The 144,179-nt window shown below is 46.9% G+C and overlaps 1 long non-coding RNA gene across 1 annotated transcript; it reads right to left on the reverse strand.

Moving 5' to 3' along the window:
- Positions 1 to 25,420: 25,420 nt before the first annotated feature.
- LOC134943446 (uncharacterized) lies at positions 25,421 to 101,839 on the reverse strand. The gene is made up of 4 exons (XR_010181539.1): positions 101,630 to 101,839; positions 40,859 to 40,928; positions 37,390 to 37,450; positions 25,421 to 25,777 (listed from the first exon to the last, which is right to left on the reverse strand). It is a non-coding gene; the product is annotated as an uncharacterized LOC134943446 (long non-coding RNA).
- Positions 101,840 to 144,179: the final 42,340 nt, after the last annotated feature.

Below are 144,179 nucleotides of genomic sequence, written 5' to 3' on the forward strand. Positions count from 1 at the left end.
ATAGTACAGAGCATGTCAAATCCAAAACACCAAATATCAGTAAAAAGCCTCTTTTTTTCTTTGCGTCATGTGCTGTTTGGGGAGGGTTTTTTGGAAGGGCCATCCTGCGTGACACTGCAGTGCCACTCCTAGATGGGCCCGGTGTTTGTGTCGGCCACTAGGGTCGCTAATCTTACTCACACAGCTACCTCATTGCGCCTCTTTTTTTCTTTGCGTCATGTGCTGTTTGGGGAGGGTTTTTTGGAAGGGACATCCTGCGTGACACTGCAGTGCCACTCCTAGATGGGCCCGGTGTTTGTGTCGGCCACTAGGGTCGCTTATCTTACTCACACAGCGACCTCGGTGCAAATTTTAGGACTAAAAATAATATTGTGAGGTGTGAGGTATTCAGAATAGACTGAAAATGAGTGTAAATTATGGTTTTTGAGGTTAATAATACTTTGGGATCAAAATGACCCCCAAATTCTATGATTTAAGCTGTTTTTTAGTGTTTTTGGAAAAAAACACCCGAATCCAAAACACACCCGAATCCGACAAAAAAAATTCGGTGAGGTTTTGCCAAAACGCGTTCGAACCCAAAACACGGCCGCGGAACCGAACCCAAAACCAAAACACAAAACCCGAAAAATTTCAGGCGCTCATCTCTAGAAGCATGCAGACCCATATGTACATATCAGCACCGCAGGAGATATAAACCATTTCTTTGACAAATAGATTACTATTAAGAAGTAAGGTGATCTTTCTCATTTGTATTTCTCTGGCTGCTACAGTATATACTTCTTGGTCTAATGTGCAATAGCAGATCTTTGTTGGGCATGAGTAGGTCATATCAAATGTTGACTTATATTTGGGGGTGTTATGGAAAGGTCTGGGGAGAAGTACGTAAGATGGATTTTGAGGTACATGTACCTGGGCATTGCATGAAATAAGGTGATGTATTTTCCTCCACAAGGAGGTGTCAGACAGGCCCAGATACTGAGAAGCAGGGTTCCCTCCAGTCCACAATATCGCCAGCATACAGGAGAAGTCTCCAGATAAATTTTATGAATCCGGCTAGGAACTAGGTACCATCAGAGAAACACTTAGCAGTGCACAATCTGCCTGGATGTGCATGCAAGAGGAAGTAGTAACAACATTAAATCTACTGTCATTTGGTCCCAGGCTTCGGGATCAAGCATCTCCCCTTCTCCCAGACCATCTCATTGATTTTTTTCCAACAGTACGTGCAAGATAGGTGGTAGATGGAGAATAGCAGCCCCATAGAGGGAGATCGGAGCCAGCAGAAGGATTCCAAAGCACAGCATTGTGATCACCCATGGTCATACACTGAATAAGACAGATTATGTATCTGAAGATATTACAAAAGTCACATGCTAGGAACCAGGTATTTCTATTACACTTCTGCAAATGAGGCACATCCTTGGAGTGAGGGATTGGGGGGGGGGGAGGTGGATGGAAATTCTGGGCTGTCCCATAATGGTATCTGGGCTGGAGGTTCAGAAATGCGATGATATGTTCTGGTCTGTCTGTCCCATAATTTGAGTAAGAACGCTGCAGTATGGGCTTGCAGAAAATGTGGACTCCTGCTGCATGGGGGGATCCACAGAGCAGCAGAAACAGTGAAGGGAATTGTTAAAGTGGACTCCATGAGGGGTCAGGTACAGTAGAAGATTTTATCTATGGGCTGCAGGACTCCCCCAGGTAAAATCCACCACCTCAGCTCAGTGAACCAGATGCAGTCCGTGAGTCACTGTGACTGGCAATGACTTCCTATTGGAAGTCCTACCTGTCAGTCACCGCAGGACAGGCAGTCCCATTGGGAGGTGTGTCCTCCCTCCGGACTGGCAGACTAGGCTTTGATTAACAGAGAGCCGGCTTCCTAGCCGGCTTCTAAGGGCTGTACCCGATGCAGTTCATAGAAGTTGGGGTCAGCAGGTGATGTTAGGGAATCCCGTCAGATGGAATTACAGCAGATTATTATGATTTAATGCTGTGAGGAAGTTGAGCTCCATTAGAAATTGCCCAGAATCTTAGGCTGCTAGGTCACGCCCCTGCTACACCACTTTTCATAAAGAAAGTCTACTCTTTTTGTGGAATGAACCAGTGGCATCATAGTGGCATAATAACTATGCAATTTGTATCTGATACCTCACTGACTGATGCTCATGAATATTGGTTTAACCCACCTTACAGGCTTTGCAGCGTCCCTAACAGGTTGAAGAGCAAATGCACATATGGCCATCACTCAGGAGCATAAGTTAGCAACCCATTGCTTGCGGCATTTATGATGCCAAAAGCTTGGCAGAGGACACTGCTGAGAAGGGCAGGTAAATAATGTTATATACCGGCAGCATGTTCATAAGTATCACTATGATACTAAATGAAATATGCCAATATTATTTAGTATTCATTTTAAATAGAGCCTCATGTCTTAAACAGCTGTTCTCCTAGGAGCCTGGGGGGTGGGTTTAGCTAGAAACTACGGGTCATGCAGTGAGAATAGTGGGGATGGCGGTAGTAAACGAAATGGGGGAGAAGTTGGGGGGAGGGTAAGAGCAGGCGGTAAGGTTACTAACATGGGTACTAAAAGAGATTTTACCAAAGCACTAACCAATGACGATTACAGGTCATCATTGCTACATAAGGTGAAAGATGTCCCTAACGCAAGGGAAAATACTTATCTTAGTTGTTTGTATGTAAACGCCAGAAGCATTACTGGTAAAAAGGGTGAACTAGAAATACTTGCAGCAAGCAAACAGTATGATATTATAGGCATTACTGAAACTTGGTGGGACGAATCTCATGATTGGACAGTCAATCTAGAGGGCTATACACTGTTTAGGAGAGACAGACTAAATAAAAAGGGTGGAAGGGTGTGTCTTTACGTAAAGCCGTTTTTAAAACCTGATAAACAGGAAGATATTCAGGAGGGGACTATAGACACTGTCGAGACATTATGGATAGAAATTGCATGCAGGGAAAAAGGAATAAAAAATTAGTATTGGGTGTATGCTATAGACCGCCTGGTATCAACGCATCTGATGAGGAATTGTTACTAAAGCAAATTGAAAGAGCAGCAGGAGTAGGAGACAGTAGTGATGGGAGATTTTAACTATCCAGAGATAAACTGGAAAAACGATTCATGTGATACTGCTAGGGACAATATGTTTTTAAACACACTTAATGATAACTACTTAGTTCAACTAATTGAGGAACCAACTAGGTACAATGCAATCTTAGACCTGGTATTAACAAACAATGGGGATTTGGTATCAGGTATTATAGTAGGGGAACCGATAGGAATTAGCGACCACAATATGGTCACATTCAATATCAGTTTCCATAAACAGCCCTATACTGGCTCAACTAGGACTCTAAACTTTAGCAAATCAAATTTTGATAAGATGAGGGTATTTTTCAGGGATTTTGAATGGGAAGGTTTGTTTTTAGGAAAAAATACTACGGAGAAATGGGAGGTACTAAAATTCCTGCGAACTAAAAATACACTCAAATTTATTCCTACGAGCAGCAAAAAAAATGAAAAAAAATTATAAACCGATGTGGCTTAACAAAAAGATTAAGGAACTTATGGGCAAGAAAGGGCGAGCATTTAAAAAATACAAATCTGACGGGGAAGCAGAGTCATTTCAGCACTATAAGGAATGTAACAAAATATGCAAAAAGGAAATAAGAGCGGCTAAAGTAGAAACTGAAAAACTAGTAGCAAAGGAAAGCAAAGCGAATCCCAAAAAATTCTTTAAATACATTAGTAGCAAGAGATTAAAGAAGGAGAGTATAGGCCCTTTAAAAGACAAGTTGGGAGCCTTAAGCAAAAATGATAATGACATAGCGGACACACTAAATGAGTTTTTTTCAACAGTATTTACTAGAGAGGACCCAATTCAGGGACTAACATATAATCTCAATAATGAGAATATCCCACTGATAGGTACTTATTTAAGCGAGGAAGTAGTCTGTGACAGATTAAAACATTTAAAGATTAATAAGTCACTAGGTCCCGATGGTATTCACCCAAGGGTTCTAATGGAGCTTCATTCTGAACTTGCAAAACCGCTATTTTTGATCTTTAAGGATTAAGTAATATCAGGTATGGTTCCCAAAGACTGGCGTATAGCGGAAGTAGTGCCTATATTCAAAAAGGGAAGTAAAGCTGAACCAGGTAATTATAGACCAGTTAGTCTTACATCTATAGTGGGGAAAGTATTGGAAGGTATTCTAAGAGATAGTATTCTGAAGTTCCTTGAAGTCAATAAGGTCATTAAAAGGAATCAACATGGGTTTATGAAGGACAGATCCTGTCAAACCAACTTACTTGGCTTTTATGAAACAGTAAGCGCAAACCTAGATCAGGGTAAAGAGGTGGATGTAATCTTTTTAGATTTTGCCAAAGCGTTCGATACTGTACCACACATGAGACTTATCTACAAGCTACAAGAATCAGGGCTAGGAAGCACAATATGCACTTGGGTCAAAAACTGGTTAGATAATAGGGAGCAGCGCGTTGTGGTTAATGGATCTTTTTCAACTTGGACTGAAGTGCTAAGTGGTGTGCCGCAAGGCTCAGTATTAGGACCGCTATTGTTCAATATTTTCATTAACGACCTAACAGAAGGTCTAGAGAGCATGGTGTCAATTTTTGCAGATGATACCAAATTGTGTAAAGTTATAAATGCGGAAGGGGATGCTGAGTCGCTTCAGAATGACTTAGTTAAATTAGAAGCTTGGGCAGCGAAATGGAGAATGCGCTTCAATACAGACAAGTGTAAGGTAATGCACTGTGGTAACAAGAACAAAAATAACACCTACCTACTAAATGGGGTAAAATTAGGGGATTCTGTACTGGAAAAGGACTTAGGTGTCCTCATAGATAGAAAACTAAGCAGTAGTACCCAAAGTAGGACTGCAGCAAAGAAGGCTAATAAGATATTAGCATGCATAAAACGGGGAATTGATGCTAGGGACGAGAGTATTATACTCCCGTTATATAAATCACTTGTGAGGCCACACCTTGAATACTGTGTACAATTCTGGGCACCTTACTACAAAAAGGATATCCTGGAGCTAGAAAAGGTTCAAAGGCGGGCGACCAAAGGGTATTAAGGGTATGGAGACGCTGGAATACGAGGAAAGGCTGGCAAGACTAGGCATGTTTACACTGGAAAAGAGGAGATTAAGAGGGGACATGAACAACATTTACAAATATATAAGGGGACAATATACAGATCTTGCGCAGGACCGGTTTTTGGTTAGATCAACACAGAGAACTCGTGGACACTCGCTCAGGTTAGAGGAGAGGAGATTCCACACAATACGGCGTAAAGGCTTTTTTACGGTAAGGACGATACGTGTTTGGAATTCCCTGCCTGAGGGAGTTGTAATGGCCAACTCAGTCATCACCTTTAAGAATGGGTTAGATAAATTCCTAATGGATAAGGATATCCAGGGTTACGGGGCATAGTCACGCACTATGGTTATTATAAAAAAGAGGGGTTAATCGTAACGGCAGTCAGCAACTTCAGTCAAAATTTTCTACAAAATAATTGTGCATAGGAGACCACGAATAGGTTGAACCCGATGGACAATTGTCTTTTTTCAACCTTAGATACTATGTTACTATGTTACTATAAATTTGTGAGCAGGGCCTGGCTTGATTGCTGTGTTGTTCCCAATTGTAAAGTTCAATGGGATATATGGAATTATTTTTTCTGCAGCGTAAGGTTTTATTGTCTGGTGATCTAAGGGAGACTCCCCTCTTTTAAATGAGGGTGCCCCCAAATTTGTAGGTACTAGAATGGAGGAGATAGATTACTGTTAGTCCCTTACCCCATCCCCAGCACTTCTGATTTTTCTCTGTAGTGTAGGTCGAGTGAGTGCCATAGTGCTCAGTGATGTCATTGTGCACAGGTGAAATTTTGTCATGAATGTGACACCAGCTCCCCCACCACCCATTGGTAGTAATTAACATTGGGGATCATGAAAATATGTGTTTTATTCACCACAATCTCTTCAGTACTGAGTGGGACTCAATAGGATATATTAAATGTAACAAATATATATTAATGAAAACTGATAATGGAACATTACATAAATACAAACAATTTGTTAAGGTACATCAGTATCATCAAGCGCTATGTAAGATCAAATAGATAAAAAATAAAAACAATATTGAAGCCGATGATATGTAATACAGATACCAATAGGAGCAGACTGTTGTAGCAATAGGAAACAAGCATCTTGAGAAATAATTGCAATACCAGTATTCAGCTGCAGAATGATGTCCCAAAGGATCTGATGGCCTGAATCTGAATGTTATTGGCATGGTATAGGTACCTACTGTCCAAAGGAGGTTAAGCTGCATGATAGTTGGGTCATGGTGCTGTGTGTTGAGACCTTGAAATTGCAGCCTTTAGGATCTGGGTTGTGGAGATGGTATAGTTTTTGGAAGGTATAATGTAACAAAATGGTGTGAGTGTTCCAGTGACTAATGGAAAGTGACAGTCCTAAGGAATCCCTTGGCCAACACTGCTGGGTGATAACATACAACCCATTAAGAACTTAGCAATCTGGAGGACCATTATGCAATAGGTAGCATCTATCCTTGTGTATCAATGCCTATTTCCCTGTGGATTGTAAGCTTGGGAGCAAGGCCTTCCTACCTCTATGTCTGTCTATTTTTGCCCAGTTTTGTTCTATTACTGTTGTTCTAATTGTAAAGCGCAACGGAGTATGCTGCGCTATATAAGAAACTCTTAATAAATAAATAAATCTGGTCAGACAAAGTCCTTGATGCATTTTGCTACAACCTGGTAACTTCATCAAAATAAAAGTGCTTTATTAGGAGATGCATTACTACATCTGTGTCAGACACTGAGCCTCAGCCAACAGTTGCACTCAAACTTGCATGTGGCACTTTTCACAATACAATCCATAGAGCCTAGGGCAGGGCTGGCTAAACCGGTCCTCGAGATCTACCAACAGTTCATGTTTTCCAGGCCTCCTGGAGATCTGTAGCATTGTCAGTTAGGAATGAATGCAGCACATCTTAATTAGTAATGACTACACCTATGCACCAGCTAGGTGGTCTGGAAAATGTGAACTGTTGGTAGATCTCGAGGACTGGTTTGGCCAGCTCTAGCCTAGGGGTATGAAGTTAAAGACAGTTTGGTGAAACCTATGTAAGAAGTGGGTACATGTTGGAGAGGGGTTGGGTATGAAATCCTGGCAGTCAGGATCCTGACAGTCAGAGGACCAACAGCGGAATCCCTATGGGGAGGCAGTATATTTGCCGGCTGTCATAAGACCGACACTGGAATCCCGACACTAGGTGAAAAACCGGCGGTCACATTTCTGACCGCTGGCAAAATCCCCACTCGGGTGGTGGTCCATGCCACCACCCGAGGGGGAATATAACTTTATGGCGACTGAAGGTCACCACTGGGCCTGAAGCATGGCGAGTGCAGAGAGTCTGTAAGGGGACACGCTGCGCTTGCCGTCCTTATTCCAGCTGTCGGGATCCCGGCATGAGTCCCCTGACCACCAGGATCCCAATAGCCATGATAGCATACTGAATCCCCCGATGGATCCAACCGTCGCCTCCCACAGTCTAACCCTAACTGTCCCCTCCCACAGCCTAACCTTAACTCTCCCCCCCCCCTCAACCTAATCCTAACTTTTCCTACCCCCACAGCCTAACTCTCCCCCTGATGCCTAAGCATAACTCCTGTATTTACCTCTGGAATCCATATGGATTCTCATTGAATTACGTTGGGGAGCACCTAAACTACCCACCTCTAAAAGAAGGTATTAGAAAAATATTTTGTAAACATGTTTGCTGATGAGAATCTTATAAGGCGGTTGATTTATAATGTGAACAGTCTTCATTACAGATACTTATGGGCAATGCCATATATGATCTTTAGAATGCTTAAAAAAGGTAAGAGAGACAAGTAATCAAAGGCTATTATCCTTTTATTGGTCATTTGAAACTACAAATGAGACAAAATATTACATTACAGTTGCCACTTGGGGATTTACTTGCTTTGTAAAAGCATCATGACATTTCCAAATGCCTTGTAGCTTCCATTTGTTGTGGAAAATAGAAATAAACCTTTTTATCCAACTAGCAATGTTCTATATTAGGTATCTGCTTTTTCTTAAAATATATTTTTGAGCACAGTTTGCCTGTTAATGTTTAATTACAAATGTTCTTTTGCAACCATAGCACTATTTTTTATTATTATCTTTTATTTCTAAAGCACTAGAAAGTGTCCATGTCCATTGCTCCATAAAAGGAATAAAAATAAAACATAAAATAATATAGCATATGTAATGAGTAGCGCAGCTCGCTGCAGCATGAAATGGCCAGCGGTGGTGAGTCATAAGTTGTAGAAGGTGATTCAGCCTTCAATGAGTTTGTACTAAGCATATGGGCTCACACACAGCATTAAATTATCTGAGGGGAAATATGGAGGTAGGGGGCTCTTGTGGCATGGATAGCGCAAGGCGTAGAATGAGAAAGAAGAGTACTTTTCCGGAGAGAGATTATATACTAAGGGTTGAGCACTTCTATGGATGAACTTGGAAAGATAGTAGGTCTGTGAGCAGAGGAGCGAGTGTAAAGTTAAGAGGACGTCTGATTTAAATGAAAAGGTCCACAAGTTTGAAGCAGTTATGACTGGCAGTAAGTCTGACTTGGTTAGTGAGTATTTTCCAGAGGTGGGGGTGCAGCAGAAGGTGGTAGTAAGAGGGGATAACCAGAGTGGAGATGGTGTGGTGATCAGTGGAGAAGCAGAGAGAACAGGAGTACATCTGGACAGACATGAGTTTGAAGATGTAGGAGGTGGAGGAGTGATTAAGTGCTGTATACTGTATGTGAGGATGAGGAGTTTGAATTGGATTCTGAGAGGGTTGCAGAGCCAGTGAAGCAGGTTATAAAGGGAGGAAGCTGAGGACAAGTGGAGGGGTAAGAAAATAGAATTAAGCAGCAAGTCAAGATGTATTAACATGGTGAAAGCTGAATGAAAGGGAGGCCAGAGAATAGGAGGCTACAATAGTTCAGATGAGAAAAATTGGAGGAGGATGAAAGAGTTCTGGTGGCATCAGTTTTGAGAAAGAACAAGTACCTAGAAATGTTGTGGATGTGTTAGTGGATGCGGAAATGTCAATATTGAGAGGAATTCAGTATGTGGAGAGTGAAGGAGAGGATGTCAAGGATGACATCCAGGCAGAGCAATTTGGTAAGAGACGTGAGAGTTTTATAAACAAAGAGAGAGCAAGGGAGAAAGACGATCCTGAAGGTGGTGGAAACAATGAGTTTCATTTTGGTCATGTTAAGTATAACAAAGTACTGTAATATCCAAGAAGAGATGGAAGAAAGGAAGTTAGAGGAAACTGAAAGGATGGACGGAGAGAGGTCCATGGAGGTGAGGCAAATTTGAGTAAGAAAGGGGGGGGGGGTGGCAAGAACAGGCCATTGGGGTACAATGACAGGTAGAAAAGGAGGAAGATGGAGTCAGAGGCAGAGACAAAAAAGTAGCAGAAAAAGCAACAGGAAGTTAGCCATGTGAGGGGAAAAAATCACAGATATCGATGGAATGGATAGTTTGAAGGAGGTGTAAGAACTCAACAGTATTAAAGGCAGCAAAGGGTAAGAGAAGTGATACTTGTGTTAGCAGTTAGAAGGTTGTTGAAGTCATTGGCAGTGCTGTTTCTGTGGAGTGGAGGGGGCATAAAAGTAAAACAAGTTAAAAAAGATCAAGATTGGAGTGAATGGATAAGAATGTTATGTGATGGACATAAATGATCATCTCTAGGAGCTTGGAGTCTTAGGGAAAAAGAAAGCTTGGGTGGTAACTAGAGAGAATCAGGGTTGGGTAAGGGTTCCTTAAGGATGAGTAATACATAGGCTTGCTTAAAGGAGAAAGAGAGGGACTGATGGAAAAAAAGGCAAGGTGAGAATAGGCTTCAGAGAAAGGAAATGGAGAAGGTGGAAGGGAAAGGGGTCTAGGGGCCAGCTTGCAGCAAAAGATGATGAGAGGAAGATGCAGACATTATCCCTAATAGTGGGTCTAGAAAGACAAGGAGGGAAGACAGAGTGGAGAAAAAAAAAGGGAATGGGGCTCAAGGAAGGAGATGACATGTCATGTGATCTCAATTTTAGTTGTGAAATGGGTGGTGAAATCAGGGGCATAGAGTGAGGAGAGTAATGCCAGAGTGGGTTGGGCAGAGTAGGAAGATAAAGGTAGCAAAGATGCACAGACTGGCGAATTGGGAGGAGATAAGTGATTTGCTGTTTAGTGTGAGTTACCATAAGATGAGAGTATGATTTTGAAGTCATTATGAGAGTACAATGTTCTCCTTAGAGGTAGCAAGGGTTGAGGTGCAATTCATCAGTAGCTAAGAGTGACAGCTGGAGCAGCACAGTCTAAAACGGAGGACAAAGAGGAACTATAAAGGGAGACAGATTGGTCAGGAAAGGAGAGGGTAGAGATAGGAGAGGAGGAGAAAATGATGAGTCGAGATCCACAAGGTTGCGCCTTTTTAGACAATTTTTTGGAAAGGGAGGGGGTGACAGGGGGTGAGAAAAGCTGAAGGAGAGTATATGATGATCAGAAAAGAATAAGGAAAAGTTTGTATAATCAGATATGTGGCCGTGGTGGGAGAAAACCAGAATGTGGGCGTTGGAATGGCAGGTGTATTGTGTGATTTAAAAAGACACTAAAAAGTATAGGTTGCCAAAGTTTACATATCAGTAACAGATAATAATATTAAGGATATCCTGTCTTTAAATTTCAAAATATATAAATGTACTATAATGTACTGTACTATACTTGCACTTGCATGTACATGTATGCAAAACAAACTTTTTAAACATAACTCATTTTTCACCCTATAACATAGAGATAAATGATTGTTTTGATGGTTTTAGAAGTCATCATGGTCATAGAATTTATAGATATAGTCTAGTTATGGTCTTTTACAGAAGTAGTCTGCTCTATATCTCTCTGACTCTGCTCAGCTGAAATTGATTAATTTCTCTCTGGTTAACAAGGAAAATCTTAAAACATGACCTGTTCAAAAGAGTGGAGTCGGGTTCTAGAGTAATGTGGCCAGATATTCATTCTGTGTACATGTTGCTTCCATCATCACATTTGTGGGAGAACATCCCACCAATCTGGAATAGCTGGAACCGCCACAAGCACAAACCACAACATTTCTACAGTCATGTTACTTTTATGCTCCTCTCTAAGAAGCATGGATGTTTGCCACTTACATATTCTGTCCGAATCCTTACGATTTCTCTTGTAATCTGTTGTTTCTTTCTCATTGAATTCATTTACTAGATATAAGCAGTGCAGAAAGTTTCTGGGTATGTGTCTGTTTTCCACATCACTTAACTATATATTTGTAACTGGAAATGATGGCTGTGTAATAGTGTTGGGAAATGTTATGCTCCATCTGCACTGTTATTGGACCGTGTCTAGATAATGTGTTTACACAAGTCCATTTGCACAGCGCAGATCTAGGAATTGCAGGCCTCTTGGGAACATATTGATTCATTGGTTAAAAATATGCTTTGCTTTCTCTTAATCCGATTTACTTAAGTGAAAATGATCACAAAAACATGTAATACTCTCCTGCTGGTGGCTGTGTACTCTCTACACACCTTAGGATGACAACGATGAGTATCCAGTTCCTGTCAGTCTTCTTACCGGCAGATAGATAATTATTTAGGTGAAAGTCCTATACTGAATTTGGTGGCATTATAGAGGAAATTATATCTCTACATGCTTACTGATATCCTGGCTTCATGTGAAGTAGAAGACCCATACAGCTTTATACTTTTTAAAATTGAATTCCCCTAATAATAATAATCGTAAAGCTCGCCCACATTTGCTCCACATGGATAGTCAGCTCAACAGAGGAAGGTCTTTTAAAAACTTTCTTGGTTTAGAATTGCGAAGCAAAAAAATATGTGTCCACATATACTTTTGTTCAAATAGCACCGTTTGCAACTTTTCTGCATCAAGTGTCCCGCCAAAGACTTTATTTTAAAACATGCATCTTTTTTGTATCACATATGCAACAAAAGTACAATGCAAGGGTATACTGAATGCTTTTTATGCAGCTATGATTCAAATAAGATGCAGAATTCAGGAAAAAGTACAAATTGCTACCCGTGACAGAGTGTCTAGGTCACGCTAAGCCGGGATGCAGTTAAGTTCCCGACAGTCGAGAACCTGGCGGCCGAAATACCAATGACAGAATCCCGACAGCAAACAAAATGCCGGCAGTCGAAATTCCGCCCATTGTCCGATATTACCACATGGGTGGTGGTCCACGCCACCACCCGAGGGGGAATATAATAGTGTGTTGAGCGAAAGGGGACATACTGTGCTCGATGTTGGAATTTTGACTGTCGGGATTCTGTTTCGGTATTTCGACCGCCGGGATCCCGATTGTTGGGAAATCATACTGAATCCACTAAGCCCGGCATTCACAACCGCGGTCCTCAAGGCACACCAACAGTGCAGGTTTTAGTGATAACCAGGCTTCAGCACAGATGGTTAAATTTAAAATAACTGAAGTACTAATTAAGTCACCTTTGTTCAAGCCTGGATATCACTAAAATCAGGACTGTTAGTGTGCCTTGAGGACCGCGGTTGGGAAACACTGCACTAAGGGGGTAATTCCGAGTTGATCGCAGCATCAAATTTGTTAGCAGTTGGGTAAAACCATGGCACTACAGGGGGGGCAGATATAACATTTGCAGAGAGAGAGAGATTTGGGTGGGTTATACTGTTTCTGTGCAGGGTAAATACTGGCTGCTTTATTTTTACACTGCAATTTAGATTTCAGTTTGAACACACCCCACCCAAATCTAACTCTCTCTGCAAATGTTATATCTGCCACACCTGCAGTGCAAATGGTTTTGCCCAATTGCTAACAAATTTGATGCTGCGATCAACTCGGAATTACCCCCTAAGCCATATGGTATAAAATGCCTGGTGAACAAGGTCACATCTGTATGCAGAGGCACGCTGTGAAAATTTGAATACTTCAGTACCAGTGTCGTCACTTGGGTGGGTGTCACCCATTGCACTGTACTTTCTCTGGTATCCCCATCACGAGATCCACGTGCGCGTGAAAGAGTTCGCAAAGCGACACTCCCTGATCCATGATGTTTTGCAGGCATGTCACACCCCTGTTCTCATCACGCTGGATGCACTATCGGACAGCCCCCAGCCACTAATAGCACAGTTTGGATGATGCGTATATGCGTGCATCATTCATCACAGCTGCTTGATGACACCATCCTAGGGTGTGACAACAAATAGCAAAGCAACTCTGCTATTTTGACGTCACCTCCTTGGAAGGTGTCACCCGGTGTGGCTGGCACCCCCCTAATTACTCGCCTGATTAATACCACCCCATTCAGTCCAATAGACTTTTTTTTTCTCCTTACATATTGTTTAGCTCAGACTTATGGCTATAAAATGTGCATGTAAATAAGAGCTAAAGAAACACAAGCCAGCTGAGCAACAACTAAAAACTTTTTTGTATGGCAGATTAGCTGCTTGGCAGATTCCCTCCTGTACATACAGTAACATTCTGTCAGAATGTCAGGGAGACTGCAAAATTAGGGGGGAATTCAACTGCTTTTGATGTGCTGCTGGGCATAACCGTGATGCTCCGGTGCGCACAAACAGTATAAGGCAGTTGTGATAGTGTCAACATCGCAAGTTTCCATGCGCACTGATTGTGTATTTTTGTTTGCACCCTTAGAAGAGCAAGCAAAAATCGCCAATTTTGCTATGATCCTGGGATACTACATATAGGGGGTCATTCCGAGTTGATCGCTAGCTGCCGTTGTTCTCAGCGCAACGATGAGTGAAAAAAACGGCTAATCTGCGCATGCACCGCAATGTGCACACGCGATGGGTACAAAGAGCATCGTGGTTTTGCACAGGTTCTAGCGAAGCTTTCAGTCGTACGGCCGAACGCAGGAAGATTGACATGAAGTGGGTGTTTCTGGGTGTCAACCAACCGTTTTCAGGGAGTGCTTAGAAAAATGCAGGCGTGTCTGGAAAAACGCAGGCGTGGCTGGGCGAACGTTGAGTGGGTGTGTGACGTCAAAAGCCGTCCCTCCGTCGTTAGAATCAACGCACACAAAGAGTAACTACAGGGCTAGTCTTGTTTTGCACAAAATTATTTTGCAGGCACTCTGCTGCACAAGCGTTCGCACTTCTGCAAAGTGAAAATACACTCTCCGGTGGGCAGCGACAATGCGTTTGCACAGCTGCTAAAAGCAGCTAGCGAGCGATCAACTCGGAATGACCCCCATAGCAAATAGATATGCAACCCCGCATCACACGCTCTAATTGAATTGACCCTGTAGAGTCAAACGTCATGAACTCCAGACAGAGCAGGCAATTCTGCAATGAAGGGACTTACCTACCTACAATTAGCGCAATCATCATACACCTTGTCTTGTCCATTGATGACAAAAATCAACAGAATATGCTGCGCTATATAAGAAACTGCTAATAAATAAATAAATAAATAAATAATATATTGGGGAAAATACTGGAAGGTATTCTAAGGGATAGTATACAGAAATTCCTTGATGGCAATAAGGTTATTAATAGGAACCAACATGGATTTGTGAAGGATAGATCATGTCAAACAAACTTATTAGGCTTTTATGAAACAGTTAGTGTGAACCTTGATCAGGGTAAGGAGGTGGATGTAATCTTTTTAGACTTTGCTAATGCTTTCGACACAGTAGTGCACATGAGACTTATCTATAAGTTACATGAACTAGGGCTAGGGAGCTCCATATGCACTTGGGTCAGAAATTGGTTAGATAATAGGGAGCAGCGCGTTGTGGTAAATTGAACTTTTTCAAATTGGACTGAAGTACTAAGTGGTGTGCCACAGGGATCAGTACTTGGACCATGTCACAACTGAGGGCTGGTGTTGGTAGCGGGAAGCCTCAGTTGTAGGGACTGACGGGTACTTGAACTTAGGAGTTGAGATGAGACTCCTAGACAAGCACAGGAACTGCAGCACCAATTCAAGGTGTATTATGATGCTTGAGATCGTAGGTGAAGGGTTAAAGTGATGCTAGGGATCGCAGGGATAGCACTTAGCTGTCAAGGTGAATTATGATGCTTGAGATCGCAGGTGAAGGGTTAAAGTGATGCCAGGGATCGCAGTGACAGCACTTAGCTGCAATAGTAGATATTTGAGAACAATGAGAACAGGATACCACTGGAGGAAAGCTACTGGAAGCCAAGGCATATACTCCGCAAACGCTGGGTGCAATGGCAAGAAAGTCAGACTGCACCACAGGGGTATTCTCAGGAGAAGCAGGCTGGACCGCAGAGTATAACCACAGGAGAAGCAGGCTGCACCGCAGAGTCTAATTACAGGAGAGTCTCTAGTGAAGCTGTAGACTGGAATCACTGGGAAGACAATTGAAGCACTGACAATTTCCTGGGTGCTGGGACAGAATATTTATACCTGCTGGTGAGCAGGCATTGGCTGACAATTAGACACAGGCACCAGCAGCGCTGCAGATTGGTGAGAAGAGTGACATGTGACTTTATCCAACATGGCTGCGCCCATGACCGAGTTTGAAGGGGAAAGAACCATGTGCCAAACAACAATGGCGGCGGAAGCGGCAGCAGCAGAAGACTCCACGCTCTCCCACATACGCACAGCGGCCAGAGATGACGGCGGCGGCTGCGGTACACAGAGAACGCCACACTCAGCTTCCATGCGGCAAGAACGCGGGTGCAGCAGTGACGGCCGCGACGGGGCTGAGAGCGCCATACTAAGCTAAGTGAAAACACTAAGAAGGCCGCTGAGCCAGCGCTGCGGGTAACACAAAAATTAAATGTAAGACAAAACATAGTTATGATCCGGCCCTGGCACGCTGAGCCAATCTCAGGAGACAAAAAGAAAAGGTACAATCTCACTGTTTGCGCTCCAAATGTCCCTTCACTTGGATAATCCTCACATCGATGATAAGTACATGAAACAGAAAATAAAACACAATATAGTGTAATACTGTTGGTAAATAAAAGTTCTTCTCCCCTGTGCAGCGGAGATAATAAGTGATGGAAAAACAGTCCCAGTAGAGATCAGACGTCCACCTTCTTATGGGATCACCCGAAATGATGTGATGATATCTTAACAATGGGTTCTTACATGTATGCTTACTTGTAAAAGTATGGTAAAACACATGTAAAGGTTTCTTTAGAGGAGGTATTTCTTCCTTTCTCTTTAAGCCATATAATATGGATGGATACCACTCATGGAAAATGTAATGTGGAATTAAAAGAGGGGAAGCCAAGTTAGGGCAAAGAAAACCCCTTTTATTTAAAAAAAAAGATACAAACAAACAACCAAACGTACCCAGAGTGGGAAACAGAGATGGATTTCAGCTGACAAAGTTACATCCGGATATAACAAGGTCATATGCTCCCCTCAATGAATACCCTGGTGAAGGATTTCAAAATAACACTGTGTCGACGCGTTTCGACGCTCTGCGGCGTCTTTATCAAGATAAAACAGGTATTATCCATTTGCTGCTCCTCGGCTGCGCCTCAAAGAGGAATCTTTTCTTGTTGCAATCTCAGGAGACACCTAACTGGTAGGAAATGGCGTCCAGTTACCTGGATCGTGACAGACCACTAGCAGTAGATCTAGAGAGCATGGTGTCAATTGTTGCAGACGATACCAAATTGTGTAAGGTTATAAATACGGAGGGAGATGCTGAGTCTCTCCAGAACGGCTTAGTTAAACTGGAAGCATGGGCAGCAAAATTGAGAATGAGCTTCAATACAGACAAGTATATGGTAATGCGCTTTGGTAGCAAGAACAAAAATAACACCTACATACTAAATGGGATAAAATTAGGGGATTCTGTACTGGAAAAAGTCTTAGGTGTTCACATAGATAGCAAACTAAGCAGCAGTACCCAAAGTAGGAATGCAGCAAAGAAAGCTAACAAGGTATTAGGATGTATAAAGCTGGGATTTGATGCACAGGACTAGAGTGTTATACTCCAATTATATAAATCCCTACTGAGGCCAGATCTTGAATACTGTGCACAATTTTGGGCACCATACTACAGAAAGGATCTCTTGGAACTATAAAAGGTTCAGAGGCGGGTGACCAAACTTATTAAGGAGATGGAGATGCTGGAATATGAGGAAATGCTTGCAAACCTAGACAGGTTCACAATGGAAACAGGAGACTAAGAGGGGACATGATCAACATTTATAAATATGTAAGGGACAATACACTAAATGCAGTAATATCACATCCCCATCAGCCCCACGTACTCCCTCTTCAAAGCCCTCACAACATCCAAGGACAGTGAGGTAATTGAGGAGTCAGTAGTCACTGGCACCACAATAGGTTGGTCATATGAAAAACCGACACAACCTTTGGAAGAAATTACTGACGCGTTCTGAGCTCAGCTCCATCTTCATGGAAAAACAAGTAGGGGCTCTTGCATGACAATGCCCCCAATTTCGACACCCATCGAGCAGATGGCAATGCCAACAGTGTGACCACCTTCCAAGTTAGAAACTTGACGTCCACCTCCTGAAAAGGCATGAACCAATCCGACTGCAGGAACTGCAGCACCACATTAAGATCCCAAGGTGCCGTAGGAGGCACAAAGGGTGGCTGGATGTGCAAACCCCTATCAAAAAAGACTGAACCTCAGGGAGAGCAGCCAATTGTTTCTGGAAGAAAATGGACAAGACCGAAATCTGGACCTATATGGAGAGCAGGCGTAGGTCCACAACCACACCTGCTTGCAGAAAGAGGAGAAACCGTCCTAGTTGAAACTCCACCATAGGAAACTTCTTGGATTCACACAAAGACACGTACTCTTTCCAAGTGCGATGGTAATGCTTATACGTTACCCCCTTTCTAGCCTGTATCAAGGTAGGAATGACTTTGTTTGGAATGCCCTTCCGAGCTAAGATCTAGCGTTCAACCTCCATGCTGTCAAACGTAGCCGTGGTAAGTCTTGATAAGCAAACGGACCCTGTTGCAGAAGGTCCTCGCAAAGAGGAAGAGGCCTCGGATCTTCCAGCAGTAACGCCAGAAGATCCACGTACCAAGCACTTCTTGGCCAGTCCGGAGCAATGAGGATCGCCTGAACTCTTGTTCTTTTTATTAGCTTGAGAATCCATGGGATGAGTGGAAGTGGAGGGAACACATACACTGACTGGAACACCCACGGAGTTACCAGGGCATCCACCGCCACTGCTTGTGGGTCTGGTGACCTGGAACAGTACCTCCGAAACTTCTCGTTGAGGCGAGAGGCTATAATTTCTATCTGAGGTACACCCCATTGGCCTCTGCGAAAACCTCTGGGAGGAGGCCCCATTCTTCTGGAAGGAGATCGTGTCTGCTGAGGAAGTCTGCTTCCCAGTTGTCCACTCCCGGAATGAAGATTGCTGACAGCGCCCGCGCATGCTTCTCTGCCCAGAGGAGGATTATTGTCACCTCTGACATTGCAGCCCTGCTCCTCGTTCCGCCCTGCCTGTTTATGTAGGACACCGCTGTGATGTTGTCCAACTGAACCTGAATGGCTTGTTCTCACAGAAGATGTGCCGCTTGTAGAAGGTCGTTGTACACGGCCTTCAGATCCAGAATGTTTATTGGAAGGAGAGATACCTGAACTGACCGCTTTCCTTGGAAGTTTTCCCCCTGAGCGACTGCTTCCCAGCCCCTGAGACTTGCATCTGTGAATCCAATTCTGAATCCCGAACCTGCGGCCCTCGAGTAGGTGAGAAGTTTGCAGCCACCAGAGGAGTGAAATTCTGGCTTTCAGCAACAGGCGTATCCGCTGGTGCATGTGAAGATGAGATCCTGAACATAAGACCAGGAGATCCAGTGGGAAAGACCGTGCAAGGAATCTTCCGTACTGTCGAGCCTCTTAGTAGGCAACCATCTTCCCCAGAAGGCGAATGCACTGATGAACCGATACCCGGGCTGGCATCAGGACATCCCGGACCATTGATTGGATTACCATCGCTTTCTTCAACGGTAGAAACACTTCTGTGTTGAGAATCATGCTCAGGAAGGAACGCCTCCTTATCGGCATCAAATGCGAAATTGGAAGCTTCAGGATCCACCCGAGATCCCGGGACAGTTGATTTGAGAAAGCAACACTCCGTAACAACATCTCCCTGGAGGATGTTAAGGTCGCCCAGATATGGAATTATGTCCACTCCTGGTTTGTGGAGCGGCAGTATAAAGGCTGCCATGGCCCTGATGAACACCCCCGGTGTTGCGTAGAAGCCAAGTTCAGTGTTTGGATCTTGAAGTGACATCGTTGTATTGCAACCTTCGATAGGCCTAGAGAGGCGGCCAGATTGGAATGTGAAGTGCGCACCACTGATATCCCAGGATACCAGGAATTCCTCTACATCTCGAGCAGAGATCACCACTCCCAGACTCCATCCTGAATTGAACACCCACCAGTAGGGAATCGATGACCCCAGGCTTGAATAGTAAACCCTGTTACGTAAATGAAGTGGAACTGGAATAATGACATTAGTTTGACAAATGTTATGATAGCTTCCAGCAGTAGTGCACTTTCTGTCTGAGAAGCTAGTAAGCCTGATTTGAATAATCCGTGAGGCGGGAATACTAGAAATTCTAGTCTGCACTCCTGGGCAACCCAACTGTTTCAAGGGGTCTAGGCAGTATATCGCCCAGATGTGTTACTGAATCTCTTTAGTCTCGCTCCCACCTGCCTGATCCCCAGGCAGTGAGATCCACTGACAAACCGAAGGGTTTGAAAAAAAGCCGAATTTGAAATCCGTCCCTGGGAACCTGGCGGCGCAGGTTTTTGGGATTTCCGCAACGTCCTCTAAAGGAAGTGGAGGAATATGTGGAATCATGTTCGAAGGAATTGCAGTGTAGGTGTAGGATATAATTTCCTGGTCTGTGCAGCTGCGGAAGGCAGACATACCGACTTACCCGCAGTTGACATGGATAATCACGTATCCCATGGATCCCAACAGGGTCTTACCTGTGAAGGGCGGACCTGTCATACCTTACTCGGATTTTGTATCTGCAGTCCATTGGTGTAGCCACCGTCCCATGCGTGTCGAAACTGCCAGAGCAGTGGTCCCTGCGTTATGCAGGTCAATCTCCTTCATGGCATCTCGCCATGAAGCCTGTAGAATCCTGTATGTGACATAGAAACAAGTACAAGTCACTTCTACACATAGAATCTAAATCATCAAGTAAGGAGCCTGACCACGTTACAATAGCCCCAGAGATGTACGCAAAAGTTGGTCTCCGAGTCACACCTGCAGCAAGCAGTGTACAGTATTAGAGATTAGTCTCAATAGGTGATCAGCCTTTATGGAGGTTGTACAAGGGACAGGTAAGACAACCATATTTGACAATTTAAACACTCTATAGGGATGTGGATAATAACTCTGGGTGTAGTCAGGTTTTCCCAAATAAGGAGTTCAACGCCCTACACAGTGGGAAGGCATTCATTATATACATATAATAACATTCCTCATCTCTAATAGCCTCAAACATATGTTGGACCGCTTATATATATGCATTATATGGGCAAGTGTACGCTTTCTAGGGTACAGAGATGGGGTGAGAGGCACAGCAGTGGTATTTGAAACCCCACATTTTTCAAAACTGTGGCTTCTACCCAGTATGGGATATATTTGAAGTGATATATTCTTAAAGTACACCTTATGGAGGCCACCCCATTGGGATCTTCCCATGAGCATGGTATAGACTCCCCAGGAGAAGATATACATTCTGCAGTACAGGACAAAGGGGGTAATTCTGAGATGATTGCAGCAGCAAGTTTGTTAGAAATTGGGCAAAACCATGTGCACTGCAGGTGGGGGGGGGGGGGGGGCAGATATAACATTTGCAGAGAGAGTTAGATTTTGGTGGGTTATTTTATTTCTGTGCAGGGTAAATACTGGCTGCTTTATTTTTACACTGCAATTTAGATTCCAGTTTGAATACACCCCACCCAAATCTAACTCTCTCTGCACATGTTATATGTGCCCCTCCTGCAGTTTTTTGCCCAACTGCTAACAAATTTGCTTCTGCGGTCAACTCGGAATTAGGCCCAAAGTCCCTTAAACATGGTAAAGTGGATTACACATACACAGGAAAATGCCAACACAGTTCCCCCCCCCAGAATATCTTCAGAGAGTCACAGAGCACAAGAAGCCAGCCACAGCGCGCCCTTATAGGCTTATATAAATATAAAAACCCTGCTGACTAGCGTAACCTTAACAGGTTCGTTCATTAACAGCTTAGTACATAATATCACTCCCCCCTTTTATAACACCTTTTACCTCAGTGTAGTTATGTGGAGGACAGCGTTCCCTGTCAGCGTGTGTCTGCAGGGAAAAAATGGCGCTGGTTAGTGCTGGATCCGCTCTGAGGAGAAGCTCCGCCCACTGTAATGGCACGTCTTCCCGCACTTAGAGACGATACTGGCCTGAAGTAATTTTTGCAGCAAACAGTGGGTTAGACCTTGAAAGCTATGTTTGACCAGTGTAGGGTATCGCGCTGGCCCAGGACGCCCCTCACAGCGCCGTACGCAGTGTGCCGCTGAGCCTTCTGGAGCGCAGCCTGTTAGAGCTGTGCTCCCACCCTTGTGCCGCCATTCCCACCGGGGACCCGCTTACCGGGACTCTGGCGTCAGATTCACCACTCTTCTTTCTTCTGGCTCTGTTAGGGGGTGGCGGCATGCTGCGGAAGTGAGCGGTCGCCTCGGGTGGCTAACGATCATCACCCTCAGAAGCTCAGTGTCCTGTCAGCGGATATAGGGGCCATTAACCTTAAGGGTTGGATCCTACTCCCCCCCTAAGTCCCACGAAGCAGGGAGGCTGTTGCCAGCAGCCTGCCTGTAAAATAACAAGCTCTAGAAAACAATAAAAACTAAGAAAACTCCTAGTAGCTCCCCTAGCTGCAACCGGCTCCACCGGGCACATTTTCTAAACTGAGTCTGGTAGGAGGGGCATAGAGGGAGGAGCTAGCCCACACTGTTAAACTCTTAAAGTGCTAGTGGCTCCCAAAGGACCCATCTATACCCCATGTTACTAAATGGAACCCCAGCATCCTCTAGGACATAAAAGAAATATGCTTTATTAGTGCGGACCGCTTGCTTATTATCTCCCTCTAATAATAGTGAGAATAGTTTACAACACTAACATTACTGTAACATTAAAAAGAGAGAAGGATTTAGACACATTCAGCCAATCAGAAATATCCACCGCTCGTTATCATAATAATCAGTTCACATTTTACTCCATGGGTTAAACAACTACAAGCAAACAGTCGCATGTATGTCTTTCTTGGGGTCAGCATAAGGCACATTTTGTGCGCACACATCCTTACTGTGCTTTCATTGCATCCCCTTCCAACCCTGCAGAGCAAAGAGTAGTAAGTGCAAAATGCATCTCAAACAACATAGCTAAGGGTGCATAATTACTTTTGGTGTGCAGTAAAAAAAAAAAAAAAAAAAAAATTACAGTTCTGTTCAACTCTGAATGAGCCCCATAGCATCAGAATGAGCCCCATAGCATCAGAATGAGCCCCATAGCATCAAAATGAGCCCCAAAGCATCAGAATGAGACCCGTTGCATCAGAATGAGACCCATTGCATCAAAATGAGACCCATAGCATCAGAATAAGACCCATATCATCAGAATAAGCCCCATAGCATCAGAATGAGCCCCATAGCATCAGAATAAGACCCATAGCATCAGAATGAGCCCCATAGCATCAGAATGAGCCCCATAGCATCAGAATGAGACCCAATGCATCGAAATGAGACTCATAGCATCAGAATGAGACCCGTTGCATCAGAATGAGATTCATTGCATCAAAATGAGACCCATTGCATCAAAATGAGCCCCATAGCATCAGAATGAGCCCCATAGCATCAGAATAAGACCCATATCATCAGAATGAGCCCCATATCATCAGAATAAGACCAATAGCATCAGAACGAGCTCCATAGCATCAGAATAAGACCCATAGCATCATAATGAGCCCCAAAGCATCAGAATGAGCCCCATAGCATCAGAAAGAAAGCGTAATGACAGAATAGGAAAGGAGTGGGTTAAACCTTATAGGCTGGTGGCAGGTCTGTGGGAGACATTATGGGTTGGGGCTTTTTGTCCAATAGGAGAAGAGGGTGAGGGTGGTTAGTAGTGTTTTGGTGTCTGGTGAGGGGGCTGGGTCAGCCTCTTTTGTTTTAATCTTCCCACCCTCCCTATTTGGTGGCAGGTGTTGTGGGTGTTTCTTCGTTGGCTATTTTTGTGTAGGGTTTTCAGGTCAACGGAATTATGTTTGTGGCGGGAAAGAACGGCAAGTTACCTGTTTTTGGATTAGGAAATTGCTTGGGGTTCGATTGGTGGTTGATTTTAGGTGCGCTCACCTTCGTTGACTGGTATACATCTGCTGGACCGCCTTTAAGGGGGCAGCCTCATCACCTTTACGGGTGGGTAGTCAAGAAGAAGGTTGAGTGGATACCTTTGGTGTTTTAGATGGTTTGCTTCAGTTTTTATAGAGTGGGATTTGTTCGGGGGTTAGGGTTGTTTTAGCCGTTCTTTCGTGCCACCATACTTTGAAGTTTAACATCTCATGCAGTCATTAGATTGCATTAGTTCATTTTAAATAAATAGCTGACAATTTTCTGCCAAATCCATGTCTCTGTGTCTTCATTTAATATTTAAGTATTAGGTTGGTTTTTATAATTGAGGAACACAGGACAATCCTCAGCCATTAGGAGGTTTATAAGACCCATAGTATCAGAATGAGCCCCATAGCATCAGAATAAGACCCATAGCATCAAAATGAGCCCCATAGTTTCAGAATGAGCCCGATAGCATCAGAATGAGACTCATAACATCAGAATGAGACCCATAGCTTCAGAATCAGCTCGATAGCATCAGAATGAGACCCATAACATCATAATGAGACCCATAGCATCAGAATGAGACCCATAGTTTCAGAATGAGCCTGATAGCATCAGAATGAGCCTGATAGCATCAGAATGAGCCCCATAGCGTCAGAATGAGCCCCATAGCGTCAGAATGCGCCCCATAGCGTCAGAATGCGCCCCATAGCGTCAGAATGAGACCCATAGCATCAGAATGAGACCCATAGCATTCATTTTATTGTCCCCCTACTCCTATGGCAAACCTTTGCCACTCTTGGTTTATTGCTTAAAAATGTGGCCCTGCGAGATCTTAGAGACAGAACAGTGGAAGTCCCAGGTCTTTACACATATGTATAAAGGAAGAATACTGTATTATCACACAGCTCCTCTAGAACATGATAGCTAGAGTGATTTATTACTCTGGATCCAGATGACCTATTTTATGTTAACTATTACCTCATGTCTTATATTTCAGGCTTGCATTGTTGCTAATACACCTGCTAGTGATGCACTTTCTGGAGTTGGGATGGATATGGTATTATAGATTGGTGTCTCTCTATGTTTTCAGGTATTGTTTTATTTAATTACTGAGATTGCGAGCAATGTGCAGCACATTTGAAAGTTAGAGGGAAAGCCATGCAGCCCCCGAAGTGTATCAGGTTCCCTATCACTGTACCACTCTACTGAAATAATGACATTTATGTACATTATCAGTTGTTATTGTACTATTCTGTTCCACTTGCTGAAGGTTCCTCAGTATTTGTGCTTGGATATGGACTCATTCACGGATACATGGATTAACAGTATTTTCCAGAATGTAACATTCAGATGTTAAAAAAATGTTTATATTACAAAACGGAACAGTAGAAGGGCTACATTTATGTAAAACTAATTGCTACTAAATCAACAAAGAATAGCAACAAGCTTATAAACATATGTTTTCTTTATACAGTATATATAGTATTGATGATGGCTTTTGCTGCAAAAGGACATCAGAGAATAGTACCCTTTGCCCTACATGCAGCCTAATACTGTAGCTACAGTACTGTATATGATGGGCTGAGTCAATATTAATGAGAAGGCAGCCTATGAAAGTGTCTCATTCATCAATGATGTACAGTACTGTGCTCTGTCAAAAAAGTGGATGCCTTTGCTCTTTGTAGATGACAGACACTTTGAGGGCTCATAAACCTTTAACTACACTATGGGGTAAATTTAATATTATTTGGGAGTTTTTTTAGAACTGGTAATGTTGCCCATAGCAAGTTGCAACCAATCAGACACTTGCTTTCACTATGTACTGCACAGATAAAAATCAGTTGTTAATTGGTTACTGTGGTACAGTGCAAATGTTGCACCTAAAATGCAGCCTTTAGTAAATTAGTGCTAGAGAGTAATAAAAAGCAGAGTTTTCTGTATTAGTATAGCATCATTAAGTCTGATTAACATAATAGTGAATCCATAAAAAATTGCTGATTTCAAAAAAATATTTTGAATTTCCTGCACGTCACCTATATTGTGGCAGTGAATCGGTTAAGCATGTACTGTAATGTCACGTGGTACTCAAGTCGAATGTGTTTTGAATACTGGCAATAAATAATGGAACAGAGGCTGTCTTGCAGCGATCATGTTGCATGAAAAAAAGACCTGACTTTGCTTTTTCCTCTAATCTGTTGTGCTAAGAGGTTGAGAGCAGGGTCTGGCTCTCCCTGAAGTGCATGCAGTCTCCATGTCATTACTATTGATACATTATGTCAAATCACCAAAGCAGTATCCCTGGAGAGGAGAAGAAGCATCATTAGAAGAATTGTTGGTTTTCTCAGGCATAAAATTCTGCAACGTATATACAGTTGTAATAGAGGTGTATAGTACAGATGTGTCTATAATGCCTCCTTACAATAATTATCTTGTATTTATAAAACACAGGCATAATGGTCAGGTCTGTACAATGGCGGGGCAAATAAAACTGAGAACAGCAGAGAACACATGACAGAATCTATCCCTGTTTGGGTGATATTTTCTATATGTATTCAGGGCCGTTTCTTGGGGCAGGCGAGCAGTGCAACCGCACTGGGCGCCCGCCGCGGCACTAACTGTGGCTCCCTGCTTCCCCCTCCTATTTCTCCCCGAGTAACCCGCTCGGGGGAGGAGTTTCACGGAATGACTCGGTTGCGTCGTTACGTCACGACGCAACACCGTCACTCCGCGAAACACCCCCCCCCCCCGAGCGGAGTACAGAGGGGGATCCAAGTTAGGAAGAGGGAAAGGCCGGCGCGACTGGTGAGGCGGGCCGAAGAGCGGTAATCGCCTCTGTAAGTATTCTCTCTCTCTCTCTATGTGTAAAATGCGCCGCCTCCTCTATAACCCCGCCTCCCTGCACAGGAGCTCAGTTTTTAGTTAACCAGCCCAATGCAGTAGCAGGAAAAGAGACGACAACAGTTAGTAGCCACAACACCGCATTCTCACGACAGGAGAAGTGTCAGCGGCTAATGCCATACCAACCCAAAGAAGCTAAGTGCGTCAGGGTAGGCGCCTTGTGGAGCCCAGTGTACCTCGCAGAAAGAGTTTTAACAAAGGTAAGTTCTTACTATAAAACTCGTTTTCTGCTGCGGGGTACACTGGGCTCCTCAAGGATAGACATTGGGGATGTCCTAAAGCAGTTCCTTATGGGAGGGGACGCACTGTAGCGGGCACAAAATCCCGGCGTCCAAAGGAAGCATCCTGGGAAGCGGCAGTATCGAAGGCATAGAACCTTATGAACGTGTTCACCGAGGACCACGTAGCCGCCTTAATGTGAGCAGGAGCTGACAGACCAGCCTTCACATAAGCATATGCAATCACCATTCTAATCCATCTGGCCAAAGTCTGCTTGTGAGCAGGCCAGCCACGTTTGTGAAAACCAAACAGAACAAAGAGAGAATCAGATTTCCTAATAGAAGCAGTTATCTTCACATAGATACGGAGAGCCCGTACCACATCCAAAGACCGCTCTTTGGGAGACAAGTCAGGAGAGACCAGGGCCGGAACCACAATCTCCTGGTTAAGGTGGAACGAAGATACCACCTTAGGTAAATATCCGGGACAAGTTTGAAGAACCGCCCGGTCACGGTGAAAAATCAGATATGGGGAACTACAGGACAAGGCACCCAAAGCCGACACTCTTCTACCGGAGGCAATAGCCAGCAAAAACACCACCTTAAGGGAAAGCCACTTAAGGTCAGCTGAGCCAAGAGGTTCAAATGGGGACTCTTGCAATGCTTCCAACACCACCAACAAGTCCCAAGGAGACACAGGCGGGACATATGGAGGTTGGATACGCAACACACCCTGAGTAAAGGTATGAACATAAGGCAAGGTCACAATTTTTCTCTGAAACCACACCGCTAAGGCAGAAATATGAACCTTGAGGGAAGCCAGACGCAGGCCTACATCTAGGCCCTGCTGCAGAAAAGCCAAAAGTTTGGCCGTACTAAACTTGGAAGCATCATAATTGTTAGATGCGCACCAAACAAAGTAAGAATGCCAGACCCTATGGTAAATCCGAGCAGAAGCCGGTTTCCGGGCCCGCAACATAGTTTGAATGACCGCCTCAGAAAAACCTTTATCCCTCAAGACGTAAGCTTCAAGAGCCACGTCGTCAAAGACAGTCGGGCCAGGTCCTGGTAGACACAGGGGCCCTCAACGAGGAGATCTGGGCGTTGTGGAAGTAGAATTGGACGCTCTGACGATAGGCCCTGCAGGTCTGAGAACCAATGCCGTCTGGGCCACGCTGGAGCTATGAGAAGCAGGATTCCTCCTTCTTGCTTGAACTTCCGAATAACCCTGGGCAGGAGTGACACTGGAGGGAACACGTACGGCAGCCGAAACTTCCATGGCACCGCCAGCGCATCAACAAATGCTGCTTGAGGATCCCTTGTCCTTGCTCCGAAGACCGGAACCTTGTAATTGTGTCGAGACACCATCAGATCCACGTCTGGAAGGCCCCACCTTTCCACTATGAGTTGAAACACTTCTGGATGGAGGCCCCACTCTCTGGCGTGTACGTCCTGACGACTGAGAAAGTCCGCTTCCCAATTCAGGACTCCCGGAATGAATATTGCCGATATGGCCGGTAGATGGCGTTCCGCCCATTGAAGAATCTGTGAGACTTCCTTCATTGCCAAGCGGCTGCGAGTGCCGCCTTGATGATTTATGTAAGCCACTGTGGTGGCGTTGTCCGACTGTACTTGAACAGGACGGTTCTGTATTAAATGCTGGGCCAGGTTCAATGAGTTGAAGACCGCCCGCAATTCCAGAATGTTGATCGGGAGGAGAGACTCCTCCTTGGTCCACCGACCCTGAAGGGAGTGTTGCTCCAACACCGCGCCCCAACCCCTTAGACTGGCATCCGTCGTCAACAGGACCCAGTCGGATATCCAGAAGGGACGGCCCCTGCATAATCGTTGGTCCTAGAGCCACCAGTACAGCGACAGACGGACCTCCGGAGTCAATGAGATCATGCGAGACCTGATCCGGTGAGGCAGGCCGTCCCACTTGGCCAGAATCAGCCTCTGGAGGGGGCGAGAATGGAATGGAGCATACTCCACCATGTCGAATGCTGACACCATGAGGCCCAGCACCTGCATCGCCGAATGTATCGACACTTGCGGACTAGAGAGGAAGCAACGAATCCTGTCCTGAAGCTTCAGGACTTTCTCCTGAGACAAGAACAACCGCTGGTTGTGAGTGTCCAATAGCGCTCCCAGGTGCACCATGCTCTGAGCAGGGACCAGGGAGGATTTCTTCCAGTTGAAGAGCCACCCGTGGGCTTGCAGAAACCGGACAGTCAGATCCAAGTGACGTAGGAGAATTTCTGGGGAATTTGCCAGGATCAACAAGTCGTCCAGATACGGTAGGATCCTGACCCCTTGTTGGCGGAGTTTCGCCATCATCACCGCCATAACTTTGGAGAAGACTCGCGGAGCCGTGGTTAAACCAAAAGGTAACTCCCGAAACTGGTAATGGAGGTTGCCAACCGCAAACCTCAGGTATTGCTGATGCAAAGCTGCTATAGGAATATGCAGGTAAGCATCCTGTATATCCAGGGAGACCATATAATCCCCAGGTTCCAAGGCCAGAACAATAGAGCGAAGGGTTTCCATACGGAATTTGGAGATTCTCACAAACTTGTTCAATGCCTTGAGGTTGAGAATGGGCCGGGAGGACCCATTCGGTTTCGAGACTAGAAACAGCGGAGAATAGTACCCCTGGCCCCTCTGAGCAAGAGGCACCTGTACTACCACTCCTGTGTCCAGGAGGGTCTGTACCACCGAATGTAGAGTCTTTGCCTTCACCTGATCCGAAGGGACGTCTGTCAGGCAAAATCGACGAGGGGGACGGTTTTTAAAGGCTATGGCGTAACCTCGAGTGACGACTTCCCGTACCCAGGCATCTGAAGTGGTCTTCAACCATTCCTGGGTATACCCTAGAAGCCGGCCCCCCACCCTGGGGTCCCCCAGGGGGAGGACCGCCCCGTCATGCTGCAGGCTTATCGGTCTTGGAAGCTGGCTGATGGGCAGCCCAGGCTCTTTTGGGCTTTGGCTTACCAGGTTTGGAAGTGCGGGCCTGTTTGTGTACGCCTGACCTTTTGCTTTACCTGAAGGACAAAAGGGACAAAAGGAAGTACTTTTAGCCTTCGGCTCAGAAGGAGCGGTACTTGGCAGACAGGCAGTTTTGGCAGTAGCCAAATCAGCCACTATCTTATTTAAGTCCTCCCCAATCAGAATATCTCCCTTAAAAGGGAGTACCTCCAGGGTTTTTCTAGAATCCAGATCCACGGACCAGGATCTCAGCCACAATATCTGGCGAGCCAGGACTGACGTAGTAGAAGCCTTGGCTGCTAGAATACCGGCATCAGAAGCCGCCTCTTTAATATAGTGAGAAGCTGTGACAATATATGACAAGCACTGTCTAGCATGGTCAGAAGAGATTTCAGCTTCCAACTCTAGGGCCCACGCTTCAATAGCTTCTGCAGCCCATGTCGCTGCAATAGTGGGCCTTTGCACAGCACCCATGAGGGTGTAAATCACTTTCAGACAACCCTCCACATGTTTATCCATAGGCTCTTTCAGAGACGTGACGGTAGTGACAGGTAGAGCTGAGGAAACCACCATCCTTGCCACATGCGAGTCCACTGGAGGAGGCGTCTCCCAATTTTTTGACAGCTCTGGCGCGAGGGGATAGCGAGCCAGCATCTTCTTGTGAGGCACGAACTTCTTCCCTGGATTTTCCCAGGATTCCTGACGTATATCCACCAGGTGATCAGAATGAGGTAAAACTTGTTTAACCACCTTCTGACGCTTGAACCTATCTGGTTTCTTAGGAGGGACGGATGGCTCGGGGATCATCCGTAATCTGTAGAATCAACTTAATAGCCTCCAAAAGATCAGGAACATCCACTTGTGAACTACCCTCCCCATCAGCAGTATCTGTGTCAGAATCTGTGGAGTCAGTGTAAGCGCCATCTTCATCAGACGAGGTGTCAGTGACAGCAGTGGATTGTGAGGAGGTTAGAGCTCGCTTAGAGGACCCCTTGGTCTTAGGCGAGCGAGGGTCAGACTTTTTAGTAGTCAAAGACTGGTTCAATTTCTTCAATTGAGCGGACAAGTTATCTGCCCACGGGCGGGGACCACATACAGTTGAACTGGCATAGGAGGTCCCGTAGGGGGCGTTAGTTTAGTAACTAGCGTATTCAGAAGTGTGGAGAAAGTAGCCCACAGCGGGTCATTATGGACCCCCATTGCCACAGTCCCACTGGGGAGCAAGGAGCCCCCAGAACCAGAGCCCTCAGCTGCTATATTCTCCTCATAGGGATCTGTGGCATCAGCAACACCGGTAGTGTGTTCAGCCCCAGAACCAGAGCCCTCAGCTGCTATATTCTCCTCATAGGGATCTGTGGCATCAGCAACACCGGTAGTGTGTTCAGCCCCAGAACCGTTACCCTCAGAAGCAGACATGATATAACTTGCAGTATCAGGTAACACAGTACAATTGTCAGCAGCACAATACCTCTTGCCCAAACCCCTGTGCAGTGTAGTCAGCACAAGCAGGGATACAGAAGAGATATGGTGACTAAAATCACAGAGAAAAATACAATTAGAGTATATCTTGTGAATATCCTATATTACAGTATTATAAACCTGACGCACCTAGCCCCCTCAGGTTATAGAATATAGGGATAGCAAGTTGAGTGAGAGACACAAAATGAAATTCACCCAGCAAGCTAATGCACACACATATAGTCACAGTTGTACAATGCAGAGGTTATTACAAACAATAATACTGCACTGGACTAGCTTATATATAGCTATGTAGTCAGCAGATATAACACTGCACAGTAAAAAACTGGATGTATATCACAGGGTACTTGTACCAGAGAACCCTGACTAAATGCACTTTTTCTTAACTATCACTGTCTAAATGACATGTAGAATACTTACGTGTCTTGTAAAGTCACAGCGCTGACTATCAGGCGGCTTTACAAAGGAGGATTTGCACAAGCATTCCCAGGAACAGTGAGCTGAGGGATAATGGCGCCGCAGACACTGCCAGGGAGTGAGGGAGAGACAGATATGCAGCTCCAGGGCGGGAACATTTGCAGAAAATGGCGCCCTGGGGCTGGGGGAGGGGCTTCAGGTCCAAGCTCTATCCCCCTGCTGGCAAAACCACTGGGTACTGCGGGCTCTAATAAAATGGTTTATAGAGAAAACCTGACCTGTTCCATGCCCTGGTGATCTAGTGGGATCGCCTGTACTGCCACAGTGTCCACCGCCACAAGCATTCCCAGGAACAGTGAGCTGAGGGATAAGGGCGCCGCAGACACTGCCAGGGAGTGAGGGAGAGACAGATATGCAGCTCCAGGGCGGGAACATTTACTGTAAATGGCGCCCTGGGGCTGCGGGAGGGGCTACAGGTCAAAGCCTTATCCCCTCTGCTGGATTAACCACCTGGTACCGCGGGCCAATATAAATAGGTTTATGAGAGAAAACCTGACCTGTACCCTTGTCCTGGTGGCCTAGTGGGGTCGTCTGTATGCCACAGTGTCCACCGCCAGCGCGCGCGGCCCGCCTCCCACCAGCCGCGCCGGATCGCGATACAGCGCGGGTCCCACGAACAGGACCCACTTACCACCTCCCAAAGCACGGCCACGCGAACCCGGAGAGCCCCAGCCGTGTGTGTCTAACTGGAAGAAAACCGGACCCTCCAGCTGTAGTTACCCGGCAACCAGGGCAGGGGAGTGTACAGCACCGCTGGGGAGAGATGGAGCTGCAGCAGTGAATGTCTCCTGACATTTACACACTGTTGCTGCCCTTGTAGTCTTCACTTTTTCTTACAAAAAGCTCTCCTCTGTTATGTGCCTGCTAACTACAAAACTGAGCTCCTGTGCAGGGAGGCGGGGTTATAGAGGAGGCGGCGTTATGCATCTTGGGAACAGTCAAAGCTTTTGAGCCTGTTGGTGCCTCGGATCAAGATCCTACTCTACACCCCAATGTCTATCCTTATGGAGCCCAGTGTACCCAGCAGCAGAAATAGTAAATAATGCTAGTGCATGCATGATAATATAGCAAATTAATAACACCAATGCACTGTAGTGAATAAACCATAGTACTGTGCAGTATAATGTAACATATGTATAATGTGTCATTCAAGTGCACAGTCTAAAACCTGATCCCTTGAGGAGAGGGTGGGCCCACTGGGGGTTTCCTATGTACCCCTATGGGCCAGTCGGACCCAGTAAGTTGTAATAAGGAAACATTACAGATGTTTATCATATGTGAGTGAGTTGTTGATGGGGGGATACAGATAAGTGATGATTTAGAATGGTATACAGGTTGAGTCTCCCTTATCCAAAATGCTTGGGACCAGAGGTATTTTGGATATGGGATTTTTCCGTATTTTGGAATAATTGCATACCATAATGAGATATCATGGTGAAGGGACCTAAATCTAAGCACAGAATGCATTTATGTTACATATACACATTATACACACAGCCTGAAGGTCATTTTAGCCAATATTTTTTATAACTTTGTGCATTAAACAAAGTGTGTCTACATTTACACAATTAATTTATGTTTCATATACACCTTATACACACAGCCTGAAGGTCATCTAATACAATATTTTTAATAACTTTGTGTATTAAACAAAGTTTGTGTACATTGAGCCATCAAAAAACAAAGGTTTCACTATCTCACTCTCACTCAAAAAAGTCCGTATTTCGGAATATTCCGTATTTCGGAATATTTGGATATGGGATACTCAACCTGTATTACCATGGCTAGTTTTTTAGTTGAGATCAAGGATTTAGCATTTTCATCTGGTGGCAATTGGTAACTAATGCAACCACTAGCAAAGGGTTGATATCCAAAAGCCATAATACGTAAAAAACAACAACTTCTAGCTGTCATATTCAAGATATTCTGAAGCTGGGCTGGTTTGCATCATGCAAGTTTACTAATCAGTCTAGTAAACTAATGAAGACATTTATTTATTAACAGGTATTTGTATAGTTCCTACATGTTAAGCAGCACCTTACAGAAAATATTTAAACATTAACATTAGTGCCTGGCCCAGTGAAGCTTACAATCTAACTGGAGCACCAAGAAAAAAAATAGAATACTGACGCCGGGATTCCGTACCCAACCCGTTATTAGAGCAGGAGAGAGATGACAGTAGTAGGGGTAGAGTGTCATGCCTGAGAGTCGGTACTGAAATCTGTAATGGCGATTGTATTATAATAGGGAGAAGTATAACAAGAGAACAAAATTGAGAATGGGACACAGTAGTATGAGTAGTAAAACAGAGCCGTGTGTTTTTAGGCCAATCAAGATGAGATAGCTGTGGTCAAGTGTATGGAATGCCACAGGTATGTAGTAAAATGAAAGTAAAAATAAAAATCAATGGCCAAAATACAATAGATACTTTTCTGTGTCTGTTATGCCGCTTTTACATCGCAATGCCGGGTCTCACCCGAAAATTGGAAATGGGTCCTTCCCGGGTGTTACCCGGCACTGGACCCTTTCAGACTGGCTTCAGGGGCGGGGACAAAGCCATCGGGGGCAGGGACAGAACCGGCATTGGGAGCGTGTGTGGAGGCGGCGCTGGGAGATGAGATATTCTCCACTCCGCCTCTGCCTATGCTGTGAACGGGTCCCGGGTCACATCAACCTGGAAACCCGTTCACACTGCACCTGACCTGGTAATAACCCTTCTGTATTCCTGGATTGAATTACCGGGTCAGGTGTTACCGGAAATTTGTCAATGACCCCTTTCACACTGCACAGCGACCTACATCGACCCTGCAATATACCGGGTTAATACCGGGTTATTTGTGCTGTGTGAAAGGGGTATAACAGTATAAATTACATACTGACCCATATACCCCTTTCACACCGCACAAATAACCCGGTATCAACCCTGCATATTGCCGGGTCGACACTGGTCGGTGTGCGGTGTGAAAGGGCCATGGTCGAAATCCCGGGTCGCCTGACCTGATAATTCAACCTGGGAATAAAATAGTGTTATTCCCGGGTTCAATACCGGGTCAGTGGCAGCGTGAACGGACCCGTTCACTAAATAAGGAGTGAACGGGTCTACATCTCCGCGCCGCCTCCACTCCCCGCCGCTATGGCAACCCACCCGGCAAATTGCTGGGACGGAAAGCCGCCTATTAGGGTCCAATGCCGAATCCCACCTGGGAAGGACCCGTTTCCAAATCCCGGGTGGGATCCAGCATTGCCAGTGTGAAAGGGGTAATACTTGCCGAATCTCGTCTACTTATACTGTATGTTATGTACGGTGCTCTCTCTAAGGGCCAGATGTACTAAGTCTTGAAAAGTGATACATTTCATGGTGATAAAGTACCAACCAACCAGCTCCTAACTGTCATTTTTCAAACCCAGCCTGTGACATGGCAGTTAGGAGCTGATTGGCTGGTACTATATCTTCATGCAATTTATCACTTTGCCAGGCTTAGTACATCTCCCATAAACTCCCTGAAGAGTCTAATAATCTTAGGGAGGCCAGGACAGGTGGACGCAAGTGATAGGGAACCCAAGAAGAAGTAAAAGGATGAAAAAGGAGGTTGTGTGCTACAAAAAAATGTCTGTCAGTCTCCAGCACACTTATACCCGCATGAGTGACATTGTGCTCCATTACAGAGCATGTGTGAATCATTGTAGGCAATGTTTTGTTTATTGTCTGCATGTAGCTTGCATCAAGTGAAGGTTATGAGTGATGTTCCTTTCATTTGCTTGAGTTTTGTGTTTATAATTTATGTTAAAAGCCATGATGCCACGTAAATGTGTTAGCATTGCTGTAAAAAATTTTTATGTGTTGTGGTGATGTGACATTTTCCACCCAAAACACCAAATTACTCCAATCATGAAGACAGCCAACTATCATTATTTTGGCATCAAGGTAGGGGAACAGGACAAACCCTGGCCACCTCATATTTGAGGCAACATATATTCAGTGAATCTTCGTGGATGGTTGAATAAAAAAGGATGTTCGATGCTTTTTAGGATCCCAGTGATTTGGAGATAGCCTTCAAACAATCCAGATAACTGCCATTTCTCCATGGTTCTTCTTCAGCATGACATGTCAAGAAAAACATAAAGGAATGTGGAATACCACAACATCGCATCAAGAGTCCAGACCACAGGCAGATGAAGATGGGACCAGAGTGAGGGAGGAAACACCTAAGCCTTCAACATCACAGGATCCTGATTTTGTGCCACACGATTGAGCCACATAAACTTACTCATGGTGAAATAATTGATCTAATTTGAGACCTGGACCCACTGAAACAAAAAGCAAAGCTTCAGGAAACAAGACTCAAACAGTGGAATCTTCTACAACCTAATGTAAGCAAATATATTTGATTTCATGTTTTAAAAATGAAAATAACCTTCTTGCCTGCTGTAATGTCAATGGTTTGATGTCAGTTTTAAATGTGGAGCACAACCCACAGGACAGGAGGCTGTTCATAGGCTCATCAAAACTGTTTAAAAGCTGTGTTGGTGCACAATGGCAATTCTATTCCTTCAATTTATGTAGGCTATGCTGTCCACATGAAAAAAACATATCTGAATATACAGTATATTCTGGAAGCAGTTAAGTACAAAAACCACCAAAGGTAGATGTGTGGAGACCTGAAGGTGTTTGTGATACTGCTGGGCAAGCAGTTGAGATGCCTTTTGTATGAGTGGGACAGTCAGGCTAGGTCTTCACATTTCAACAGAAAAAGTATGGCCTCCAAAGCAAAATCTGTGACCCGGGAGAATAAAATGTCCATCCCAGTCCTCTGTTGATCAAAGCAAAATTCTTCTGCTCATTTACACATCAAACTCAGATTTATGAAGAACTTTGTATTGTAAAGAGGATGAACAAAGATGAAGAAGCTTTCAAGTACCTGGGAGAGGAAAATTTCCACTTCTGAGTGATGCTTGAGTTCAGGATTCTTCAACTTCTTAAAGATGAAAACTTCGACTGAGTCCTCAAGGTTAATGAAAACGCAAAATGGGGAGCAATTAAAGGTGTTGTGCATGGCTTCTTGTGTAACAGAAGAGCTGGAAACTATGTTAAGATTTTGTATAACCTTCTAGAAAAGTATAATCAATTAGGCTGCAACATCTCACCCAAAATTCACTTTCTCGACTCTCATCTGGACTTCTTCCCTGACAACTGCGGTGCGGTGAATGACGAGCATGGTGAGCAAGACAATTCAGCAATGCAGTGAAGAAGATATCAGGGTTGGTGGTGGAACACTTCTATGCTTGCTGACTACTGTTGACAGTGATAAGAGATGCCCCAGAAGAGGAGTACAAGCAACAAGCAAAGTGAAAGCACTATCATAAATAGGGCACTATTTCAAATAGTTATTTTGGTTGCTGTATGTTGTTTCCTTTTGTGTTATTTGCCATTGATTGAATTTACAGCTATTATTTATATTGCAGCAAGAAAATATCAGATACTTTTAAAATAGTTTTTCACTTTTCACAGATATGTCCCACTACAGCCTTGCTGTTTTCTGCAGTGTGCTGTAGCGGGACTGCAATGCGTACGCAAGTGGCTCCCCATTAGAATGAATGAATGCAATGCGTACGCTACACTATGCCACGGTCTGTGTTCACCTCGCAGCAACAGATTAAAAGGACACATCTGTATTACTAAACTACATAAAGCGCAAGTAGTGTGGCTAAAAACTACAACTATTTTTAGAAAGGAAACCTATTCAAACTAGTATGTCTTTGTTGTAGAGTGTAATTAAACATTCTACAATGCTGTATTCAGTAAATAAACTGCAATCTACAGAACAGCTTAGTGTTCACAAAATAATTATTTACCAGTCATATCATGCCGAGATACACAGATGGGGTATCAAGTGGCTTATTGCAGCTTCCAACCCTGTATGGAAGACAAATTAGATTAGGTGCCTGCAGCAGCAATATTTTGAAGACACTGTAAGCAGCAGCTTGATAAAAATATGAGATAGAACACATATAGTATACACTATAGTTCTGGTTTTTCTCTCACTGTACTTTGTTGCACTGGGGCACAATTTAAAAATAACTCATTTATGACAATGTTTGCTGCATGCTGTAAACAGAACAAGTAGCCTTAGATAGTATACCTGAAAAAGTATATTTACATTGTCTTTCATTTAACACTAATGGGCCCTACACACAGTGCGATCCCCCGCCGAGCTGCCCGACGGTGGATACGGCCTGACGGGCGACCCGGCGGCAGTGACGGGGGAGTGAAGTTTGTTCACTCCCCCCGTCACCCGATTCCATAGCAGTGCAGGCAAATATGGACGATCTCGTCCACATTGGCCTGCATGCACAAGCGACGGGGCACCAGCGATGAACGAGCGCGGGGCCGCGCATCGTTCATCACTGGTGCCTCCACACTGAAAGATATGAACGGTATCTCGTTCATTAATGAACGAGATCGTTCATATCTTTCAGTATTATCTGCCAGTGTGTAGGGCCCATAACTTATTGCTACTCCAAATTCAGAATTATTTTTTAAAGAGGCAATCATGTACAAGGCTAAACCATACCTTTTGCATGACTTACCCTTTAAAAAAAAGTCAGAGTTTGTCCGGCATCCCGCACGGCCGCAAAACTCTGACTTAATTACTACCCTATTACAAAATATTTAAATAAACCCAATTACAGTAGCAAGAAAAAATTTCTAGACAATAATTACAAGACTATAAGATAGATGTTATAGCCTGTGAATATGTGCCACATAGACATGGAGGGGTAAATGTAATAGCCTGTGATTCTGGCTGATGTGTCAAAGGAGCAACCATTTAAAAGGCAAATCTCAGACCTGATCGCAGCAACAAAATTTTCCTCTAATGGGCAAAACCATTTGCACTGCAGGTGGGGTAGATATAACATGTGCAGAGAAAGTTAAGATTTTGGTGGGTTATTTTGTTTCTGTGCATGGTAAATACTGGCTGCTTTATTTTTACACTGCAATTTAGATTTCAATTTGAACACACCACACCCAAATCTAACTCTCTCTGCACATGTTATATCCAGGGCCGGTTCTACACATTGTGGCGCCCAGTGCGAAAGTTTCCACTGGCGCCCGCCCCCTGCAGCTAAACATGGGCGTGGCTTCATAGGGGAGGGTCGTGGCCACAATTATGCTCCCAGTAGTTGTGCCCCCAGATCTGCCCCAAGTAGTTGTGTCCCCCAGTTGATTTGCCCCAGTAGATTTGCCCCCTGTAGCAGTGACCTCAGTATGTGCCCCTTGTAGTTGTGCCACCTGTAGTTGTGCCCCCCTGTAGATTTGCCCCAGTAGCTGTGCCCCCCAGTTAATTAGTTAATTTGCCCCCTGTAGCAGTGCCCCTAGTAACATAGTATCTGAGGTTGAAAAAGGACAATTGTCCATCGAGTTCAACCTATTTGTGGTCTCCTATGCATGATGATTTGACTAAAATTTCTGACTGATGCTGCTGTCAGCCGTTGCATTTTATCCCTATTTATAGTAACTATAATGCATGACTATGCACCATACCCCTGGATATCCTTATCCATTAGGAATTTATCTAACCCATTCTTAAAGGTGTTGACAGATTCCGCCATTACAACTCCCTCGGGCAGGGAATTCCAAACACGTATTGTCCTTACCGTGAAAAAGCCTTTACGCATAGTAACATAGTAGTTGTGCCCCCTGTAACTGTGCCCCTTGTAGCAGTGTCCCCTGTAGTAGTGCTTCCTGTAGCTGTGCCCCCAGTTGGTTTTCCCCCAGTAGCTGTTCCCCCTGTAGCACTGCCCCAGTATGTGCCCCCTGTAGTTGTGCCCCCTGTAGATGTGCCCCTTGTAGCTGTGCCCCCAGTAGTACTACCCGTTGTAGATGTGCCCCCAGTAGTTCTGCCCCTTGTAGCTGTGCCCCCATTAGTACTGCCCCTTGTAGCTGTGCCCCCATTACTACTGCCCCTTGTAGCTGTGCCCCCATTACTACTGCCCCTTGTAGCTGTACCCCCATTACTACTGCCCCTTGTAGCTGTGCCCCCTGTATGTGCCCCTTGTTGTAGCGCTGCGTTGAAACACTAAAAGAAAAATCAAAATACTTACCTGCCTCGCTCCTGCTTCCGCTGGACCGCTGCTGCCGTTGTCTCTGGGCGCCGGCTCCTCTCTATGGGAGAGACGTCATGACGTCTCTCCCATAGCAGCGCCGCACTGACACTAGGGGTCAATTTTGACCTCTAGCGTCAGTCAGTGACGCAGGCTGCAGTGGGCGCACACGGCGCTCGCTGCAGCTGGGGAGCGGGAAGGGAGAGAGGCTTAGTAGCGGCTCTTGTCACGGCGGCGCCCTCAGGGTAGCGGCGCCCCGGGCAAAAAGCCTGCTTGCCCATGGCAAGAGCCGCTACTGGTTATATCTGCCCCACCTGCAGTGCACATGGTTTTGACCATTAGAGGAAACTTTTGTTGCTGCGATCAGGTTTGAATTAGGCCCATCTTCCAGAACTTGCCGATGCCTGCAATTCACAGGCTCATACATTTCATTTAAACCATGGACAGCACAGTGGTGCAATGGATAGATCCGCTGCCTCACAGCACTGGGGTCATAGGTTTGCTTCCAAACAAGACCCTCCCAACTGGGCACACCAGCATCCTCCCACAATCAAAAAACATACTGTAGTGTAGGTTAGTTGTCTCCTGACAAAAAAATTACATCTATGTGCTAGGGAATACAGATTGTGCTCAACTGGGGCACGGGCTGATGTGAATGAATAAATATTCCCTGTAAAGAGCCGTGTAATATGCATGTGCTCTATATACTGACATACATAATAAAGAAACTGTAATTGACCCTATATAGTATGAGATGCAGCTAAGAGAATAATGCATAATGGATAATGACTAGAAAACACCATCTGTGTACAAATACCAGAGACGGTTAGAAGGTGTTCAATGTGCACTCAGCTGACGACTGCCCATCATTTCAAAGTTTGCTATGGGAAATTTTTGACCCTAGAATTAACTATATTGACAAACTGAACAGAACATCTCCTATTATTCTGTATATTATTAAATTCTCATTATCAACTCCTAATTGCTGAGCTTTATAAAGATTTTATGGGGATATGTACTAAGCGGTGATAAAAGTGGAGAAGTGAGCCAGTGGAGAAGTTACCCATGGAAACCAATCAGTATTCACGTAACATTTAGAATTTGCATACTATAAACATATACAGAGCAGCTGATTGGTTGACATGGGCAACTTCTCCATTGGCTCACTTCTCCACTTTTATCACTGCTTAGTACATCAATAGCAGATCAATATACTCACAGTCCAGGGAGCCGGTCCGCGCTGCTTCTGCTGGGCGCTGGATCCTGTGTACTGCGGTGACCCACCGGTGCTGTAAAGTCAGTGGTGCAAGCAGAAAAAATGTCTTAATGGGTGTGGCCAAATGCCACATGGGGCGTGGCCAATGAAAATGGGGGCGTGATACACATATGGGGGGATGGGGGGAGGGGCAGATACACATATGACCCCAATAGTGCCAGATTCACGTTGCCCCACAGTGCCAGATACACATTGCTTCACAGTGCCAGATACACATTGCCCCACAATGCCAGATACACATTTCTTCACAGTGCCAGATACACATTGCCCCAAGTGCCAGATATACATTGCCCCAGAGTGCCAGATACACATTGCTTCACAGTGCCAGATACACATTGTCCCACAGTGCCAGATATACATTGCTTCACAGTGTCAGATATACATTGCCCCACAGTGCCAGATATACATTGCTTCACTGTGCCAGATACACAAATGCCCCCAGAGTGCTAGATACACATTGCTTCACAGTGCCAGATACACATTGCCTCACAGTGCCAGATACACATTGCCCCACAGTGCCAGATACACAAATGCCCCCAATGTGTCAGATATACATTGCCCCCCAGTGCTAGATACAGAAATGCACCCACAGTGCCAGATATGCCCCCAGTGCCATATACAGAAATGCCCCCAGTGCCAGATACACATGTCCCCCAGTGCCAGATACACATGTCCCCCCAGTGCCAGATACACATGTCCCCCCAGTGCCAGATACACATGTCCCCCCAGTGCCAGATACACATGTCCCCCCAGTGCCAGATATGCCCTCAGTGTCAGATACACATGTCCCCCCATTGCCAGATATGCTCCCAGTGCCAGATATCCCCCAGTGCCAGATATGCCCTCAGTGTCAGATATGCCCCAGTGCCAGATACACATATTCCCGCAGTGCCACATATGCCCCCAGTGCCAGATACACATGTCCCCGCAGTGCCACATGTCCCCAGTGCCAGATACACATGTCCCCCCTTTGCCAGATATGCCCCCATTGCCAGGTATACATGCCCCCATTGCCAGATATACATGCCCCCAGTGCCAGGTATGCCCCCCTGCTCACCGCTGCTGTCTTGTGTGTGAGGGGAGGAGAGCGCAGCCTGCGCCTCTCCTTCTCCTCAGTGTCCTGCGGGTGTCGGGTGCGGGTGTGTCTGTTCAATTCAGCGCCGATCCGTGAGCCAATCAAAGCTTGCGGTCCGGCAGCCTTGGCTGCCGGTCAGCGAGCTCTGATTGGCTCACGGGAGGCGCTGAATTAAACGAAGACAATGAGGGGCGGGAGAGGCACAGGCTGCGCTCTCCTCCCCTCACAACAGTGGCGGTGCGGCGGTGAGCAGTAGGGGGAGGGAGGGACGGGGAGCGGCGAGGTGCGGCGGCCCGTCGGTGTGGGTACGGCGTACCCACAGCTAAATTCTTAAGGGTACGCCATACCCACCCATACCCGCACACTTGCACCACTGTGTAAAGTGCGCTGCAGCTTTGTAGCGTCACTCTGCTGCACCGGGGGTCACATTGCAGCATATCGGGAACCCAGCGCCCAGCAGAGCTTACCGGAGCAACGGACACCGGGTCCCTAGACAGGTGAGAATGTTTTTTTTTTTTTTTAATTATTTTCTTTTTACACTGTGATCAGCTTGTGCAGTAGCTGAATACCCAGAGCTGTCAGCTAACACTCAGGCTCAGAGCCGGATTATGGCAGGGGCGACAGGGGCAGCAGTCCCGGCGCCCCAACAAATTAAGGGCTCCCACACACCGCAGTTTGAATTGCAGAAGTTTCTCTTCGGCGGCTCAGCAGTTCAGTAACAGCAGCCGCCGAGGTACTCCTGCGCAGTGAAAGTGGGAGCAGACAGAGCCATTAGTGCACTGCCGCCAGCGGGTTCGGAAGTTGGGTGCCTCATAGCTGCCATGTACCTTTACCTTGAGCAATAAGGCTGCCTGCTCTGCCCTGGAGTCTCCTCCGTCCCTGCCGCAAGCAGCGCCAGCATGGTCCCCAGCTGTGGCGTTCATGCCTGCCAACTGGCCAGAGTAATAGGGAAAGGAGTGCGGCAGGGTCTGGAGGAGGCCGGGGGAAGTGGGGGTGCAGTGGAGGGGACTGGGGTGCTGCAGATGGTTGGTTTGGGGGCCCCCACAACCTAAATTGCCCCAGGCCCCCACCAGCCTTAATCCTGCTGTGTCAGGCTGTATGGAATTGGTCAGAGACTGGTCAGCTGACACTAGGCAAGAAGGCGTCATCCATGCTGCAGGGCTGGCAGGAGCATCGCACACAGAGGACCCAGCCCCAGTGGCTGTGACTACTGTGGCCATGCAAAGAGAATGCCCCAAGACTGCAAGAAAACACCAGAACATCACAAGCAGCCTGAGGAAACAGGGACTGACCTTAGCAGCATCCCCAGGAGCCATATCACTCTCCCCCCGCCCAAGGCTTAGTAAATAGACCCCCTTACTCATACCCTCCAACATGGCTGTGCCGAAAATCGGTACAAATTTGGGAAGGGGTGTGGCCATGGGCAAAGGGGGCATGGTCCCACAGCGTTTCCATCGGAAACAATAGGATTGGGAGATGTCGAATTCCAGTACAAACCCTTTGTGGCTGGTACAGACCCTTGAAAATGGTACTGTACCGGCCAAAAAGGTACAATTGGAGGGTATGTCTTACTACCTTATGCTAATGAGGGTTTCCATAGGGCTTATATGAGGATCTGTGCTGCTTCAAGTGGAAGCTGCTCCACCATGCAAACGACAAAATTGTGCACCACCAAAAGAGGCATGGTGTCATCAGAATGGGCGTGCACTTGAAGGATAGGGCATGTGGGCATTCAGCCTGACCCCTATTTCATCCCTCCGGGGGTCCCGGAGATTCTGGGCTGCCCATGGAGACTGCCTGTCTGCAGTGATGGCTCCTACACTGTGACAGTAGCCGAGTGCTGCACATCGTGTTGCAGTGCAGCACCCGGCTCTGTGTGAGACACCTGGGCGTGGCCCAAACCCCAAGCACCAACTTAGTGACACCACTGTGTGGCCCACATCTACAGCATCAACTGTAATCATTAATACAGTGCTTGCACCAGCCCCATGCTTGCTGCAAGAGATCGAGCTGAAGCAGGCTTTCAGTGTCCATACACATGACTCAAAATAGGCTAAAACTTTAGCTACACACCAACGCCACTCACACAAGTCAGAACATTTCCATGCGATCGCATTGTCTCTGGCTAGTTCAAACCTCATAACATCCTTATCATGGAAAGACAGATCAGTCAAAGATCTGTCCGAATCAGAACAGGACGGACATAAATCTGAGCATGAGCTGTATGATAAATCTGTGCACAGAGATCCGTCACACTCAGAGTGAGCCCAACACTTCCACTGTGTCACCACAGCAGTTGTCAATATATATCCCTCTACCACCAGGGCGCAACTAGGGAGAGGGGCCTAAGGGGGCAAGCGCCCCGGGTGCAGGATTTGAGGGGGTGCCAAGGAGTTACAGAGAAGCAGGGTTTATTTTTTTTAACTGGCAGTGAGACAGCAAACGGCTCCCTGGGCAGTGTCTCAGACCCACCTGTGCCCACAGCTGGCTCCGATGCTGTGCGGGTGAGCTCCAGTACCTGGGATCTCTTCTATGCTGGCTTCTGTCTTAATCTCTCTTCTTTGCCATGCAGTGCTACGACTAGCGTGCGGTGCACTGTGCAAGCTATAAAAGCGACCTGTTGGTGCTGTGTTTTTCAGCAGACTATGATCCCGGCTGCCTGTCCAGCACCAACCGATAACAAGCTGACGGCTACACACCGTTGAGAGTACACACTGCCCCAGGCTTTTGCTTGTTAACAGGTGCAGTCACAGATGTTACAGAAATCAAAGGCTCACTTTGCTAGCTATCCAATTGAGAGTAGAAAGTAAAGGCCAGTACTCACTGGCAGATCTGGGGAGAGATGTGTGCTGAGCGAACTGCTCAGCACACATCTTTCCCCCCGCTCAGCACAGCGCGATGTATGCTGAGCGTGCAGGGGGAGACAGTGGGGCCGCTCATTTCAGCGACCTGCATGCAGGCCAATGTAGCACCAGCGATAGTGATGCGCGGGGATGCGCATCGCTATCGCTGTGGGGGGTACACACGGAGTGATCGCTGTTTAAAATCTAAGCAATCTAGTCAGATTGCTTAGATTTTAAGCAGCGATCGCTCCGTGAGTACCCCCCTTAAGAGCCTGGACAACCTCCAAATCTCAGCAAGTATCTCTACAGCAGCTTTGTGGGGAGTTTAAAGATAGACTTTATTATCGCACTGTGCTTCCAGTTAGCAGTATTAACCTCCGCTTTGCCTCCTAGATGGTGGGATTTGGTGTAGCTTATAGGGGGATGAGGTGTAGTGATGTAGTGTAGCATATAGGGTATGTAGTGTAGTATTGTATTGCAGTATATAGGGCAGGGGTGGGCAATTATTTCAGCTGAGGGGCCACTTGCCACTTTCCTGTCAGTATTTGAGGGCCGCACCCAAAATAGCAGCTCCCCCCCCCCCTATGTGCTAAAAATATAGGGAGGTGGCTTTGTGTGGAAGGGGCGTGGCCAAAAAATAATACAGATTCATATTAGGCTGCACAATAGACTCCATTATTCAAATTACACCACACAGTAGCGCCACTTACACACATTACACCAGGTAGAGCCCCTTTTACACATATTACGCCAGACACCGCCCTTGTAGGGTTAGGGTTAGGCTGCAGGGGGGAGGAGGGCTAGGTTTAGGCAGCGTGGGGGGGTTAGGTTTAGGGAACCATGGGGGATGGTTAGGGTTAGGCACCAAGGGAGGTGGTTAGGGTTAGGTTGCGGGGAGGGAGGGTTAGGGGGTTGGGGAGGGGGGAGAACACCTCTTACTCACCCTTGTCAGTTTTGAGATATCAGGATCCCGGCGTCTGTATTTTGACCACTGGGGTCCCAAGCAGCGGTGAATCATACTGATCCAACACATACACAGAGCTACAGATACATAGTTACACAGACACATATACAGAGCTACAGACACATATACAGAGCTACAGACACACATACTAGGGAGGCCAATCCCGGGCCGTTTTTTCAATCCCGGGATTCGGGATTGAAAAACGCTCAATCTCGGGATTCCCGGGATCCCGGGATTGCAGTAGGGAGCAGGGAGAGTGGGAGTGGAGGGCAATGGAAAAGAGTGTAGGGAGCACGGAGGCTGTAGGGAGCAGCGCTGGAGGGTGGGTGTAGTGTAGGGACTAGGGAGCAGCGCTGGAAGGTGGGTGTAGTGTAGGGACTAGGGAGCAGCGCTGGAGGGTGTAGGAAGCGGAGCGGGAGGGAGGCTGAAGTGAGCACCACAGTGAGGGAGGGTTGGTGTCAGTAAAACTACACTTACTATTAGACGGGCGGCAGGCAGCAGCCATGGACAAGACGCGCTGAGCGCGCTGGAGGCCTTTCAAATTGTAGTGCTGGCTGTCAGCCAGTCAGAACGGGCAGTCCGGCAGCCAATCAGGAGCCGCTGCGGCAGCTTCCCTGATTGGCCGCCGGTCCACCAGCTGTGATTGGCTGGCGGCCGGCGCTACATTTGAAATGCCGCCGCGGTCTGTTTACATGGCTGCCGCCCGCCTAATGGTAGGTTACTTACACCAACCCTCCCTCGCTGCTGCATTGCACATGCGCAATGCAATCCCGTGAATCCTGGGATTGGAGGCTCCAATCCCGGGATTCAAATCCCGGCATTTTTGGGCCTAAATCCCGGGATCCCGCCGATCCCGATCCCGGGATTGGCCTCCCTAACACATACAGAGCTACAGACACATATAGAGTTACACAGAGACATATGTAACACCCACAAACCCATAACACATAACATTTACGGTGCCGAAAACTTAAACTAAATTGTGGGGTGCTGATGTGAATCAGGTTCGGGTGATCAGAGCGGCAGACCTGCTTTACCTCTCAGACACAATGACAACACACACATATACAGGATCTAACTCCATTTTATTATCCTAACAAAATTAACAAGTGGCAAGTAAACAGGTAACAGGTGCCCCGTTGAAGCAGGCTGGTTATGGGCTCTATACCACAGTCTCAGGTAACCAGTGTTAGCAATACAAGTGGCAGAAAAGGCAGGTAACTGGTGCACCATAGAAGCAGGCTGGTTATGGCTTCTAAACAACAGTCTCAGGTAACCAGCGTTAGCAATACAGGTGGCAGAAATGCAGGTAACTGGTGCACACTTGAAGCAGGCTGGTTATGGCTTCTAAATAACAGTCTCAGGTAACCAGCGTCAGTAATACAGGTGGCAGATAAACAGGTAACTGGTGCACAATTGAAGCAGGCTGGTTCTTGCCTCTAAACAACAGTCTCAGGTAACCAGCGTTAGCGATACCGGTGGCAGGTAAACAGGTAACTGGCGCACAATTGAAACAGGCTGGTTATGGCTTCTAAATAACAGTCCCAGGTAACCAGTGTCAGCAATACAGGTGGCAGATACACAGGTAACTGGCGCACAATTGAAGCAGGCTGGTTATGGCTTCTAAATAACAGTCTCAGGTAACCAGCGTCAGCAATACAGGTGGCAGATAAACAGGTAACTGGCGCTCAATTGAAGCAGGCTGGTTATGGCTTCTAAATAACAGTCTCAGGTAACCAGCGTTAGCAATACAGGTGGCAGGAAGCAGAGGACCTGTGCACAATTGAAGCAGGCTGGTTATGGCTTCTAAATAACAGTCTCAGGTAACCAGCGTCAGTAATACAGGTGGCAGATAAACAGGTAACTGGCGCACAATTGAAGCAGGCTGGTTATGGCTTCTAAATAACAGTCTCAGGTAACCAGCGTCAGCAATACAGGTGGCAGATAAACAGGTAATTGGCGCTCAATTGAAGCAGGCTGTTTATGGCTTCTAAATAACAGTCTCAGGTAACCAGCGTTAGCAATACAGGTAGCAGGTAAGCAGGAACTTGTGCACGATTAAAGCAGGCTGGTTATGGCTACTAAACAACAGTCTCAGGTAACCAGCGTTAGCAATACAGGTAGCAGGTAAGCAGGAACTTGTGCACACTTAAAGCAGGCTGGTTATGGCTTCTAAACAACAGTCTCAGGTAACCAGCGTTGGCAACACAAGTGATGGGTAAGCAGGAGACACGTGCACAGCTGAAGCAGGCTGGTTCTGGCTTCTGTTCTACAGTCTCAGGTAACCAGCGTTAGCAATACAGGTAGCAGGTAAGCAGGAACTTGTGCACAATTAAAGCAGGCTGGTTATGGCTTCTAAACAACAGTCTCAGGTAACCAGCGTTAGCGATACCGGTGGCAGGTAAACAGGTAACTAGCGCACAATTGAAGCAGGCTGGTTATGGCTTCTAAATAACAGTCTCAGATAACCAGCGTTAGTAATACAGGTGGCAGAAAGCAGGGGACCTGTGTACAACTGAAGCAGGCTGGTTATGGCTTCTAAATAACAGTTACCAGCATCTCTCAATTGCAGATAAGCACATTCACATTGACTATTAAACTGCTGGGCGGAGCTTGCATGAAAGAACTATAAATACCAGCATAACTCAATTACAGATAAGCACATTCACATTGACTATTAAACTGCTGGGCGGAGCTTGCATGAAAGAACTATAGATACCAGCATAACTCAATTACAGATAAGCACATTGACATTGACTATTAAACTGCTGGGCGGAGCTTGCATGAAAGAACTATAAATACCAGCATAACTCAATTACAGATAAGCACATTAACTCTAGATACGGGCACCATTAGCTCTAAGGGTGCCTACCCCCTGTTTGTACATAATTGCAGGGGCACAGTTACTGTAGGGTGTCCTTCCCCAAAATTAACTTAGCTTATGGGGCACTATGAAGGAGAGCCTACCCCTTATTAAATAATATGTCCCCCAATGCAGAGTTCATGCAGCGGAAGGGGTTAAATACAGGACACAGGGGATCTTAGGGGTGTCTACACCCTTTACTAATACTATGTCCCCTCTTTGCAGAGCTTTTGCAGCGGAAGGGGATATCTTCATGGGCAGAGTTTCTGGCAGCGGAAGGGTTACTGGGGCACCAGGGTCTCACCACCAGATGCGGCGCTTCTGCCACCTCCGATCCTCTGCATCTTCAGCGCTGCTGTCTGGAGTCTCCCTCCTCAGGCTCCGGTCTGGTCTTCTCCTCTTCAGCTGCCCTCTCTCCTCTTGTGCAGCAGACTCCGGTCCGCGCCGTCATCTCTACGCTGGGGTCTTCTCGGGTCCTCGCCGTACTCCAGCCGCCAGGGGTCCTCGCCGTACTCCAGCCGCCAGGGGTCCTCGCCGGGGGTCTTCTTTGCAGGGTCGTCCTCCGCGATGCCTGCGCGCCCTTCACCGCCGGGTCCCGCATCTTCTCTGCAGCAGCCTGGGAATTCCTCCTGGGGATCTTCCTCCACCCGCTCCTCTTCGGTAGCGATCCGCGCCGGGCATCTCCAGTCGTCCCCGCGATCCTCTTCACCGGCAGGCAGCGGCGTGGACGGCTTATCCTCACCAGGGGTCCTCACTTCCGACCAGGTCTCCAGCTCTGCTCCTCGGTTCACTGCGGTCACCGGATCTTCCCCTTCGCTTCTCACAGCGCAGACGGACACACGACCCGACAGGCGGCTCCACTCTCCAGGCTGGTCATAGCTCCGGGTCCTGGCGATGGCTCGGCTGGGCAGCAGTCAGGCTTCAGCGGGGGACTCCGCACTTCAGGCTCCCGGCAGTTACATGCCGACAACTCCTCCAGGTAATCTTCCCATTCCAGGGCTCTCCTTCTCCTGTTCTGTGAGGCTTCTTTTAAAGGGTCCTGGTGCTCCTCCACCTCCCCTCTCCTCTATGATGACTGGCTCCCGGGGCCCCAGCAACAGACCACCCCTGGTCACTCTGCCCTACAACCCAGGGGACCCAATCAGCTGGGGACATGTTTCCCAGACTTTTTATGTTGCTGGGTTAGAGGTGACAGGACCAGAGAATTGGCGGCAAAATCCCTGTCCCAATCTGACAGGGTCACATAAAGTTCAGACCTGTCATACTATAGGGCTGCATAGGGACAGTATGGAGACTTTCAATATATAAAAAAACAGGGGGTCCCTATTTATAAAAAAAAAAAAAAACTCTTCAGGGTATTACATTCTTCCCCCCTAAAATTATACGTGTCCTCACGTATACATCTTAACACTATACATCGGTTAACATGAGCCTTGAACTGGGTACAGCTCTTTTGGCAAACAAGTCATTGTGTCTGGAGCACAGGCCCGCCTGATATTCTCTGATCCTGTTCGTGACGCCAAAGAGATATGTAACACCCACAAACCCATAACACATAACATTTACGGTGCCGAAAACTTAAACTAAATTGTGGGGTGCTGATGTGAATCAGGTTCGGGTGATCAGAGCGGCAGACCTGCTTTACCTCTCAGACACAATGACAACACACACATATACAGGATCTAACTCCATTTTATTATACTAACAAAATTAACAAGTGGCAGGTAAACAGGTAACAGGTGCCCCGTTGAAGCAGGCTGGTTATGGGCTCTATACCACAGTCTCAGGTAACCAGTGTTAGCAATACAAGTGGCAGAAAAGGCAGGTAACTGGTGCACCATAGAAGCAGGCTGGTTATGGCTTCTAAACAACAGTCTCAGGTAACCAGCGTTAGCAATACAGGTGGCAGAAAAGCAGGTAACTGGTGCACACTTGAAGCAGGCTGGTTATGGCTTCTAAATAACAGTCTCAGGTAGCCAGCATCAGTAATACAGGTGGCAGATAAACAGGTAACTGGTGCACAATTGAAGCAGGCTGGTTCTGGCCTCTAAACAACAGTCTCAGGTAACCAGCGTTAGCGATACCGGTGGCAGGTAAACAGGTAACTGGTGCACAATTGAAACAGGCTGGTTATGGCTTCTAAATAACAGTCCCAGGTAACCAGCGTCAGCAATACAGGTGGCAGATACACAGGTAACTGGCGCACAATTGAAGCAGGCTGGTTATGGCTTCTAAATAGCAGTCTCAGGTAACCAGCGTCAGCAATACAGGTGGCAGATAAACAGGTAACTGGCGCTCAATTGAAGCAGGCTGGTTATGGCTTCTAAATAACAGTCTCAGGTAACCAGCGTTAGCAATACAGGTGGCAGGAAGCAGAGGACCTGTGCACAATTGAAGCAGGCTGGTTATGGCTTCTAAATAACAGTCTCAGGTAACCAGCGTCAGTAATACAGGTGGCAGATAAACAGGTAACTGGCGCACAATTGAAGCAGGCTGGTTATGGCTTCTAAATAACAGTCTCAGGTAACCAGCGTCAGCAATACAGGTGGCAGATAAACAGGTAACTGGCGCTCAATTGAAGCAGGCTGTTTATGGCTTCTAAATAACAGTCTCAGGTAACCAGCGTTAGCAATACAGGTAGCAGGTAAGCAGGAACTTGTGCACAATTAAAGCAGGCTGGTTATGGCTACTAAACAACAGTCTCAGGTAACCAGCGTTAGCAGTACAGGTAGCAGGTAAGCAGGAACTTATGCACACTTAAAGCAGGCTGGTTATGGCTTCTACACAACAGTCTCAGGTAACCAGCGTTGGCAACACAAGTGATGGGTAAGCAGGAGACACGTGCACAGCTGAAGCAGGCTGGTTCTGGCTTCTATTCTACAGTCTCAGGTAACCAGCGTTAGCAATACAGGTAGCAGGTAAGCAGGAACTTGTGCACAATTAAAGCAGGCTGGTTATGGCTTCTAAACAACAGTCTCAGGTAACCAGCGTTGGCAACACAAGTGATGGGTAAACAGGAGACACGTGCACAGCTGAAGCAGGCTGGTTCTGGCTTTTATTCTACAGTCTCAGGTAACCAGCGTTAGCAATACAGGTAGCAGGTAAGCAGGAACTTATGCACACTTAAAGCAGGCTGGTTATGGCTTCTAAACAACAGTCTCAGGTAAGCAGCGTTGGCAACACAAGTGATGGGTAAGCAGGAGACACGTGCACAGCTGAAGCAGGCTGGTTCTGGCTTCTGTTCTACAGTCTCAGGTAACCAGCGTTAGCAATACAGGTAGCAGGTAAGCAGGAACTTGTGCACAATTAAAGCAGGCTTGTTATGGCTTCTAAACAACAGTCTCAGGTAACCAGCGTTAGCGATACCGGTGGCAGGTAAACAGGTAACTAGCGCACAATTGAAGCAGGCTGGTTATGGCTTCTAAATAACAGTCTCAGATAACCAGCGTTAGTAATACAGGTGGCAGAAAGCAGGGGACCTGTGTACAACTGAAGCAGGCTGGTTATGGCTTCTAAATAACAGTTACCAGCATCTCTCAATTGCAGATAAGCACATTCACATTGACTATTAAACTGCTGGGCGGAGCTTGCATGAAAGAACTATAGATACCAGCATAACTCAATTGCTGATAAGCACATTCACATTGACTATTAAACTGCTGGGCGGAGCTTGCATGAAAGAACTATAAATACCAGCATAACTCAATTACAGATAAGCACATTCACATTGACTATTAAACTGCTGGGCGGAGCTTGCATGAAAGAACTATAAATACCAGCATAACTCAATTACAGATAAGCACATTCACATTGACTATTAAACTGCTGGGCGGAGCTTGCATGAAAGAACTATAGATACCAGCATAACTCAATTGCAAGATAAGCACATTCACATTGACTATTAAACTGCTGGGCGGAGCTTGCATGAAAGAACTATAAATACCAGCATAACTCAATTACAGATAAGCACATTCACATTGCCTATTAAACTGCTGGGCGGAGCTTGCATGAAAGAACTATAGATACCAGCATAACTCAATTGCTGATAAGCACATTCACATTGACTATTAAACTGCTGGGCGGAGCTTGCATGAAAGAACTATAGATACCAGCATAACTCAATTGCAAGATAAGCACATTCACATTGACTATTAAACTGCTGGGCGGAGCTTGCATGAAAGAACTATAGATATCAGCATAACTCAATTACAGATAAGCACATTCACATTGACTATTAAACTGCTGGGCGGAGCTTGCATGAAAGAACTATAAATACCAGCATAACTCAATTACAGATAAGCACATTAACTCTAGATACGGGCACCATTAGCTCTAAGGGTGCCTACCCCCTGTTTGTACATAATTGCAGGGGCACAGTTACTGTAGGGTGTCCTTCCCCAAAATTAACTTAGCTTATGGGGCACTATGAAGGAGAGCCTACCCCTTATTAAATAATATGTCCCCCAATGCAGAGTTCATGCAGCGGAAGGGGTTAAATACAGGACACAGGGGATCTTAGGGGTGTCTACACCCTTTACTAATACTATGTCCCCTCTTTGCAGAGCTTTTGCAGCGGAAGGGGATATCTTCATGGGCAGAGTTTCTGGCAGCGGAAGGGTTACTGGGGCACCAGGGTCTCACCACCAGATGCGGCGCTTCTGCCACCTCCGATCCTCTGCATCTTCAGCGCTGCTGTCTGGAGTCTCCCTCCTCAGGCTCCGGTCCGCTCTTCTCCTCTTCAGCTGCCCTCTCTCCTCTTGTGCAGCAGACTCCGTACCCGCGCCGTCATCTCTACGCTGGGGTCTTCTCGGGTCCTCGCCGTACTCCAGCCACCAGGGGTCCTCGCCGTACTCCAGCTGCCAGGGGTCCTCGCCGGGGGTCTTCTTTGCAGGGTCGTCCTCCGCGATGCCTGCGCGCCCTTCACCGCTGGGTCCCGCATCTTCTCTGCAGCAGCCTGGGAATTCCTCCTGGGGATCTTCCTCCACCCGCTCCTCTTCGGTAGCGATCCGCGCCGGGCATCTCCAGTCGTCCCCGCGATCCTCTTCACCGGCAGGCAGCGGCGTGGACGGCTTATCCTCACCAGGGGTCCTCACTTCCGACCAGGTCTCCAGCTCTGCTCCTCGGTTCACTGCGGTCACCGGATCTTCCCCTTTGCTTCTCACAGCGCAGACGGACACACGACCCGACAGGCGGCTCCACTCTCCAGGCTGGTCATAGCTCCTGGTCCTGGCGACGGCTCGGCTGGGCAGCAGTCAGGCTTCAGCAGGGGACTCCGCACTTCAGGCTCCCGGCAGTTACATGCTGACAACTCCTCCAGGTAATCTTCCCATTCCAGGGCTCTCCTTCTCCTGTTCTGTGAGGCTTCTTTTAAAGGGTCCTGGTGCTCCTCCACCTCCCCTCTCCTCTATGATGACTGGCTCCCGGGGCCCCAGCAACAGACCACCCCCTGGTCACTCTGCCCTACAACCCAGGGGACCCAATCAGCTGGGGACATGTTTCCCAGACTTTTTATGTTGCTGGGTAAGAGGTGACAGGACCAGAGAATTGGCGGCAAAATCCCTGTCCCAATCTGACAGGGTCACATAAAGTTCAGACCTGTCAGACTATAGGGCTGCATAGGGACAGTATGGAGACTTTCAATATATAAAAAAAAACAGGGGGTCCCTATTTATAAAAAAAAAAAAAAACTCTTCAGGGTATTACACATATACAGACATAAACACAGAGTTACAGGCACATTATCATATACAGTTACACAGACATAATATCATTTATGGTCCCTCATACCTTAAAGAATGTCACTGCATGAAAACTTTGACTGCTTTGGCAGGTCCATCATTCTACCTGCCATGCATGATAAAGTGCAGGAGCATCAGGGCTGTGCTCCGTGCTGGGTAGCCCCGCCCCCTGCTGGGACACTACTTCCTCCTTCCTTCTGAAAATCAGGGATGGCCCATTGAAGGATGGGGGCCCAGGACACATGCCCCAAGAGACCCCTGCTACTGAGAGCCCACCATTCTCCGCACAGCAAAGCAAGCACTGCAGTCCTTCCCCCTGTCTCAGAGGCGTAGCTTGGCCTGGCTGGCTGGGAGGGTAAGTGAGAGTAGCAGGGGAAGGAGGAGCTGCGCTGACAGGGAGCAGGGGGGAAAGATCACATAGTGCCGGCTGCGGCTAATAGTGCCGGCTGCGGCTAATAGAGCCGCGCTGCTGCAGGCATCAGCTCGCAGCCGCTGCCGGTGACCTGGGCTGGAAGCTGGCCGGGACAATGACAAGCAGGTGGCTGGCAGTGGGCCGGGCAGGATCGGTTCGCGGGCTGGGACATATTTTGCCCAGGGGCATGTAATGTACTGATGTGGTGTAGAATATAAGGGGATGTAGTGTAGTGATGTAGTGTAGCATATAGGGTATGTAATGCAGTGTATAGGGGTATGTAGTGTAGTGATGTAGTTCAGGTTGTAGGGGATGTAGTATAGTGATGTAGTGCAGTGGACAGGGGAAAGTAGTGCAGTGATGAAGTGTTAGGTTATAGGGGGTAATTCTGAGTTGATCGCAGCAGGATATTTTTTTTAGCAGTTGGGCAAAACCATGTGCACTGCTGGGGAGGCAGATATAACATGTGTAGAGAGAGTTAGATTTGGGTGTGGTGTGTTCAATCTGCAATCTAAATTGCAGTGTAAAAATAAAGCAGCCAGTATTTACCCTGCACAGAAACAAAATAACCCACCCAAATCTAACTCTCTCTGCACATGTTATATCTGCCTCCCCTGCAGTGCACATGGTTTTGCCCAACTGCTAAAAAATTTCCTGCTGCGATCAACTTGGAATTACCACCATAGTGCAGTGATATTGGCCCTCATTCCGAGTTGTTCGCTCGCTAGCTGCTTTTAGCAGCATTGCACACGCTAAGCCGCCGCCCTCTGGGAGTGTATCTTAGCTTAGCAGAATTGCGAACGAAAGATTCGCAGAATTGCGATTAGAAATTTCTTAGCAGTTTCTGAGTAGCTCCAGACTTACTCAGCCATTGCGATCAGTTCAGTCAGTTTCGTTCCTGGTTTGACGTCACAAACACACCCAGCGTTCGCCCAGACACTCCCCCGTTTCTTCAGACACTCCCGCGTTTTTCCCAGAAACGTCAGCGTTTTTTCTCTGACGTCCTAAGTGGATGCTGGGGACTCCGTCAGGACCATGGGGAATAGCGGCTCCGCAGGAGACAGGGCACAAAAGTAAAAGCTTTAGGATCAGGTGGTGTGCACTGGCTCCTCCCCCTATGACCCTCCTCCAAGCCTCAGTTAGGTTTTTGTGCCCGGCCGAGATGGGTGCAATCTAGGTGGCTCTCCTAAAGAGCTGCTTAGAGTAAAAGTTTTATTAGGTTTTTTATTTTCAGTGAGTCCTGCTGGCAACAGGCTCACTGCAACGAGGGACTTAGGGGAGAAGAAGTGAACTCACCTGCGTGCAGGATGGATTGGCTTCTTAGGCTACTGGACACTAGCTCCAGAGGGACGATCACAGGTACAGCCTGGATGGGTCACCGGAGCCGCGCCGCCGACCCCCTTGCAGATGCTGAAGAGAGAAGAGGTCCAGAAATCGGCGGCTGAAGACTTCTCAGTCTTCATGAGGTAGCGCACAGCACTGCAGCTGTGCGCCATTGCTCTCAGCACACTTCACACCAACGGTCACTGAGGGTGCAGGGCGCTGGGGGGGGCGCCCTGGGCAGCAATGAAAGTACCTATACTGGCTAAAAATACATCACATATAGCCTCTGGGGCTATATGGATGTATTTAACCCCTGCCAGGTTGTCAGAAAAACGGGAGAAGAAGCCCGCCGAAAAGGGGGCGGGGCCTATTCTCCTCAGCACACAGCGCCATTTTCCCTCACAGAACTGCTGGTGGGAAGGCTCCCAGGCTCTCCCCTGCACTGCACTACAGAAACAGGGTTAAAACAGAGAGGGGGGGGGGCACTTATTTGGCGATATGCTTATATATTAAGATGCTATAAGGGAAAACACTTATATAAAGGTTGTCCCTGTATAATTATAGCGTTTTGGTGTGTGCTGGCAAACTCTCCCTCTGTCTCCCCAAAGGGCTAGTGGGGTCCTGTCCTCTATCAGAGCATTCCCTGTGTGTGTGCTGTGTGTCGGTACGTGTGTGTCGACATGTATGAGGACGATGTTGGTGAGGAGGCGGAGCAATTGCCTGTAATGGTGATGTCACTCTCTAGGGAGTCGACACCGGAATGGATGGCGTATTTAGGGAATTACGTGATAATGTCAACACGCTGCAAGGTCGGTTGACGACATGAGACGGCCGGCAAACAAATTAGTACCTGTCCAGACGTCTCAAACACCGTCAGGGGCTTTAAAACGCCCATTTACCTCAGTCGGTCGACACAGACACAGACACGGACACTGACTCCAGTGTCGACGGTGAAGAAACAAACGTATTTTCCTTTAGGGCCACACGTTACATGTTAAGGGCAATGAAGGAGGTGTTACATATTTCTGATACTACAAGTACCACAAAAAAGGGTATTATGTGGGGTGTGAAAAAACTACCTGTAGTTTTTCCTGAATCAGATAAATTAAATTAAGTGTGTGATGATGCGTGGGTTTCCCCCGATAGAAAATTATTGGCGGTATACCCTTTCCCGCCAGAAGTTAGGGCGCGTTGGGAAACACCCCTTAGGGTGGATAAGACGCTCACACGCTTATCAAGTGGCGTTACCGTCTCCAGATACGGCCGCCCTCAAGGAGCCAACTGATAGGAGGCTGGAAAATATCCTAAAAAGTATATACACACATACTGGTGTTATACTGCGACCAGCGATCGCCTCAGCCTGGATGTGCAGCGCTGGGGTGGCTTGGTCGGATTCCCTGACTGAAAATATTGATACCCTTGACAGGGACAGTATTTTATTGACTATAGAGCATTTAAAGGATGCATTTCTATATATGCGAGATGCACAGAGGGATATTTGCACTCTGGCATCAAGAGTAAGTGCGATGTCCATATCTGCCAGAAGATGTTTATGGACACGACAGTGGTCAGGTGATGCAGATTCCAAACGGCACATGGAAGTATTGCCGTATAAAGGGGAGGAGTTATTTGGGGTCGGTCCACCGGACCTGGTGGCCACGGCAACAGCTGGAAAATCCACCTTTTTTACCCCAAGTCACATCTCAGCAGAAAAAGACACCGTCTTTTCAGCCTCAGTCCTTTCGTCCCCACAAGGGCAAGCGGGCAAAAGGCCAGTCATATCTGCCCAGGGATAGAGGAAAGGGAAGAAGACTGCAGCAGGCAGCCCATTCCCAGGAACAGAAGCCCTCCACCGCTTCTGCCAAGTCCTCAGCATGACGCTGGGGCCGTACAAGCGGACTCAGGTGCGGTGGGGGGTCGTCTCAAGAGTTTCAGCACGCAGTGGCCTCACTCGCAAGTGGACCCCTGGATCCTACAAGTAGTATCCCAGGGGTACAGATTGGAAATTCGAGACGTCTCCCCCTCGCAGGTTCCTGAAGTCTGCTTTACCAACGTCTCCCTCCGACAGGGAGGCAGTATTGGAAACAATTCACAAGCTGTATTCCCAGCAGGTGATAATCAAAGTACCCCTCCTACAACAAGGAAAGGGGTATTATTCCACACTATATTGTGGTACTGAAGCCAGACGGCTCGGTGAGACCTATTCTAAATCTGAAATATTTGAACACTTACATACAAAGGTTCAAATCAAGATGGAGTCACTCAGAGCAGTGATAGCGAACCAGGAAGAAGGGGACTATATGGTGTCCCTGGACATCAGGGATGCTTACCTCCATGTCCCAATTTGCCCTTCTCACCAAGGGTACCTCAGGTTCGTGGTACAGAACTGTCACTATCAGTTTCAGACGCTGCCGTTTGGATTGTCCACGGCACCCCGGGTCTTTACCAAGGTAATGGCCGAAATGATGATTCTTCTTCAAAGAAAATGGACGATCTCCTGATAAGGGCAAGGTCCAGAGAACAGTTGGAGGTCGGAGTAGCACTATCTCAAGTAGTTCTACGACAGCACGGGTGGATTCTAAATATTCCAAAATCGCAGCTGTTTCCGACGACACGTCTGCTGTTCCTAGGGATGATTCTGGACACAGTCCAGAAAAGGGTGTTTCTCCCGGAGAAGAAAGCCAGGGAGTTATCCGAGCTAGTCAGGAACCTCCTAAAACCAGGAAAAGTGTCAGTGCATCATTGCACAAGGGTCCTGGGAAAAATGGTGGCTTCTTACGAAGCGATTCCATTCGGCAGATTTCACGCAAGAACTTTTCAGTGGGATCTGCTGGAAAAATGGTCTGGATCGCATCTTCAGATGCATCAGCGGATAACCCTGTCTCCAAGGACAAGCGTGTTTCTTCTGCGGTGGCTGCAGAGTGCTCATCTACTAAAGGGCCGCAGATTCGGCATTCAGGACTGGGTCCTGGTAACCACGGATGCCAGCCTGAGAGGCTGGGGAGCAGTCACACAGGGAAAAAATTTCCAGGGAGTGTGATCAAGTCTGGAGACTTCTCTCCACATAAATATACTGGAGCTAAGGACAATTTACAATGCTCTAAGCTTAGCAAGACCTCTGCTTCAAGGTCAGCCGGTATTGATCCAGTGGGACAACATCACGGCAGTCGCCCACGTAAACAGACAGGGCGGCACAAGAAGCAGGAGGGCAATGGCAGAAACTGCAAGGATTCTTCGCTGGGCGGAAAATCATGTGATAGCACTGTCAGCAGTGTTCATTCCGGGAGTGGACAACTGGGAAGCAGACTTCCTCAGCAGGCACGACCTCCACCCGGGAGAGTGGGGACTTCATCGGGAAGTCTTCCACATGATTGTGAACCGTTGGGAAAGACCAAAGGTGGACATGATGGCGTCCCGCCTGAACAAAAAACTGGACAGGTATTGCGCCAGGTCAAGAGACCCTCAGCCAATAGCTGTGGACGTTCTGGTAACACCGTGGGTGTACCAGTCGGTGTATGTGTTCCCTCCTCTGCTTCTCATACCCAAGGTACTGAGAATTATAAGACGTAGAGGAGTAAGAACTATACTCGTGGCTCCGGATTGGCCAAGAAGGACTTGGTACCCGGAACTTCAAGAAATGCTCACAGAGGACTCATGGCCTCTGCCGCTAAGAAGGGACTTGCTTCAGCAAGTACCATGTCTGTTCCAAGACTTACCGCGGCTGCGTTTGACGGCATGGCGGTGGAACGCCGGATCCTAAGGGAAAAAGGCATTCCGGAAGAGGTCATTCCTACCCTGGTCAAAGCCAGGAAGGAGGTGACCGCACAACATTATCACCACATGTGGCGAAAATATGTTGCGTGGTGTGAGGCCAGGAAGGCCCCACGAAGAAATTTCAACTCGGTCGATTCCTGCATTTTCTGCAAACAGGAGTGTCTATGGGCCTCAAATTGGGGTCCATTAAGGTTCAAATTTCGGCCCTGTCAATTTTCTTCCAGAAAGAATTGGCTTCAGTTCCTGAAGTCCAGAAGTTTGTCAAGGGAGTACTGCATATACAACCCCCTTTTGTGCCTCCAGTGGCACTGTGGGATCTCAACGTAGTTCTGGGATTCCTCAAATCACATTGGTTTAAACTGCTCAAATCTGTGGATTTGAAATATCTCACATGAAAAGTGACCATGCTGTTGGCCCTGGCCTCGGCCAGGCGAGTGTCAGAATTGGCGGCTTTGTCTCACAAAGCCCATATCTGATTGTCCATTCGGACAGGGCAGAGCTGCGGACTCGTCCCCAGTTTCTCCCTAAGGTGGTGTCAGCGTTTCACCTGCACCAGCTTATTGTGGTACCTGCGGCTACTAGGGACTTGGAGGACTCCAGGTTGCTAGATGTTGTCAGGGCCCTGAAAATATAGGTTTCCAGGATGGCTGGAGTCAGGAAAACTGACTTGCTGTTATCCTGTAGGCACCCAAAAAACTGGGTGCTCTTGCTTCTAAGCAGACGATTGCTAGTTGGATGTGTAGTACAATTCAGCTTGCACATTCTGTGGCAGGCCTGCCACAGCCAAAATATGTAAATGCCCATTCCACAAGGAAGGTGGGCTCATCTTGGGCGGCTGCCCGAGGGGTCTCGGCTTTACAACTTTGCCGAGCTGCTACTTGGTCAGGGGCACACCCTGGCTGAGGAGGACCTGGAGTTCTCTCATTCGGTGCTGCAGTCATCCGCACTCTCCCGCCCGTTTGGGAGCTTTGGTATAATCTAGAGATGAGCGGGTTCGGTTTCTCTGAATCCGAACCCGCCCGAACTTCATGTTTTTTTACACGGGTCCGAGCGACTCGGATCTTCCCGCCTTGCTCGGTTAACCCGAGCGCGCCCGAACGTCATCATCACGCTGTCGGATTCTCGCGAGGCTCGGATTCTATCGCGAGACTCGGATTCTATATAAGGAGCCGCGCGTCGCGGCCATTTTCACACGTGCATTGAGATTGATAGGGAGAGGACGTGGCTGGCGTCCTCTCCGTTTAGAAATTAAAATAGATAGGAGAGTGAGAGTGAGACACTTCATTTACTTACTGGAGCTTAGGAGGAGTTATACTAGTGACTGATGACCAGTGACCTGACCACCAGTGCAGTTTTATAATTTATTATTATTTAATAATCCGTTCTGTTCTTGTTCTCTGCCTGAAAAAAACGATACACAGTGACTCAGTCACACACACATACCATATCTGTGCTCAGCCCAGTGTGCTGCATCATCTATGTATAATATCTGACTGTGCTCACACAGCTTAATTGTGGGGGAGACTGGGGAGCAGTTATAGGTTATAGCAGGAGCCAGGAGTACATATTAAACAGTGCACACTTTTGCTGCCAGAGTGCCACTGCCAGTGTGACTGACCACTGACCACTGTGACCAGTGACCTGACCACACTGACCACCAGTATAGTATATTGTGATTGTCTGCCTGAAAAAGTACACTCGTCGTGTGACTTGTGTGGTGTTTTTTTATTCTATAAAAATTAAAAAACTCATTCTGCTGACAGACAGTGTCCAGCAGGTCCGTCATTATATAATATATACCTGTCCGGCTGCAGTAGTGATATATATATATTTTTTATATCATTATTTATCATCCAGTCTATACTAGCAGCAGACACAGTACGGTAGTTCACGGCTGTAGCTACCTCTGTGTCGGCACTCGGCAGTCCATCCATAATTGTATACCACCTACCCGTGGTTTTTTTTTTCTTTCTTCTTTATACATACTACATCTCATTATCATCCAGTCTATATTAGCAGCAGACACAGTACAGTACGGTAGTCCACGGCTGTAGCTACCTCTGTGTCGGCACTCGGCAGTCCATCCATAATTGTATACCACCTACCCGTGGTTTTTTTTTTCTTTCTTCTTTATACATACTACATCTCATTATCATCCAGTCTATATTAGCAGCAGACACAGTACGGTAGTCCACGGCTGTAGCTACCTCTGTGTCGGCACTCGGCAGTCCATCCATAATTGTATACCACCTACCCGTGGTTTTTTTTTTCTTTCTTCTTTATACATTACATACTACATCTCATTATCATCCAGTCTATATTAGCAGCAGACACAGTACGGTAGTCCATGGCTGTAGCTACCTCTGTGTCGGCACTCGGCAGTCCATCCATAATTGTATACCACCTACCCGTGGTTTTTTTTTCTTTCTTCTTTATACATACTACATCTCATTATCATCCAGTCTATATTAGCAGCAGACACAGTACAGTACGGTAGTCCACGGCTGTAGCTACCTCTGTGTCGGCACTCGGCAGTCCATCCATAATTGTATACCACCTACCCGTGGTTTTTTTTTTCTTTCTTCTTTATACATACTACATCTCATTATCATCCAGTCTATATTAGCAGCAGACACAGTACAGTACGGTAGTCCACGGCTGTAGCTACCTCTGTGTCGGCACTCGGCAGTCCATCCATAATTGTATACCACCTACCCGTGTTTTTTTTTTCCTTTCTTCTTTATACATACTACATCTCATTATCATCCAGTCTATATTAGCAGCAGACACAGTACGGTAGTCCACGGCTGTAGCTACCTCTGTGTCGGCACTCGGCAGTCCATCCATAATTGTATACCATCTACCCGTGGTTTTTTTTTTCTTTCTTCTTTATACATACTACATCTCATTATCATCCAGTCTATATTAGCAGCAGACACAGTACAGTACGGTAGTCCACGGCTGTAGCTACCTCTGTGTCGGCACTCGGCAGTCCATCCATAATTGTATACCACCTACCCGTGGTTTTTTTTTCTTTCTTCTTTATACATACTACATCTCATTATCATCCAGTCTATATTAGCAGCAGACACAGTACAGTACGGTAGTCCACGGCTGTAGCTACCTCTGTGTCTGCACTCGGCAGTCCATCCATAATTGTATACTAGTATCCATCCATCCATCTCCATTGTTTACCTGAGGTGCCTTTTAGTTGTGCCTATTAAAATATGGAGAACAAAAATGTTGAGGTTCAAAAATTAGGGAAAGATCAAGATCCACTTCCACCTCGTGCTGAAGCTGCTGCCACTAGTCATGGCCGAGACGATGAAATGCCAGCAACGTCGTCTGCCAAGGCCGATGCCCAATGGCATAGTACAGAGCATGTCAAATCCAAAACACCAAATATCAGTAAAAAAAGGACTCCAAAACCTAAAATAAAATTGTCGGAGGAGAAGCGTAAACTTGCCAATATGCCATTTACCACACGGAGTGGCAAGGAACGGCTGAGGCCCTGGCCTATGTTCATGGCTAGTGGTTCAGCTTCACATGAGGATGGAAGCACTCAGCCTCTCGCTAGAAAAATAAAAAGACTCAAGCTGGCAAAAGCAGTAGCACCGCAAAGAACTGTGCGTTCTTCGAAATCCCAAATCCACAAGGAGAGTCCAATTGTGTCGGTTGCGATGCCTGACCTTCCCAAAACTGGACGTGAAGAGCATGCGCCTTCCACCATTTGCACGCCCCCTGCAAGTGCTGGAAGGAGCACCCGCAGTCCAGTTCCTGATAGTCAGATTGAAGATGTCAGTGTTGAAGTACACCAGGATGAGGAGGATATGGGTGTTGCTGGCGCTGGGGAGGAAATTGACCAGGAGGATTCTGATGGTGAGGTGGTTTGTTTAAGTCAGGCACCCGGGGAGACACCTGTTGTCCGTGGGAGGAATATGGCCACTGACATGCCTGGTGAAAATACCAAAAAAATCAGCTCTTCGGTGTGGAAGTATTTCAACAGAAATGCGGACAACAGGTGTCAAGCCGTGTGTTGCCTTTGTCAAGCTGTAATAAGTAGGGGTAAGGACGTTAACCACCTCGGAACATCCTCCCTTATACGTTACCTGCAGCGCATTCATAATAAGTCAGTGACAAGTTCAAAAACTTTGGGCGACAGCGGAAGCAGTCCACTGACCAGTAAATCCCTTCCTCTTGTAACCAAGCTCACGCAAAGCACCCCACCAACTCCCTCAGTGTCAATTTCCTCCTTCCCCAGGAATGCCAATAGTCCTGCAGGCCATGTCACTGGCAATTCTGATGATTCCTCTCCTGCCTGGGATTCCTCCGATGCATCCTTGCGTGTAACGCCTACTGCTGCTGGCGCTGCTGTTGTTGCTGCTGGCAGTCGATGGTCATCCCAGAGGGGAAGTCGTAAGCCCACTTGTACTACTTCCAGTAAGCAATTGACTGTTCAACAGTCCTTTGCGAGGAAGATGAAATATCACAGCAGTCATCCTGCTGCAAAGCGGATAACTGAGGCCTTGACAAATATGTTGGTGTTAGACGTGCGTCCGGTATCCGCCGTTAGTTCACAGGGAACTAGACAATTTATTGAGGCAGTGTGCCCCCGTTACCAAATACCATCTAGGTTCCACTTCTCTAGGCAGGCGATACCGAGAATGTACACGGACGTCAGAAAAAGACTCACCAGTGTCCTAAAAAATGCAGTTGTACCCAATGTCCACTTAACCACGGACATGTGGACAAGTGGAGCAGGGCAGGGTCAGGACTATATGACTGTGACAGCCCACTGGGTAGATGTATGGACTCCCGCCGCAAGAACAGCAGCGGCGGCACCAGTAGCAGCATCTCGCAAACGCCAACTCTTTCCTAGGCAGGCTACGCTTTGTATCACCGGTTTCCAGAATACGCACACAGCTGAAAACCTCTTACGGCAACTGAGGAAGATCATCGCGGAATGGCTTACCCCAATTGGACTCTCCTGTGGATTTGTGGCATCGGACAACGCCAGCAATATTGTGTGTGCATTAAATATGGGCAAATTCCAGCACGTCCCATGTTTTGCACATACCTTGAATTTGGTGGTGCAGAATTTTTTAAAAAACGACAGGGGCGTGCAAGAGATGCTGTCGGTGGCCAGAAGAATTGCGGGACACTTTCGGCGTACAGGCACCACGTACAGAAGATTGGAGCACCACCAAAAACTACTGAATCTGCCCTGCCATCATCTGAAGCAAGAAGTGGTAACGAGGTGGAATTCAACCCTCTATATGCTTCAGAGGTTGGAGGAGCAGCAAAAGGCCATTCAAGCCTATACAATTGAGCACGATATAGGAGGTGGAATGCACCTGTCTCAAGCGCAGTGGAGAATGATTTCAACGTTGTGCAAGGTTCTGATGCCCTTTGAACTTGCCACACGTGAAGTCAGTTCAGACACTGCCAGCCTGAGTCAGGTCATTCCCCTCATCAGGCTTTTGCAGAAGAAGCTGGAGACATTGAAGGAGGAGCTAACACGGAGCGATTCCGCTAGGCATGTGGGACTTGTGGATGGAGCCCTTAATTCGCTTAACAAGGATTCACGGGTGGTCAATCTGTTGAAATCAGAGCACTACATTTTGGCCACCGTGCTCGATCCTAGATTTAAAGCCTACCTTGGATCTCTCTTTCCGGCAGACACAAGTCTGCTGGGGTTGAAAGACCTGCTGGTGAGAAAATTGTCAAGTCAAGCGGAACGCGACCTGTCAACATCTCCTCCTTCACATTCTCCCGCAACTGGGGGTGCGAGGAAAAGGCTCAGAATTCCGAGCCCACCCGCTGGCGGTGATGCAGGGCAGTCTGGAGCGACTGCTGATGCTGACATCTGGTCCGGACTGAAGGACCTGACAACGATTACGGACATGTCGTCTACTGTCACTGCATATGATTCTCTCAACATTGAAAGAATGGTGGAGGATTATATGAGTGACCGCATCCAAGTAGGCACGTCACACAGTCCGTACTTATACTGGCAGGAAAAAGAGGCAATTTGGAGGCCCTTGCACAAACTGGCTTTATTCTACCTAAGTTGCCCTCCCACAAGTGTGTACTCCGAAAGAGTGTTTAGTGCCGCCGCTCACCTTGTCAGCAATCGGCGTACGAGGTTACATCCAGAAAATGTGGAGAAGATGATGTTCATTAAAATGAATTATAATCAATTCCTCCGCGGAGACATTGACCAGCAGCAATTGCCTCCACAAAGTACACAGGGAGCTGAGATGGTGGATTCCAGTGGGGACGAATTGATAATCTGTGAGGAGGGGGATGTACACGGTGATATATCGGAGGATGATGATGAGGTGGACATCTTGCCTCTGTAGAGCCAGTTTGTGCAAGGAGAGATTAATTGCTTCTTTTTTGGTGGGGGTCCAAACCAACCCGTCATATCAGTCACAGTCGTGTGGCAGACCCTGTCACTGAAATGATGGGTTGGTTAAAGTGTGCATGTCCTGTTTATACAACATAAGGGTGGGTGGGAGGGCCCAAGGACAATTCCATCTTGCACCTCTTTTTTCTTTAATTTTTCTTTGCGTCATGTGCTGTTTGGGGAGGGTTTTTTGGAAGGGCCATCCTGCGTGACACTGCAGTGCCACTCCTAGATGGGCCCGGTGTTTGTGTCGGCCACTAGGGTCGCTTATCTTACTCACACAGCTACCTCATTGCGCCTCTTTTTTTTCTTTGCGTCATGTGCTGTTTGGGGAGGGTTTTTTGGAAGGGCCATCCTGCGTGACACTGCAGTGCCACTCCTAGATGGGCCCGGTGTTTGTGTCGGCCACTAGGGTCGCTTATCTTACTCACACAGCTACCTCATTGCGCCTCTTTTTTTCTTTGCGTCATGTGCTGTTTGGGGAGGGTTTCTTGGAAGGGCCATCCTGCGTGACACTGCAGTGCCACTCCTAGATGGGCCCGGTGTTTGTGTCGGCCACTAGGGTCGCTTATCTTACTCACACAGCTACCTCATTGCGCCTCTTTTTTTCTTTGCGTCATGTGCTGTTTGGGGAGGGTTTTTTGGAAGTGCCACCCTGCGTGACACTGCAGTGACACTCCTAGATGGGCCCGGTGTTTGTGTCGGCCACTAGGGTCGCTTATCTTACTCACACAGCTACCTCATTGCGCCTCTTTTTTTCTTTGCGTCATGTGCTGTTTGGGGAGGGTTTTTTGGAAGGGCCATCCTGCGTGACACTGCAGTGCCACTCCTAGATGGGCCCGGTGTTTGTGTCGGCCACTAGGGTCGCTTATCTTACTCACACAGCTACCTCATTGCGCCTCTTTTTTTCTTTGCGTCATGTGCTATTTGGGGAGGGTTTTTTGGAAGGGCCATCCTGCGTGACACTGCAGTGCCACTCCTAGATGGGCCCGGTGTTTGTGTCGGCCACTAGGGTCGCTTATCTTACTCACACAGCTACCTCATTGCGCCTCTTTTTTTCTTTGCGTCATGTGCTGTTTGGGGAGGGTTTTTTGGAAGGGCCATCCTGCGTGACACTGCAGTGCCACTCCTAGATGGGCCCGGTGTTTGTGTCGGCCACTAGGGTCGCTTATCTTACTCACACAGCTACCTCATTGCGCCTCTTTTTTTCTTTGCGTCATGTGCTGTTTGGGGAGGGTTTTTTGGAAGGGACATCCTGCGTGACACTGCAGTGCCACTCCTAGATGGGCCCGGTGTTTGTGTCGGCCACTAGGGTCGCTTATCTTACTCACACAGCTACCTCATTGCGCCTCTTTTTTTCTTTGCGTCATGTGCTGTTTGGGGAGGGTTTTTTGGAAGGGACATCCTGCGTGACACTGCAGTGCCACTCCTAGATGGGCCCGGTGTTTGTGTCGGCCACTAGGGTCGCTTATCTTACTCACACAGCTACCTCATTGCGCCTCTTTTTTTCTTTGCGTCATGTGCTGTTTGGGGAGGGTTTTTTGGAAGGGACATCCTGCGTGACACTGCAGTGCCACTCCTAGATGGGCCCGGTGTTTGTGTCGGCCACTAGGGTCGCTTATCTTACTCACACAGCTACCTCATTGCGCCTCTTTTTTTCTTTGCGTCATGTGCTGTTTGGGGAGGGTTTTTTGGAAGGGACATCCTGCGTGACACTGCAGTGCCACTCCTAGATGGGCCAGGTGTTTGTGTCGGCCACTAGGGTCGCTTAGCTTAGTCATCCAGCGACCTCGGTGCAAATTTTAGGACTAAAAATAATATTGTGAGGTGTGAGGTATTCAGAATAGACTGAAAATGAGTGGAAATTATGGTTTTTGAGGTTAATAATACTTTGGGATCAAAATGACCCCCAAATTCTATGATTTAAGCTGTTTTTTAGGTTTTTTGGAAAAAAACACCCGAATCCAAAACACACCCGAATCCGACAAAAAAAATTCGGTTAGGTTTTGCCAAAACGCGGTCGAACCCAAAACACGGCCGCGGAACCGAACCCAAAACCAAAACACAAAACCCGAAAAATTTCCGGCGCTCATCTCTCGTATAATCCCCATGGTCCTGACGGAGTCCCCAGCATCCACTTAGGACGTCAGAGAAAATAAGAATTTACTTACCGATAATTCTATTTCTCGTAGTCCGTAGTGGATGCTGGGCGCCCATCCCAAGTGCGGATTGTCTGCAATACTTGTACATAGTTATTGTTACAAAAATCGGGTTATTATTGTTGTGAGCCATCTTTTCAGAGGCTCCGCTGTTATCATGCTGTTAACTGGGTTCAGATCACAGGTTGTACAGTGTGATTGGTGTGGCTGGTATGAGTCTTACCCGGGATTCAAAATCCTTCCTTATTGTGTACGCTCGTCCGGGCACAGTATCCTAACTGAGGCTTGGAGGAGGGTCATAGGGGGAGGAGCCAGTGCACACCACCTGATCCTAAAGCTTTTACTTTTGTGCCTTGTCTCCTGCGGAGCCGCTATTCCCCATGGTCCTGACGGAGTCCCCAGCATCCACTACGGACTACGAGAAATAGAATTATCGGTAAGTAAATTCTTATTTTCGCACACGCCCATAAAACGGCCAGTTTCCGCCCAGAAACACCCACTTCCTGTCAATCACACTACGATCACCAGAACGATGAAAAATCCTCGTTATGCCGTGAGTAAAATACCTAACTTTTGTGTAAAATAACTAACCGCATGCGCTCTGCGAACCTTGCGCATGCACAGTAAGCGACTAATCGCAATATAGCGAAAATCGGCAACGAGCGAACAACTCGGAATGATCACCATAGTGCAATGTATGAGGACACACGGGGGCATGTAGTGGAACACATGCTGCTGAGGGGGCATGTGACGCTTAGGCCATTTTGGGCACATAGGGGAATATTGTCCAATATTAACCCATTTTTGGGGGAAATTTTTGATAATCTGAATTTCTCTTACGTCCTAGAGGATGCTGGGGACTCCGTAAGGACCATGGGGTATAGACGGGCTCCGCAGGAGACATGGGCACTATAAAGAACTTTAGAATGGGTGTGCACTGGCTCTTAGAATGGGTGTGCACTGGCTCCTCCCTCTATGCCCCTCCTCCAGACCTCAGTTAGATCCTGTGCCCAGAGGAGACTGGGTGCATTACAGGTAGCTCTCCTGAGTTTCTCTGAAAAAATAATTTTGTTAGGTTTTTTATTTTCAGGGAGCACTGCTGGCAACAGGCTCCCTGCATCGTGGGACTGAGGAGAGAGAAGCAGACCTACTTTACTGATAGGCTCTGCTTCTTAGGCTACTGGACACCATTATCTCCAGAGGGAGTCGGAACGCAGGTCTCCCCTCGCCGTTCGTCCCAGAGCCACGCCGCCGTCCTCCTCACAGAGCCGGAAGATAGAAGCCGGGTGAGTATAAGAAGAAAGAAGACTTCAAAGGCGGCAGAAGACTTCAGATCTTCTCTGAGGTAACGTGCAGCGATAACACTGCGCGCCATTGCTCCCACACACAACACACACGGCAGGCACTGATGGGTGCAGGGCGCAGGGGGGCGCCCTGGGCAGCAATTTTAAACCTCTAGGACTGGCTAAAATGAATATATAGGCTCCGAGGGCTGTATATAGTAAATCCCCCACCAGTATTTTAAAAATCGAGCGGGACCGAAGCCCGTCGCTGAGGGGGCGGAGCTTGATCCCTCAGCACTAACCAGCGCCATTTTCTCAACAGACACTGCAGAGAAGCTGGCTCCCCAGACTCTCCCCTGCTGAACACGGTGACACAGGGCAGAAAAGAGGGGGAGGGGCACTTGTAAGGCGCAGTGGGTGTATTATATGCACATAATTATTTAAAAGCGCTATTTATCTGGGAATTGGTTTTTCCAGTGTCAGTTGGCGCTGGGTGTGTGCTGGCATACTCTCTCTCTGTCTCTCCAAAGGGCCTTATTTGGGATCTGTCTCCATATAAATATCCCTGTGTGTGTGGGGGTGTCGGTACGAGTGTCTCGGCATGTCTGAAGCGGAAGGCTCTTCTAAGGAGGAGGTCGAGCAGATGATTGTAGTGTCTCCGTCGGCAATGCCCACACCTGATTGGTTGGACATGTGGAATGTTTTAAGTGCAAATGTGACATTATTACATAAAAGGAGGAAAAAGCAAGGAAGTTAATCCATGGCTTTGACTGTGTCACAGGGCCTTTCAGGGTCTCAAAAACGTCCCCTATCCCAAATAGCAGACACTGATACCAACACGGATTCTGACTCCAGTGTCGACTACGATGATGCAAGGTTACACCCAAGGGTGGCAAAAAGTATTCATTATATGATTATTGCAATAAAAGATGTTTTGCATATCACAGAGGACCCCTCTGTCCCTGACACGAGGGTACACATATTTAAGGAAAAGAAACCTGAGGTGACATTTCCCCCATCTCATGAGCTGAATGCATTATTTGAAAAAGCTTGGGAACTCCAGACAAAAAACTGCAGATTCCCAAAAGAATTCTAATGGCGTATCCTTTCCCAGCACAGGACAGGGTATGGTGGGAATCCTCGCCCAGGGTAGACAAGGCTTGACGCGCTTATCCAAGAAGGTGGCGCTACCGTCTCCAGACACGGCAGCCCTCAAGGATCCTGCTGATCGCAGACAGGAAACGACTTTAAAATTAATTTATACACATACGGGTGCTTTGCTCAGACCGGCAATAGCATCGGCTTGGGTTTGTAGCGCGGTAGCAGCTTGGACAGATACCTTGTCAGCTGATATTGATACCCTAGATAGGGATACCATTTTATTGACCTTAGGTCACATCAAAGACGCAGTCTTATATATGAGGGACGCTCAGAGAGACGTCGGCCTACTAGGTTCAAGGGCCAATGCCATGGCGATTTCTGCTAGGCGAGCACTGTGGACCCGCCAGTGGACGGGTGATGCCGACTCAAAGAGGCATATGGAAGTTTTACCTTACAAGGGTGAGGTTTTATTTGGGGAAGGTCTCGCGGACCTGGTTTCCACAGCTACCGTGGGTAAATCTACTTTTTTGCCTTATGTTCCCCCACAGCAAAAGAAAACGCCACAGTATCAGATGCAGTCCTTTCGGTCGCATAAGTCCTGAAGAGGTCGGGGCTCTTCCTTCCTCGCCAAAGGTAAGGGTAGAGGGAAAAGAATGCCTGCTACGGCCAGTTCCCAGGAACAGAAGTCCTCCCCGGCTTCTACTAAATCCACCGCATGACGCTGGGGCTCCACTGAGAGAGTCCGCTCCGGTGGGGGCACGTCTTCCGACTCTTCAGCCACGTCTGGGTTCAGTCGGACGTGGATCCTTGGGCGATGGAAACTGTATCCCAAGGCTACAAGCTGGAATTCGAAGACGTGCCTCCCCGCCGATTCTTCAAATCGGCTTTGCCAACGTCTCCCCCAGAGAGGGAGATAGTTTTAGCTGCAATTCAAAAGCTGTGTCTACAGCAAGTGATTATCAAGGTTCCCTTAATACAACAGGGAAAAGGGTACTATTCAACCCTATTTGTGGTCCCGAAACCGGATGGCTCGGTCAGACCCATTCTAAACTTAAAATCCCTGAACCTGTACTTAAAAAGGTTCAAGTTCAAGATGGAATTGCTCAGGGCAGTGATCTCCAGCCTGGAAGGGGGGGATTTTATGGTGTCACTAGACATAAAGGATGCATACCTTCATGTCCCCATTTATCCTCCTCATCAGGCGTACCTGAGATTCGCTGTACAGGACTGTCATTACCAATTTCAGACGTTGCCGTTTGGGCTTTCCACGGCCCGAGGGTTTTCACCAAGGTAATGGCGGAAATGATGGTACTCCTGCGCAGGCAAGGAGTCACAATTATCCCATACTTGGACGATCTCCTGATAAAAGCAAGATCAAAGGAACAGTTGCAGAAAAGCGTGTCGCTCTCCCTGAGAGTGCTGCAGCAACATGGCTGGATCCTAAATCTACCACAGTTGGTTCCAACAACTCGGCTGTCTTTCTTAGGCATGATTCTGGACACAGAACAAAAGAGGGTTTTTCTCCCGATGGAAAAAGCCCAGGAACTCCAGTACATGGTCAGAGACCTGTTAAAACCAAAAAGAGTGTCAGTCCATCAATGCACTCGAGTACTGGGGAAAATGGTGGCGACCTACGAGGCCATCCCCTTCGGCAGGTTTCATGCGAGGACTTTTCAGTGGGACTTTCTGGACAAGTGGTCCGGGTCCCACCTTCAAATACATCAGAAAATAACCCTGTCCCCCAGGGCCAGGGTGTCTCTCCTGTGGTGGCTGCAGAGTGCTCACCTTCTAGAAGGTCGCAGGTTCAGCATTCAGGACTGGGTTCTGGTGACCACGGACGCGAGCCTCCGAGGATGGGAAGCAGTCACACAAGGAAGGAATTTTCAGGGACGGTGGTCAAGCCAGGAGGCTTGTCTATACATCAACATACTGGAATTAAGGGCCATATACAACGGCCCACGACAAGCGGAGAATCTTCTTCGCGACCTACCGGTTCTGATTCAGACAACGTCACAGCCGTGGCTCATGTAAACCGCCAAGGCGGGACAAGGAGCAGAGTGGCAATGGCGGAAGCCACCAGGATTCTGCGCTGGGCAGAAAATCACGTAAGCGCTCTGTCAGCGCTATTCATTCCGGGAGTGGACAACTGGGAAGCAGACTTCCTCAGCAGACATGATCTCCATCCAGGTGAGTGGGGACTTCATCAAGAAGTATTTGCAGAGATAACAAGTCTTTGAGGACTTCCTCAAATAGACATGATGGCATCACGCCTCAACAAGAAGCTTCAGAGGTATTGTGCCAGGTCATGGGACCCTCAGGCAGTAGCGGTGGACACCCTGGTGACACCATGGGTGTTTCAGTCGGTCTATGTGTTCCCTCCTCTTCCTCTCATCTCAAAAATATTAAGAATCATAAGACGAAAAAGAGTACAGACAATACTCATTGTTCCTGATTGGCCTCGAAGGGCCTGATATTCAGATCTTCAGGAGATGCTCACAGAAGATCCATGGCCTCTTCCTCTCAGGGAGGACCTGTTGCAGCATTGACCCTGGGTGTTCCAAGACTTACCGCGGTTATGTTTGACGGCATGGCGGTTGAACACCGAATCCTAGCGGGGAAGGGTATTCCGGAAGAAGTCATCCCTACTCTGATAAAGGCTAGGAAGGAAGTGACGGCGAAACATTATCACCGTATCTGGAGGAAGTATTATCTTGGTATGAAGCCAAGAATGCTCCTACGGAAGATTTCCACTTGGGCCGTTTTCTCCACTTTCTACAGACAGGAGTGGATATGGGCCTAAAGTTAGGGCCGAAATCTGTACCTTAATGGAGCCTATCTATATTCTTCCAGAAGGAATTGGCTTCTTTCCCAGAAGTCAAAACTTTTGTAAAGGGAGTGCTACACATCCAGCCTCCTTTTGTGCCCCCAGTGGCACCATGGGACCTTAACATGTTGTTACAGTTCCTAAAATCTCACTGGTTTGAACCTCTTCAAACAGTTGAATTAAAGTTTCTCACTTGGAAAGTGGTCATGTTGTTGGCCTTGGCATCTGCAAGGCGGGTGTCCGAATTTGCGGCCTTATCTCATAAGAGCCCCTATCTCATTTTCCATGAGGATAGAGCAGAGTTGAGGACTCATCCTCAATTTTTGCCTAAGGTGGTGTCATCGTTTCATATGAACCAACCTATTGTGGTGCCTGTGGCTACGGGAGACTTGGAGGATTCCAAATCCCTTGATGTAGTCAGGGCCTTAAAAATTTATGTAGCCAGGATGGCTCTGGTTAGGAAAACAGAGGCACTGTTTGTCCTGTATGCAGCCAACAAGGTTGGCACTCCTGCTTCTAAGCAGACTATTGCTCGCTGGATCTGTAACACGATTCAGCAGGCTCATTCTACGGCTTGATTGCCGTTACCAAATTCAGTAAAGGCCCATTCCACTAGGAAGGTGGGCTCTTCTTGGGCGGCTGCCCGAGGCATCTCAGCCTTACAGCTTTGCCGAGCAGCTACTTGGTCGGGTTCAAACACTTTTGAAAAATTCTGCAAGTTTGATACCCTGGCTGAGGAGGACTTCATGTTTGCTCAATCGGTGCTGCAGAGTCATCCGCACTCTCCCGCCCGGTTTGGAGCTTTGGTATAATCCCCATGGTCCTTACGGAGTCCCCAGCATCCTCTAGGACGTAAGAGAAAATAAGATTTTAAACCTACCGGTAAATCTTTTTCTCCTAGTCCGTACAGGATGCTGGGTGCCCGTCCCAGTGCGGACATATTTCTGCATGACTTGTATATAGTTATTGCTTACATAAGGGTTATGTTACAGTTAAGATCAGTCGTTGGCTGATACTGTTTTGTTCATACTGTTAACTGGTTTCGTATATTCCAGGTTGTACGGTGTGGATGGTGTGGGCTGGTATGAATCTTGCCCTTGGATTAACAAAAATCCTTTCCTCGTACGGTCCGTCTCCTCTGGCACAGTTTCTCTAACTGAGGTCTGGAGGAGGGGCATAGAGGGAGGAGCCAGTGCACACCCATTCTAAAGTTCTTTATAGTGCTCATGTCTCCTGCGGAGACCGTCTATACCCTATGGTCCTTACGGAGTCCCCAGCATCCTCTACGGACTAGGAGAAAAAGATTTACCGGTAGGTTTAAAATCTTATTATTTTAGTCTGTCAGGGTTTTTTTTTTTTTTTACCAAATTGCTGCCTTGCCCCGGGTGACGAAAATCCTAGTTTCGGCCCTGCTACCACAGCACACAAGTCCTTACAGTAAATGCATACCAGGTGCACCACAATCACCAGCAACCCTAATAACACTATTGGCTGCAACTGTACTCAGGAGCAGTGTCCTAGGAAATGATTTGAAAATATTCTTAGTTATGGCTGCTCCTATGCTTTATCTATTATTTTAGGCCTGTATTCCTAAAGCTTAATTACTGTGGATGGTGATTTACAGTCCCTCTGTGGCTCACCTCAGTATCAACCATTGCTCCATACTTAGTAAGACATATAAAAAAATAGAGGAATGACGGAATTTCTGCTCTATTTTAGTCCATGTGTACACAGGTGTCCTTTCATCTGCCTTGGCTGTATCCAGTTATTTTACAGGTGAACAGAGGGGAGACAAAAGCTCATATAAGGATTATTGATCTATAAAGGAAGCGCTCATAGGCTTTTTAGAAAATGAATGAGACAATATAGACAGAAAATAGAATGTGCTCTACTTTTTCTCATGCTGTTCCATTCATTTTGTAAAAAGCCTGTGCTCACTCTATATCGGTTTGTCTACAGGGATCAATTATCCCTATGTAAACATCTGCATCTCCTCTGTTCATCGGTCAAATATTGCAGTAAAAGTGCAAGCAAAAACTCTCCATGTGCAGGTGTAAGTGTAGGATATTCATACGGGGATTTCCGTATTCTCGTATACTTTCTATTCTATGTAGAGATGAGCGGGTTCGGTTCCTCGGAATCCGAACCCGCCCGAACTTCATGTTTTTTTACACGGGTCCGAGCGACTCGGATCTTCCCGCCTTGCTCGGTTAACCCGAGCGCGCCCGAACGTCATCATCACGCTGTCGGATTCTCGCGAGGCTCGGATTCTATCGCGAGACTCGGATTCTATATAAGGAGCCGCGCGTCGCCGCCATTTTTCACACGTGCATTGAGATTCATAGGGAGAGGACGTGTCTGGCGTCCTCTCCGTTTATAGAGATTCGAGAAGAGAGTGAGACAGAGAGAGACACAGTAGTAATTTGGGGAGCATTAGGAGGAGTACTACTACTACTAGTACTTGCTGAAGTGATAGAGAGAGATAGTGTGACTGTATTATCTGACTTGTGGGGGAGACACTGACAGTGGGGAGCAGTTAGAGTCTGAGAGCAGGACTCAGGAGTACATATAACGTACAGTGCACACTTTTGCTGCCAGAGTGCCAGCCACACTGCCATTGTTTGTGACCACACTGACCACCAGTATAATATATATTGTGATTGTCTGCTTAGGACTCAGGAGTACTACTTGCAAGTTGCTGATAGTGTGACCAGTGACCTGACCACCAGTTTAATAAATCACCACCAGTTTATGAGTTTAATATATATTATATATATATATATATATATATATATATATAATTGTATATAATATATATATAATATTGTATACCACCTAGCACCTACCCGTGTTTTTTTTTTTTCTTTCTTCTTTATACATACTACTATAGTAGCTTACTGTAGCAGTCTGCGGTGCTGCTGAGCTGACAGTGTCCAGCAGGTCCGTCATCAGTCATTACATAATAAATATATAATATATACCTGTCCGGCTGCAGTACTAGTGATATTATATATACATATATATTGATTTCATCTCATTATCATCCAGTCTATATTAGCAGCAGACACAGTACGTTAGTCCACGGCTGTAGCTACCTCTGTGTCGGCACTCGGCAGTCCATCCATAATTGTATACCACCTACCCGTGGTTGTTGTTTTTTTCTTTCTTCTTTATACATATTACTATAGTAGCTTACTGTAGCAGTCTGCGGTGCTGCTGAGCTGACAGTGTCCAGCAGGTCCGTCATCAGTCATTACATAATAAATATATAATATATACCTGTCCGGCTGCAGTACTAGTGATATTATATATACATATATATTGATTTCATCTCATTATCATCCAGTCTATATTAGCAGCAGACACAGTACGTTAATCCACGGCTGTAGCTACCTCTGTGTCGGCACTCGGCAGTCCATCCATAATTGTATACCACCTACTCGTGGTTGTTGTTTTTTTCTTTCTTCTTTATACATACTACTATAGTAGCTTACTGTAGCAGTCTGCGGTGCTGCTGAGCTGACAGTGTCCAGCAGGTCCGTCATCAGTCATTACATAATAAATATATAATATATACCTGTCCGGCTGCAGTACTAGTGATATTATATATACATATATATTGATTTCATCTCATTATCATCCAGTCTATATTATCAGCAGACACAGTACGTTAGTCCACGGCTGTAGCTACCTCTGTGTCGGCACTCGGCAGTCCATCCATAATTGTATACCACCTACCCGTGGTTGTTGTTTTTTTCTTTCTTCTTTATACATACTACTATAGTAGCTTACTGTAGCAGTCTGCGGTGCTGCTGAGCTGACAGTGTCCAGCAGGTCCGTCATCAGTCATTACATAATAAATATATAATATATACCTGTCCGGCTGCAGTACTAGTGATATTATATATACATATATATTGATTTCATCTCATTATCATCCAGTCTATATTAGCAGCAGACACAGTACGTTAGTCCACGGCTGTAGCTACCTCTGTGTCGGCACTCGGCAGTCCATCCATAATTGTATACCACCTACCCGTGGTTGTTGTTTTTTTCTTTCTTCTTTATACATACTACTATAGTAGCTTACTGTAGCAGTCTGCGGTGCTGCTGAGCTGACAGTGTCCAGCAGGTCCGTCATCAGTCATTACATAATAAATATATAATATATACCTGTCCGGCTGCAGTACTAGTGATATTATATATACATATATATTGATTTCATCTCATTATCATCCAGTCTATATTAGCAGCAGACACAGTACGTTAGTCCACGGCTGTAGCTACCTCTGTGTCGGCACTCGGCAGTCCATCCATAATTGTATACCACCTACCCGTGGTTGTTGTTTTTTTCTTTCTTCTTTATACATACTACTATAGTAGCTTACTGTAGCAGTCTGCGGTGCTGCTGAGCTGACAGTGTCCAGCAGGTCCGTCATCAGTCATTACATAATAAATATATAATATATACCTGTCCGGCTGCAGTACTAGTGATATTATATATACATATATATTGATTTCATCTCATTATCATCCAGTCTATATTAGCAGCAGACACAGTACGGTAGTCCACGGCTGTAGCTACCTCTGTGTCGGCACTCGGCAGTCCATCCATAAGTATACTAGTATCCATCCATCTCCATTGTTTACCTGAGGTGCCTTTTAGTTGTCCCTATTAAAATATGGAGAACAAAAATGTTGAGGTTCCAAAATTAGGGAAAGATCAAGATCCACTTCCACCTCGTGCTGAAGCTGCTGCCACTAGTCATGGCCGAGACGATGAAATGCCAGCAACGTCGTCTGCCAAGGCCGATGCCCAATGTCATAGTACAGAGCATGTAAAATCCAAAACACCAAATATCAGTAAAAAAAGGACTCCAAAACCTAAAATAAAATTGTCGGAGGAGAAGCGTAAACTTGCCAATATGCCATTTACCACACGGAGTGGCAAGGAACGGCTGAGGCCCTGGCCTATGTTCATGGCTAGTGGTTCAGCTTCACATGAGGATGGAAGCACTCAGCCTCTCGCTAGAAAAATGAAAAGACTCAAGCTGGCAAAAGCACCGCAAAGAACTGTGCGTTCTTCGAAATCCCAAATCCACAAGGAGAGTCCAATTGTGTCGGTTGCGATGCCTGACCTTCCCAACACTGGACGTGAAGAGCATGCGCCTTCCACCATTTGCACGCCCCCTGCAAGTGCTGGAAGGAGCACCCGCAGTCCAGTTCCTGATAGTCAGATTGAAGATGTCAGTGTTGAAGTACACCAGGATGAGGAGGATATGGGTGTTGCTGGCGCTGGGGAGGAAATTGACCAGGAGGATTCTGATGGTGAGGTGGTTTGTTTAAGTCAGGCACCCGGGGAGACACCTGTTGTCCGTGGGAGGAATATGGCCATTGACATGCCTGGTGAAAATACCAAAAAAATCAGCTCTTCGGTGTGGAAGTATTTCAACAGAAATGCGGACAACAGGTGTCAAGCCGTGTGTTGCCTTTGTCAAGCTGGAATAAGTAGGGGTAAGGACGTTAACCACCTCGGAACATCCTCCCTTATACGTCACCTGCAGCGCATTCATAATAAGTCAGTGACAAGTTCAAAAACTTTGGGTGACAGCGGAAGCAGTCCACTGACCAGTAAATCCCTTCCTCTTGTAACCAAGCTCACGCAAACCACCCCACCAACTCCCTCAGTGTCAATTTCCTCCTTACCCAGGAATGCCAATAGTCCTGCAGGCCATGTCACTGGCAATTCTGACGAGTCCTCTCCTGCCTGGGATTCCTCCGATGCATCCTTGAGTGTAATGCCTACTGCTGCTGGCGCTGCTGTTGTTGCTGCTGGGAGTCGATCGTCATCCCAGAGGGGAAGTCGGAAGACCACTTGTACTACTTCCAGTAAGCAATTGACTGTCCAACAGTCCTTTGCGAGGAAGATGAAATATCACAGCAGTCATCCTGCTGCAAAGCGGATAACTGAGGCCTTGACAACTATGTTGGTGTTAGACGTGCGTCCGGTATCCGCCGTTAGTTCACAGGGAACTAGACAATTTATTGAGGCAGTGTGCCCCCGTTACCAAATACCATCTAGGTTCCACTTCTCTAGGCAGGCGATACCGAGAATGTACACGGACGTCAGAAAAAGACTCACCAGTGTCCTAAAAAATGCAGTTGTACCCAATGTCCACTTAACCACGGACATGTGGACAAGTGGAGCAGGGCAGGGTCAGGACTATATGACTGTGACAGCCCACTGGGTAGATGTATGGACTCCCGCCGCAAGAACAGCAGCGGCGGCACCAGTAGCAGCCAACTCTTTCCTAGGCAGGCTACGCTTTGTATCACCGGTTTCCAGAATACGCACACAGCTGAAAACCTCTTACGGCAACTGAGGAAGATCATCGCGGAATGGCTTACCCCAATTGGACTCGCCTGTGGATTTGTGGCATCGGACAACGCCAGCAATATTGTGTGTGCATTAAATATGGGCAAATTCCAGCACGTCCCATGTTTTGCACATACCTTGAATTTGGTGGTGCAGAATTTTTTTAAAAAACGACAGGGGTGTGCAAGAGATGCTGTCGGTGGCCAGAAGAATTGCGGGACACTTTCGGCGTACAGGCACCACGTACAGAAGATTGGAGCACCACCAAAAACAACTGAACCTGCCCTGCCATCATCTGAAGCAAGAAGTGGTAACGAGGTGGAATTCAACCCTCTATATGCTTCAGAGGTTGGAGGAGCAGCAAAAGGCCATTCAAGCCTATACAATTCAGCACGATATAGGAGGTGGAATGCACCTGTCTCAAGCGCAGTGGAGAATGATTTCAACGTTGTGCAAGGTTCTGATGCCCTTTGAACTTGCCACACGTGAAGTCAGTTCAGACACTGCCAGCCTGAGTCAGGTCATTCCCCTCATCAGGCTTTTGCAGAAGAAGCTGGAGACATTGAAGGAGGAGCTAACACAGAGCGATTCCGCTAGGCATGTGGGACTTGTGGATGGAGCCCTTAATTCGCTTAACAAGGATTCACGGGTGGTCAATCTGTTGAAATCAGAGCACTACATTTTGGCCACCATGCTCGATCCTAGATTTAAAGCCTACCTTGGATCTCTCTTTCCGGCAGACACAAGTCTGCTGGGGTTCAAAGACCTGCTGGTGAGAAAATTGTCAAGTCAAGCGGAACGCGACCTGTCAACATCTCCTCCTTCACATTCTCCGGCAACTGGGGGTGCGAGGAAAAGGCTCAGAATTCCGAGCCCACCCGCTGGCGGTGATGCAGGGCAGTCTGGAGCGACTGCTGATGCTGACATCTGGTCCGGACTGAAGGACCTGACAACGATTACGGACATGTCGTCTACTGTCACTGCATATGATTCTCTCACCATTGAAAGAATGGTGGAGGATTATATGAGTGACCGCATCCAAGTAGGCACGTCACACAGTCCGTACTTATACTGGCAGGAAAAAGAGGCAATTTGGAGGCCCTTACACAAACTGGCTTTATTTTACCTAAGTTGCCCTCCCACAAGTGTGTACTCCGAAAGAGTGTTTAGTGCCACCGCTCACCTTGTCAGCAATCGGCGTACGAGGTTACATCCAGAAAATGTGGAGAAGATGATGTTCATTAAAATGAATTATAATCAATTCCTCCGTGGAGACATTGACCAGCAGCAATTGCCTCCACAAAGTACACAGGGAGCTGAGATGGTGGATTCCAGTGGGGACGAATTGATAATCTGTGAGGAGGGGGATGTACACGGTGATAAATCGGAGGATGATGATGAGGTGGACATCTTGCCTCTGTAGAGCCAGTTTGTGCAAGGAGAGATTAATTGCTTCTTTTTAGGTGGGGGTCCAAACCAACCCGTCATTTCAGTCACAGTCGTGTGGCAGACCCTGTCACTGAAATGATGGGTTGGTTAAAGTGTGCATGTCCTGTTTATACAACATAAGGGTGGGTGGGAGGGCCCAAGGACAATTCCATCTTGCACCTCTTTTTTCTTTCATTTTTATTTGCGTCATGTGCTGTTTGGGGAGTGTTTTTTGGAAGGGCCATCCTGCGTGACATTGCAGTGCCACTCCTAGATGGGCCCGGTGTTTGTGTCGGCCACTAGGGTCGCTAAGCTTAGTCACACAGCTACCTCATTGCGCCTCTTTTTTTCTTTGCGTCATGTGCTGTTTGGGGAGGGTTTTTTGGAAGGGACATCCTGCGTGACACTGCAGTGACACTCCTAGATGGGCCCGGTGTTTGTGTCGGCCACTAGGGTCGCTTATCTTACTCACACAGCTACCTCATTGCGCCTCTTTTTTTCTTTGCGTCATGTGCTGTTTGGGGAGGGTTTTTTGGAAGGGACATCCTGCGTGACACTGCAGTGCCACTCCTAGATGGGCCCGGTGTTTGTGTCGGCCACTAGGGTCGCTTATCTTACTCACACAGCTACCTCATTGCGCCTCTTTTTTTCTTTGCGTCATGTGCTGTTTGGGGAGGGTTTTTTGGAAGGGACATCCTGCGTGACACTGCAGTGCCACTCCTAGATGGGCCAGGTGTTTGTGTCGGCCACTAGGGTCGCTTAGCTTACTCACACAGCTACCTCATTGCGCCTCTTTTTTTCTTCTTTGCGTCATGTGCTGTTTGGGGAGGGTTTTTTAGAAGGGCCATCCTGCGTGACACTGCAGTGCCACTCCTAGATGGGCCCGGTGTTTGTGTCGGCCACTAGGGTCGCTAAGCTTAGTCACACAGCTACCTCATTGCGCCTCTTTTTTTCTTTGCGTCATGTGCTGTTTGGGGAGGGTTTTTTGGAAGGGACATCCTGCGTGACACTGCAGTGCCACTCCTAGATGGGCCCGGTGTTTGTGTCGGCCACTAGGGTCGCTTAGCTTACTCACACAGCTACCTCATTGCGCCTCTTTTTTTCTTTGCGCCATGTGCTGTTTGGGGAGGGTTTTTTGGAAGGGACATCCTGCATGACACTGCAGTGCCACTCCTAGATGGGCCAGGTGTTTGTGTCGGCCACTAGGGTCGCTTATCTTACTCACACAGCTACCTCATTGCGCCTCTTTTTTTCTTTGCGTCATGTGCTGTTTGGGGAGGGTTTTTTGGAAGGGACATCCTGCGTGAGACACTGCAGTGCCACTCCTAGATGGGCCCGGTGTTTGTGTCGGCCACTAGGGTCGCTTATCTTACTCACACAGCTACCTCATTGCGCCTCTTTTTTTCTTTGCGTCATGTGCTGTTTGGGGAGGGTTTTTTGGAAGGGACATCCTGCGTGACACTGCAGTGCCACTCCTAGATGGGCCCGGTGTTTGTGTCGGCCACTAGGGTCGCTTATCTTACTCACACAGCTACCTCATTGCGCCTCTTTTTTTCTTTGCGTCATGTGCAGTTTGGGGAGGGTTTTTTGGAAGGGACATCCTGCGTGACACTGCAGTGCCACTCCTAGATGGGCCAGGTGTTTGTGTCGGCCACTAGGGTCGCTTAGCTTACTCACACAGCTACCTCATTGCGCCTCTTTTTTTCTTCTTTGCGTCATGTGCTGTTTGGGGAGTGTTTTTTGGAAGGGACATCCTGCGTGACACTGCAGTGCCACTCCTAGATGGGCCAGGTGTTTGTGTCGGCCACTAGGGTCGCTTAGCTTACTCACACAGCTACCTCATTGCGCCTCTTTTTTTCTTCTTTGCGTCATGTGCTGTTTGGGGAGTGTTTTGTGGAAGGGACATCCTGCGTGACACTGCAGTGCCACTCCTAGATGGGCCCGGTGTTTGTGTCGGCCACTAGGGTCGCTTATCTTACTCACACAGCTACCTCATTGCGCCTCTTTTTTTCTTTGCGTCATGTGCTGTTTGGGGAGGGTTTTTTGGAAGGGACATCCTGCGTGACACTGCAGTGACACTCCTAGATGGGCCCGGTGTTTGTGTCGGCCACTAGGGTCGCTTATCTTACTCACACAGCTACCTCATTGCGCCTCTTTTTTTCTTTGCGTCATGTGCTGTTTGGGGAGGGTTTTTTGGAAGGGACATCCTGCGTGACACTGCAGTGCCACTCCTAGATGGGCCCGGTGTTTGTGTCGGCCACTAGGGTCGCTTATCTTACTCACACAGCTACCTCATTGCGCCTCTTTTTTTCTTTGCGTCATGTGCTGTTTGGGGAGGGTTTTTTGGAAGGGACATCCTGCGTGACACTGCAGTGCCACTCCTAGATGGGCCAGGTGTTTGTGTCGGCCACTAGGGTCGCTTAGCTTACTCACACAGCTACCTCATTGCGCCTCTTTTTTTCTTCTTTGCGTCATGTGCTGTTTGGGGAGGGTTTTTTAGAAGGGCCATCCTGCGTGACACTGCAGTGCCACTCCTAGATGGGCCCGGTGTTTGTGTCGGCCACTAGGGTCGCTAAGCTTAGTCACACAGCTACCTCATTGCGCCTCTTTTTTTCTTTGCGTCATGTGCTGTTTGGGGAGGGTTTTTTGGAAGGGACATCCTGCGTGACACTGCAGTGCCACTCCTAGATGGGCCCGGTGTTTGTGTCGGCCACTAGGGTCGCTTAGCTTACTCACACAGCTACCTCATTGCGCCTCTTTTTTTCTTTGCGCCATGTGCTGTTTGGGGAGGGTTTTTTGGAAGGGACATCCTGCATGACACTGCAGTGCCACTCCTAGATGGGCCAGGTGTTTGTGTCGGCCACTAGGGTCGCTTATCTTACTCACACAGCTACCTCATTGCGCCTCTTTTTTTCTTTGCGTCATGTGCTGTTTGGGGAGGGTTTTTTGGAAGGGACATCCTGCGTGAGACACTGCAGTGCCACTCCTAGATGGGCCCGGTGTTTGTGTCGGCCACTAGGGTCGCTTATCTTACTCACACAGCTACCTCATTGCGCCTCTTTTTTTCTTTGCGTCATGTGCTGTTTGGGGAGGGTTTTTTGGAAGGGACATCCTGCGTGACACTGCAGTGCCACTCCTAGATGGGCCCGGTGTTTGTGTCGGCCACTAGGGTCGCTTATCTTACTCACACAGCTACCTCATTGCGCCTCTTTTTTTCTTTGCGTCATGTGCAGTTTGGGGAGGGTTTTTTGGAAGGGACATCCTGCGTGACACTGCAGTGCCACTCCTAGATGGGCCAGGTGTTTGTGTCGGCCACTAGGGTCGCTTAGCTTACTCACACAGCTACCTCATTGCGCCTCTTTTTTTCTTCTTTGCGTCATGTGCTGTTTGGGGAGTGTTTTTTGGAAGGGACATCCTGCGTGACACTGCAGTGCCACTCCTAGATGGGCCAGGTGTTTGTGTCGGCCACTAGGGTCGCTTAGCTTACTCACACAGCTACCTCATTGCGCCTCTTTTTTTCTTCTTTGCGTCATGTGCTGTTTGGGGAGTGTTTTTTGGAAGGGACATCCTGCGTGACACTGCAGTGCCACTCCTAGATGGGCCAGGTGTTTGTGTCGGCCACTAGGGTCGCTTAGCTTAGTCATCCAGCGACCTCGGTGCAAATTTTAGGACTAAAAATAATATTGTGAGGTGTGAGGTATTCAGAATAGACTGAAAATGAGTGGAAATTATGGTTTTTGAGGTTAATAATACTTTGGGATCAAAATGACCCCCAAATTCTATGATTTAAGCTGTTTTTTAGTGTTTTTTTGAAAAAAACACCCGAATCCAAAACACACCCGAATCCGACAAAAAAAATTCGGTGAGGTTTTGCCAAAACGCGGTCGAACCCAAAACACGGCCGCGGAACCGAACCCAAAACCAAAACACAAAACCCGAAAAATTTCAAGTGCACATCTCTATGTGTATAAATATAGTAACCCAATTCTTACTGTAACACTGTATAATAATGTGATGTAACAGGAACAAAAGTTAAATACATGAATACATTAGTAGCTCCAAAGAATCAGGGTAGAACTCTGCTGGAGCAGCTCTGGGGCTGGAGTAGGGGTTCTTGGAGCAGCATGAGTCTAAGGGGGTATATTTACTAAAAGTACATTTTGGTTCTATTTAAAATCGACCAGAATAGAACCAACATCCCCACAAAATCGACTACAGGGGTTCTATTCCAAAAAGCTCATTTACGAAAAGTTGATTTTGAGTTACTTTTAAAAATTGCTGTGATTTGAGTTCTATTTAGTAGTTCTAAAAGTGTTCTATTCATCAAAAATCGATAACATAGATCAAACAGCAATCAAACATTGATCAAAAATCGACCCAAAGTCGACAGAAACCATTTCTATTGGTCAAAACAGGTCACATGCACTGTATTAACCACAATGCCTTCGGTAGCGTCTAGATCCTCTTCGTGCAGAGGACCTTTCCCATAACCCCCTGGGTCCATGTCACAATCTATTTGGAATAGAAAAGTGTGGCGAGCGAAGCGGAGCGGAGCGAGACACCGTGCCCGATGCGTGGCGAGCGTCCAATGCTGCATATTAAAAAAAAAATACCCCAAACGGATGGAGAACGAAGAAAACATTTAGGAGCTGTAAGGGCGGAAGTTCTCTCCTGCCCACTCGTTTTGTCACGTCCAGGTCCTTTGCACGAAGGCAACATAGACACAACCCAATGCCTTCATACCTGGTCTAATTTGCATATCCACAGTTTTTTTCTTAAATCATTGCTGTGCATTTCAGTGTCATGATTTGTGCAGCCAGAGTACTGCACATGCTTTTCTACCATGTTTTTTTGCATCTGGTAAGCCTGATTTGAAGAATCTGTGAGGTGGGAGCTCCTGGAACTCCAGTCTGTAGCCCTGGGATATAAGGTCTATGACCCAGGGATCCTGGCACAAACCTGTCCAGATGTGACGGAAGAATTTTAGCCGGGCTCCCACCCGCCTGTCTTCCAGGCATCGCGGTCCACCGTCATGCGGAAGGTTTTGAGGAAGCAGAGCCTGAGCCCTATTTCTGTGAACCAGCAGTCGCTGATTTGCTTGGATTACCTCTAGCACCTCTGGCGCAGGGACGTGCGGTGAGCTAAATGGCTCAGGAGGCATTGGCTAGCCCCAGAGCCAGATTTAAATGCAATATATGAGCCAAAGGGTACATGTGGGCATTATCCACAGGTGCAGCTTTATAAACTCCTGGAAATTTGGTGAGTTTTGATCAGAGATGTGCGAAAAAGTTAGCCAGGTGAGGCACTGCTTCACCTGCCATAGACTTTTTACTCCAGTGTTTTGGCTATAAAAATGATTAGAATAATACAAAGAAGATATTTCAAACAGATTATTTGTATTTTTCATATACATTATGCAGTCAAAGCTCTGGTAAAAACGTTAGTATGACAGGAAAGGCTCTGCCTCACCTGCCTCACCCCACCGCACGTCACTGAAATTTATTGTCTGGCGGCAGTAGAAGAACCTCTGGCCTTGCCCCTAAGCTTGGCAGTCTGAAAGGACAGTAAATTGGGTCCTGATCAGGCCTTCCTAGCTGGCGGAGCTGCAGAAGGTAGGTATGTGTACTTACCCGCAGTAGCTCGGGAGATCCATTTGTCGAGTTCATCTCCAAATAAGGACTTACCTGTGAAAGGCAGGCCTTCCACGCATTTCCTGGAGTCCTCGTCGGCAGTCCACTGACGTAGCCATAATCCCCTGCATGCCGATACTGCCATAGCCGTAGTGTGTGCATTAACCAAACTTAGATTAGATGAGGGATGAATAAGCACGAGACCATATAAGAGCCCCATTTTTTGTGATTGGTTGTTTATGACAAAGCAGTTGTTAGGTAGTTTTTCCAAGGGTCCTTGGGAATTTTCTATAGGTTGTTTTCCTTGTCCATCAGTGTTTGTGGGTGTAGGCCTCAGTGCATATAAAAGCTTGGGTCATGTGCTTCATACTTCCTCTTGCCATTTGGACAGCTAAGTGACACAGGCTCTGTGCCTGTTTGTATTTAATTTTCTTAGGGCTGCTGTTTTAATTGTCCCACACTGTTTTATGTTTTTAGACAGCTGAGTACCCTGCTGTATTGTTTATTACTGTCTTATCGCTGCTGTATTGTTATTACTGTGCATTCCATTCCCTTTATAATGACTGTATTTCCTTAATTGTCCCCCTTGCGGACTTGTCCCCCCTTTCTGCAGTGTCCCCTACTTTTTCCGTTTCTCCCTGCTTGTCCCCTCCATATTTCCCCGTCCCCGCAAGTCTGCTCCCCCCTTCCATCTTGCCGATGCTGCCCGCTGCTGCAGGCTATAGGCGTGCCCGCGTCCATGTGGTTGCCTCCCCTCCCTTCTCGCCCACCGTTGCCTCAAGGTCACGGAGGGGGCAATCAGCCGGTATCCGCTCCCTCCTCTGTCTGCTCTAAGTCCAGTGAGCGCGGCGTCTGGCCGCGTGCGCTGTAGACGGTGCTCCAGCAGTGGGTGCGTGTTCTCCCCTGCAGGCCCCTTCCGCAGGCAGGGGCAACGCCACGAGTGGTGGGCCAGGTGCTGCGGTATCCGCCGGCGGGAGTCACGTGGGATATCCTGCAGGGGCTCCAAACTCGGACGGTCCCATTTCCTCCCGCACTGCTGTTACGGCCGCGGCATCGGCCGGTGTTAGCGGCCTGGCGTGGTATGGTTTGGGTCTTTGGCATGTTCCCTTCCCGCACGGGCTTGTCTGCGGTGGCCCCTGATGTGCTTGCGTCCTCCCCCTTCCCTTCGGGTTGGTTGTCCTCCTTGCCTGTTCCCTGTTTCCCAGAGCGTTCTGCCTGCTTCTGGGGCTGTTTGCATGGGGCTGGTGTGCCATCTGCTGTCCAGCCTGGGGTGTTACAGGTGTTTTCAGTCCCTTTACGTCCCGGCAGCGTTGCCCACGATATCTCCCGGGTTGGTCCCCTCGTCCTCTTTTACGGGGTCTTACCCTGGGGGTTTTTGCGCTTCCCTTCATCGGCCGCCGTATTGGTTTTCTCCTGTTATTTTTCCCTTCCTCCGGGATATACGGCACAGCCCCCCCTCCTGGCTGTTTACTTTGTTCCTTTAGCATTGTTTAGTTCTAGTTGTGTTTCCTCAGGTTTCACCGGGCGCCCGCGGCGTTTTGCCTAGCTTACTGTACGTCGCACGGCTACAGGAACTGGGTACGACGGGGTGCCGGTGGCTACGGGCATGTCGGCTCCCTGATGTTTTGGTCACAGCAAATGTATTTATTTATTTATTTATTTTTGTTTGTTTTGCTGCCGCACGGCACTGTGGTCATGCGGTCGTTTCCCGCCGGGGCTCTGACTGCGGAGTTTTTACAGTCTCCCCACACGTACGTGGGGTCCTCACTAATCCACACATATACTGGTGGGTCGTGGGTGTTTTATTTTGGGAGGGTAGGTAGTGGATACGATTGGAAAGGGGCAGGTGGCCTTGTTCTACATTACGGGAATCGTGCTACGCGGTCGTGATGGCTAGCAGCTGGGGATGCTCGAATTTCTTGGTGGTTGCAGCTAGCTCGGTCGGGGGCGCATGGGCCTCTTACTATCAGGGTTTGTGCCTGCCTTGCTGGTGCTCGGACCATGGACAGTTCTATTGTCACGGGCCCCCGCCCTGGGGGGCTGAGGGTTAGTGGCCTCGGATTAGGGTCGGCGCAGGGTGGGGGTACATTATCGTGTTCGCCTCTATGCGGGGCGGTCACACAGTTGGGTATGCACCCCGGTCGCGGGCGGAGCACTTTCCACACCTTCGGGGACCGGGGTAGGTAGCATGGAAGGCCCTTCCGCTGTTACCGGTAAGTTCCTGGGTGGGTGCCCATTTCTGCCACCTTTGTCTCACCCACATGGGGTTTTGGTTTCCTGCTGCTTTTCCGGATGCTTCTGCAGGGTGCGTTTTTCTGTCTTTTGTCTAGTCCCTGCGTTTGGGTGACTTTGCGGTCATGTTTCCTGCTGATTGGAGCTTTTCACCTTCTTCCCTATCCCCGGTATCTGTTTTTTTGATTTCTGGGTGTTCCATTGTGGGGAGGTTTTGGTTTTTTTTTGTCTTTTTTCCGGGTCGGTTGCTCTGTTTGCCTGTTGGTTTGTTTCTGCACGTTTTTTTGCATGTATGCTTCCAGGTCGCTTTCGGTGATGGCTCGGGGCCTTGTTTTCTTTCTCTGGGCGCTTACGGGGGTGGTTTACGCTTTTCCTATCGCCGTCCTTCCTCCCTCCCGGCCCTCCGCCTGTTATGTCATCTGGTTCCCAGAAGTTGGCGGTGCGATGTTTGTTTCCCGGCGTTGCAACCCGGGCATAGCACCTGGGGTGGCGAGGCGTGGTTGCGCCTCCTTTGCTACATTACGTGCATTGGTGCCTGGGATGGCTGTTGATGTTTCTTTCATGCCTTACTTGTATCTGGCGGATGGCCGAGTTGTCCAGCTACTTGGACGGGCTAGTGGTGGCTCCTCCCATGCTCCTGACGATGGCTCCGATTGCCGGGGTTCGTGGACTTTCTTGGGTTTGTTTTGTTTACTCCGGCGCAGTGGTTTTTATGGGGTCGCCTTTAGGTACTTTGAGGGCCTTGGTCTGCGGGTTTTTTCCCAGGATGACAGGTCCAGGGCAGCCGGGGCGTCTGCCCTTGCGGGCACTTCCTTTCGCTCCATACTACTGCGGCTGGCTGCTCTATCAGGTCTTTCGTGCTATCCATGGCCATTATGGGCTGGGCGCCGGGGGATCCTATGGCTGCAGCTTTTGAGTGGGCACGTCACTTTCGGTATACTTAGGTGAAGTTTGGTGGTCCCGTTTGGGTCCGGCCAGGCGGGGCGTAGTCTGGTTCGTGAGGTTGCGCTGTTCAGGCTAGCTTCTGCGCTGTTTTTTTCAGCGGGCGTTCCGGTCAGTGGGTTGGTGGCCGGTGACTGGTCGTCTTTGTACTCCGGTTTGCCTGTCAGTGGTGTTTTCTGGTGGAGCGCCTAGATGGTGGTCAGTTCGGCAGCGCGGGTACTGTGCGTGGGTCAATGCAGAGAGGATTTGCATGGCCACTGTGCATGGATGCCACGCCAATCGTGGGCGTTCCATTTTTCCTGTGCAGACTTGTGGGTTCTGCAAGGGCTTGGGTTGGCCGGGGTCATTAGTTTCCCCCTTTTAGAGCGCAGGCGCTTACGGATGGTGACACATTGCCTTTGGCGTGGGTGTGTGTCCGATGCGGCCTTTGGGGAGTGGCCATTTTCTTTTGTGTACCCTCCTGGGTCCTCTTCACTGGTTTTTCAGTTTCTGTAGCGTTACGGCTATGGTGGTTGCAGGGTACCCATGTCCTTGCGGATTGGGGCGACTACGCCTGTTGCGGCGGCGGGTTCTTCAGTTGCAGTGTTAGGTACTGGGCTGCTGGTGATATGCGTGGTATACAGCCTCTGTGCGGTTGGGTAGGGTTTTTGGGCTATTGATACCCGTTTCCTTGCGGATTGGGGCTGTTGCACGTGCTGCAGTGGCGGGTTTTTCAGCGGCAGCGCTTCGGGTGCTGGGCTGATGGGAGTCTGGGTCCTATGCAGACTCTGTACGTTTGGATACGGTTTTCGGGCTCTGGTACCCATTCCTTGCGGATTGGGGGGCCGTTGCGGGTGCTGCGGCAGCACGTTCTTCAGCGGCAGCACTTCGGGTGCTGTGCCGTGGGGACAGTGCATTGTGTGGTGTTTTAGGGCTGGGGTACCCCCCATTTCTTGCGGATGGGAGCAGCTGCGCATGCTGCAGGGGGCAGGTTCTTCGGCGGCAGCGTTTTCAGGTGCTGGGCCGCTGGGGATTTTTGTTTTGTGTTTTACGGCTGTGGTACCTGTTCATTACAGATTGACATGGCTGCGCATGCTGCGGTGGCAGGTTTGGCAGCGGCTGCAATTCCGGTGCTGGACGTCTGCGTGGTGTCCGACTGGTGTACGTTGGATGCGTTTTTTCGGGCTATGGTACCCATTCCTTGCGGTTGGGGGCAGTTACGCATGTTGCGGCGGCGGTTTTCTTCGGCAGTGTTAGGCGCCGAAGGTCCGCCCGTCAGTGCGGCCCGGCGCCTAGCAACTAGGGACGCCGCATGCGGACAGCCGCCGGCTCCCTAGCAACGTTAGACGCCGGGCGCACGGAGCCGCTCAGACCCTAGCAACGGGGACGCCACTGTCGGACAGCGTTCCCCGTTGCTGGGTCTAGATTAATCACCTCATTGGTATCCTGGCCGTGCAGCATGCAGCTGCACGGCATGATTGTTAATTACCCTGTCTGGCTCCTGATTGGAGAGCTCCCAGTTAAAAGCACTCTCTGGACTTCTCACAGACGCCGGTAATAGCTTCCTGTTTGCTGTGTCTGTTGCAGAGAGTTTTCCAGTCCTGTCTATCCGGTCGTTCTTGTCCTCAGTGGTCCAATACTCGGAAGTTGTCATCTTTTCCTGGAGTCCTGACCGAGCACCTTTAACATCCTGTGGTGTTCGTGAGTCGCGGCGTAGCCGTGTGTTGCGGCTTGACCGCTTACTATTTATTATTTGGTTATATTGTGTTTCGGAGCTTTTGCGGAGGATTCCGCTCCCACAAATCCACTCTGTTATCCAGCGGTGCTGGATAGGAGTAACGGATTCGTGGATTTTTGGTTGTCCTTTTCCCTGGCGGTTTGTCCGCACATACTTCTGGTTTAAGTTAGTTAGCTTGTAGCCCCTGGCCTGGTTGCTTAGTCAGAGGGCCCCTTGTTATCACCCTGTCTCGGATTTCCCTTTGTCTCCCATTAAGACCTGAGGGGGCATCGGAGTTGGGCAGACATAATCCGCCCTTCAAACGCGGCTGCCATGGGCTCAAGCAACCATAGTCTCGCAGGGGATTTCTGATAACACGGGCGAGACAACGGAGTTAGGGCGCCAGGGGTTACTAGGCTATCCTGCTCCCGTAACCAGCATTCCATTCCAGTACTCTGACCTCCGTCATAAGATCACCTCTGGTCAGACGTACTGGTATCATAACAGGCAGAAGCGATTCAGGTGCGGGCCGCTGAGGTGTGCATAGTATTGCGGTTTGGCAGAAGGTCGCTACCACCCAGCGGTTAAGGGTGTGCATACGTGGTCATTGTGGGGCATCCCCTTTTGGTAAGTCGGCGAGCGTCCTCTCCCTGCGGGTGGACTACGGACGTTCCCATGCGGTTTCGTCCATTGCTCTGCTGGAGTAAAGGGTGGTGAGTCCTGCACAATGCGGGTTATGCTTTAGGAGGGGTGGGAAGTCCCCTCCTAGGTTATTCAGTTTTCTGTTAGTTTACTGATGCTGGTGGGTTGATAGCGCCCCTTTTTTTCTAATGGGGTTTGGATGCGGCTTCAGGGCTCTGGTACCCATTCCTTGCGGATTGGGGCTGCTGCGCAGACTGCAGCGGCTGCGATTCGGGTGCTGGGCTGCTGGGCCTCTGCGTTGTTTAAGTTTGGTGTATGTTTGTAATGTCTCAATTGCGCCTGTTGCGCGAACCCAAAAACTGTGTTTACCGGTCAGTTTTGAACGGATAGCGTTCAGGAATTGAGGGTGTGAAGTGAATTTTTACATTTTCCTCCGAGGGGGCCTAATTACAATTGGCTTATCAAAGGTCCACGGGAGGTTTTTGAGTTTTCTTCTTCACTTGGGTTTGTTTTGCTACTGTTTATCGTGTCATTTTATTGTCTGTTTTAGCACCAGTGTTAGGGATCTTTTCTTTTTCAGATGCTATCGACACGCAGGAGCGTGTGCCTGTTGGGCCATTTATTTTAAACAAAAAGGAAATAAAATTTTGGGTGGCTTCGCATCCTATGGCAAGAGGAACGGCTGTGGTTTTGGTCACGTGGTGGTCCCTGGGTACGGAGCTCGTGGCTTGCATGGGGGACATTTGGTTGGGTTTTCTTTTCTACCGGATAGGTGGGTGGTGTCGCCCGTTCAGGTGTCCTGCCCTTAGTCTGTACTGTGTTTGGGTCGTGTTTGTAGGTTTCTGCCTCATATTTGCTATCAGGTCCCCTTTTGTTGCTCCATGCACTCACTGGCTGTTCAGCTGCGTTCTGCTGTCATTGGCCGGGGAGGATTATGCTTCGTTGTTATTGTAGGGGTGCAGCGTGTTTCTCTGCTGTTTGTTCAGGCCCGGGAGGCGGTGGCTCTGCGGGTTTGTTTTGTAGCTTTCGATGGTTTGGTAGAGCGGTTTCTTTTGCTGGTCCTCCGGGCCCACAGTTTTTGGCAATGTAAAGCATGTTAGTCTCTTCCTTGGGGGGGTCGGTGGTTTTCTTGATGGGACTTTTGGGTTTTGCCTTAGCTTACAAGGTTGTTTTTATGTTTTTTTCTGGGGATGGCGGTCGTGGTTTGGTAAACCTCGTGTGGAGGGAAAGTCGCTACCAGCCAGCGGTCATATAGGCCTAAGTGGTCATTGTGGGGCACCCTCTTTCGGAATGGACGGCGAGTGTGTCCTTACCCTGCGGTTGGACAATCAGATGCTCCCCTAGGGGAGTATTCATATTTGACAGAGGAAAGAGTGGTGGGTCCTGCACAATGCGGGTTAGGCATGTAGGAGGTGGTTGTTGTGGTAGTCCCCTCCTCAGTTTCGGTGATATAATCAGATGACTGGAGCTGGCGTTTGGTAGCGCCTTTATCTTTGCCATCCTCCAACATAAAATCTAGTTTAAAGTTCCGGTCAGTCTTCAATAAATACCGTCTGACCTTTTAAATCTAGCTATTGCTGTCCGTGTCTTTATTTATAGTGCTAAGCTAGCTTAAAGTTAAAGTGTAAGTGATCACAATAAAATGATGGGCGCCTTATCTCCTTTATGGCTTCCACAATAAAGTTTGCAGAGTCTTGTACGTGCTGCAGGAGCAAAACAATTTCCTCTTGCAGTAAGGTGTCTAACCCCTCAATTAAATTACCTGACCATTTAGCAATGGCTCGTGTTATCCACCCACAAGCTATAGTGGGTATCTGGGTCACCCCAGCAGCAGTATACAAAGATTTGAGTGTAGTCTCAATCTTGCGATCAGCCGCATATTTTAGGGAGGCTGCACCAGGGACAGGCAAGACAGTTTTGTATGAGAGCCTGGAGACTGACGCATCCACTATCGGTGGATTTTCCCATTTTCTATAACGTCCTAGAGGATGCTGGGACTCCGTAAGGACCGTGGGGGATAGACGGGCTCCGCAGGAGACATGGGCACTTTAAGAAAGACTTTGGATCTGGGTGTGCACTGGCTCCTCCCTCTATGCCCCTCCTCCAGACCTCAGTTTGATACTGTGCCCAGCGGAGACTGGGTGCATTTCAGGGAGCTCTCCTGAGTTTCCTGTAAAGAAAGTATTTTTGTTAGGTTTTTTATGTTCATCGAGGGACTGGGGAGAGAGAAACAGATCCACTTCTCTGAGTTTCAGGGCTCTGTTTCTTAGGCTACTGGACACCATTAGCTCCAGAGGGATCGGTACGCAGGTCTCACCCTCGCCGTCCGTCCCAGAGCTGCGCCGCCGTCCTCCTCACAGAGCCGGAAGATAGAAGCCGAGAGCGTATGAGAGAAAAAGACTTCAGAGGCGGCAGAAGACAGCTTGATCTTAATAGAGGTAACACACAGCAGTGAAGCTGTACGCCATTGCTCCCATTCACCTCACACACATCGGTCACTGTAAGGGTGCAGGGCACGGGGGGGGGGGGGGGCGCCCTGGGCAGCAATATAAACCTCTCCTGTGGCAAATGTACATATATACATGTACAGCTGGGCACTGTACATGTATATAAAGAGCCCCCGCCATGTTTTTAAGAATTTTGAGCGGGACAGAAGCCTGCCGCCGTGGGGGCGGGGCTTCTCCCTCAGCACTCACCAGCGCCGTTTTTCTCCACAGCACCGCTGAGAGGAAGCTCCCCGGACTCTCCCCTGCTTGATACCACGGTGAAAGAGGGTTTTAAAGTAGAGGGGGGGGGGCACATAATTGGCGCATATACATACTTGAAAAGCGCTACTGGGTAAACATTCTGTGTTTTTTCCTGGGTCATATAGCGCTGGGGTGTGTGCTGGCATACTCTCTCTCTGTCTCTCCAAAGGGCCTGGTGGGGAACCTGTCTTCAGAAAAGAGCTTCCCTGTGTGTGTGTGGTGTGTCGGTACACGTGTGTCGACATGTCTGAGGTTGAAGGCTCACCTAAGGAGGAGGGGGAGTGTATGAATGTAAGGTCTTCGTCGTCAGCGCCGACACCTGACTGGATGGATATGTGGAATGTTTTAAGTGCTAATGTTAATTTATTGCACAAAAGATTAGACAAAGCTGAAGCTAGGGTACAGTCAGGGAGTCAACCCATGTCTGTCCCAATGTCGCCGGGACCTTCAGAAGCGCCCACTATCCCAAATAGTAGACACAGATACCGGCACGGATTCAGACTCCAGTGTCGACTACGATGATGCAAAATTACAGCCAAAAGTGGCTAAATGTATTCGATATATGATTATTGCAATAAAAGATGTTTTGCATATCACAGAGGAACCCCCTGTCCCTGACACGAGGGTACACATGTATAAGGGAAAGAAACCTGAGGTCACCTTTCCCTCCTCACATGAGCTGAACGAATTATGCGAAAAAGCGTGGGAAACTCCAGACAAAAAACTGCAGATTCCCAAAAGGATTCTTATAGCGTATCCTTTCCCGCCAAAGGACAGAATACGGTGGGAATCCTCCCCTAGGATAGACAAGGCTTTGACACGCTTATCAAAAAAGATAGCGCTCCCATCCCAAGATACGGCTACCCTCAAGGATCCTGCTGACCGCAAGCAGGAGGTTACCTTGAAGTCCATTTACACACATTCTGGTACGTTACTCAGACCGGCAATTGCGTCGGCCTGGGTTTGTAGTGCTGTAGCAGCATGGACAGATTCCTTATCAGCGGATATTGAGACCCTTGATAAGGATACCATTTTAATGACCCTAGGGCATATAAAAGATGCTGTCTTTTATATGAGGGATGCTCAAAGAGACATTAGTTTACTGGGTTCCAGAATAAACGCTATGGGGTAAATTTACTAAAATTCGTATTTTTCCGAATGAGGTTAAAGTTCAAACACGAATGACATCGAAAGTGTAAATTTGCAACTTTTTGAATTTATTACGACTAATTTACTAAGTGGTCTTGCCTCAAAGTGACTTTTGACAAGTCTATCCTTGAGGCTTGCAGACCTTCGCCAGCTCATCGAGACTTGATCCTTCAGAATTTTATTCAAATCAGCATCTGTGCGTAACACAGACCAATGTTTCTGGATGATACACCTGATTTCATTCCATTCAGCACTGAAATTGCCTACAAAGCGAATCTCTGTATCTTTGGATTTGACTCTTTTGTTCTTAAAGATTAGTGAATCTCTGTCAACCTGCCTAATGTCTCTTCGCGCCTTCTTAATGGACCTGTTACTATATCCCCTATTGCGAAGTCTGCTTGATAGTTCTAAACTTTTCTCTAGGAAAGTGTTCTCATCAGAGCAGTTCCTTTTAAGTCTAAGGAATTCCCCTTTGGGGATGTTTTTGACCGTGGGCGGGAAGTGGGAGCTGGAGTGGTGGAGTATGGAGTTAGTGGCCGTTGGTTTCCTGAAGAGTTCCGTACCGACAAGGTTGTCTTGGTTACGGAAGATGGTAAGGTCCAGAAAAGAGATCTTGTTCTTGCTTGCTTCAAATGTAAATTTAAGATTTAAGTCATTGACATGTAAGTCCTGTACAAAAGACTCTAGAGATTCCATGTCACCTTCCCAAATGAGTAGTATATCGTCTATATAACGAAGCCATAATAGAATCCTCCTGGTGTGTTGATCATTTTTCTCCTGAAACACCACTTCCCGTTCCCACCAGCCTAGAAATAAATTTGCATATGTGGGGGCACAGGATTCACCCATCGCCGTCCCCCTTGTTTGTATGTAAAACTTATTGTCAAAGATGAAGTAGTTGTAGTGTAAAACAAAATGTAACAGGTCCAAAATGAATGAGTGAAAATCAGTTAGTCCCTCCATATCCATGAAGTATCGGATTGCTTCAAGGCCTTTTTGATGATCAATGGAAGTGTAGAGTGACTCTACATCCATACTCACAAGAAGGTGTGTATCCTCCAACCTGATGCCCTGGATTTTCTGTAGGACATCTGTAGTATCTTGAATATACGAAGGGAGGGTGGTCACATGATGTCTGAGTTGTATATCTATAAAAATGCTTGCCTGTTCAAGAAGGCCTCCAATCCCCGATACTATGGGTCTACCTGGAGGTTTGGTAACACTCTTATGTGTTTTAGGTAAAAGATAGAAAGTTGGTACTTTTGGGTAAACAATTCGCAAGTAATGGAATTCTGATTTGGTTATAATATTCTCTTTCCATGCTTTCTCGATGAGCCTGGTATAGAGTGCCAAAAAATTATCTGTAGGATTAAAAAGGGTTTTCTTATAGCAATTTTTATCATTCAATTGCCTGAGGGCTTCCTTGACATACATATTTTTAGGCCATAACACCACATTACCTCCTTTGTCAGATTGTTTGATTTCTATATCCTTCCAGGACTCAATCTCATTAAGAGCCCTTCTTTCACTGCTTTTTAGGTTGTGATGTAAGGCCCCCTTGTGTCTTTGATGTAATGTGTCCAGATCTATTGAGACAAGTTTAGTGAAGACCCTCACCTCCGGGCATATATTATCCTGTGGAAAGAAATTGGATTTCCTTTTGCAGGTGGGTCTCTTAATCTCCACTTCGGATTCATCTTCACTATTATCCTGTAAGTCTTCAAGAATAGAGAGTGCAGCTTGATCTTCTTCAGAGAGTTGAATCTCTTGGGCCCCTGAATCGACTATCACATCTGGAGTAGTTATCTGTTTGGGGATCGCTGGGGTTACGGAACAGTTTTTATTAGCATGGAATTTGGCAAGTAATAACTTCCTGCCAAAAAGTTGCAAATCCTTATCCCATTGAAACCTATCAAATTTCATAGTAGGTGCAAAGGTAAGGCCTTTTGACAGGACTTTGCTATGTGCATCTGTCAGTGTATGTTCTGATAAATTGATGATCATGAGGTTATCATCAGTATTTAATACTTCCTGCGGTTCCGTATAGGGTAATGGGATGGTGGTGGGGAATCCCATCTTTGGACCCCTCTGCCTCTTCTTTCCCCCACTCCTCGACTTCCTTTTGGACGGCCCCTTTTGGGCCTGTGTTCCTCTAAAAAAGGAGGAAGATACGTGGCTTGATATCTATCTATTTCAGACCGCACACGATTGTCAACAAAATCCTTGTCAGTCCCTGAGGAGTCAATTTCAGAGGAGGAGGGTTGTTCCTGCTGCAGGTGACGTATAAGGGAGGATGTTCCGAGGTGGTTAACGTCCTTACCCCTACTTATGACAGCTTGACAAAGGCAACACACGGCTTGACACCTGTTGTCCGCATTTGTGTTAAAATAATTCCACACCGAAGAGGTGATTTTTTTTTGTAATTTGACCAGGCATGTCAATGGCCATATTCGTCCCACGGACAACAGGTGTCTCCCCGGGTGCCTGACTTAAACAAACCACCTCACCATCAGAATCCTCCTTGTCAATTTCCTCCTCAGCGCCAGCAACACCAATATCCTCATCCTGGTGTACTTCAACAGTGACATCTTCAATTTGTTATCAGGAACTGGACTGCGGGTGCTCCTTCCAGCACTTGCAGGGGGCGTGCAAATGGTGGAAGGCGCCACCTCTTCCCGTCCAGTGTTGGGAAGGTCAGGCATCGCAGCCGACACAATTGGACTCTCCTTGGGGATTTGTGATTTAGAAGAACGCACAGTTCTTTGCTGTGCTTTTGCCAGCTTAAGTCTTTTCATTTTTCTAGCGAGAGGATGAGTGCTTCCATCCTCATGTGAAGCTGAACCACTAGCCATGAACATAGGCCAGGGCCTCAGCCATTCCTTGCCACTCCGTGTCGTAAATGGCATATTGGCAAGTTTACGCTTCTCCTCAGACGCTTTTAATTTTGATTTTTGGGTCATTTTACTGAACTTTTGTGTTTTGGATTTTACATGCTCTCTACTATGACATTGGGCATTGGCCTTGGCAGACGACGTTGATGGCATTTCATCGTCTCGGCCATGACTAGTGGCAGCAGCTTCAGCACGAGGTGGAAGTGAATCTTGATCTTTCCCTATTTTTTTAACCTCCACATTTTTGTTCTCCATATTTTAATGCGCATAACTAAAAGCCACCACAGGTATACAATGTAGATGGATGGATAGTATAGTATTATATTACTTATGGACGACGAGTGCACTGACGACACAGAGGTAGGTACAGCCGTGGCCTACCGTACTGCTATATATATATAATATACTGTAATAACGGACCTGGTGGACACTGTCAGCAGACTGCTAAACTAGTATGAAGAAAAAAAAAACCACCACAGGTATACAATGTAGATGGATGGATAGTATAGTATTATATTACTTATGGACGACGAGTGCACTGATGACACAGAGGTAGGTACAGCCGTGGCCTACCGTACTGCTATATATATATATATATATATATATATATTATACTGTATAATAATAACGGACCTGGTGGACACTGTCAGCAGACTGCTAAACTAGTATGAAGAAAAAAAAAGCCACCACAGGTATACAATGTAGATGGATGGATACTATAGTATAGTATTATATTACTTATGGACGACGAGTGCACTGACGACACAGAGGTAGGTAGAGCCGTGGCCTACCGTACTGCTATATATATATATATATATAATATACTGTATAATAATAATAACGGACCTGGTGGACACTGTCAGCAGACTGCTAAACTAGTATGAAGAAGAAAAAAACTACCACAGGTATACAATGTAGATAGATGGATAGTATAGTATTATATTACTTATGGACGACGAGTGCACTGACGACACAGAGGTAGGTACAGCTGTGGCCTACCGTACTGCTATATATATATATATATATAATATACTGTAATAACGGACCTGGTGGACACTGTCAGCAGACTGCTAAACTAGTATGAAGAAAAAAATAACCACCACAGGTATACAATGTAGATGGATGGATAGTATAGTATTATATTACTTATGGACGACGAGTGCACTGACGACACAGAGGTAGGTACAGCCGTGGCCTACCGTACTGCTATATATATATATATATATATATATACTGTATAATAATAATAACGGACCTGGTGGACACTGTCAGCAGACTGCTAAACTAGTATGAAGAAAAAAAAAGCCACCACAGGTATACAATGTAGATGGATGGATACTATAGTATAGTATTATATTACTTATGGACGACGAGTGCACTGACGACACAGAGGTAGGTACAGCCGTGGCCTACCGTACTGCTATATATATATATATATATATAATATACTGTATAATAAAAATAACGGACCTGGTGGACACTGTCAGCAGACTGCTAAACTAGTATGAAGGGAAAAAAAAGCCACCACAGGTATACAATGTAGATGGATGGATTGGATACTAAGTATAGTATTATATTACTTATAGACGACGAGTGCACTGACGACACAGAGGTAGGTACAGCCGTGGCCTACCGTACTGCTATATATATATATATAATATACTGTATAATAATAATAACGGACCTGGTGGACACTGTCAGCAGACTGCTAAACTAGTATGAAGAAAAAAAAAGCCACCACAGGTATACAATGTAGATGGATGGATTGGATACTATAGTATAGTATTATATTACTTATGGACGACGAGTGCACTGATGACACAGAGGTAGGTACAGCCGTGGCCTACCGTACTGCTATATATATATATATATATATATATATATATATATATATATCCTTATATTTTTATGGCACTCCCAATCATGCTGTCATCCACCTGGGTGCCCTCCTCCAAATGATATAAAACTGCAGGGGGTACCTTCAATTGTTGTCCATAAAGAAGGAAACCAGGCGGCACTCCAAGGATTTGTTGCAGGCAAAATACTTTATATTAAAGTGACAGTGCAAAATAAGTTAGTACAGCATAGTGCGAGCCACCGACGTTTCAACGCCCCTCCGGCGTTTTCTTCAAGGTGCTATGCTTACAAAGTGCAGCGTGATAAACAGCAATAACAAACATACCTGATTAAACTTTCCATAGGGGTATAAATACCTGAATACTTGTGAGGTCCTCCCCGTGCGCTCCCGCCAGCCGGCGTCCCGAGGCCGGAAGCCGCGGCTGCTCTGAGTTCCGGTCACGTGGGCCACAGCTGTGACGTGAGCTCGAGCCCCTTGCATCGTTGCCTAGTAACCACGGAGACTCCGTAACCAAGGAGACCGGACCTGCCGGACGGAGCCAACACAGGGGTGACTTCTGTGCAAAACATAGCTGCAAAACATACAGTGCAGAATATAAAGTGCATAAAGTGACAAAGGGTTGCTCCTAGTGTGCGCAAACATTAATGATTGCAAACAACATTAAAATTTAAAAAGATAGAAGAATCTAAGAATTAAAATACTGAGACAACTACTGTGCTATCATAGCTTTGTGACTTACAGTTTTATACATATTATATTAGGGATGGAGCACGGTTACATACTCACAGAAGCACAGGCTTAATGTGCTGTATATTAGAGAATGGACTTACTATTATAGATGGATAGATAGATAGCTGCTACAAGACGGTTACCTAGTACAGGGCTATAAAAGGACTAACTAAATATTAGGAGAAGAACAAAGTAAAGATCATGATCACAAGAAGGCATTCCACATTGCTTGTTCATTTAGTCCACCAGGGGCCAAGGAGTCCAGCATATGGATCCACTTGGCTTCCTTCTTGGCTGACCAACCGGTAGCACGGCATTTTAAAGCAGCGAATCATACGCTATCACAGTTGAAACATATGATACTGGATCATGTGCCGAAACCGGTCAGGGGTGGCAACAGAGCTAGGATGTTGTCACAGAAGGAAGCCAAGTGGATCCATATGCTGGACTCCTTGGCCCCTGGTGGACTAAATGAACAAGCAATGTGGAATGCCTTCTTGTGATCATGATCTTTACTTTGTTCTTCTCCTAATATTTAGTTAGTCCTTTTATAGCCCTGTACTAGGTAACCGTCTTGTAGCAGCTATCTATCTATCCATCTATAATAGTAAGTCCATTCTCTAATATACAGCACATTAAGCCTGTGCTTCTGTGAGTATGTAACCGTGCTCCATCCCTAATATAATATGTATAAAACTGTAAGTCACAAAGCTATGATAGCACAGTAGTTGTCTCAGTATTTTAATTCTTAGATTCTTCTATCTTTTTAAATTTTAATGTTGTTTGCAATCATTAATGTTTGCGCACACTAGGAGCAACCCTTTGTCACTTTATGCACTTTATATTCTGCACTGTATGTTTTGCAGCTATGTTTTGCACAGAAGTCACCCCTGTGTTGGCTCCGTCCGGCAGGTCCGGTCTCCTTGGTTACGGAGTCTCCGTGGTTACTAGGCAACGATGCAAGGGGCTCGAGCTCACGTCACAGCTGTGGCCCACGTGACCGGAACTCAGAGCAGCCGCGGCTTCCGGCCTCGGGACGCCGGCTGGCGGGAGCGCACGGGGAGGACCTCACAAGTATTCAGGTATTTATACCCCTATGGAAAGTTTAATCAGGTATGTTTGTTATTGCTGTTTATCACGCTGCACTTTGTAAGCATAGCACCTTGAAGAAAACGCCGGAGGGGCGTTGAAACGTCGGTGGCTCGCACTATGCTGTACTAACTTATTTTGCACTGTCACTTTAATATAAAGTATTTTGCCTGCAACAAATCCTTGGAGTGCCGCCTGGTTTCCTTCTTTATGGACAACAATTGAAGGTACCCCCTGCAGTTATATATATATATATATATATATAATATACTGTATAATAATAATAACGGACCTGGTGGACACTGTCAGCAGACTGCTAAACTAGTATGAAGAAAAAAAAAACCACCACAGGTATACAATGTAGATGGATGGATAGTATAGTATTATATTACTGACAATGCTAAATTCCTTTGTCGTATAAACACCCTTTATGAAGCTAAGAACACTGTACGCTGTTTGCTTAAGAAGTACCGTAATGGTACGCTATTGGCGTAGCGATCGCTCAGCCGTAGGCGAGACGCTCAAGCGTCACGTTCGCTCACGGCCCAGTGATCACAGGACACGTTATTGGCTATGACTAGAGTAATGATTCGCTATGGCGTAGCGGACGCTCGAGACCACGAGGAGATCACCAGCGGCGCAGACGCTCACAACGCTATACCTTTATGATAAAACCTTATACCAATGAAATACACTGAATACCTTAATGTGAGTACAGGGTGTAAGTGCAACCTTGTGTAACCTGACTAACTACAAAGCTGCTTGAGCGTCACCGACGCTCAAGTGAACACTTAACACTATAGGAAATACACAGATACTGGTTTAGGTTCCAAGGCCTATTAACTGTATTATATCTAATATACTTGTAAAAGGGGATAACAGTACATATGATACACTACAATATAACAAAGACTTCCTAACCACAGAACTAAACAATAAATACAAAAAGACAATACTACACTGACCTAAATGCAATACAATACAATACTATAATACAATACAATACTAGCCTAGTCTAGGGGAGATATGAGAGAACAGAACAGAGAGAGAGAGAGAGAGAGAGAGAGAGAGATGAGATGAGAGAAATTGGCTCACAGAAAGACAATGATTACGGAGAGAAACTTACGCACAAGGGGAAACGATCGCATGCGCCTGGACATCCAGCTCCCGGCTATCAGCAGATAACCGTTGATGAGAGAGTGAGAGCTGGATGTGGTCGGCCTGCCTATTTATGCCCCACACACAATGCAATCTCCTGGTCCTACAATCCCATTGTCCATTGGCCGAAGGAATTCGGCCCTGTATCATAACAAAAGGTCATAGGGTGATTCATACAGGTGGGCTGTGACGATTTCCAACAGCTCAGGTGGGTGGGAAACTGGGTTTCCCGCCGCATACCTGAGTATGTGTAAATAATAGAAATGGACATAAACTTCTTCTGTCCATAACTATTCGCACGAGCGATTAATACGCTCCAAACCAACACCGGAATATTGCTAATTAAATACTCTTCCGATGGGTACCAAACACTGCTGTATGATTCCTGTTAGACCCTTTGTACGATATAAAGAGGGATTCCTCAGCTCTGGGACATTGTATTTTAACCAAACTTTCAGAATCTATCAAAGGGACCATGATCTATAAACTACATTAATTGTGAACATTTGTAACGAATGAGTCGCACGCTACGACTTCATAAACTCTACCGTAAATACGCATACCGCGCCTGCGAGTGCACGTTATTGCGGGCATGCGCATCCACGGGAGAGCGCATGCACGCGCAGCGCGGACCAGTGTGCGGTGCAAATATGGCAACGTGCATTGAGACATTTTTCTGACTTTGACAGTCCACCCTTTGGCAGTCAATAATAACTGCCACAAAACATTTAAGGAGAAAAATGTAAGTCAGGGGTTAATTGATTTCCATGGTTGGGTAGGGGAGGAGAGAGGAGAAGGTGTGAAGAGGGTATGACCTAGTGAGAAAGCAGAAGCATGTGTGTATGAATCCATGTTTGGGGGGTCATGTATCATCGTGCCGTACGTGTGGTAAATCAAGCTTCGAGGTATTGCGAAGTATACATTTGAATTCCTTCTTATCCTGTGGTACAGGTCTGTGGATGGGCTGTCAAACTTTACCGAGCTCTTTTCGGCTATGGTTGTAACAAAATGGGGATGCACATTTTAGTTGATGATACATGAATGGGGGAGGTATGTGGTTGCTGATATCTGTGCCTGTGTTCCCTATCGTCTATGTGTGTCGTTACCTGAGGGTTGTAGAGATGAAGATAAAGAACACTTACGAAAAATGCAATGATATTCTATGTCAGGGAAATGTACATCTGTCGTCGAAGTTGTTTTCGGTATCTGTTGAGAGTCGTCTTCTTTGCGCTGTTTTGCTCCTTAGGCATGAGCAACAAGCTTTGTCAGTGCCATCAGATTTACAAAAATGTTGGGCTAGCGTGAGTTTAAAAATACTAGGGAAACTGGGGATCCATGGCAAAGTTCATCAAGTGTCCATATTTAAAGTTGTCAAATCTTCTTCTTTGGTGCTTGTCTGTTGTCTGTATACATCTCGTCTCGTCAGCTTCCTCGTCCAAGGGGGTCTTTGTATCTGGGAGAAAAGCAGAAAAACAGGTGAAAGAAACGGACCGTATAATCGCATTTTCATCACATTCTGGTTTCTATCATTGGGTCATGTGTAACAGTCATCACTTCAGGCAATACTTTTCCAATATAACACAATCCTTCAGAGTTTGGGGCAAGCCACTTGTACGCCTTTCTCCCACATATGAAATATGCATCATCGGGGAGAACATATGGGACGGAGAAGGACATGACCATGTTACAAACCTTCCAGGTGAAATCTCCTGACCCTAATTCTTCCATCTGCCTAGTGCACGTATCGGTTTGTACGATATGAGCACAGTATCCTGGTGATACCTCTCCAACTCTAGTAATCCTATTCCCTAAGGTATATCGATACCGGAAAGATTTTCCTCTACTGGCTATGTGGCGTACGAGCTCTGTATCTGTAGGCATTCTATCTGCTCTGTGTGAAAAGGTCATGGTAAGGTTGCTCCATGACACTTCCCAATTTCCCGGTTTTCTGGGATTGGAGATGTTAAAACATAAGAGGGACCTATCCACATGGTATTGGTGGAGCTTCAAACTAGGAGGGCTGGAGATATTAAACCTCCGGTCCACCGGTCTCCCACCACTTAGCTCAAGTACCTCCCCTAACGTTAAAGGTAATGGTACTAGCCCTGATTTGCTGTGTCCCTGAGGTACTTGAGAGCATACCCAACAATCGGTCTTATTTAACACATTACCCACTAAGGAGTGATAGTCACTCAATGGATGCCGGTCCATATGGATATTAAAACTGGATTGGCATTTCTTTGTTACAGAGCCTACAGATACAACTTTCTTTTTGAACTAACATTCCTTCACAGTTGTTTACAAATAACATGGTTGTTAGATCGTGCCCGGTACTCGCCTTTGCTTGGTGATTGGGTTGCTATTGGAAATTTACACCTCCGTCTCAGTCATCAGGACCTTTCTGGATCCTTTCTCGACCTCACTGGTACTCTCACCGAAACAGACTGCTCTGGTCAACATCATGGTTAACGGGAAAAATCCATATCACAGTCTCTTGGGGCAAGTCCATCTTACAGGAGGAGAAAAGAAGAAATTTGTAAAGGGGGTATAAGAAAATCAGTTTGAGGGGGAGAGAACTCGTTACGATAATAAGTTCTCTCGTCTTGTTGTTCTTCTTGTTCTGCTGTCCTCTCAAAGGTGTTGTCTCTCAGTCTTCAAACGAACATTCTGGTGATGCAATATTCCTTCCTAACCGGCGATCTTTCTGTAAGGAGCAAAAATCTGGCATTACCATTGGTCCAACTGAGGGGTGACATACCATCTTTAAACCATGAAAACATGAGTGAGAAGAGAGAGACAACAAAAAAAACAAAAGAGATAGAGAACAATTCATATGCATATATATATTACATAACTCGACATTAACCATCAATAGGAAAAGAGAAACAAAGCATTTTTAAACATTGTCAACATTAAGAAAACATTGTCAGACTATTTGGCTGTCGTATCTACGTGTCTAATGGTTTCCTTGAGCAGTCCCTCCCCACCAGCACTTGCATTATTCCACTGTCTGTATCTGGCCAGAATACATTGTGGTGGATAGGTCATGCTGGGGTTTGGTAGACTTCTGCAAGGACCAAGCGAATATGCAATGTTTGAATTCTTACCAATAATCGTCAGAGATGGGGATAGAGAGAGAAAGAAAAAACATTTTTCACAAATACATTTACAACGTTTAACCTGGTCATTCCTGTGTCTTCAGTGAATGACCTCCCAATTTACTAACCGTTACCTCAGGCTTGCCTCCATTCCTAATAATCACCTTTCCTGCCTATGTGATCCTTGATTATAATGGTGTGTATTGTAATTTTGCTCATTTCTTGGTCTAGGGGGTCTAACTTCATGTGTGTTATTACAGTTGCTGGCATAATGCCCTTCTCTCCTACAATGGTAACAAATCCTGGGCTCCCTCCACGTGTCAATGACCTGAGGTTTTGGTTGATTTGATGCCTCCTCAAACGCTCGGATGCTCATCATCATCAATCGTTTCCCCTGTACTTCCCTGGTTCCTTGGATACCATGATTATGTCGTTGTCTTTCTCTTGATCTACAATCTCTTGCAATGTGTCCCTTTTTATGACAATGGTAACAGACTACCATATCTGGGTTTCTCGCAGGGGTGTGGGGCTTTTGTTGGGGTGGTCTTGTGGTTTGGGCCTGTATATTTGCTGCCATTAACTTATCTCTTTGTGACTCTCTGTACCTGGTGATATTCTGGTCATGATTAATGACGGCCTCTCTTAGTGCGGCCACCGAGATCTCTCTCCAGTTTGGGTTGGTGGTCTGTACCCTTGTTTTTAATTCATCCTTTAAACCATTCATTAATACCTTAACCGCTATTCCTTTATGTTGTGCATTTGTCTTGATGTCTGCGATCCCAGTGTTTCTAGCCATTATTTGCAGTGCTCGATTGAAATAATTAGAAACATTTTCCTTTTCGTTTTGCCTTATGGAGAAAATTTCACTCCACTTGACAGTGGTTGGGAAATATATTCCTAACTGTCGGTTAATCTGCCTAATACATTCCTGATTGTGTTCCTCCATACAAGGTACCTCCGTGTTTAATTTACAATCAGCAATGAATTTTTCAGGGTCAACCCTGGAGGGCAAACATGCCCTCAGCACTGTCCGCCACTCTTTGTTGGTGGGTTCTGTGGCGTTTCCTAGTTCTTTAATAAACCTTTGGCATTTGGCTAGATTTTTCCCAGGATCAGGAAATTCGGACATAATTGATCTCAATTCGGTCCGGGACAAGAGACAGCGCATTGCACTGTCCTTGACGGGAATGATTCCCTGATCGTCAGTCTTCCCATTGGGGACTGAGATCACCCTGGCCAGATCGAGCTCAGTTACATCATCTTGTGTTGGTCTTACAATATGGGGTACATCTGTTTGTGCGTGATATGAAACATTGTACGTACCTGTGGACACGACCTCACCTGACCCTCTGTTAGGGGGTTCGATTATTGCCTTTACCAATTTGGTCGTGTCCACCTGGATGTCTTGTAGGATGGCTTCTGGAAGAGGTGCCGACATCGTTCTGGGCTCACTTTCTTGTTTGTATTCCTGAGGGAGGTTTGACATGGGGTGCAGCTTGCACAGGTTAATAGTTGTACATTCAACAGTATTACAATAATCATGGTTACATTTATTACACTTATCCTTATAATCTATATTACAGTTGCTAAGAGCGTTTTTATTGTTCCACTTTTGTGCTTTTCTCTCCGCAATCAACTCCTCTCCTGCTGCCATATCTCTCCTCTCAAGATAAGAGTCAGAAAAGTCAATAGACTCTTTTTGTAATTCACTTTCCTGTTGCCATAACTGTAAATATTCATAATGTTTATTTTGTCTCTTCGTTGGTTCAACGAGACTTATCCTCCTCCTTAAATTTTGTAACACTACTGGACTGAAGCTACCTATTCTTGGGAATTTGTCCCTGTCTTGTACAGTCATTCTCTCCCATTCATCACATAAAACTTCAGCGTGATTTCCATATTTCTTACACATCACATATCGTGCCGACCCGATGGATCGGTTCTCTGAATCAACCCGAACCGAGGTTGATCGCCCCCTACCTGAACAAATGGCCCCCATAATCTGCAGGCGTTGCCTATTCCTCCTTGAATATCAAGGCTTTCAGCGAACCCTTACAAACAAACCAAGATGTCCTTGGGCAGGCCGGCGGTGGTGGTTTATCAAGTACCCCACTTACTTCTCGCCCACGTTGGCCTGTGCTGCAATCACTGTAGCCAGAGCTGCTGTACCCAACTTAGGGCCCCTGTGAACCTTTATTTACTGGGGCGTGCTGGACCTACCAGTCCCCAGTAAGTATCGGTTGTTGGATAGTTCCCGAGTGACCAGCGAACTTCCCTTCCAAAAATAAAAAATTACACAAATCACGTCAGAATGTACAGATAGCGTTTGTGACCACTTTACTCTAATGGTATTAGGTCAGATTACTAACTACTGCACACAATAACGTGCGGTCCAATCGTTCAGTATACGAGCACTACTTGTCATGTACTGAAAGATCAATGGAATCTATGTTTCCGGCTGCGATTCCTTCAGCCAGAGCTTGTATGGCCTATATGGGTTCTGCACCAACACCCCAGGCGTTGTGCCACTGGACTTTTATAGCGGACCTTTTACCTTACGACCTCCTGGTCTTGTTACCTTATGCTTGTTATGACCTCCTGGTCTTGTTACCTTATGACCTCCTGGTCTTGTTACCTTATGGTCCGCTATACTCTAATGCTCAAATATTATTTAACCAGAGATGCCTCCCTAGCCACCGTATATGTCACTTACACGTATGTCCCTTGACGAGTACCCGGCTTTCCTTTTGGTTCCACCTTAAAGTTATATAAACTTTTGTATACAAAACACACTCACTCAACACATGTACACTTTTGTTTCTATATCTATTTCTGCGCAGAAATTTGTCTTTAGCCCAACAGTGTTACCAATTAGGAGCAGGATCTGTTAAACTAAATTTCCGATTTTCCAAAAATAGATTTGCGTTATTTACCGCTTCGCGTTATCTACCGCTGTGCGTTAATTATCGCCTTTGCGTTACTTATCGCCTTGCGCTAATTATCGCTTTGCGCTAATTCAACTTTTTTCGTGACTTGAGCTACGTGAGCGTAACCGGACGCTACGTTGCGTAATGTACGCTGCGTGCGTCTGCCTTTTGGATTGCGTACGCTAGTCTTTGTTAGCGACACGTGTACGCAATGCAAAGGATCCACCGTAACACAATATATTTTTATCAATGTAAATGATCCCTGATCATCTACCGCAATCCACACTGACTGCCTTGTATCTCAGACAAACCGTGTGTTTGTTCTATATTTTAACTATTACCTCTACTACGAAATAACAGCAAATCTCTTTTTAGCACTTTCTATCAACTATAAAATTGGCAAACAGGAATAGTGATATACGAAAAATGAAATACACAAGTGAAAAGAAATGCAGGTATGTATGCGTACGCAAGACAAAAGAAAAATAAACAGTTTTAAAAAGACACAAGCGTTTTGTTCTTACTTCCGGTTCCCGGATTCCTTCAGCACTCTTTATCTAAGCGAAGCAGACGCTTATCCCGTCAGCACTTGTGAGACAACCTCCCACCCTTTGCTGGAGGGATAATGTCTGCTGATCTACCTAGTGCAGATGTGAGAAGTATAGGACGAGCCCGCAATTGACAATGCTAAATTCCTTTGTCGTATAAACACCCTTTATGAAGCTAAGAACACTGTACGCTGTTTGCTTAAGAAGTACCGTAATGGTACGCTATTGGCGTAGCGATCGCTCAGCCGTAGGCGAGACGCTCAAGCGTCACGTTCGCTCACGGCCCAGTGATCACAGGACACGTTATTGGCTATGACTAGAGTAATGATTCGCTATGGCGTAGCGGACGCTCGAGACCACGAGGAGATCACCAGCGGCGCAGACGCTCACAACGCTATACCTTTATGATAAAACCTTATACCAATGAAATACACTGAATACCTTAATGTGAGTACAGGGTGTAAGTGCAACCTTGTGTAACCTGACTAACTACAAAGCTGCTTGAGCGTCACCGACGCTCAAGTGAACACTTAACACTATAGGAAATACACAGATACTGGTTTAGGTTCCAAGGCCTATTAACTGTATTATATCTAATATACTTGTAAAAGGGGATAACAGTACATATGATACACTACAATATAACAAAGACTTCCTAACCACAGAACTAAACAATAAATACAAAAAGACAATACTACACTGACCTAAATGCAATACAATACTATAATACAATACAATACTAGCCTAGTCTAGGGGAGATATGAGAGAACAGAACAGAGAGAGAGAGAGAGAGAGAGAGAGAGAGAGAGATGAGATGAGAGAAATTGGCTCACAGAAAGACAATGATTACGGAGAGAAACTTACGCACAAGGGGAAACGATCGCATGCGCCTGGACATCCAGCTCCCGGCTATCAGCAGATAACCGTTGATGAGAGAGTGAGAGCTGGATGTGGTCGGCCTGCCTATTTATGCCCCACACACAATGCAATCTCCTGGTCCTACAATCCCATTGTCCATTGGCCGAAGGAATTCGGCCCTGTATCATAACAAAAGGTCATAGGGTGATTCATACAGGTGGGCTGTGACGATTTCCAACAGCTCAGGTGGGTGGGAAACTGGGTTTCCCGCCGCATACCTGAGTATGTGTAAATAATAGAAATGGACATAAACTTCTTATGTCCATAACTATTCGCACGAGCGATTAATACGCTCCAAACCAACACCGGAATATTGCTAATTAAATACTCTTCCGATGGGTACCAAACACTGCTGTATGATTCCTGTTAGACCCTTTGTACGATATAAAGAGGGATTCCTCAGCTCTGGGACATTGTATTTTAACCAAACTTTCAGAATCTATCAAAGGGACCATGATCTATAAACTACATTAATTGTGAACATTTGTAACGAATGAGTCGCACGCTAGACTTCATAAACTCTACCGTAAATACGCATACCGCGCCTGCGAGTGCACGTTATTGCGGGCATGCGCATCCACGGGAGAGCGCATGCACGCGCAGCGCGGACCAGTGTGCGGTGCAAATATGGCAACGTGCATTGAGACATTTTTCTGACTTTGACATTACTTATGGACGACGAGTGCACTGACGACACAGAGGTAGGTACAGCCGTGGCCTACCGTACTGCTATATATATATATATATATAATATACTGTATAATAATAACGGACCTGGTGGACACTGTCAGCAGACTGCTAAACTAGTATGAAGAAAAAAAAAGCCACCACAGGAGTGTTTTTCAGGCAGACAAACGTATACTGGACTGGTGGTCACTGTCAGCAAAACTGTGCACTGTACTCCTGCTATAACTGCTCCCCAGTCCCCACAATTAGGCAGTGTGAGCAGTGCACTCAGCACAGATATATGCAGCAGTGCAGCACACTGAGTGAGCACAGATATGGTGGAGCGTTTTTTTTCAGGCAGAGAAACAACGGATTAAACTCACTGGTGGTATAATCAAAACCCTGCACTGTACTCCCTAACAGCTGCTCCCCGTCCCCAATCCTCCCCACAATTATAAGTCACTCAGTCTTTTCTACTATAACGGAGAGGACGCCAGCCACGTCCTCTCCCTATCAATCTCAATGCACGTGTGAAAATGGCGGCGACGCGCGGCTCCTTATATAGAATCCGAATCTCGCGAGAATCCGACAGCGGGATGATGACGTTCGGGCGCGCTCGGGTTAACCGAGCAAGGCGGGAGGATCCGAGTCGCTCGGACCCGTGAAAAAAAAGGTGAAGTTCGGGCGGGTTCGGATCCCGAGGATCCGAACCCGCTCATCACTACTATATACTACAATGCAGCACAGATATAGAGCGTTTTCCAGGCAGAGAACGTATAATACTGGTGGTCACTGGTCAGCAAAACTCTGCACTGTACTCCTCCTATATAATACTGCTGGTCCCCAGTCCCCACAATAAAGCAGTGTGAGCACAGATATATGCAGCACACTGAGCACAGATACGGAGCGTTTTTCAGGCAGAGAATGTATAATACTGGTGGTCACTGGTCAGCAAACCTCTGCACTGTACTCCTCCTATATAATACAGCTGCTCCCGAGTCCCCACAATAAAGCAGTGTGAGCACAGATATATGCAGCACACTGAGCACAGATATGGAGCGTTTTTCAGGCAGACAACGTATACTGGTGGTCACTGGTCAGCAAAACTTTGCACTGTACTCCTCCTATATAATACTGCTGGTCCCCAGTCCCCACAATAAAGCAGTGTGAGCACAGATATATGCAGCACACTGAGCACAGATATGGAGCGTTTTTCAGACAGACAACGTATAATACTGGTGGTCACTGGTCAGCAAAACTCTGCACTGTACTCCTCCTATAATACTGCTGGTCCCCAGAACAAAGATATGCAGCTCCCTGAAACAAAGTGAGAGGACGCCAGCCACGTCCTCTCACTATCATTTCCAATGCACGAGTGAAAAATGGCGGCGACGCGCGGCTCCTTATATAGAATCCGAATCTCACGAGAATCCGACAGCGGGATGATGACGTTCGGGCGCGCTCGGGTTAACCGAGCCATACGGGAGAATCTGAGTATGCCTCGGACCCGTGTAAAATGGGTGAAGTTCGGGGGGGATCGGATTCGGAGGAACCGAACCCGCTCATCTCTAGCAGAAACTGGAAGATATGTATGCAGGCAGTCAGGCGGGTGGGCTGGCTGGGTGGTGACATGCGGCGGTCGTGACCTATGATATCACACCGCCGCGTCTTCAAGGCATAGGTCACGGCCGGAGCACGACTAATCCTCTAAGAAGAACCCGGGCCAACAGTTCACTCTGAAGGTGCAGGAAGCTGCTCTGGTTCCGTGGCACACCTTGCAACTGGTCGTGGCACACTAGGCACACTGGTTGAAAAAGCCTGCCCTAGAAAATAGAGCGCTGTGCTGACTGGTTTAGGGCCCCTGCTATATGTCACCATCCCTGACTGATAAAGCTTGTGCTGGTAGTGTAAAGTTTGGGAGGACACTGCACTCTTTGGACATCATTTTTTTTCTACTACCAGCCTAGACTTCAAGGTGTAGTGCTGGTTTAAATTTAGAGGAAGCACATACATTTTTTTTTTTATTGTGATGTTCTACTTTTTAAATAAAATAGAAATGCAGGATCCAAAGGATCTGTGCAGCACCAGCAAGCCGCCTCGGTTTTGTGGCGGCTTAGCAGCGGAATCAATAATGGATGGGGATCAACAGCGGGTTCAGTTTAGAACAGTGGTTCCCAACCTCGGTCCTCAAGTACCCCCCAACAGTTCATGTTTTCCAGTCACCTAGCAGGTGCACAGGTGTATCCATTACTCACTGACACATTATAAAGGACCCACAGGTGGAGCAAATTATTTAACTTGCAATCCTGTGAGGAGACCTGGAAATATGAACTGTTGGGGGTACTTGAGGACCGTGGTTGGGAACCACTGGTTTAGAAGATCAAAATAACCTTTAGTAAATACCGTGGTTTTGATGAGAATCACACCATCTCTCCAAGGCAGATCCCATTGTTTTCCAAACCTGGCAAGCCTGCTGTTGTGTAAATTTTGCTCATGACTTCAAGAGGAGAAAGAGAAATTACTATAAAATTAAAACAAACCTTCCTCTATAAGTTTATGTTTTGAAAAGGTCCAGGACCACTTACTGCAATTTAGTGTTTGTAAACAAACATCAGTGTTAAAAACATGGTGTACAGAGCACCAGTGCCATACATCTAAATGGGGTCTATGGGGTTAATTCAGAGTTGATAGCAGCAGCAAATTTGTTAACAGTTGGGCAAAACCATGGTGGTCTTTCCGAGTTGTTCGCTAACTGCATTCGTTCGCTGTGCAGCGGTGAGGCAAACAAACGGCACTTCTGCGCATGCGGCGCAATGCGCACGTGCGGCATACTATTACAACGAAAGATGTCGTTTTACACGGGGTCTAACGATGCTTTTCTGTCGCACAGGCTGCCGCAGAGTAATTGACAGGAAGAGGGCGTTTATGGGTGTTTTCAGGGAGTGTTCGGAACAAAGCAGGCGTGCTAGGGAAATGCAGGCGTGGCTGGGCGAACGCAGGGCGTGTTTGTGATGTCAAATTAGGAACTAAATAGTCTGAAGTGATCGCAAGCGCTGAGTAGGTTTGAAGCTACTCTGAAACTGCACAAAATTATTTTGTAGCCGCTCTGCGATCCCTTCGTTCGCACTTCTGCTAAGCTAAAATACACTCCCAGTGGGAGGCGGCATAGCGTTTGCACGGCTGCTAAAAACTGCTAGCGAGCGATCAACTCGGAATGACCACCTATGTGCACTGCAGATATAACATTTGCAGAGAGATTTAGATTTGGGTGAGTTATTTTGTTTCTGTGCAGGGTAAATACTGGCTGCTTTATTTTTACTCTGCAATTTAGATTTCAGTTTGAACACACATCACCCAAATCTAACTCTCTCTGCACATGTTATATCTGCCCCCCCTGCAGTGCACATGGGGGGTCATTCCGACCAAATCGCTCACTGCAGTTTCTCGCAGCGCAGCAATCGGGTCGGAACTGCGCACGTGCCAGCGCCGCAGTGCGCCGGCGCATGCCAGCCATCGTTGCCTAGCGATCGCCTCTGAGGCGTTAAGCCGCCGTTTAGGGAGCGCGGTCTGGCCAACGCAGGCGTGGCCGGACCGTTGGGGGGGGGTTGCGACGGCTGCGTGATGTCACACGCTAAAGCTGCGCTGGTCGGGAGCTACTCTTGAAGTGCAAAGGCATCGCCGCTGTGCGATGCCTTTGCACTTCTGCGGCGGGGGGGGGGGCGTCACTGACATGCTGGACGTCCCCCCGCATGTCAATGTGAATGATCGTACCTGTGCTAAATTTAGCACAGCTACGATCAACTCGGAATGACCCCCATGGTTTTGCCCAACTGCTAACAAATTTGCTTCTGCGATCAACTCTGAATTATTTTAAAAATGGCCATGGACTCCTGCCTATTGGTCCAGGAGCCCATCAGTCATTTCATTGATGAGTCAGTGGGAGGGGGCCGGGCCCGGGGGTGGAGTTTTAACCTGGTCAGGCCAGCTCAGCAGCATCTGCTGCAGGATAAAGTTACACGTCGGCAGGCACAGCGGCGGTGGCTGTGTGAGAGGAGACGACTGGACTGGTGGAGCTCTGATGTGGGCAGCAGCTGAGATGTAGGTAGTGCCGGGCCGCCCAGTATGCCAAGAATGCGGCCACTCAGTGCGCCACACTAAAGGATGGCGCTACCACTGCCAGTACAGTAGACTCTAGAATCAAGTGGCCTAAAGGACCTACAGTATGACGCCAGGGGGAGGAGCCACGTCACCAGGGGGAGGAGCTAGGCCAGCGGGATTGTTCTACTATCCACGCCACTATTACCTTTAGTAACCCGGTGGCGAGCGAAGCGCGCCAAGCGAAGCGACCCAGCGAGGGTACATTTCGGGTACCCTGTTCAGCCCTGGCTCCTCCCCTTGGTGACATCAGAGGTCCCTTACCCAACTTTGATTTAGAACTAACCCTGCCAGTATCCTGCTGTGCAGGAGCTGGCAGGTAAGTTTGCTGTTGATTTGGAGGAGAGGGGCTGTGCATTTAGGGGCTGTTATGAAGGTGCTGTGCTGACAGGGCTGTGAGGAAAGCTGTATGGGGATAAGGTTTTGCTGTGCTGTGAGTGGTGTGCTGTGATGTGTGGTGAGGGGTGCTGTGATGTGAAGGGGGCAATAAATGGTACCTTGAAAGGGGCAGTATGTGGTGCTGTGAAGGCGACAGTATGTGGTGCTGTCAAGGGGGCAGTAAGTGGTGCTGTAAAAGGGGCAGTATGTGGTGCTGTAAGAATGGTCAGTGAGTGCAGTGAGGTTGGTATACTGAGGGGGGGGCACAGAGGACATGGCGTTAGAGAGACACACAGGGGCTAAGGAGACAAACAATGGTTGATGCTGGGGAAACACACAGGGGTTGGCGCTGGGTAGATGCATGGGGGGTTGGCACTGGGGACAAACACAGGGGTTGGCACTGGGGAGACATACAGGGTTGGCGCTGTTGAGACACACGGGGGTTGATGCTGGGGAAACACACAGGTTTTGGCACTGGGGAGATGCACAGGGGGTTGGCACTGGGGACATACACTGGGGTTGGCACTGGGGAGACATACAGGGTTGGCGCTGTGGAGACACATGGGGGTTTGGAGCTGGGAGTACATATAGGGTTGTGACACATGGGGGTACATACAGGGTTGGCGCTGTGGAGACACACAGGTGTTTGGCGCTGGGGGTACATAGAGGGTTGTGACACATGGGGGTACATACAGGGTTGGCGCTGTGGAGACACGGGTTTGGCGCTGGGGGTACATAGAGGGTTGTGACACATGGGGGTACATACAGGGTTGGCGCTGTGGAGACACACTGGGATGGTGCTGGAGACAACCCTGGAGAAACACACTGGGATGGTGATAGAGACACACAGCTAGAAACACTAGTAGGATTAGAATAAAAGGCTTGGGCACAGTAATCTACCAATTCTAAAGAAGCCATATTAATGATACGGGTGTGGAATACGTGACCGGCAGTGGTCTCGCTGCGCTCGCCATGCTGGGGGCTCGGTGGCGACCTTCAGTCACCATGGGTTCTATTCCCACTCTATCGGTGTCGTGGACACCCATGAGTGGGAATAGTCCCTGTTGGTCGGCATGTCGACCGTCCAGATTCTAAAGGGGGGGAGTGTGGGGGGAGGTTATGTGACCAACAGTCTCCTGACTGACGGTCACATAACTACGTCCCAATGATAGATATGGTACCAAGATTATCAAATCTATTTTATTAACAAAAAAATTTTGTTAATGAAAATGCACATTTTGCCCTAACACTTCTGTTACTATGTATTATCTGTCTGAACCTCTGTTGCACACTGATGATATTGGCTTTGGGGGTCATTCCGAGTTGATCGCACGTAGCAACTTTTTGATGCTCGTGCTATCAACCTGACGCCGCCTGTGGGGCAGTGTATTTTAGGATAGCAGGGCTGCGAATGCTTTGTGCAGCCCTGCTATGCTAAAAAAGTTTCACGTAAAACAAGACCAGCCCTAGACCTACATACCATTTGCGACGGATCCAGCGATGCAAGTTCCGGATTGACGTCAGACATCTGCCTTCAAAACACCTGGACACGCCTGCGTATGCTGGACCACTACCGGAAAATGGTCAGTTTCACGCCCCGACACGCCTCCCTCCTGTCATTCTTCTTGCGGTCGCCACTGCGACCACTTTCCTCATTCCCCACACCGCGCATGTGCAGTTCCGACCCGATCGCACAGCTGCGAAGAAGTGCAGCATGCGATGGGGTCGGAATGACCCTCTTTATCCCTATGCAAACAGGCAACTTCCGGACCATGTAAGCTCCTATATGAATAATGAACACCGACTGGGGACACTGTCTGCCCAGGGAGGAACAAATTCTTCAGAGGTTGCACACAGAGATACCACATATAGGTAAGGTGTAGTTTTATTTAGTACGCACAAAAACAGTATAGATTTTTTTTAAGGAGAGGCGCCAGAAGGACTTTTTTTTACCCTGGGCTGAACTTGGTCTAGAACCGACCCTGGAAGTAGTGACACTCTTGCATGACAGGCAGCCTGACTAAGCCTATCATTGCAAGCAAAGCATCCCGCAGAGGACCTCTTTAACGTCGCTAAATGAGGCTCCCCTTGTGGTGGGGAAGGAGGTTGGGAGGCCCCCTCACACCCGCTGCTATTCTTAGCAGAGCAAATGGTGAATAGATGCTATGCACATGAGCATTGTGTCTGTTCACTGGAGAGAGGGACTGGGGCATGTCCAGCAGCCACTGGACAGAGGGACTGGGGGCATGTCCAGCAGCCACTAGAGAGAGAGACTGGGGGCATGTCCAGCAGCCACTAGAGAGAGAGACTGGGGGCATGTCCAGCAGCCACTGGGCATGCCTCCAGGGTAATAAAAAAGGAGGAACTGGCTGGTGGGCATAGCATTTCGCGCAAAGCCATACCGCTTTCTACAAGACCACACCCCTATTCTCTGTACGCACCTTCAGCACGCGCAAAGTTCCCATTTTACAGTTCTAGAAAGCCAACCTGGGACCACTTTCGGAAAATTTTCCAGGGCCACTTAGAATTCCCAATCCGCCCCTGCCCTCAGCCTACCTTGATCAGTAAAGAATATACTGGCTCTCTCCTGGCAATTTTCTGTTATACCATGATTGTTCGGGGTATTCAGCATATACTTGTAAGGAATACATACGAAATGTCGGTAGTCAGGATGCCAGCGGTCACATGACCAACCTAGGCATTCTGACACTGAAGATGCCGACATCAATGGGGGTAAGTATTTTTACACCCCGACTCCTACCCTAACCCTCAGGGCGTGGCAGCTAGGGTTAACCCCCTTGGGGTGGCAGTATGGCTAACCATCGGGGTGTGGTGGCTAGGTCTAACCCCCCCTAGTGTTTAACCCTAGCCCTCCTAATGCTTAACTCTGACCCCCTCCCCCCCAGGCCCTAACCCTGAACCCTGATGCTCACCTTCAGGATGTCTTATGTCGGCAATCCAGCATCAGTCACATCACCGCCAACATCCTGGCAGCCAGGATGTTTAACACATCCCGCCTGTATATGTAATATTTTTTTTTTAAAGAACAGAGGATGACACTGATCACTAACTGCTGTACTGTAAAGTGAGTAAAACTAGAGCAATTAATAGTGATGACAAATATTTCTGGCAAGGACACAATGCATATTGGTCTCATTATTAGAGTCTGGACTTCCCTCATACTGGGCGCAAGAGATTTGTCTGAAACAGGCATTCCAACTTAGCTCAACAACCTAACTGAAGCACTGGCGTCACAACGCATGCCCACAACACTGCCATCAAGAACAGCTGCTCTGTGCATCTTTATACGTGCTGCCCAACTGCAACTCAGAAATGCCTACTTCATCTCTAAGTATAGCCGGTTCTAGACCTTGTGGCGGCCAGGGAGAAAGTTTTCTTTGGAGCCTTGCCCCCCCATTTTAAAGAGGGTTATACCCCTTTTCCACCTAAAACGCGGGTGCTACCTGGCTGTGACCCGCGTCAGCCCCCTTTCCTTCTGCAGTCACCATCCCGGCATATTGCTGGGTTGATGACCCTGCCAGTGACGCGCGGGGGCGGCGCTACGAGATCACATGGTCTCCCAGCGCCACCCTTCCATACACTGTGAATGGGAGGCGGGTCGCATCGACCCGACTTCCATTTACACAGCACAGCTTAAACCCGTGTTCTACCCTGCAAGCTACCTGAGTTGAAATGCCGGGTCACTCGACCCGGATTATTCCATCTCAGCCCTTTTACACCAGCCAGCAACACGTGTTATACGCGATCATGTGCAATAACCCAGGAAATATGCTGGTTTGTGTAAAAGGGGCATTAGTGGTGTGGCTTCATGGGGAAGGGGCGTGGCCACAGAATAGTACCAATTCACACTGCACTGCACGATAGTACCCCTTATACACATTACGCCAGGTAGAACCCCTTATACAACACAGGCAAAATAAGAACACAGGGAAAAAAAAAAAACCTGATTCATGCCCATTACATTTGTCATTATTCCTCCTTATAGTAATGTCTCTTTCACATTATGCCACACACCATAATGCCCATTCCACATTATTCCACACACCGTAATGCCTATTCCACATTATGACACACACTGTAACGCCCATTACACGTTACAGTACGCCACACACCATAATGCCCCTTACACGTTATGCCACACACCATAATGCCCCTTATATGTTATGCTGCACACCGTAATGCCCATTTCACGTTATGCAGCACACCATAATGCCCATTTCACGTTATGCCACACACCGTAATGCCTATTACAACTTATGCCACACACCATAATGCCCATTACACGTTATGCCACACACCATAATGTCCATTACACGTTATGCCACACACCAAAATGCCCCTTACATGTTATGCCACAGACCGTAATGCCCATTACACATAATGCCAAAAACTGTAACACCTATTACAACTTATGCTGCACACCGTAATGCCAATTACACGTTATGCCACACACCACAACGCTTATTACAACTTATGCCACACACTGTAATGTACATTATACGTCATGCCACACACCATAATGCCCATTCCACATTATTCCACACACCGTAATGCCTATTCCACATTATGACACACACTGTAACGCCCATTACACGTTACAGTACGCCACACACCATAATGCCCCTTACACGTTATGCCACACACCATAATGCCCCTTACATGTTATGCCGCACACCGTAATGCCCATTTCACGTTATGCAGCACACCGTAATGCCCATTTCACGTTATGCCACACACCGTAATGCCTATTACAACTTATGCCACACACCATAATGCCCATTACACGTTATGCCACACACCATAATGTCCATTACACGTTATGCCACACACCAAAATGCCCCTTACATGTTATGCCACACACCGTAATGCCCATTACACATTATGCCCAAAACTGTAACACCTATTACAACTTATGCTGCACACCGTAATGCCAATTACACGTGATGCCACACACCACAACGCTTATTACAACTTATGCCACACACTGTAATGCACATTATACGTTATGTCACACACCGTAATGCCTATTACAACTTATGACACACACCGTAATGCCTATTACAACTTACATCACACACAGTAATGCCGATTACATGTTATGCAACATACCGTAATGCACTTTTTATATCATGCCACACACCATATTGTCCATTACATGTTATGCCACACACCGTAGTGCCCATTACACATTATGCCACACACAGTTATGCTGATTTCCTATTACGCCACACACCGTAATGCCCATTGCATGTTATGCCACACACCGTAGTGCCCATTACACGTTATGCCACACACCATAACGCTCATTACACATTATGCCACACATTATGCCATACACTGTAATGCCCATTACGCATTTTGCCCCACAGTAAGGCTTCTAATTACCTGCTCATTGCCAGGGATCTCATGCTTGTTGCCAAGGGTTTCATGCTTGTTGTCAGGGATTTCATGCTGTGGGTTCCATGTGTGGGCGCCCTCTGCAGCCGACTCCATTGACTGAGACAGTCAGACGCTAGAGGTCCCACTTGACCTCTAGCATCTGGAGGAGAGCAGGTCAAGTGGGACCTCTAGCATCTGACTGTCTCCCACAATGAAGTCGCCTGCTGCAGCCAGGGTGCAGGCGGGCAGCGGGCGACTGCGGGGTGACTGTGGCTGCGCTCTCTGGCCGCAGGGCCCCGAGGCACCCACCCTGCTTGCCTGCATGTAAAACCGCTCCTGTCTCTAAGTAGGAGATACATCAGTTTTAACAAATGCGTCCGATTCAGAATCACCCCCATTTAGTGGAGACACAATTACAGTATGTTGAGGAAAGTCATTTATACAGCTAGCAAAATGTCAGCCAGAGTCTTCTGCGCAGATGCCATATTTCTGGCAATATCTCGCACCCATTGTAGATTTCCCACTGGGAAGTTCACATTGGAATTAAAAAAGTGTCGAAACTTTAAGAACAAAAAATGCTTGGGCCCCATCTCTATCAAAGGAGGGGTGTAAAAATAGTTTCAGAACAATATATAATAATCATAAAATGTAAATAAAATAGTAAAAATCAAAAAGTGCATAGTTAATAAAATTATAGTAAAAGATACTCCCACTCAAAAACAAAAATAATTGTAAAAAAGTTGGATATACAGTATGTACTTTATTTCATATAGCGGTGCATTAGACAGGGGTCTCACATCACTACTCTGCTGCGGGCAAGAAACTGTACTATCAGACCTAACAATATCATGATGACATTTCAACATAACATACTGTAAACAATATCTCCCATCTCCAATACATACTTTGCTGGGACTCATTTATATTAAATTGACTGGGTATTTCTCAAATGTATTTAATTTATAAACATTTTCAGAACTGATTATTTAAACTCATATCTCATCTATCTCATTTTTGTATCTGTCTATCGAATATTTTTTTTCCTAAAGCATAAAACAGGTGATATACTTCTTTCTCTTTGTTTGGTATTCAACTATGTATTCAAAGACTATGGAAAACCTTATTAACCCAAAATACATTTAAATGAGTGTTTTTCCATGCTGCATAGGGATCCGACAGGCAGACAAATAAACCTGTATATGTTAGCCGGCAGCTGGGCAAATATACTGAAGAGACACCTTTTGAATAATCCTGTGTGTCCTCTCAAGTTATGATTGCTTTGATGTGTACATAACACAAAGTAATACAAAACGCTTTTACTGTATCTGTGTTTGGCTGTAGTTTTATCCTTCTGATGCTTTAGATTAATTTAATAACTTACAACAATAGTAATAATATTTGAATAATTCTCAGATAACTTTTTATCATGCTATAAATCTATTATGAGCTACTTCACTGTTTAAAAACAAAACTGATGCAGTTTGTTGGAAATTGACACAATTTACACAAAAAAAGCCCCCAAATTGTGTAAAACTAAAGTATTTACACTCATATGCTGAGTCGTAAGCTGGGTACACACCTGAGTGATGTCGGTGCAATATGCCGTTTCGTAACGACGCCTAAATCGTTAGTGTGTACGGGGGATTGTGTGCTCCTGCGGTTGCTAACGACAGTAGCTAACGATTGCTGCACATCAAACTAAGTGTTGCTTGGTTTGATGTATGCTAATGCTCTAGTATGCTAATGAAGCACGGAACATGATTGTTCCATCTTTCATTAATGTCACTCCACTGTGTACACACAATCTGGGCTGACGGGCATTTATAGGAACAAATGCCTGTAGCTCTAGTGTGTACCCAGCTATAGACATCTCAAGAAACAGTACGTGCAAGTTGCAAATACGTGCAAAGTAATATACGTGCCAAGCAATTTAAAACTAAGCATCAATCAGCGCCAACAGTACATTCTACAGATGAATCTACGGAAATCGTGGCTCTGTCTGTGCCTGGGCACGCCCGCATAGGCGTGTCTATCGCAGCGTCTGGGCCGCACATGCGTCCTTGACATGCACGCACCCCATTCACTAAAGTGGGAGCGTCTGTTATGATTCCAGCACTCCTGACCAGAGGAGATCTTATGACAATGACCAGAGCGCTGGAATGGAATGCTGGTAACGGGAGCAGGAAAGACTAGTTGCCCCTGGCGCCCTAACTCTATTGTCTCACCCGTGCTATCGGAAATCCCTTGCGAGACTATGGTTTCTTGAGCCCTTGGCAGCCACGTTTGAAGGGCGGATTATGTCTGCCCAACTCCGGTGCCCCCCGGTCTTAATGAGAGACAAAGGGAAATCCGAGGCAGGATGATAACAAGAGGACCTCTGACTGACAACAGGCCAGGGGCAACAAGCTAACTAGCAAAGACCTGAAGTATGTGCGGAAAAACCGCCAGGGAAAAGGACAACCAAAAATCCACTTGTCCAATACTCCTACCCAGCACCGCCGGATACCAGAGTGGACCTGTGGAAGCGGAACCCTCCGCAAAATGCTCCAAAACACAAATAATAAATGGTAAAGCGGCCAAGCCGCAACACACGGCAAAGCCGCGACTCACGAACACCACTGGATGTTAAACGGTGATCAGTCAGGACTCCAGGAACAAGATGACAACTTCCGAGTACAGGACTACTGGAGACTGGAACGACCGGATACAGCAAGACTGGAAACAGACTCTCAGCAAACAAGGACAGCATGCAGGAAGCTATTACCGGCGTCTGTGAGAAGCCCTGAGAGTGCATATAAACAGGAGTCCTCCAATCAGCTGCTGACAGGGCTGATTACACAAATGCCGTGCAGCTGCCCTGCTGCACGGCCAGGAAACAGGTGCACAATCATTTTAACTGGACCCAGCAACGGGGAACGCGGTCCGCCAGTGGCGTCCCCGTTGCTAGGGTCCATGCGGCTCAGTGCGCCCGGCGTCTAGCGTTGCCAGGGAGCCGGCGGCTGTACGCGTACGGCGTCCCTGGTTGCTAGGCGCCGGGCCGCACCGACGAGCGGACCCCGGCGCCTAACAGTACCCCCCCCCTTGAGGAGGGGTCAAGGAACCCCTAAAGCCAGGCTTCCGAGGAAATTCCCGAAAAAATGCCCTCTTGAGCCTCGGGGCATGAAGATCCTTATCCAGGACCCAAGACCTTTCCTCTGGATCATAGCCTCTCCAGTGAACCAGAAAATAAAGCCTGCCCCGGGACAATTTGGAATCGAGAACCTTCTCCACCAGGAACTCCTGTTGTCCCTGTACATCCACTGGAGATCTTCCCTGAGAGATCTTCCGAGGAAATCTACTGGAAGAAACGTATGGTTTCAACAGGGAGCAATGGAACGTATTTCCAATCCGGAGAGATCTTGGTAAACGTAACCGGAAAGCAACTGGGTTGACTTTTTTAATAATATGAAATGGTCCAATAAATTTGGGTCCCAATCTAGCCGAGGATTGTCGAAGTCTAATGTTACGAGTCGACAACCATACCCTATCTCCCACCTTAAAAGTGCAAGGACATCGGAGCCTGTCAGAAATTTTTTTCTCTTGAAAGGCCGCTTTTTTGAGAGCAAGGTGCACTTTTTTCCAAATGGCTCTGAGATGGGAGGTTAAGGTTAGCGAGGAAACTGAGGAATGTTGAAAAAAAGAATTAGCTCTGGGGTGAAAACCAAAAACTGAAAAGAATGGAGACACATTAGTGGAGGAATGACAAGAATTATTGTAAGCAAACTCCGCCAATGGAAGAAACTCGGACCAATCATTCTGGAGTTTGGCTGAGTACAAACGCAAATACTGTTTCAATGATTGGTTAACTCGCTCGGTTTGCCCGTTGGATTGGGGGTGGTAACCGGATGTTAATGACAATTTCATCTTTAATGAAGCACAAAAACACTTCCAGAATTGTGCAATGAATTGTGGACCCCGATCAGAAACAATATCAGTGGGCAACCCATGAAGTCTGAAAACATGGCGGAGAAACAAAACTGCCAATCCTTGGGCAGATGGCAGTCGGGGAAGAGCAATGAAATGAGCCATCTTGCTAAAACGGTCCACTACCACCCATATGACTCGGAATCCGGCTGAAAGGGGAAGGTCTAACACAAAATCCATGGAAATATGAGACCATGGCCTGAGGGGGACATTTAAGGGCATAAGTTGCCTGATAGGCAAGGAACGGGGAACCTTATGCTGTGCACAAACCTGACATGAAAAAACAAACTCCTTAACGTCTTTAGAAAGACCAGGCCACCATACTGAGCGGGAGACTAACTCCAAAGTCTTAGAGATCCCCGGATGCCCGGAAACTTCGTTATCATGGAACTCAGTCAAAACAGTAGCTCTCAAAAACTCAGGGACGTAAAGACGACCAGCAGGAGTATTTCCAGGAGCTTGGTGTTGAAGCTGTTTTAACTGGGTAAATAAATCTTGTGTGAGGCCTGCCCAAATGACTGAAGATGGAAGTATGGGAGTAACAGGACTGTTATTGTGAACCGGAAGAAAACTGCGTGACAGGGCATCCGCCTTGGTATTCTTGGAACCTGGCCTGAAAGTGATAATAAATTTGAAACGAGTAAAGAATAAAGCCCAACGAGCCTGCCGGGCATTCAGCCGCTTAGCTGATTCGATGTATTGCAGGTTTTTATGGTCAGTCAATACTGAAATAGTATGTGTTGCTCCCTCCAGCCAATGCCTCCACTCCTCGAAAGCCCATTTTATTGCCAGTAACTCCCGGTTACCAACGTCATAGTTGGATTCAGCGGAGGAGAATTTCCTGGACATAAAGGCACAAGGATGTAGTTCCAGAGACTCCGGATCCTTTTGAGATAGGATAGCCCCCACTCCAACCTCCGAGGCATCAACCTCCACAACGACGGGCAATTCTGGATTGGGATGTCTGAGGACTGGAGCCGAGACAAAAGCTTGTTTCAGGGCCCGAAAGGACAACTCAGCTTCACGCGACCAGCTGGTAGGATCCGCTCCTTTCTTTTCAGAGCCACAATGGGAGCAACCAGGTCGGAAAAAGAATGAATGAACCTCCTATAATAATTCGCAAACCCTAAAAAGCGCTGAATTGCTTTTAAATTGGTGGGTTGCGCCCAACTAAGGATGGCCTGGAGCTTCTTAGGTTCCATGAAAAATCCCCGAGGGGAAATAATGTACCCTAAAAAAGATACCTCCGTGACATGAAACTCACATTTCTCCAGCTTGGCATATAGATGATTCTCACGTAACTTTTGAAGAACCTGACGCACCTGGGTAACATGTTGTTCAATTGAGTCAGAATAAATCAGGATGTCGTCTAAGTAAACGACCACGAATTTCCCTAGGAAGTCACGGAGCACATCGTTAATGAGGTCCTGGAAAACTGCTGGAGCGTTAGACAAGCCGAACGGCATCACCAGGTACTCGTAGTGACCCGACTGAGTACTGAAGGCCGTCTTCCACTCATCTCCAGACTTGATTCGGATGAGGTTATACGCTCCTCTTAGGTCAATTTTAGAAAAAATCACAGCCGAACGCAGCTGATCAAAGAGGACAGAAATCAGCGGCAGAGTATAAGTATTTTTTACTGAGATTTTATTCAGGGCTCTAAAGTCAATGCAAGGTCTAAGCGAGCCATCCTTTTTCTCCACAAAGAAGAAGCCTGCACTTAAAGGAGATTTTGATGGCCTAATAAATCCTTTCCCTAGGCTCTCCTTAACATAATCATTCATGGCCGCAGTTTCTGGCCCGGATAAAGCATATAACCTTCCCTTTGGCAATGCGGCACCAGGAATTAGCTCAATAGCACAATCATAAGGCTGATGTGGAGGCAGAATGTCTGCATTGCCCTTGGAGAACACATCAGCAAACTCTTGGTATTCCACGGGAATGAGTTCAGGAATGGCAGCTGCTATTCTGACTGGAAACGTAATACATTCTTTATCACAGAAGGTACCCCATTGTGAAATCTCCCCCGACCGCCAATCAATGGTGGGATTATGAAAGGCCAGCCAAGGGTGACCCAGAACCACTGGAACTGCTGGGCAATGGGTAAGGAAGAACTCGATTTTTTCAGAATGAAGAGCTCCTACCGTAAGTAGTACAGGGGGTGTACAGAGGGAAATAACCCCATTGGACAGTGGACTCCCATCTAAGCCATGCATGGTGACACACCTACCCAAAGATAACTGAGGAATGCCTAAGGCCTTAGCCCAAGTTAAATCCATAAAGTTTCCTGCAGCTCCACTGTCAACAAAAGCCGACACCGAAGAACTGAGGCTGCCAAAGGAAACTTTAGCTGGGACTAAAAGGGAGTTATTCGAGGAGATAAGCTGCAGACCTAGGTGAACCCCCTCACAATTCACCTGGTCGAGGCGTTTCCCGACTTGTTCGGACAATTACGAGCAAAATGTCCCTTACCCCCACAGTACAAACAAAGACCAGAGTTTTGCCTTCTGGCTCTTTCTTCAGGAGACAGCCGGGAGAGACCCATCTGCATGGGCTCCTCTACGTCCTCAGGAATGGAATATACACATGGAGTTGACCTGACAGGTGCTCCTTTTTCAGCCCTCCGCTCTCTGAGACGACGATCAATCTTAATAGAAAGCTCCATGAGTTGATCGAGAGTCTCAGGAGCGGGATACTGAAGGAGACTGTCTTTTATAGACTCTGATAAGCCGAGGCGAAACTGACTGCGCAGGGCTGGGTCATTCCAGCCACAGTCGTTCGACCAACGGCGAAACTCCGTACAATAAACCTCTGCAGGATTCCTACCCTGTCTGAGAGCGTGCAACTGACCTTCAGCGGATGCCTCTCTATCAGGGTCATCATACAATAGCCCTAAAGACCCAAAAAAGGCGTCTACTGACAACAAGGCCGGATCCTCTGCCTTTAAACCAAATGCCCAGGTCTGAGGATCCCCCTGGAGCAAAGAAATAATAATCCCAACCCGCTGAGATTCAGTACCCGAGGAGATCGGTCTTAAACGAAAATAAAGTTTACAGGATTCTTTAAAATTAAAAAACTCTTTCCTATCACCAGAAAAACGGTCAGGCAAATGCATCTTTGGTTCAGGGACTACCCTCTGAGAAGTTCGCAAAAGATCTTCCTGCGACTTCACCCGAAGGGAAAGATCCTGAACCATCTGAGTAAGTTCTTGAATCTGGCTGACTAAGAGCTGACCAGGATTTGGCCCTAAACCTGTTGGATTCATGAGGCCGATAAACTCTTACAAAACTGAATGAAAAAAAAATTAAACCCCGTTTAATTTTAAGTTTTGGTGTGGCCGGTAATAATGTTATGATTCCAGCACTCCTGACCAGAGGAGATCTTATGACAATGACCAGAGCGCTGGAATGGAATGCTGGTAACGGGAGCAGGAAAGACTAGTTGCCCCTGGCGCCCTAACTCTATTGTCTCACCCGTGCTATCGGAAATCCCTTGCGAGACTATGGTTTTTTGAGCCCTTGGCAGCCACGTTTGAAGGGCGGATTATGTCTGCCCAACTCCGGTGCCCCCCGGTCTTAATGAGAGACAAAGGGAAATCCGAGGCAGGATGATAACAAGAGGACCTCTGACTGACAACAGGCCAGGGGCAACAAGCTAACTAGCAAAGACCTGAAGTATGTGTGGAAAAACCGCCAGGGAAAAGGACGTCTGTGAGAAGCCCTGAGAGTGCATATAAACAGGAGTCCTCCAATCAGCTGCTGACAGGGCTGATTACACAAATGCCGTGCAGCTGCCTTGCTGCACGGCCAGGAAACAGGTGCACAATCATTTTAACTGGACCCAGCAACGGGGAACGCGGTCCGCCAGTGGCGTCCCCGTTGCTAGGGTCCGTGCGGCTCAGTGCGCCCGGCGTCTAGCGTTGCCAGGGAGCCGGCGGCTGTACGCGTACGGCGTCCCTGGTTGCTAGGCGCCGGGCCGCACCGACGAGCGGACCCCGGCGCCTAACAGCGTCTCTGTGCACTCCCATAGCTGGGCTAGGTGCCGGATCGCCTAGTCCCGCCGGGAGAGCACATTTTCGTCAGTGTGGCTCCATTGAAGGTGTGCACTCCTAGCGTGACTAGGTGATCTGTCCGCCTAGCCCCGCCAGGTGTGCACAGAGACGCTCTGCCATTCTAGTGAATAGGATGCATCTCCGTCACGGACACGCGCGGACCGGACGGAGACGCTCTCCCTTTCTAGTGAATGGGGAACGTCTCTGTCGCGGGCGCTTGCGCCCACCTGGATGGAGGCGCTCTCGTCATTAGGCTCCATCTGTACATCAGACATACAAATGTACATGGACAATTCCATGTGACTCACGTTACATTTCATGTTAATTTTTAGAAATTGAAATGCACCGCACACAAAAATGAAGCTGAAATTCAACATTTTAAAAATATGACAATAATATATGGGGTAGGTAGTCATAATTACTGCTTAGACGCAGAAAAAATGTATACTCTTAGTAGTTACATTTTATTGTTTATATGCGTTACTTGTTTCAGAATGGACATGGGAACTGAGGTGAGTCTTGGGTCCTCTGCTTTTCTCTATCTATACCTCATCTCTTGGTAAACTAATCAGCTCTTTTGGATTTCAGTATCATCTGTACGCAGATGATACTCAAATCTACCTATCCCCACTGATTTGTCCCTATATGTACTGGGCCGTGTCACTGAATGCCTTTCTGCCATTTCATCTTGGATGACATCTCGCCACCTCAAACTTAATATTTCAAAAACAGAGTTAATTATATTTCCACCGACTAATAGTAGATACCAACCTGATATCTCGATCACTGTTGAAAACTTGACAATCTGTGAAAGGGAGAACAGCGATGCAGTGCCTGCTGCCGTGCAGGTGTAGTCCCACTGCTTACCTGTGGCCGGCCCTTTCACTTGCAGTACGCAGAAGTTTTAATGAACCAGGACCTCCGGGCAAATCCAGGACATGGATACCTTCTCCCAACAAAACGGTTGACGGCCAATCTAAGAAGGAAAGTGAGCCGATTAAGACGTATCAACCCTCTCTTCTACCAAAGAAGGGGATACATCAGGGGTAGCTGCAATTTTTGGGGAGCAGCGAAACACGTCAGTACCCCCCTTCGTCACCTTTCAGCTCCTGTGACCGTTCCTTTGAGTGTCTGAACCAACCCCGGATCTACTACCAGCCCGTCTTTGCATCACAAAGAGGACAACAACAGCACCCACCGCATCTAATGAGGACAAAAACTCCCATCGTGGATTCTAACTCATGGAAGCCTTTCCACCTCTAATTACGGTGACTGGTAACTATCCAACTGCCGAATTGTGCTGAGTATAATTACTGTATATCCTCATTGGGAGTGGGACTAGTGGACATACCTGAGTACAAATTCAGGAACAGACACCAATCAGTCTAATTGTAAGATTTATATGAGAACTGTAAAAGGTTTATTTACTCTATCCTTACCTGACACACGAGGAGAAAATTGTATTTTAAGCGTTTTTTAAATGTTTTTTAACATAATAAATTGATATATTATTATTATACCTATCCAATCACTTCATTTTTAGCGCTGCTTTTATCCATATTGTCTGTCATCTTGAGAAATCTTATCCAGAATGACCTGCCTCAAGGGCACATTCCTGTGTCCCATGGCGAATTGGTCCAGCAATATCTGGCTGGTATTGGTGAGCGCTCCAAACCCATCGGGATCTTTCCTACGTACCCTCCTCATCATTTGCTGAAGCGCCTTAACATACTGTGGTATGGACTCATCCTCCCTCTGAAACCGGCCAAACAGTCACTGTTGGAGGGTTCCCGCAGAGGAGGTTTCTCCATAGATATCCCCTAATATGCCGTAAATCTCCTCTAGTTCCTCATGCTCATCCTCGGGTCGTAAGAGGATTGTCTGATGAGCCACGCCCTCCAGGGAGTTTAGGGCAAGGGGCACTTGTAAATCGTGGGGCACCCGGTAGATAAGAAAGGTCCCCTCCAGTCGGGACTTCCAAACCCCCAAGGTCATAATGCACCTGTCATAACGAGGTAGGTGGGCAAGGGCAGGACAGATGTTGAGTGGACTGGATGTTCTATGCCATTCATCATCCGACCCCTGCTGGGCCACTTGAGTGGAGGCTGCATCCGAGCTCTTCCGGGCCGGTCGGTGTTGCTAGTCTTCCGACATCCTGCCGACAACGCCAAATGTGAAAGGGAGAACAGCGATGCAGTGCCTGCTGCCATGCAGGTGTAGTCACATTGCTTACCTGTGGCTGACCCTTTCACTTGCAGTACACAGAAGTTTTAATGAACCAGGACCTCCGGGCAAATCCAGGAAACGGATACCTTCTCCTAACAAAACAGTTGACAGGCAATCTAGGAAGGAAAATGAGCCAATTAAGATGTATCAACCCTCTTTTCCACCAAAGAAGGGGATACGTCAGGGGTAGCTGCGACCTTCACCGGTTGGGTGAAAGGTCATCACTGGCTAAAAGCCTCAGCTACTCAATTTTCACACAATTACACTCTCGCGCATAGTGTGACAATGGGGTTCTCACGTCCGTGAGCAAACCCCTTAGACCTGTGCACAGGGAGGAGTACCAAACAGACACAGAGCAATACTCCCTTCCGGCTTACTGGTCACCTTGATTGTAGCGGATCTCTGCCTCTGTAGATGAAAGAAGAGCAGGCTCCCTAACTGCAGGCTTATCTAACGGCTAACAACTAACTTCTGCCTAACTTCCCCTGCCGAACAATACAACAAATACAACTGGGACTACTGTTTCTAGCTTTAACTGACAGAGATCACACCACCAATACACAACCACAATGCAATGGATCAGATTAAATAATACCCCTACTAATATTACATTTTATTTATAGGACGCCACAAGTGTTACGCAGCGCCATACAAAGGACAGTACAGGGAGACAAAAGTTAGCATAACAGTAATTAAATAACAAAAATGGAGTACCGGTAACAAAGAGCACCACAGTTCTCAAAACATAATACAGCTTAGATGTAAGTAGCAAGGGAGTAATCATTGTACTACTTGGGGCTGGCGGCCATAGATAGAGAGGAGCCTTTACCAGTAGGAGAAAAAGCAGGTAAAGATGGTCACTGACTGAAATGTGTCGAGAAGAGGGCTTAGACAATAGGAAAGAGGGCCCTGCTCTGAAGAGCTAACAACCTAGTGGGGAGGGGTGACAGACAGATGACATGAGGTGCAAGCAAGCAGGAGGAAGCCTGATGGCAGTATGCAAGCAAAGCAGAGATGTTCAAGGCGTGGAGAAGAGGGATGGAGGATTAGCCTAAGGACTAGGTTATGCATTGGAGGGGTACGCTTTGATAAATAGGTGGGTTTTCAGTGCCCGTTTGAAGCTTTGCAAGGTCGGGGAGAGTCTAATGGAGCGGGGGAGCGCGTTCCTCTGAAGGGGTGCAGCACGGGCAAAATCCTGAACTCGTGCATGGGAAGCAGTGACCAAGGCAGAGGAGATGCGACGGTCATCAGCCGACCGTGATGACATATGATAACCCCATATATCCGGCTTTGATTCACAGGTTAACAGACATGGTGGGCGCTCTCTCCTTTACGCAAGTGCGAATAGGGTTCTGTTGTGGACAGCCGTCCACTTCAGGTTCCCGGGAAGTTGAGGCGTGTGGGACGGGTCCGTTACTCCACAGCCCCTCCAATCCGTCACAGTGTGCACATTGTGGGAACCAGCCGGTCCCTCACACCCAGCCAGACACAGATCCCCAGCAAGCTGCCTCACAGCCCACTTCCTGTGGAATCCCATCTGGGTTAGGCCCTGTACCCTGCAACCCTTTTATGCTGTACCTTCAAGTAGTTAATTCACTCACCAGACAAGGATTCACACACATTCAATCTGGAGTTGTACCCGTGGAAATTCAGGCTTAAGCCTAAAAGCGGGCACTGGCCGGAGGCCTGGTTGAGAGCACAGGCCGGAGGCCTGATGGTGGGCACTGGCCGGAGGCCTGGTGGTGGGCACTGGCCGGAGGCCTGGTAGAGGGCACAGGCCAGAGGCCTGGTTGGGACACAGGCCAGAAGGGCCTGACTATAGTGGCACAGGCCGGAGGGGCCTGATTATACCCACAGGCCCAGTGCCTGAACCCTGGTGCTCTAGGGGGGACTAGATGTATGTACTGGTGGTCCAAGGCCGCCTACCCAACTTGGTGGGAGAGGCTGCAGCCTGGAGCTTCATCAGCTCTTTTGCTTCCTACATGCTGCAGCACTCTCCGCCGGTCCTCCGCCGCTGGGCTCCTTCCTCCGCTTCCCTGGTCTTCTCCACCACTTCTTTCGCCACTTCTTCTAACTTCTTCTTCTTCTTACTCGCCGCCTCCACCGCCGCTGCTTCTTGCTTCTTCTTCTGGAGCTCTTCTTGCTTTAGTTCCCGACTAAGCTCTCCCGCTCCGCAGCGTCACTTATATGACACTGGGAGAGGGCATAGCTATGACGTGGCGAGCCCTGATTGGCTCACCGTGGCCTTTCCCCATTGGCTGCCAATGCGCAAGCCCTGATTGGCTCCCGCTTGCGCGCCATTCAAACTGCCGCGATCCAATTGGAGGGACTTGAATCCTAACGGATGCAAGTCCCTCCATGCCGGAAGCCCGCCGCGAGCCACCGTCCGCCGGAGGGGAATGGAGGTAAGCACCCTCCATCCTGTCCCCGGCATGGCACCCACACGGACCACTCTTCACAAATCTATCCTACCCCACAAGCTCGCTGCCTATGTGTCATCCTTGACTCTGATCTGTTCTTTGTTCGTCACATTCAATTTGTCTAAAAATCATGTTACATGCACCTAAAAAACATATCCAAAATACAACCATACCTTACACAAGACACTGCTAAACTCTAATCCATGCTCTCATTATCTCCCGCATTAATTATTGCAATAGTCTCCTAACTGGTCTTCCCAAAACGAGACTCTCACCACTACAATCCATTCTGAATGCAGCTGCAAGGCTAATCTTCCTCGCTAGACCTTCATTGTCTGTAGATCCACTCTGTCAGTCCCTCCATTGGTTACCTTTATTCTACCGTATTCAATATAAAATACTTTTACTCACACACAAGGCCATTAACCAAACTGCACCAACATACATCACTTCGCTTATCTCAAAATATCTCCCAACCCGACATCTTCGCTCTTCACAAGATGCGTCTCTCATCCACACTCATTACTCGCTCCCACTCATGATTGCAGGACTTTCATCGGGCTGCACCCACTCTGTGGAATGCCCTACCACATACAATAAGAGTTTCCTCTAGTCTCCAAGCGTTCCCTGAAAACTCACCTCTTCAGGCAAGCGTATCAAATTCCAGAACCGCCCACATAACTTTCATAAACCTTCCTATCAAATTGCATCCACTCTGCACAGTACACACATATCCTCACGTCTTCTCATCATTCCTCTCGACCCCAGTTCATCATTGCTGTATGACCATATCATACAGCCCACCAAGAACCTTTGCAATCTGGTGGACAACTATGCAATAGATAGCACCTATCCTTGTGTATCCATGCCTATTTCCCTATAGATTGTAAGCTTGCGAGCAGGGCCTTCCTACCTCTATGACTGTTTGTTATTACCCAGTTTGGTAATATCATTGTTTTGTTATATCATTGTTATTTACAATTGCAGAGCACAACGGAATTTGCTGCGCTATATAAGAAACTGTTAATAAATAATAATAAATAAATATCATTCAGGGGCTTGAAAGAGAGGGGTTTTTCTAAACAGGATTATGATGATTTTTGGGGTGCCACACCCTGCACCTAGATATAGTGCTAGGGACCCCCAATATATACAGAGACCTTGACGCGGCTTGGGGGCTTATACATACATTTGCGCAGATATATGTAACCAAGATCTCTGAATTCTAAGATATTGTAAGGGATTTAAATCTGGTTACTGTTATCATTCAGGGTGCTGGGGGAAATAAAATGTGTTTTTTTTTCCTGACGTGATTCATGTTACATACGAATGTGACTCATGTTACATTTCTGTCCCCAGTCAAAGGGCACTGATACAAAATACTCAAACCTGTAGAATCCATGTAAAATAATCTGTTTATCTTCCTGATTAACTGTGAAGATGTATAAAATATTTTATCTGGTGATGATGGCCACATAAAATATGTTTAAAAAATACATGGAAATTAGCCATTTTTGCATCCACTTCAACAACTTTCATATATGTTCAAAGTTTACACACACAGGAAATCATTACAAGATAATTATATAAATTTTCAATTATCACACAGTTTACTACAATCTTTTAGCAGCATAAATATAACAAAATGTTAGCGGTTATGTGAAATTTAATTTTTATATATTGTGTCCTATATTTCATGGAATGACCTATACTAAACAGCTAAACAGGGGGAGACGAGTTCTGAATGTTCAGATTGCATTACCCTATTTGTATACAACACAATGTAATGAAGTGTTATATGCACAAGAGAGAAAAGTGTCACTAGTGATAATATCACTAATATTATATTGCTTTATAAGCCCATAATAAATCTTCCTGCAGAAGATATAATGTGAATAAGAAAAATAAAAAACAATAGAAATCCAAATCAGATGGCTGTAAGTTATAGGGCGTGCTTCACACATGGACGCAGCTGCACTGACAACTGCATATTGCTTTTGACGCAGCCGCGGGGATTTGTACAGAGATGCCACTAATGGTGTTTCTGAGCCCCTGCTTGCATACAAAGATGCACAAAGGTCACACGCCATTCCCACCATCGGACCTCTGAACAACCCTGCATAAGCTCAGAATATATGTCGCAAGTAAGCCACTAGAACGTTTACAGCTGTATACCAAGACGCAGTCGCAGGTTGAAACACGTCCATGAAATGGTAGCAACATGTCTGCGTTCGCCACCCACAAACAGCCAATTTATTACCCACAAACAGCCACTGACTCTCAATCACTTTACCTACAAATTTGCATTGCGACTGCCTCCACAAGACCGTCACATGCGCTGTGATATTGCACATATTGCTGAGGATAACAATACTTACTCAACTGCACAAATGTGGGCATTGCAAATACTCTGCATCTATCTCTGTATCAGGGCCTTAGACACAATTCTAATGAATGAAGCACTGTCACCTTAAGGGATCAATATGCACTCAGACAGTCCAAAATGGCTAAATAGTCCTGCCTATTCACCTGGACAATGGTACATTTAGGGGCGGGGGGAGGTTGGACGACATGCCCCTTGATGTTCTTCAGTTCCAGGACTCTCCAGCTCAGTGGCTTTGAGGGAGGCACAATCATGACATCATTACAACTGACGCATTACATGCCACTGCAGTGTGAGGAGGAGCTACAGTATATTTCCAGGTGCCTTTGGCTAGGGTCATCAGAACACATATAGTCATAGATGTATTTATAATGGGTGCAGGGTGTGCTGTCTACATTGTAGCCTGGGTACAGGAGGCCCTGAACTACATACCCTGCACCCAGAGTATAGTTATGTTGTTCTGGCATGCTGGTCCCTTCTCCATGGTGCCAATCCCCAGTGACACGTTCAAGAACATGGCACTGTGCCAGAGTCTTATACACATGGTGCAAAGTGCTGTAGCAATGTGGCGCTCTTGCCAAACTGGTGTGGTCATACACCTCTATATGAAGGGTTGGGTACGTCATCCCGATGGTCAGGATCCCGATGGGCAGAATGCCAGTGAATGCCAACAGTGAAAATGGTGGCAATTTTTTGGTAAGTACAATATTCTACGACTGACCCTAACCCTCTACCCCAACCCACCCTTGCTGCAGCCTCACCCTACCCCCCTCCCAAGTCTAACCTTAACTGTTCCCTTCAAGCAACCTAACCCTAACCTCCCTCTCCACAGTCAACCGTAACCCTCCCACTCCCACAGCCTAATCCCAAACCTCCCCTACTGCAGTTTGAAGTTGTCTGCATTTTGACCCGTAGGGATCACACCGCCGGTATTGGGAGCAATGGAATTCTGACCGTCTGGATTCTGACTACATCCTGAAGTGAAGTTCAGGCATCCATCGTGTTTCAGCTAGATAATACCTTATTTCACACATTTTATTTTTTAATCTTTGTATTAACTATTGAGTAAAGTCTTTTAGAGTAAATCACAATTTTTACTGAGTATAAGCTTATGTAATGTTTTGAAGTGATCGCTGCTTGTCGTATAGTGTTTTTAAAACATACAGAATTTGACGGAGATTACATATTAAAAGCAACTTGTGAGTACTGAGCAATTACAGTGATACCTAATGGATGTAGTTTATGCAAATAATGTAAGAGAAGAAACAATTATATCCACGTTAGACAGATTTTCCAATCAAATGTGTTTCAAAACACATTGTGAAAAGAGGGCTATTGCCCGGCAGACAAGGGCACATGTGCTTTGCATAGATTGCCTGGCTTCCTCTCCTGCAGGTGAGCTCTTTGTACACACCACACCACGCTGAATGTGTGATGCAATTCAAACAGTGCTGATGTGATATTGATTTTCTCTCCACGCCTACACATCCCCGATTCACCAATCACAGAGAGCATTTCCTGGAAAGATTAGGACTTGAGGCAACGCCAGGTTTTAATGAGCATAGAAAAAAATGCACTGAAGGTCATTAGCAATGGATACAGAGGTAGTTACCCTTAAGTGCCTTAGAACTTTTTTTGTGAACATATGTATACTAAATGATGTATACAGTATTGTAATACTTAGGATCCACAGAAATGTATGCATGTACTTGATGCAATATCCTCTCAGTACAATTTAAGTTTAATTAGTATGAAGGTCTGGGAAAAATCATAGCCTCAGTTACATTGGCTTTCTGCCTTCAGATTACTTTCATTTATATAATGAAATGCTCCCCTGAAATGCTTAGTGTATATATTTCTTAATCTTTTTTACCTTCCTTTTGCAGTTTTCACCCATTCACTATGAGACATAAGAGGTGTTTATGTTTGTCATCCTTAAATATGACATAAGGAAAGCAGAGATTACTTCTGGAAGAAATTGTGCACATAAGGGGAGGGGGAGTAACACCCCTCCCATGATATTATTACCTTATATGCACACCATACCGCAAATTGAGTTCCTCCACCAGACACGTCATATACAACGCAAAACAACACATGGCGCACATATATAAAATATGGTTGAACTGTGCCTCTACATACTCCATATACAGTGCATCCATTGTACAAATCCGAGCTTAACTGCTCCAGACTTTTCTTTAAATAGTGAACCAGTTCCATACAGAAATCATCATAAGGATTTCTATACACCTGATGGCTACCCACGACATTGTAGAAGCCAAGATCTTACAGAGAGGGACCTGATACTCTCTTCCCCATGTTGGGGTATTCTCATACAGTATTGCAACCCGCATACGGTGGAGGTTTATTGCAACCCTACTCTGATGGATGCTGTTACGAAAGTCTGATCACTGTTTGGAGGTTCTTACTAAGGCGTGACCATACTTGGGACCTTTGTCTGATTGACTGGTTCCTATTGTTAAGTTTGTTTCAATTACAAGGAAAAGCAATATATTATCACACTGTAGTTTGAGCCGCTGCGGCCGCTGCATATAAATATAACCGCTAAAATGTGTATATGCGTTGCGTACACACGCCGGCACGTTATGTGCACAATATAACAACACGTGCGGCTGAATACACCTTACCCCAAACAAGAATGGAATGTGACACCAGTAGTTATATGTAATGTTGTAGTCCAACGCATCAACAGTATTTACTTGAATATATATGTAAAAAGGGTACAACAATATATACAGAGAAGAGCTACAACCAATAATACATACGCTTAAACGCTAGCGCTCCTGGATCCAGGACTCAGTCAGTCTTGGCAAGATGACCTCAGAGAATAGGGACTGAGCCTGGTCAGGAGGCCTCTCTTTTATACAATGTGTCCAAATACAGTATAATGGGAAGTATAAGCTCTTCTTTCATAGGTCAGAGGGCAAGTTATTTACAGTACATGAGGGGTCATAGGCTGGTTTGAACCAGTGGGCGATGCTTGGTCCAGGGTGGACTTGCAGGTGTTCGCCTCTGGTTTCCCGCCGAATATCCTGAGTACAGTATCATAGCAGTTTGCGAATATTACTATTCTGCGTATATCTACACGCAGAAACATGCGATAAACTGCAAATAGCAACCGGAGTATAGATCTCAAAATACTGCACATCTGGATACCAAACACTAAGTCCTAACATTACCCCATACCCTCACATCATGTAAAGCTGAATATCTCTGTCGTTTTACTTTTTAAGTGTATGTAAGTTGCTGACAAAGTGTGTGCAGACTATGTGTATATTATGCACTATGTGAATAAAGTATTGAATATGTCTTTGTGGCTTTTCTGTGCGAATGCGTTTGCTACCGCACATACTCTTGCCACGCGTTAATACACAAGGCCTGGGTACGTAGCATGCGTGTAAGCGCACGGCGGCAACGCGCATGAACAGAGGTCACTCTGTTTGGAGTTTGCACGTGTGTGTGTGTAATATTTTTGACTTTGACAGTCCACCCTTTGACTGTAAACAATAACTATCATAACTGTCACACTAAACATAATTAAAAAAATATTTCAAACACATAACTGGTGACCTAGACACACGTATGTATTCATTTCACAAATCAGACTTTGACTATAGTTGGGGAAGACAGGGAAGAGGACGAGACATCCTCTATATGTGCTCAGCGGTCGCGGGACCACTGGTTGGATGTGGGATGACATTCAACCTATAGAGTATGTTGAGACAGTGCTATAGCCTATGATGTCTGATTTGCATGAACGTTGCATACAAACATGTACCTACGTCTTTGCACACTGATGTTCGGATTCGGTAGAAGTTTTGCTGGGTAGAGGGAGAGAAAAACACAAACAAATGGTGAAAGAAACAGGCCATGAAATTCATTTACATTCCTATCACAGTACTGTTTCTATTGTTGGGTCGTATACCAGATCTGCTGCATTTACAACGCACACGCTCCTTAGACTCATCAGGTTTGTATTGTGGTTTGTCCTTTTTCGCTGCGTCAAAATTTGAACACATTTAAATATCAGTCCGATAATTATGACAACACCCAGGATACAGAGAAGAAGCTTCCCCACATTCGCGATCATTCCTTGTGCCCACTCTCCTAACCCAGAGAAACACTTGAGTGGGTTTAACCATGAGGCCCATCCAGTCAATTCATTACCCACAGCCGCCAAAGTGAGATTGTGTTTCTTTCTAAACTCCCATTTTAACTGTAATATCTCATCCATCTTTTGATCAATGATCTCTTTTGGATCCTCAGTACTGTTCGTAATATACGTACAGCACTTCACACCATATTGAGTTGCTAAAGTAACACAATACCCGCCCGTCACAGCCGTGACGTAATTCAAGACCATTCTGTGTTGTATCAGTTCCTTCTTGTAGGCCTGTAGCTCCCTACCCGTATACCTGAAGGTGTCATCATACATCTCAGTGACATTGTCTATCAAGTTCGCTAGCGCATGGATATACCTATAATTTATGATTCCTCTGGCAGTACGGGTGATGTCTAATGCGAGGAGAATCTGAATCCCGGTGGATTCATGAATCAGATTTGAGGCCGCTGGCTCTCCCCTATCTATGAGGTGTCTCTTATAAATGTGTTCGTAGTGGGTGTGAGTATACAGAGGCGGAGCGCTGCGGTGAATGTCTTTTGTCATGTGCAATCGTCATGATTTCTGGTAGTACTCTGCCTATGTAACATAACCCTTCAGAGCTCGGAGTGAGCTACTTGTACGCCTTCCTGGGAGAACATAGGGGACAAAATGCATTAATATCATGTCACAGATAATTCTCACAAAGACACCTGTCCCCAGTTTTTCCATCTGCTTGACACAAGTATCTGGCTGGATGATGTGCGCACAATATCCCTGTGACACTTTTCCAGCACACATGGTTTTGGTCCCACGTGTATACATGTATCGGAAGTACCTCCCACTTGTGGCTATCCCACGTACAAGTTCAGAGTTGATGGGCTCCTCGTCAGCTCTGTGTGAGAAGGCCATTGTCTGATTGTCCCAAGTCACTTCCCAATATCCTGGTTTCTGGAAATTGGTTATGTTGAAACAAAGTAGGGATCTGTCTACGTGGTACTGGTGGAGCTTTAGGCTAGGGGGTCTAGATATATTGTATTTTCTGTCCACCGGTCTCCCCCCATGCAATTCGAGTACCTCTTTTACTGTTAATGGGTATGGCACTAACCCCGATTTACTTTGTCCTTGAGGTACTTGTGAGCACACCCAGAATTCTGTTTGGTTTAAGACCGTACCCACTAGTGAGTGATAGTCACTCAAAGGATGTCCGTCAATATCGATATTATTGTTTGACTGACATCTCTGGATGCACTCATCTTCAACTATGGGGTCGCTGTACTTACATATGCAGTATTCATCATACAACAACCTCTCACATTGTCTCCGAACTCCGTGACTACCAGATCTCTTACTTATACCAGCTTTGACCAAAGTGATGGACTGATCCTGGGATCCTACCAATTCATCCTCTTCATCAGAACCCATTCCAGATCTTTGCTCAACTTCTCGGGGGCCCTTGCAAAAACACATTGTCCTGATCAAAAAGAGTCACAATCAAAATCCGGAATAGGGATAACACAGTCTTTTGATGTAGATCCATTTCGAGGAGGGGAAGGGAAGAGGAAAAAAAATTAGGAGGGGGGGGGGGGTTTTGGAGAGGAAAAAAATAAGATAACAGTCCTTGATTTTGTTTTTTCACCACGCTCAGGTATAGTTTGACAGTTCTGCCTTTCAGCTTTCCCGGACCAGATTCTCCAGTGATAACAGGTTTTCTTCACCTTTCTCTTTCTCACGAGCTTTCTCCGGGTTAGCAACCTTCTTGCAGTAAGATGAGTGAACCCAAGTCTCTCTTTCGGCACCCTTCAGTGAAGACGTGCTGATCAACAAAACTTAATACAGTCCTTCCCACTTGTCTATTAGGCAACCTGAGCGTAGAAAATTTTGAATCATCACATAGTCCCCAGGTTCAATTTCATGACAGTTACTGTTTGGTAGGTCAGTAATCATCAGTTTCAAATTCCTTTGCTGGTTTCTCAATTGCTGGCTCATCCTAACCAAGTATTGCACAGTCATCACATTATTGCATTTCAGATCATCCTGGGCATCTATCATTACGTGGGGTTGTCGTCCAAAAAGAATTTCAAAGGGTGATAGGTTAAGTGGTGACCTGGGAGTGGTTCTGATGCTGTACAACACTAGTGGCAGTGCCTCCGGCCACAACAGTCCAGTTTCAGCCATCACTTTGCTCAGCTTGTTTTTAATAGTGCTGTTCATTCTCTCCACCTTCGCACTGGCCTGTGGTCGGTAGGGAGTATGAAGTTTGCTATTAATACCCATAAGTTTGCACATAACCTGAAAGACTTCACCTGTAAAATGGGTACCCCTATCACTCTCAATGATTTTTGGAATACCGTATCTACACACAAATTCCTGCACAATTTTCTTTGCGGTAAACACAGCAGTATTTGTAGCAGCAGGAAATGCCTTTACCCAGTTTGAGAAAACATCGGTGCACACCAATACATACTTCAAATTCCTACAGGGTGGTAGCTGTATAAAATCGATTTGTATTACCTGGAAAGGTCCGTCTGTAGGAGGGATATGGGATGGCTCTGTTGGTATTGTCTTACCAATGTTCTTCCTCAAGCAAGTAAGACATGTCATTGCTTTCCTGCTTGCCTGAGAAGAGAACCCTGGTGCACTCCAGTAAACTCTTACCAATTTGCACATACCTTC

Source organism: Pseudophryne corroboree, chromosome 7 (assembly GCF_028390025.1).
Source record: "Pseudophryne corroboree isolate aPseCor3 chromosome 7, aPseCor3.hap2, whole genome shotgun sequence".
Classification (NCBI taxonomy): domain Eukaryota; kingdom Metazoa; phylum Chordata; class Amphibia; order Anura; family Myobatrachidae; genus Pseudophryne; species Pseudophryne corroboree.